Raw genomic sequence first — 134,746 nt, forward strand, 5'->3', positions numbered from 1 at the left:
GAGGAGAAAGGAGGAGGAGGAGGAGAAGGAGGAGGAGAAGGGAGAAGGAAAAAGAAGGAGGGGAGAAGGGAGAAGGAGGAGAGGGAAAGGGAAGAAAAAGGAGGAGAAGGGAGAAGGAAAAGGAGAAGGGAGAAGGAGGAGGAGAAGGAGGAGGAAAAGGAACAGGAGGGAGGAGAGGGAGAAGGGAGGAGGAGGAGAAAGGAAAAGGAGGAGGAGGAGAGGGGAGAAGGGAGAAGGAGGAGGAGAAAGGAGGAGGAGGAGGGGAGAAGGAGGGGGGGAGAAGGGAGAAGGAGGAGGAGAAAGGAGGAGGAGGAGGAGAGGGGAGAAGGGAGAAGGAGGAGGAGAAAGGAGGAGGAGGAGGGGAGAAGGAGGAGGGGAGAAGGGAGAAGGAGGAGGAGAAAGGAGGAGGAGGAGGAGAGGAGAAGGGAGAAGGAGGAGAAAGGAGGAGGAGGAGGGGGAGAAGGGAGAAGGAGGGAGGAGGAGAAAGGAGGAGGAGGGGGAGGGAGGAGGAGGAGGAGGAGGAGGAGGAGGGGAGAGGAGAGAAGAAGGGAGAAGGGAGAGGGGGAGAAGGAGGGAGGGAGGAGGGAGGGGAGAAGGAGGGAAAGGAGAAGAGGAGAACGAGGAGGAGAAGGGAGAAGGGAGAGAGGAGAAGGGAGGAGGAAAAGGAACAGGAGGAGGAGGGAGAAGGGAGAAGAGGAGAGGAGGAGAAAGGAGGAGGAGGAGGAGAGGAGGAGGGAGGAGGAGAAGGGAGAAGGAGGAGGAGGAGGAGGAGGGGGAGGGAGAGGAGGAGGAGAAGGAGGGAGAAGAGGAAGGGAGAAGGAGGAGGAGAAAGGGGGAGAAGGGAGAAGGAAAAAGGAGAAGGAGGAGGAGAAGGGAGAAGGGAAAAGGAGGAGAAGGGGAGGGGAGAAGGGAGGGGAGAAGGGAGAAGGAGGAGGAAAAAGGAGAAGGAGAGGCGAGAGGAAAAAGGAGAGGGGATAAGGGACGAAGAGGAAGAGGAGGAGAAGAGAGGAAGGGGGAGAAAGGACAAGAAGGAATAGGAGAGAAGGATCTCCTGCTTGAACAGGGAGTTAGACTAGAAGACCTCCAAGGTTCCTTCCACACCCTGCAACTCCCTTCCAAAGTCCTTCGTTCAAGGGGAGGGCTTCCTTACCTTCACTTCCTTCTCGATGTAGTCATTTAACAGGACGTCCGGCTCAAAGCGATCTGGTAAGGCCAACGGGACCGTGTGCAGCGCCCGCCGTTCGGTGACTTTCTCCTGGGCTTTCTTATCCCGCCCCTTCTCCCCTTTCAGGAAGACCCGCTTGAAGGGAGAGACAATCCCAGGCTGCCGAATAAAGAAAGTGGGGGGAGAGAAAGAGGGGTTGCCGATGTTTGAGGAAATCAAGAATGCGGGGTTCCGAACGGAACTGGGGGGCAAGACGGGTCAAGGAAGATGTTCGTGCGAGACGACAGGACAATCCCGAGTCCTTACCTCGCTTTCCATCATTATCCTCCAGATAGTGGCACTACCTGGAAAAGTCCGCCGTCGGCTGTCGCACCCAAGAGGTACCTTCGACAGCCAGATAAAAGTTGCGCATTTGCCGAAAGCAAGGGCTGACTGACAACCGTGAGAGCCGGATGCAGACAAACCACAACTTCCTTCGACGGATGAAGCTGGTGAGCGTAACAACCAGCTGTCAACAAGCAAAAATATATATATATATCCCAAAATACACCCGCAGCTGGAGAGGCGTGATCAGCTCACCTTTTTGGGGAGGGTTGGGGGGCTCAAACCTTTGCAAAACGCATGTATCGTACGGGTGTCCAAAGGAGAGGACAAATGTCTCACCAAGATCATAGGGGCTGACCACGGATTTAAATGTGACAGAACGAGAATCCCGACGTGTTCAAAATTGTTTCAGAAGGAAGGTGTTTATGCAACACTTGCAGGCATGCCACTGTTTCAACAACACTCCATCCAACACAACACACACCAACACACTGAGGGCAGACATCGAACGAATTGTGTAGACTTCAGCCAAGCCATGAGATGGTTTTAATTTCCAACGGGGAAAGAGAAATAATCAGAGGTGTGTGGTAAGGTCAACAACACAGTGAGTCTTCAACTTACGAGTCAACTGAGCCCAACATTGAAGTCACTAAGTAAGACATTCATTAAGTGAGCTTGGGCGCTTTTTACTACCTTTTTTTTTTTTTTTGCCATGGTTCTTAAGAGAATCCCTGCAGTTGTTAAATTAGCTGACATGGTTGTGAAGCGAATCTGCATTTCCCTGTTGATTTTACTTGTTGGAAGGTTAAAAATGTAACGGGACACTCCGCAACTGACTCGTATTTATGATGGTCACAGCGTCTCAAAGTCAAGTGATCCTCTTTTGCAACATTTGGAGAAGCAAAGTCAAACTCAGGGGGAAGGCCATTTGAGCTGGCTGGGGAATTCTGGGAGTTGAAGTTCTCCCCTCTTAAAGCATGCTGGCTGGCGGATTCTGGGATTTGAAGTGGGGGGCTCCATTGCAATCGTAAGATGAGGATTACCTGTTATTTTGGGAGAGGCGCAGCCAAATTTGGAAACTTCGACACATCAAGAAAAAGACAAGCAAGAATTCCTCGCTTAAAGACAAGAAGAGGTCAGCTGAACGGCTGCCTGTCCATCCCACGTTTAATTTTTTTTAAAAAAGACATTGTCTACGGTCCAGAGACCAACGGACATGCAGAACGGAGAAAGGTTTTCAAGCAAAGATTTTAAATTTCTCCAGGCCATAGCTGGAGGGAGAGAAAGAGGCTCAGCCCCACTTTACAACGCCTGAAGGCCACATAATCTCCTGGCCTGAAGAGGCACCGAGAGCAGGCGGACTTGCTCAAGGAGAATGGAAACTTCGAATGACGTTCAACACTTCCACAGACAGAGGTTGCATTCGCAGGGGGTTCAAAGAGAGGAGGAGGAAGGACGGACTGTGGGGTCCTTGGTGCTCTCTGAGCTGTGGTTTTCTTGCAAACGTCTCATGACCCAACTGGGGAACATCATCAATGCTAGAAGGGAAGGAGTTTGCAGGGAGGAGGAGAGGAGAGGGAGAGAAGGAGAAGGGGAGAGAGGGGAAAAGAAGAAAGGAAAGAAAGGAAAGAAAGAAGGAAACAGAAGAAAAGAAAAAAGGAGAGAAAGAAAGAAGAGGAGGAGGAGGAAGGACTGGGAGGGGGATCCTTGGTGCTCTCTTGGTGGTTTCCTTGCAGATGTTTCATGACCCAACTGAGGAACGGCATCAGTGCTAGAAGGAAGTGGGGTTTATGGAGAGGAGGAGGAGGAAGAGGAGGAGGAGGAGGGGAAGGAAATAGACAAAGAGGGAGAAGGAGAAGACAGAGGAGAAGAGGAGGAAGTTATCAAAACGGTGCCTCCTTTAGCCACAGAAATGTCAGGCTCCATTGCGGTCATTAATTCAAGGATTCCCTGGAACAGAAAGGGCGGTGAGCTAAAACGTTGGAAATTATATATATTCTGTTTTCTTTGTTGAAAATCCAGGTATTTGTGATCCACAGGCCAACACAAAAAAAACCTACACAACCCCCAACATCGCAAAGGACAACTTCAATGCCGCAAGGGACACCTGACCTAAAAATGAAAATGCAAAAATAAAAAAAATGAATGAGGGCTTGGCAGTCGGGAAGTGTCCCAGGGGCTCATTTGAAAATCGAGGCCAAATTGAAAGACAAATTCTATCCGGAGAAGTTTCTGGGATCAGATGACCTACAAGATATCCTGTCCGAATCTGTAAATCTGATTTATGTTGAGAAACATTTGTGTGTGTGTGTGTGTGTGTGTGTGTGTGTGTGTGGGGAGGGGTGAATGTTGAATTTTGGTGAATTTGTCTTGGTGGTGAATTTTGTATTTTGGGAAAATTTGTGGGGAGTAAATTTGAATTTGGGGGAATTTTAGGGGTGGGTGTGAACTTTTTATTTTAGTGAATATTTTGGGGGCAAAATTTGAAGTTTTGCGCAATTCCTCCCCGATGACTGTCATACATATATTTTTAAAAATGCCATTTCCTTTGCAAATTTTCATTTCGAATAAGCTGAGCGTCAAAATGTCCTAGGAAAGGCAAATGTGTTGCTTTATTTGTGGGTCCACCACAATAGACTTGACAGGAAGCTTGAAGAAGCTATCTGTCTGTCTATATCTATCCATTCATCTATCGTTTCTATCCCTAATCTATATATCCATATCTATCCATATTCATCTATCCAGCCATCTATAAAATCTACACCTACCTATGTCTCTCTAATCTAGATCTATCTATCATCTATCTAATCTATCTCTAATCTAGCCATCTAGCCATCTCTAATCTATACTTATCTCTCTATATATATCTATCTCTAATATATATCGATCTATCTCTCTAAACTACATCTATTTAATCTATCACTAATCCATGCATCTCTATCTATCCATCTCTATCTATCTAGCTCTAATCTATATCTATTGATCCATCCATCTCTCTCTCTCTCTCTCTTTCTTTTCTAGTTTTTGAAAGAAGACACTACAATATTTTAGATTTTCTGAGGTTGAGATGGGTCTAGTTCTGAGTTATTTCTCAAAATAATAGAAATAAACATATTCTAGACTTTCTAACCACAACAGATGCTTCCCAAAAATGACAGTACCAGCATCACCGTCAATCAACGTCCAATGCCCGGCAACCGACTCAAAGTTACAACGGTTGCAACATCCCGCAATCTCTTTTTTTGTGACCTTCTGAAGGGCAAAGTCGACGGGCGAAGAGCTTGATTCACTTACTGTCTGACTAACTTTAGCAGTGGCACGGATTTGCCAAACCCGTGTGGGAGGAAAGGTCGTAAAACAGGGTAAGGTTCACTTAACGATGGTCTCGATTGGCCACAGAAGTGGGAGCCAAGCCCCTGCGGCACAAAGCAGAGCCCCCTCCCGAAATAAACCCTACCCGGAGGCCAGCAAAAGAGAGGGGGGGCAGAATGAGAATGAGAGAGACAGAGAAGAGAGTGAGACAGCATAAGAAAGAAGAAGAGGAAGAGGAAGAAAGAAGGAGAAAGAGAGAGAGAGAGAGAAAGTCAAAGAAACAGAATGAGAGAAACAGGGAGAGAGAATGGAAGAATGAGGGAGAGAAACAGAGGGAAAGAGACAAAAAGAAAGAATGAGAATGAGACAACAAGGGGGAGAGAGAAATAGAGAAACAGAAGGAGAGAGTGAGGGAGTGAGAAAGAAAGAGAACTCTCTAGTGGATCACCATTTGGATGGGCTCTGTAGTCCAAAGCCAGTGAGGATTGACTCAATCACAGTTTGGGCGGATGGGCTCTGTTGTCCGAAGTCGTTGTGGATAGACTCTCTACCTAGCGGATCACCATTTGGGAGGATGGGTTCCGTAGTCCAAAGCCATTCTAGTCTCGTGGATCGCTCTTTTGGAAGATGGGCTCTGTAGTCCGAAGTCTTTGAGGATAGACTCTCTAGCGAGGGGATCACAATTTGGGAGGATGGGCTCTGTAGTCCAAAGTAATTCTAGTCTAGTGGATCGCCCTTTTGAAAGATGGGCTCTGTAGTCCGAAGACACCGCCTTCAGGGGGGTTCTTCCCCTCCACTCCCGACAAACAAGCCCCTCCCCATGAACAAGCCCCTCCCCTTCGCCCAGAAGCCACGCCCCTCTCACCTTTTTGCCCCTCTTTCCTTCCTCCTCCATGTCTCAGGTGGGGCCCGGAGGCATCTTCCCCGCCGGGCTCCCCTCGGCCTTCACTGCCCCGCCATCGCCGCCTTCGGGGGGATCCCCAGAGGCTTCAAGCCGAGAGCGAAAAAGCGCCGCCGCCGCTCCGGCTCCAACTTTTCAATCCTACCGCCATCTTGGGCGTCGGCGGCGTTTCCCGGCGTGCTCCGCGCGCGCCCCATTCCTTCCCTTCCCTCTCCTTCACGTTCGGCTCCGGGGAGGACTGACGTCAGTCCTCCCCGGAGGAGATGAGAGGAAAGCGGAACCGGCTTGGTCGGACGCCCCGAGGAGCATGAACGGAAGACTTATTCACGAACAGGCGAAGATAGATCGATGAAAATAAGAGAAATGTTCCGGTGTAGTATAGAAATATATTCCAAAGATATGGATCTATGAAATAATAGAAAGGTTCCGGAATAGTATAAACATTATTAAAGGAGAATAGTATTCAAGGATCTTCAAACTTGGCAAGTTTAAGACTTGTGGATTTCAACTCCCAGAATTTCTGAGCTAACATGATGCATCCGAACACATAGAGCTATGAAATTATAGAAAGGTTCCAAGACTATAAATATTTATCCGATACATAGATCTATGAATTTAATAGAAAGATTCCTGGTAGCATAACATTCAACCGACGATGTAGATCTATGAAATTATAGAAAACGTCCGGTGGCATAGACCTCTTTATTCAACAACAGGAATTAAATCTATAGTAGCTCCTCAGAGGACATTAATATTTAGAGTTATAGCAAATAATAGCAAATAATATAATAAGGAAAATGACCTTGCTAAAAGTATTGTTGTGTTGCTACTGTTATTGTTACTATTGTTTTGTCGTTGTTTGCGGTTATTATTTTATTATTATCTTGTCTGTTCTCTATGAAGTGCAACTTCAGACCGGAAGTAATAAGTCCGTCCTACCCCCCCTTCTTGGTCCCATCACTTGGAGGCCGAATCCCGATCGTGACAGGTTGGACGCCTGGTTCAATCCTCCAAGGCGGGGGGAACTACATGCTCATTGAGGGCGTCAAGGAAACCCGGAAATGGTAAGGTTCTCTTGAACCCGCCCTCTCCAATCGTTGATTTGGTTGGACGCCTAAGTCATGCGCCTAAAGGCGAGAGGAAAAAAAAACACACTATAGGCACCTTGGGGGCGGGGCGTGTTACGCTGCCCCCTCTTGGCCTCGCCCCTTCGAGTCGGGATTGGTCAATAGACGGGACTGGTTCTAATTCGAGCGCGGGAGGAAAAGCTGGAAGCCCATTGAGCGCGAGACGGTCACGGGCGCAGAAGGGGCGGAGCGAGGGAAGGTCTCGCCGAGGGAAGAAGACATGGCGAGAGGAGCCAGGCGGAAGGCCTGCAATCGTGGATCCGCCTCCATCCGAAGCGGAGAAGAGCGTTGGAGGCTGCCGGCCTCGGTGCGGCCAAGCGGGTGAGTTTCTGGCGGGATCGCGGGAAGGGACTCTTGACGCCGGACTACATAATCCGCAGCAGACCACGTGGCGCCGTTGCCCGGGCTTTGGACTTCTCTTCGGGCTTCTTGGAGCTTCTCTAGACCGAGGCGGGTGGCCACGTGGCCTGGAAGAGAGAGAGAGAGACAGAGAACTCACTGAGGACTTGTGACTTCACCGTCTCGGTTAAAAAGGAAGCTTATAGGCAGAAGGTTTGGAAGCCACTCGCGGAACGAGTAGATCGTTGTGCATGTCTATCTTAATCCACGGATCTTCGAACTTGACAGCTTTAAGGCTTGTGGACTTCAACTCCCAGAACTCCTGAGCTAACATGACTGGAGGAAAAGGAATTCTGGGGGTTGAAGTCCACAAGTCTTAAAGCTGTCAAGCTCGAAGGCCCCTCCTCTAGTCCATCCATCCACATCTGTCATGTAAGTATCTATCCATCCATACCTCTCATCTAATTATCCAACCATCTATATCAGTCTATCATCCGTCTATATCCATATCTAATCTATCAATTTACCTAATCCATATATTATCTATTCATCTATATCTGTCTATCCATATCTGATCTAATTTATTGCACCCAATATCTCTTATCTATTGCTTACCTAATCTATCCATCCTCTTTTTCCATCCATTAACTATCTTTAATGTATCTATCCATCCATTCATCTATATTATCTATCCATTTATATATCTATGTATAGCACCCAATACCTTATCTATTATCTAATCTTATCCATCCATCATCTATATCTAATGTATCCATTTATTCATCTACCGTTTTTCTCACAAAATAAGACAGGGCCTTATTTTTTTTTGACCCCCGAAAAACCGGCTAGGCCGTCTTTTCGGGGGTGACTTAATTTCTCCCCACCCCGCATCCTCGGGTGGGCAGGCGGCGACAGCTTGGATGTTCGGGAGACCTTCCGCCACAGTTGCTTTCCCTTCTCCCTTGCTGCCGCGGCGTTACAGCAACGCCGTGGCGTTTGGCGCAGCTACGTGCGGCCAGTCAGGGCTCCTCCCTGCAACCGGAGCCCTGAGGAGACACTTGGCTTCAGGCGCTCCTGTCGCCGCCTTCCCTTTGCCTTCGAAGGTAAAGGGAATTATTTTAAAAACCTCCACTCATCCCACCAGGGCCGCGCCGGAGCCGTGTGGGCTGGGCAGAGCCAGGAAACACCTGCGGGTCGCTTTCCCAGCTCTGCCCAGCCCGCACGGCTCCGGCGTGGCCCTGGCGGGATGAGCGGAGGCCCGGCGCGGAGGCGCTCGCTGCCTTGGTGAGAGCTCTGCTGCCGGGAAGGAGGGCCCGCCTGTCAGCTGTGCTGGGCGCCCCAGGCGAAGTTCTTCGCGCTCTGCCCAGCGCCAGGCAGGGATGGCGGCTGGGCGCTTCTCCCGAGGTGGGTCGATCCTGCGCTGCGGCCCCGGGAGATTTGCCTCCCCACGTGGGGTTGGGCTGCCCTCTCGGGCAGGGGAGGCTTTGTTGTAGTAGGGCGTCGTTTTTAAAAGAATTCCCTTTACCTTCGAAGGCAAAGGGAAGGCGGCGACAGGAGCGCCTGAAGCCGAGTGTCTCCTCAGGGCTCCGGTTGCAGGGAGGAGCCCTGACTGGCCGCACATGGCTGCGCCAAACGCCACGGCAGCAAGGGAGAAGGGAAAGGAACGGTGGCGGAAGGTCTCCTGATATGAAGTGCCCCACCAACGCAGGCAGCACTATATCCGGGCATGCAACAAAAGTACTTCCTAAAGGCAAGCCACCACCACCCCCACTCCCCCCCCATATCGGCCTTAATTTGGGGGGAGGGGCTTAATTTGGTTTTATGCCAATAAAACATGGTGGGGCTTCCTATTGGTGGAGGCCGTATTGTTGGAGAAACAAGGTATATTATCTATATTTATATCTAATCTATATTGCACTCAATATCTATCTTACCTATCTCTTCTATAATCGATTCATCCGTCTATCAATTTCTATTTTATGTAATCCATCCGTCTGTGTTTATTATCCATATCTATATCCATATCTATATCTGCTCTATATTCATCATCTCTATATATATTTTATTTAATATTTGCATCTAATCTATTGATATAGAGATACGTATGGATACAAATATATCTTTCTCCTCCTCGTATATTTTATCTTCTATATATACAAAAGTGAAATACCACCCACGCATCATCCTAAAATCTCCAGAACCGTCAAGCCTACAAATTTGAAATTTGTCCTGGATGTTCCTCTTGGCTTCTAGGGGTTCACTAAGAAAGGATTTTTCAAAAGGACCCTCGGATCATTAGTATTTCCTTAGTATTTCTTCTACAGCAATTAACACGCGCTGATGCTAAGGAGTTCTACTCCCCCTCCCCACCTGAAAAGAAATCTGTTCCAAATGCAAAACACAAGCAGAGGAGAGGAGTTTCAGTTTCAGAGCAGCAAGCAGCTTTAGTACAGAACAGTTGAGCTAAACCATGGCCAGGCTCCTTGCTGTCTCCTCGCTCACATAGCAAATACAGTTTCAGTTTCCAAGCAGCTCTCAACTCTCTCACACACTGACAGGATGCTAGCCAGATGAATAGCAGCGGAGGCTGATAGGCAGAGGCAGAATTTTCTTTTCCTTATTTTCTTCCCCAAAAACTAAGCCTGACCACATTGTTTCGTAGCAAAGCACAGGTATCCAGCTGGTATATGGATATTTTTATACACCTACTGATAGATATTACCGGTAGATATTAGGCATACTGATAGATATTACACATATGTGTATGTACATATATATGTAGTATCTATTGGTATCTATCATGCACATTTTACATATGTTTATGCACATACATAGACAGTGCATAGCGTGGTAATGTTGTGTTCTTTTTCCCATTTGTGTACAGGGACCCCTTGGCTTCACCAAACACCATTGGTACCCGAATTTCTGTCGCCGAGCCCATCGGTCGCTAAATGAGCCTCACCTAATTTTTGACCTAGATTATGTTAAGTGAATCCGTGCGAACCCGGCTCTGTCTATGGGAAGGTCGTAAATGGGGATTGCGGGATGCCATAACAGTTTTGCTGAGCCCTCGAATTTGGACTACGGGGACGCCACACGACCGTTGTAAGTGCGAGGAACTCCTCACAAGTCGCTTGGTTCCAGGGCCGTTTTAACTTCCAACGGACGCTAAATGAATGTTAAAGTCAAAGAGTAGCTGTAATTTTACCTGAACTGGTTCTTTTCCAAGGGGGGGGGGGGGCTTTTAGAACGAACTTGACAATAATGCCGAAAATTATGCTGCCGCAGGGTGTGCATTGCAAACCACAACCCTTGGCGAACAAAATTTGCATTTGTGGGTCTTTCTCTGCCTTTTTCTCGGGTTGTCTTCCTTAATGTTTGGGACAATTGGATTTTTCTAAGAGTTGCTGAACTGGGGAGTAGGATTCGCATCCGCGTTGGAAGCTGTCGCAACAATGCAAACCTTCCAGCGTGACTGGGTCTTGCCGATGACCCTGATCATTCCTGTTGTGTTTGCAAAAACAACCCCGGGACGGTTTGAGGCCTCCCCCTGTCCTCTTTCAGGGAGAGGTTATAGAAATCCCGGACAAGAGATAGTCCTCGTCTTACGACTGAATTCCTGTCGCTAAGCGAGACATGATTCCTCCCCTCCTTTTTTGCGACTGTTCCTGCTGCAGTCACTAAGCGAATCCCTGCAGTTGTAAGGAGCTAGGCTTCGCCATTGACTGAAGGTTGCAGGAGGGAATCAGGTGACACTCCGCCCTCCCAGGACGCAGGGACTGTCGTAAATATGAGTCAGTTGCCAAGGATCTGGGTTTAGATCAGATTACCCTGGGAAACTGACCGTCGTAAATACGAGCCACTTGCTGCAGTGGTTGTGCGGAAAATGGTCGCAAGCCCAGTTTTGCATTGCCGTTGCAGCCACTGTTTTGTGTTTATGATGGTCACTAAACGAGGACTAATGCCATTCACCCCAGAGTTATTTCTTCCTTATAACTGGAGTTCTCTTTCTCCCGTCTAGGAGAATCTAACCGTCTCTCCTCACCATGGTGCTTGTCCCGTTGAAGGTGAGGTAGGGGATGCCAATTACCATCATCCCTGGCCCTTCTAGTCCTTCCTCGGGTAAGGCCCAGTGGGATTGGGGGGGTTCGAAAACATTGATCCCTAATTTTGCTCGACATTTTAAATTGACCTTATTGGGTAGTCCCTGACTTACAACCTACCTGGAGCCTGGAATTATGCTCGCAAGCAAGTTGGGGGTGGGGGGTGAGCTGCTACCGGTTCACCCTGGTTTGACCGAACCGGTTGCTGGTTTTATGGCCAGTCCGGCAAACTGGTAAATCTCACCCTTGGCTGGCCCCGCCCATCCCACCCCTCCCAGGTAAGTACGTGGCCTTCAGGGAGGGCAAAAAAAACAATCCCACCCCTGGTCGTAAGTCGAGGCGTCATGTCACCAGATTTGATTTTTCTCTCTCTCTTTTTTTTTTTTGCAGGCGACCATCGTGGGGCAAAAAAATGTCAGAACAGTCTGGTTTTTCCTCGCGGGCAGCTCGTTTTTCTAAACATACTTTCTATTCACGTGTGGAGGCAGCCTTCAAAATGGGCTAAATACCTGTACGCTGTATTTACATAAATAACGCAGGCATAGGATATAGGTGGGTCTCGATTTACATCAATAAACATCCGTAGAGCATCCGCAATTTGCAGTCCAGCGACTGCTGGACCTTACAACAGGCCGGGGGAAGCAAGTCAGTGGTTGTGCGTGGAGCATACAGTCACCGGGGGCGAACACGGCGGCGATCTTGGTTGTAAGGGCCACTCGCTCAGCGTCGTTGGGAGTTGGCTTTCTCTGAAGTTGCGTTTGTCACTTGAGGATGGTTAGGTTGGACAAGCCAGCATTCACGGTTTGGCTCTGTATGTCACCCGTGATCACAGGTAAAACATTTTGCTCCTGTCGGACGGCAGGTGGGTGGACTCCAACTCCCAGAATCCCCCAGCCGGCATGCTGTAAGAGGGGAGGACTTCAACCAGACGTGCCTTTCTTGGGCTCAAGTCCACCTTATCTAATTTTATTTTTTTGCTTGGAAACAGGAACATGATAAACGCTTAAAACACGTACAAAAACGTCGCTTCCTTCCGGTTGCACAGATGTTTGACCGTGTTTCACGGCAGAAGTGAAACTTTCTGGACCCAAAATAATAATATGGAAGGGGTAGGGGGAAATCTCGCCTGGTAGATAGTTTTAAAAGAGATATTTATATATATATATATGCACGCGCACGCACACACACACAGGTACAAATATATATAATATATAATTAATCATATTTGTGTTAAATTGTCCTTGAATAATTTGGTGTGTGATGGGGGTGGGAAGTGACAAAGGGTCATTAGGATTGGAAACCAGAATCGGTGCAGGGGGTGAAATGTTGGCGTAGAAACCGGGAGACGAGTTCCAGTCCCTCCTTAGGCAGGAAAGCCAGCCTTTGGGGTGGGGGCTTTAGGCCAGAGCCCAGCCTACCTGGCAGGATTGTTGTGGGGGAAAAGGGCAAAGGCTTACTACACACCTTCATCATCTTGAGTAAAGTGCATAATAAAGGCAGAGCTCCACATAGTAAAGGCAGAGTAAAAACAGATGTGAATAAATGTGGATTTATACAGTTCCTCGCTCTCGTCCCCTAGGTCTCTCGGCCTGTTGGGCTGGGGGCCCTTAGTGCCCATCATCCACACCCCGTGCCTCTCGCCCGAAGAGGAAGCAAGTCGGTGGCCGTCCCGCCCACTGGCCTCCGTTCTGAGTCACTTGCAGGAGGCCGTCGAGAGGGAGGAAGTTTGCGGTCATCCGACAACGGAAGGTTTCTTGGGAGAAAAAAAAAGGATGATGAAGACCATGCTTCCCTTCCGGCCCCTTGGAGGGGGGGGGGGCAGGATGGGTTTTGCTGCTCCTTCAAGTGGGGGCTTCTGGAAGGAGATGTAAGTCATTGGGTGCCTCTCCCTTTCTCCCCCACCAAACAGGATGACAGAATAAAGCTGGAAGGGGGGCCTCAGAGGTCATCTAGTCCAACCCCCTGCTCGACCAGGAGAACCTTTAAAGTATAACACAGTTGGGAAGGGATCTGAGAGGTTATCCAGTCCATCCCGCACTCAAGCAGGAGACCCTTACAGAATCACACACTAGCAGAGATGGAGGTCATCTAGTCCAACTCCCCTCCAAAAAAGAAACAGGAGACCCTGATAGAATAATGCAAGGGACCTGGGAGGTCATTTAGTCCAACCCCTGCTCAAGCTGGAGGCCCTGGACCGTTTCTGGCAGGGACCATTTTCTGAAGAATAAATGATTCCCCGCCTGAGCCCGCACTGCCTTCCTTCCCTTCCCAGGATCGGCAAAAAGAAAGAACCAGCTAGTCCTCAGTTTTACGACCACACCGTAGATCCAAAATTTCCGCAGCTGCGGGTCTGATTTGAGTTTTGATCCATTTTGCGACCTTCCCATTAAGTGAACCACTGCTGTTCAGCGAGCCACCTGGTGGCTAAGTGAATCCAGCTTCCTGCCCGTTGAGCCGGTCACAAAAGGGGATCGCAGTGACCATCATAAATTGGAGTCGTTGGCCAAGTCTCTGAATTTGTGGATGCTGCAACAGTCGTAAGAGTGAAAAAACGCTCAACTCACTTTTTGAGCACCCTTGTAACTTGTTTAGAGATAATCCTCGACTTAACAATGATTCATTGATTGTGCCAAATCCGACATCCCATCATTTCAATCTGGATTGTAAATAGAAGTTGTCCTCCGCTTAACAATGGAAGCTATAACGGAACTGGAAGAAAGACGTAGAGGTCATCTAGTCCAACCCCCTGCTCAAGCAAGAGGCCCTTGCAGAATCATACTAGCAGAGGTGCACGGGACCTTGGAGGCCATCTAGTCCAACCCACCCACTCCAAAAGGAGACCCTTACAGATTCATAGAATAATGCAAGGGACCTTGGAGGTCATATAGTCCAACCCCCTGCAGGAGGCCCTTACAGAACCATGGGATAACGGGATTGGAAGGGATCTTGGAGGTCATCTCCACCCCCAAGTGTTTGGAACATCTTGGTTATCCGTCCAGTAACCACCTCCAGAAGGATTTGTTTAATTTAGAAATTAATTTCTTTGTGTGTGTTGGGGGTCGGTTATTTCCAGTTGCTCTCCAGTTGTGCATCGGGGGGGCGGTTCAGTCTGCCAAGGCTCCACCTTCAAAGCCTCCGTAACCCATGTGCTCCAGCTGCCGGTTAGCTCCCCTCCCGAGCCTGAGAAAGGAAATGACGTTGCCCCCACCGCAAAAGCCAAACCTCACAAGTTGTGGCAAAACACGGAGGAAGAAGGGCAGGGCTTGTCTTTGAGGCCCAGGCTCAGAATTGGAGGTCTGGAAATAAACGGGATGCCCACCAAAGACAAGATTTATAGCTCAGGGTAGAACTGGGGGGGCTTCTCTGAGCTGGGAGGGGGCTGTCAACTGAATTGTTTCAATGGTCTTTTTAGAGCTGCCAACAGAAAGGAAGGGGGGGGGGGAGAGTGTTTGAAAGAGCAGTGTGGCAGCTTGGAAACCGAAAGTGCATTCCATGAATAGTTTTTCAGAGATAGTAACTAGGTGACTGAAGATTCTGCCAGCAAAATTCTAATTGGAGCAATATGATTGATGACTCTGGGCTATGGACTTGTCCCATTGGAGAATATGAATTATGATATACCCATGAGGTGGGGAAAACCAGGGTCAAGGGTGACAATGAATTATGTCTCAGAGTTGGCTATACCCAGGCACTGCCAGACATGTAAACTCCCAATAAACCCTTTTGAAGTTTGGCTCAAGATTCATGATTTCATTAGGGTAACTGCCAGAAACCTGACAGGGTTTTTTTTTTTTTTGCAGACGTCTTGTGACCCAAGTAGGGAACATCAGTGCTGGAAGGGAATGTGGACTGCAGAAAGGAGAAGATTTCTGTCATGTCCTTGGTGCTCTCTGAGCTGGGTGGTTTCCTTGCAGACGTCTCATGACCCAACTAGGGAACAGCATCAATGATCCTATGGGAAGGAGTGCAGAAAGGAGGAGGAAGTGGAGATGCTGCTTTCTGTTTGACAAAGCAATGACATCCCAGGATTACACAAATGCCAAACTCGGGGGTGGGTGGGTTGTGTGTTTGTGTGGAAGTGGTTGTGAGGGAAAGATGGGCTGGATGTGGTCTCTAAGACCTGCCAACAATGGAGAAATCGAGGAAGCGATGGAGTCTGTTCCTGTTGGGTTGTGGTAGGATGCTGCACCCTCCTACTTCAGTGCGGGAAACCTGGTTGTGGGTTCCGTCTCATGGCGTTGAGCTTCCTGTCCCACCTGACTAAGTTCCTCCATCTTGAAGCCACGATGAAGAGGAAACCAAGGAGACATTTCAGATGGGTGTCTGGGTTCCGATGGACGCCCTAATTAATTCATGAGCCTCGAGCCAAGTTTAGAAAGAAATGCAATTATTTATTAGGAGCAACATGTCGAAGCACTCTCCCTGGCTGTAGTACAGGCTTGTCCAACCCGCGGCCCACGGGCCGCATGCGGCCCAGGTTGCCTCGTAATGCGGCCCAACGCCCACCCCAACCTTCATGAAAGATCCAGCGAGGAGGAGGAGGAGAGGCAGGCGTGAGGCGGGGCGAGGCGAGCAACAGAAAAGGCGGGCAGCCGCAGCCCAAAAGTCCCGCCCTGCCACCTCCTGCTGCTGCCGCCACCGCTGCTGCTTCTGCCCCGCCACCGCTGCCACTGCTGCTGCATTTGCAGGAGGAGAGGTAGGCGTGAGGCGGGCGAGCTTTCTTCCCCCCACCCCGCAAAATTTGGCCAGAAAATTATAAAACAAAAAATAAATAATTTTTAATTAATATTTATTTTATTATTATTTTAATTTAATTAATTTAATTTAATTTATTAATTTAATTTAATTTATTATTTTATTTAATTATGTGCGGCCCAAACCAAATGTTCATCTTCTAATGTGGCCCAGGGAAGGTGAAAGGTTGGACACCCCTGCCGTAGTAGAAAGCACACCTCTCCAGCTGGCTCTAGTAATCTGGGATACAATCTGGAGAAAGGTATGCGTGGAATGTGCTTCTTCCATCAGTTCACCACCACCACCTCCCCCACCCTGCCTATGGCAACTCAAGAGCAGGCTAGGAACGCTTTATGAGTTGACTGGGACTTTCCATGTTTCGGACTTGACGTCCATCGTTCAAGGAAAAATCTTTTCATCCCAACTTCCAAATTTACAATGGGTGGAAACAGGCCATAGTTGAGGTCTGGAGCAAGTCAGAAGTGACTGAGCCACGGAAGTCCCATTCCTGGACCTCTTCATAGCTTCGCTGTCTCTGGAGGACATGAGATGCCTTCTCTGAAGTTCTCCAACTTCTCCAGGGTTTAGGTTTAGGTTCTCTGTGGAGGACTTTGGGACCGTCTTGTCCAGAAAGATCCATCCATCCTATAAGATCTATTCTGTTGAGGACATTAGATCCTATAAGATCCATTCTCTGGAGGACATTCTCTGGTGGTCTCCTGTCAAGTTCTCAAAGTTCTCCAGAGTTTAGGTTGTCTGTGGAGACTTTGAGACTTCTTCTCCAGACGGGTCTATCCATCCATCCTATGAGGTGCATTCTTTGCAGGACATGAGATGCCTTCTTTGATGGTCTCCTATGAAGTTCTCCAGGGTTTAGGGTTTAAGTTTCCCATGGAGGACTTTGGGAGTCCTTCTTCTCCAGGAGAATCCATCCATCCTATAAGATGTATTCTCTGGAGGACATCAGATATCTTCTCTGGTTGTCTCCTAATGAAGTTTTCCAGTGTTAGGGTTTTGCTTTTCCATGATAGACTCCGGGACCACCTCCAGGAGAATCCATCCATCCTATAAGGTCCACCCAATGAGAAACAACGATCGAGGAAGTGGACCTGCCACAAAGCACTTAGCTGTGCTTAACCACAAGCTCCACCTTCCTCCACTCAACGGAAATCACCCAGCTTGACTCACCCTTCTTTCCACACTGACGAGCAAGGACGGTTGTCAGTCCCGGTAAGCAGACACACTTCTCCAGGAACATGGCAGAGCAAGAGAGCCTCGAATTTGGGAAAGCGGACTTTGTCCTCTTGGACGAGGTGACCATGGAGGACTTCCTGGAGAACCTGAAACTGAGGTAAGGTTTGGAAGGGGGAAAGGAAAGGATGGGTCTTATTTCCGAGAAGAAGTCAAGATCATTTGAGGGACTCAAAACATCCAAGTAGATGTTTCTGGACTTCCATAGCCTTGATGGAGATCTTGGTCATTTGATGGCTCCTGAACGGAGGTCCACCATCTTGTTCTTCACAACCTGGAGGCTGGCAGAGTCTTTAGGCTGAAGAGGTGCGGTCCACAGAAGAGGGGAAGTCCACCCTTCCGTCAAACTGAAACTCCTGGGCAACCCCGAGGTTCAAGAATGAAACTGGAAGCCAGTTTGGTCTGGTGGCTAAGAAACTGGCGGCGATGAGTTCTAGTCCTTCCTTAGGCAGGAAAGCCTAACTGGGTGACTTGGGGCCAATAACTGGCAGGTTGTGAGTTCTAGTTCCACCTTAGGGATCACAACCACCTGGGTGACTTTGAGCCAATCACCAGGCGACAGTGAGTTCTAGTCCCGCCTTAAGCAAGAAATCATACTGGGTGACTTTGGGTCTATCACCAGGTGATGAATTCTAGTCCTGCCTTAAGGATGAAAGCCGGCTGAGTGACTCTGATTCAATCACTAGCCGACAGTGAGTTCTAGTCCTGCCTTAGGCATGAAAACCAGCTGGGTGACTTTGGACCAATCACCAGGAGACAGGGAATTCTAATGCTGCTTTAGGCATGAAAGCTGGATTCCAATTCCCAGAATCCCCCAGCCAGCAGAGTTGAAAATGAGTGGATTACAACTCCCAAGAATCCTCCAGCCGGCATACTTTAAGAGGAAGGACTTCAACTCCCAGAATCCCCCATCTGGCATCCTTAAAGAGGGGGAGATGTCTTCAACTCCCATAATTCCCCAGCCACCATGCTTTAAGACAGGAGGACTACAACACCCAAAATCGCCCAACCACCATGCTTTAAGAGGAAGGACTTCAACTCCCATAATCCCCCAGCCAGCCATGCTTTAACATCTCTGGACTTCATGCAGGCAGAGGAATTCTGGGAGTTGAAGTCCTCCCTTCATAATTTAGTCGCTGTACGGCAACTAAACTAACATCGGGTCAACCCTTTTTCCAACCAACCGGGTTTATTCTGCGAGGGGGGGGACAGTCTTGTGAAGCGACACGTCCTTAAGAGGGAGGAAGCTGCTGTTCATGTCGGAGGAAGCAAAAGGCCTGAAATGACTCAAAGTTGTCGCTCATTTTGAAAGCAGGAAAGGCATCATTTGGAGGCCAGCTGTCCTTGCTTCTCGTTTCCATCACCTTTTTTTAATTTGATTTCCTCCTCCCATTTTCATCAACCCTCCTCCCTCATCTCCCCCGTACTGATACGGCGAGTCCTCAATTTAGAACGCTTCGTTTAGTGCCCCAATTTATGACGACGCTGGAAAAAAAAGATTTTTTTTCACACGACCATTTAGTGACAACAGCACCGATTTAAAAAGGAGCATTTTTCACATGACTATCGAGTTGCCAATTGTGGAATTCAAAATATTTTACTGCCGGTTCTCTGGGCACGCCGACTTCTGACCGGCACAACCTGATCGCTTGAACCGGTATGAACCAGCAGCATACCAACACTGGCGGCCACAGGATGAAAATGCAGACGCTTGGGAAACCAACTCGTATTTATGACTGTTGCAATGTCCCCAGGGATACGTGATCCCTTTTGGCGACCGTCCAACAAGCCCGATTGACTTAACAACGGGTGACTAGCTTATCACCTGCCAGGATTCACTTAACAACAGTGGCGAGGAAGGTCGTGCAATGGGGCATAGCTCAATGGACAAATGTCTCACTTAATGACTGAAATTTGGGGCTCGATTGTGGTCATAAGTCAAGGACTGCCTGTAGTCCTCGCTTCATGTCCAGAAATCCCCAAATTTCCATTGCTAAGCAAGAAGGAAGTGCGAAGTGAATGTTGCCCTGTTTTGGGCCACTGTTCTTAAGCGAACAGACAGATGGATGAGTAGATATCACCACTCTACAGCTAGTCCTCACTTAATGTCCACAATTGCGCCCCAAATTTCTGTCACTAAGCAAGAAGGAAGTCCAAAGTGAATGTTGCCCTGTTTTATTACCTTTCTTGCCACCGTTGTTAAGTGAGTGGACAGATGTATATTACCTTTATAAAGGTAATCCTCAAATTTACAACCGCAAATTTCGGAGTCTGGCATTTCCATTGCTGAGCCAGATAAGTTGCTAAATGAGTTTTGCCTCACTTTACGGCCTTTCCTGCCATCATTCTTAACCGAATCCCTGCAGTGGTAATGTTCATCCCATGGTCGTTAAGTGAACCTAATAAAATCCCTGTTGACATTGCTCTTCAGGGATTTGGTGACCGTCATAAATACGAGTCAGTTGCCAAGCTGTCTGAATTTCGAAATGTGCAGGAAATGATTGTAAGTCCTTTTTTCTAAGTGCAGCGGCGACTTTGAACTGTCACTAAATGAATGGTCATAAGTCGAGGATTTCCTGTCTTGTGTAATGGACAGAAGGACTAGGGCAGTGAGGGTGAACCTTTTAGAGACCGAGTGCCCAAACTGCAACCCAAAAGCCACTTATTTTTGTTTGTTTGTTTATTTAATTATTTATTTAACTATTTAATTAATTTATTTATTTAACTATTATTATTTATTAATACCAACATGGCAATTCAACCTGAATAATGAGGTTTTACTACCTAAAATAATGGTTAAACAAGGCTGTGTTCAGCTAATTGTTCCAAAAACAAAACATGAAAAATGCATTTTTATGCCCCTTAGGTTTTTTTTCCTGCTTTTGAAATATTACATTTAGCAACAATAACAAAAACTTTTGTAATATCATTTCTCTCTCCCCATCTCTCTCTCTCTCTCTCTGCGTCTGTCTCTCTCTTTCCCTCTCTCTGTCTCTTTCTCTTTTTCTCTCTCCCTCTCTCTTTCTCTCTCTCTTTTTATCTCTCCCTTTCCCTCCCTCTCTGTCTTTCTCTCTCTCTCTCTCTCTTTTCCTCCCTCTCTTTCTTTGTCTCTCTCCTTTCCTCCCTCCCTCTCTCTCTCTCTCTCCCTCCCTCTCTCTCTGTTTTTCTCTTTTCCTCCCTCCCTCTCTTTCTCTTTCTCTCTCTCTGTCTTTCTCTTTTCTCTCTCCCTCTCTTTCTCTCTCTCTCTTTTTCTCTCTCTCTTTCCTCCCTCTCTTTCTCTGTCTCTCTCTTTTCTTCCCTCCCTCTCTTTATCTCTCTCTTTCTCTCTCTCCCTTTTCCTCCCTCCCTCTCTCTCTCTTTCCCTCCCTCTCTCTCTCTGTCTTCCTCTTTTCCTCCCTCCCTCCCTTTCTCTCTCTCTCTTTGTCTTTCTCTTATCCTCCCTCCCTCCCCTTCTCTCTCTGTGTGTCTCTTTCTCTCTCTGTCTCTCTTTTTCTCTCTCTGCCTCTTTCTCTCTCTCTCACCTCCGGCTGGCGAGAGTGGAGCACACAGGGAATGCCCCTTCCCCGCGGCCACCGTGGTGATGTCACTGGCCAAGAGGGACACACGAGCTGAACGTTTAGAGCCGTACTCGGTAGAGTTTGCAAATGGGCTCAGCGGGGCTGCTTAATGGGGAGGGAAATCCTGGCCTGTTTGGTTCACTTGGGTGTGGGGTGAAAACACAGAAGGCAGAGCAAACCCCATGTCTCCCGGGGTTCAACCCTTAAAGACTCCTTTGCGGGTGACTGGGCAGGGCAGGCAGGGGTGGAATTCTTCTGGTTCGGACTGGTTCCATAGAACTGGTTGTTACAATTCTGTGCAATTCGGAGAATTGGAGAATCATGCCACTGGCTGGCCCTGCCCCTCCCTCCCACCCGCCCCTCCCTCCCACCCGCCCCTCCCCTCCCAGTCACCCCAAAGGAGTCTTTGAGAGGTCAACACTGGGGGCGGGGGGGAGAAGTGGCCTGCGAGCAGAGCTGAACCTTCCTTAGGACTGAAGCTTCTATTTTTCAGTGCAGACTTAGGCAGCAGATTGCAGAAAGGTAGATCTCTGAGTGAATCTGTGATCCTGCAAGCAACTCCATCTGCAGGCTTTGCCTGATTAATAAATAAAAGCTGCTTTTTTAAATAAAAAATTTAATATTTACATAAATATTTACAATATTTACATACAAGCTACACCCAGCCAGACATGTGACCACCAAGCCACGCCCAATCAGCAAGCCATGCCCACATGACCACAAGTCACATGACCACAAGCCATGAATTTGGCCATGCCCACAGAACCGGTTGTTAAGAAATTTGAACCCCGCCTGTGAGGGCAGGGCGAGGAGCAGATGGGATCACCCGACAGGCAGCCGCAGCAGAGGGACGGAAGAGGCTGTGGCTTGCCGACATCCATCCTATGGCCTACTGTGATGGGGCAATAGTGTGCGTGCCCACAGAGAGGGCTCCGCGTGCCATCTCTGGCACCTGTGCCATAGATTCCCCACCAGGGGACGAGGGCAGAAATGGGAAACCTTTTCAGCAGCGAGTGCCCAAACCAGAATGCACATGCATGCGTGCGAGCCGGAGTGCCAGAAAACTGAAGACCAGCTGGCCCGGTGCATGCATGCCTGTTTTGGGGGGCTGTTTTTGGCCATTTTCAAGTTGTTTTTGGCCTGAAAATGACCTGGGTTTTTTTGGCTCTTTTCCATGGTGCTTTTAGGCCATTTTTGGGCCATTTTCCAAGCCTTTTTCAGGCCATTTTGGGGCCCGAGGGCAGTCTGTAAACGGCTTGAAACACCCTGGAAAATGACCCAAGAAACAGCCAAAAAAACTGCCCCAAAACAGCCTAAAAATACCCTGAAAACTGCCCCCAAATGGCCCAAAAACAGCCCAGAAAACAACCAGGAAAATGCCCTGGTTTTGGCCCAAAAATGGCCCAAAGAACAGCCAACTTTTGGGCTGATTTTCAGGCTGTTTTCCAGCACTCTGGTGCCTCTGAAGACAGCTAGCCAACGTACCTGAAACCAGAAGAGTAGCTGGCAATGGTGCTCATGCCGACTGAGAGGGGTCTGCGTGCCACCTCTGGCACCTGTGCCATAGATTCGCCATCACAGGGGTCTTTCCCGTATTCCCATAGGAAGAGAGGCCCCCCTCTTCTCCAAAGCAAAGAAGGAGGGATACGATTCATATTTCTTAACAACCGGTTCTGTGGGCGTGGCCCAATTCATGGGTGTGGCTTGGAGGTCACATGACTGGCTGGGCATGGCTTGTATGTAAATATTGTAATTTTTGTTGAAAAATGAGCAATTTTTACCCAAAATCAAAGCAGGCAGGCAGATTGAGTTGCTCGCAGAATCACAGATTCACTCAGAGATCTACCTTTCTGCCATCTGCTACCTGAGTCTGCACTGAAAAATAGAAGCTTCAATCCTAAGGAAGGTTCAGCTCTGCTCTCAGGCCACTTCTCCCCCCCAGCCCCCTGAATACCACCCCTGATTGGGCCTCAGGAAAACCTCCTGAGTGGGACGGGTGGGGAGGAGGGGCCAGCCAGTGATGTGATTTGCCGGTTCTCTGAACTGCGCAGAATCGTAACAACCAGTTCTATAAAACCGTCCCGAACAGGTAGAATCCCACCTCTGATGGAAATCCATCCAGGCGAGGAGCAACTTAAAAGTAAGGAGGGATTTCCTCACAGTGAGGACCATTAACCCATGGAATGCCATGGTAGTTTCTCCCTCACTCACCATGGAAAAATTGAGCGACTGTTGGTCCTGCACAAAACACCACAACACTTGAAATATTGTCCCCTTGATGCTAGGCATGTGGCGTTCTCCTCACCTCCAAACACGGTCAACCCGTAAGCCTCCGAGATGCCTCCTTAACCGTGTCTCCCCCTTTGGCTAAACCAGGTTTGAGAAAGGACGCATCTACACCTACATCGGGGAAGTGGTGGTCTCCATCAACCCATACAAACCTCTGTCACTCTACGGGAAGGACACAATCGAGCATTACCGTGGTCGGGAACTCTATGAGAGGCCGCCTCACCTCTATTCCGTAGCTGATGCAGCCTACAAGGCCATGAAGAGACGGGCCATGGACACCTGTGTGGTCATCTCAGGTAGGGTTTCCCCCACATCTCTCTTTCTCCGTCCGAAAAAAGGGTTGTTACCCAATCGTAACAACCAGCTCAATCTGGAAAGTAGGAGGTTGGCTTGAACGGGAATTACAGAGGCGGGTTCAAGTCAAAATTGGAATGGAGCTGGAAGAGAGCTCAGAGGTCTTCTAGTCCAACTTCCTGCATTAGCAAGAGACCCTTATAGAATAACAAGAGTTGGAAGGGACCTCAGAGGTCATCTAATCCAACCCCATGCTCGAGCAGGAGACCCTTACAAAATAACAAGAGTTGGAAGGGACCACTGAGGTCATCTAGTCCAACCCCTGCACCAGCAGGAGACCATACCTTATGGAATAACAAGAGTTGGAAGGGACTTCAGAGGTCATCTAGTCCAGGGGTCCCCAACCACCGGTCCGCGGACTGGTACCGGTCCACGGAACAAGTCCTACCGGGCCGCTGGCTTGCTGGGCGCCGCCATCTTTTTGATGAAAAAGTGCTTCCGGTGAGCTTTTTCGGGTAGAAAGCTCACCGGAAGCACATTTTCATCAAAAAGATGGCGCCAGCGCTTCGGTGAGCTTTTCGGGTAGAAAGCTCACCGAAGGCGTTTTCATCAAAAAGATGGCGGCGCCAGCGCTTCAGTGAGCTTTTCCGGGTAGAAAGCCATTTCTACCGGAAAAGCTCACAGCTGGCGCCATCTTTGATGAATGCTCGGTGAGGTCACCGGAAGCACTTTTTCATCAAAAAGATGGCGGCGCCCAGCTGATGCCGGTACGGCGCGGCGCCCAGCTGATGCCAGTACCGGGCCGCGCGTAAAAAGGTTGGGGATCACTGACTAGTCCATCCCATCTTTACCAGGTTCGTCCCACTGTATTTTGGTTATGAGTCCTTGCACCTTTGGTTAGATTAGGTGAAACCTGGCCTAACTGCGAGATGGACCTTGGAGTCCGAGCGGATTACAACTTAAACTTGAGCCAGCCGTATGCGACGGCAGCCGAAAAAGCTAAGACAATCCTTGGCTGTCTAAACAGAGGCATAGAAACTCAAATGAAGTGTCGCTACCACTTAGTAAAGTCACACCTGGAGTCCTGCATCGAGGGCGGGGTTACTTATTCTCCAAAGCCCCTGAAGGCAGGACAAAAAACCCTGGATGGAAACTAAACAAGGAGAGGAGCAACCCAGAATGAAGGAGAAACTTCCAAACAGGGAGAACAGCCACCAGAGGTTGTGGCTGCTTCTTCACGGGAGTGTTTTTAGGAAAATACTATCTGGAATAAATAGTATAGAGTCTCCTGCTCGAGCAGGGGGTTGGACTAGATGACCTCCCAAAGTCCCTTCCAACTCTTGTTATTCTGTAAGGGCTTCCTGCTCGAGCAGGGGGTTGCACTAGATGACCTCCCAGGTCCCTTCCAACTCTTATGATTATGTAAGGATCTCCTGCTTGAACAGGGGGCTGGACTAGATGACCTCCAAGCTCCCATCCAGCTGTTTTCTGATTGATTGATGGTGTGTAGACATTTCATGACCCAACTAGGGAACGTCAACTGTGCTAGAAGGAAGTGGGGTTTGTGGGGAGGAGGAGGAGGAGGAGAACTGGCAGGTCCGTGGTGCTCCTGGAGCTGGGTGGTTTTCTTGCAGATGTTTCATGACCCAAATAGGGAACCCTAATCAATCCTTATCAATCCTAATCATTGATAACTTTGCATAATTAGATAAAGAAACATCTGCAAGAACAGCACCCAGCTCAGAGAACGCCAAGGACCCCACAGTCCGCCTCTTCCTTCCTTCCCTTCCTCCCTCTCCTTCCTTCTTTCCTTCCCTCCTCCCTCCCTCCTTCCTTCCTTCCCTCCCTCCTTCCTTCCTTCCTTCCCTCCCTCCTTCCTTCCCACCCTCCTTCCTTCCTTCCCTCCTTCCTTCCTTCCTTCCTTCCCTCCCTCCTTCCTTCCCTCCCTCCTTCCTTCCTTCCTTCCCTCCCTCCTTCCTTCCTTTCTTCCTTCCCTCCTTCCTTCCCTCCCTCCTTCCTTCCCTCCCTCCTCCTTCCTTCCTTCCTTCCCTCCCTCCCTCTCCTCCCTCTCCTTCCTTCTTTCCTTCCTTCCCTCCTTCCTTCCCTCCCTCCTTCCTTCCTTCCTTCCCTCCCTCCTTCCTTCCCACCTCCTTCCTTCCCTCCTTCCTTCCTTCCTTCCTTCCCTCCCTCCTTCCTTCCCTCCCTCCTTCCTTCCTTCCTTCCCTCCCTCCTTCCTTCCTTTCTTCCTTCCCTCCTTCCTTCCTTCCTTCCCTCCTTCCTTCCTTCCCTCCCTCCTTCCTTCCTTCCTTCCTCCTTCCTTCTTTCCTTCCTTCTCTCCCGCCCTCCTTCCTTCCCTCCCTCCCTCCTTCCTTCCCTCCCTCCCTCCTTCCTTCCTTCCTTCCTTCCCTCCCTCCCTCCTTCCTTCCTTCCCTCCTTCCTTCCTTCCGCTCCTTTTCCTTCCTCCCTTCTAGCCCTCTGTTTCCTATCTGGGTCAGGAGACGTCTCTGAGAAAAGAACCAAATATGGAGAGCACCCAGGACCTCACAATCTTCCCTTCTAGACATGATGACATTTCCTAGTTGGGACATAAAATGTCTTCAAGCAAACCACCCAGCTCAGCAGGTAGCCAGGACTCCAGTCAGTCCTTCCTCCTCCTCCTCCTCCTCCTCCTCCTCCTCCTCCTCCTCCTCCTCCTCCTCCTCCTCCTCCTCCTCCTCCTCCTCCTCCTCCTCCCTTCTAGCCCTGATGACATTCCCTCATTGAGTCATGAAACTTCTGCAAGAAATGCACCCCGCTCGGAGGGAACACCAAGGACCCCACCATTCATCTGTCGTCCCCCCAAAACCCAGCTCCCTCATGCGAGTCCACAGTCTTTGGGGGGGGGGGAGAAAGAAAGAGTTGAGGAGGACAACCTGCCCCGAAGTGGAACGGACTCTGAGTTGCAACGGGGGACACGGTTAGAAGAAGATCCGCAAAGGACCCGGCGGGAGACTGTTCGTCCTGGGGGAAGATGTGTCCGTGGTGGGCTGAGGAGAACTTGACATCCATTGGACGTCCCATCAAGATCGGTGGTGGTTATGCTGCCGGTTCTCAGCGGTTCAAACAATCCCGTCGCGCCGCTCAGTTGTTGGCCCCGCCCACTCACCCCCGCCCTTTTGTCCTATATTTCCTTTGTTTGTACCTCAGTTGACAGGCGTGGCAGAGTGGATCACCGCGCCTCAGCTCTTTTCCTCAGCCGCGCTGACAGCAAGATAATTTTTCATGCTTAAAATTGCCCGTTTTAGAAGGCTCCATGCACGCGCCCACATAGTAAAATATTTTGAATTCCGCCACCGCTCAAGATCCCACAGAGGGGAGCTGAAAGACACACGCACACACACACATGCACACACCGCCTTCCATCTCACCGAGATCCTGCCATTCCTAAATCGGAATGGCTGATTTTTATCCCGGTGTCTATTTAGGAGAAAGTGGAGCCGGAAAAACGGAAGCCAGCAAGTACATCATGCAATATATTGCCGCCATCACCAATCCGAGCCAGCGGGCCGAAGTGGAAAGGTAAGTTTATCCCAGGCAGTCCTTTGCTTTATGACTAGTTCATTTTGTGACTGTCCGAAGTTACCAGCTACCAAGGAAAAAGGGACTTAGCATCATTTCTCACACTTATGACTGTTGTAGCATCCCACCCAGCCCCAGTCACATGGTTTACATTTGGATGTTCATATTTATGACGGGTGCAGAGTCCCGGGGTCAGGCAATCCCTTTTTGCAAACTTCTGATGGGTGAAATCCATGGGGAAGGCCCTGATTCACTTAAAAACGGTGAGTCACTAAACAATTGCAGGGATTCACTTAACAACAATGGCAAGAAAAGGCAAAATTCATTTTAACACTAAGTCTCACTTAGCAAGGGAAACTTTGGGCTCCATTGTTGTCGTAAGTTGAGGACTAGTTGGATAGAGGTGTTTTATATTTATTTATTTATATATATATATATAAAATCAATCTATCCATTTGTTTCACAATCTGGGCAACTTGTGTTGAATTCAACTCCCAGAATTCCCCAACCAGGAAGCTTTGTGGATTTCAATTCCCAGAATCCCCCAGCCAGCATGCTTTAAGAGGAGTGGAAGAATCCCGGAACTGGTATGCTTTAAGAGGGATAAATTTCAACTCCCAGAATCCTCCAACCCTCAAGCTTTAAGATGGGTGGACTTCAACTCCCAGAATTCCCCAGCTGCCATGTTTTAAGAGGAGTGGACTTCAACTCCCAGAATCCTCCAGTCAGGAAGCTTTATTGACTTCAACTCTCAGAATCCCCCGGGCTCTCTTTAAAGCTGCTAAGGTCACAAACTACCATTCCAGAACCGGGAATATGGGAAATAAAAGTAAATATCTGATCTGCCATCATTTTTAAATCTTCTTTCTAACAACCCTGCGAGGTAGGAGAGACAAAGAGGAAGTGGAATAGGCTGGTGGAGGGCTTCATTGAGGGGTCAGGGGGAGCCCTAAAATCCCCATGAAGCCCAGATGTAACTCCTGCCTGTCCCACCAAGCAATGGTGGGATGCTGCCGGTTTGGACCGGTTTCCGCGAACCGGTTGTTCCGACAATCAGCTGCTTTATTTCCTGCTTTGTAGCACATTTTAATTGTGCAGCACAGCTGATTCCCCCCGCTCGTTGTTGTTCTACTTACCGTTGCTGACTTGGAAAGTAAGGTAATTGTAAGTAGTACAATTGAGCGAGTCCACAAGAAGAGTAGTACGCTCCTCCGCTTGCAACAGAATACCCTACATCACCAGGCCTGAAATTTTGGGGCTTGGACAACCTAGAACTACACCTCCTACAGTTGGAGTTAAGCGTAGTACACAAAAATTATCTGCAACCACAAACAACACAAGAGCACACAACGGGTACAAACTCAATGTAAACTGCTCCAAACTGGATTGCAGAAAGTTCGACTTCCGCCACAGAGTGGTCAATGCCAGCACTCCCCCATTTCTTTAACCTTAAGCCAATGGTTTCCAACCGGTGGGCCACTGCCCAATGATGGTCCGTGAGAAAATTTCGATGGGCCGCAGCACACCCGTGTCTGCAATTGGGGTGATACCGGCAGCAGATGGACCGATGCGCATGAGGAGGGATGCACCTGGCAAGGGCTCTGATGCTGCGATCTCCCACGCACATAAGTCCACTTGCTGCCTGTATCACCCTGTTGCCCCGGCTCCACGTCAGCCATCTGGTCTTCAGCACGTGGCTCGTCGGCCTCCGGATGTCAGATTCTCACCACCCAGCACCAGTCCAGAGGTTCCTTTTCCCCCACCCCCAGGACAGAGAGGGGGGAGGGAGGGAGAGAGAAAAGAGAGAGAGAAAGGGAAAAAAGGAGGGAGAAAGGGAAAAGAGAAGAGAGAGAGAGAAAGGGAGAAAGAGAGAGGGAGGGAGGGAACGAGAAAAAGAGAAAGAAAGAGAGGGAAAGAGACAAGATACAGAGAGAGATTAGAGAGAAGGAGAAAAGAGAGAAGAGAAAGAGGGAAAGAGAGAGAAAAAAGACAGAAAGAGAGAGAGAAAAAGGGAGAAAGAGAGAGAAAAAGAAAAAAAGGCAGAGAGAGAGAGGTGAGAGGTGAGAGGTCCTGGATTTTTGTTTTCTATGGGAAACGGGTCCAAATGACTTTTTCAGTATTTAAGGTTGCAGAAACAGGCGGCCAAGCTAAGTGCCTGAAGGACCCCACCCCGTCAGTGGGAGTCCAGGCGCTTCAGCGAGAGGCATGCTAGATTCATATTAGTGGTCCGCGGGATTTAAAATTATGAGTTTGGTGGTCCCTGAGGTCCAAAAAGCCTTAAACTATCCACGATTGATCTCACCCCATTCCTAAGAGATCTTTGGGGGGGGTGCATAAGTGCACCATTGTGCCTACCGATCCTGTCCTATTGTCCCCCATTTATTTGTACCTCTTTTCTGTATTCTTACTCAGGTTTATACTTGTACCTATTACCTTGTAAGCAATTGACAAGTCAAATAAATCAAATAAATAAAGCAGGTGAGCTTCTAAAGGCTCCATTTAAGACAAGTAGATTTAAACATAGCTTCTACCCAAGTGCTGTGATCAGGTTAAATGCAGAGTTATGAATCTGGTGGTCTTAACGTATATATATCCTGGTTGTATAGTTTTTAACTGTAAATTGTTTTAATTTGTTTTACATTGTTATTTGTATATGTCTTTTGGTGTTGTTCAGTTGTATGTTGTGAAAGAGCACCTTATTTCGTTGTTCTCAGGTTCTAAGTACAATGACAATAAATTTATCTTAAATTTATCTTATCTTATTTCCAGTGCTTTGTACAATCTTAGTCACATGCCTTAGTCACATGTGCATTCACCAAATCAGGTAACATCTCACCACTGCCCCCCAAGTCATTTTTTTTTTTTTTTGGTGTTCCTTGGACTTTCTACAGGGTGAAAAATGTTCTCCTCAAATCCAACGGTGTCCTGGAGGCCTTCGGCAACGCCAAGACCAACCGCAACGACAATTCCAGCCGCTTTGGAAAATACATGGACATCAATTTTGACTTCAAGGGAGATCCCACCGGGGGACACATCAGCAACTACCTGTTGGAAAAGGTACAGTCAGTGTGTGTGTGTGAGAGAGAGAGAGAGGGAGGGGGAGAGAGAGAGAGAGGGAGAGAGAGAGAGAGAGAGAGAGAGAGACCAGAATAACTCACCCCAAAATCCACATTGATGGAGGAGAAGTGGGGCATCTTGAAATAAGTGATTCCCGATGCTTTAAAAGGGGAGGACTTCAATTCCCAGAATGCTCCAGCCCCAGTGCTTGAAGAGGGATGGACTCAGGAATGGGCTGCTACCGGTTCTCCCCAGTTTGGGCGAACCGATAGGTAATTTTATCATTTTTAATTACCAGTTTGGCGAACTGGTAAATCCTACCCCTGGCTGGCCCCACCCACCCTGCTCCTCCCCTCCCAGGAGTCCCCATTCAGCCCATTTTGGATGCCAGGTAAGTGCGGAGCCCTCACGGAGGCTCGGGAAGGGTGAAAATTCCCCCTGGGAAGTTGTGGAAGGCTGGATGCTTTAAGAGGGGGTGGACTTCAATTCCCAGAATCCCCCAACCGGCATCATTTAATTGGAGTGGACTTCAACATGAGACCCTCAGAAGGTGGGATCTGGGCTCTGTAGCTGCCATAGATGATGTGTTTGGCTTTGGGTACCAAAGTGTGTCTCCGAGCAAGTCCTCCAGATCTTCTTCTCCTTCTCTTGCAGTCACGAGTCCTCAAACAGCAACCAGGCGAGAGGAATTTCCATGCCTTCTACCAGGTGAGTTGACTTCTACTCGAGGACCCGTAAAGGTCCTTCTTTCTGTCCATCAGTCGATCCAGAATCTTCTAGATCAGGTTCAGATCCTACCAGGATGACACCACTGCGGTCTTAAGTTGAGATGTCCAAGGACTTCCTCAGTTTGGAACATGGACTTACCCTCTTCGATGGAGTTGTCCTTCCCTGAAACTCTCACTCCTTGGGAACGTTGCGGTGTCCAGGCGAGATCTCATCACGTGTCCTCTAGAGCAGGGGTCCCCAACCACCGGTCCGGGACGGTACCGTCCGCTGAACAACTCCTACCGGGCGCTGGCTTGCTGGGCGCCGCCATCTTTTTCATGAAAAGTGCTTCTGGTGAGCTTTTCCGGGCAGAAAGCTCACCGGAAGCACGTTTTCATCAAAAGAAGATGGCGGCGCCCAGCTGATGCCGGTACCGGGCCGCGGCGTCAAAAAGGTTGGGGATCACTGCTCTAGAGGGAGATCATTCCAGGATCCTTCAATGTTTGCTAGATTTAAGGGGGTGATTGAGCTGGGGGGAAAAAACAAACCAAGAAAGACACATTGAACTTGTTCAGAAAAGTTTGCTTGACAGATAGTCCTCGACTTAACTATGACAATTGAGACCAAGATTCCCATCGCAGTCCGTTGTTAAGCGAGTTTTGTCACATTTTACGATCTCTCTGGGCCCTGTCATTAAGTTGAATGGCTGCAGCAGTTGAGTTTGTGACACGGTCGTTAAGTGAATCTGGCTTCTCCTTTGACTTTGCCGATCAGAAGGTCATAAAAGGGGATCACATGGCCCTGGGATGCTGCAAACTGTCATAAGTATGAGTCAATTACCAAGCAACTGAATGTTGATCCCACGACCATGGGGATGCTGCAAACATTGTAAGTTTGAAAAACTTTGAACGGTCACTAAATGAAGATTGTAAGCCGATATGTATTGAAGCTCACCTAAAGACAGAATCTTGCTGACTTGCAGCATAAAACGGCACCTGGGAACCATTGAGGAGGAACTGTCTTCGCCCTCATTCTCATACACAAAATCTCTAAAATGGATGGGGTTTTTTTTTTGCTCCTCTGGGATGCAGCCCCTCCCTCCCACCTGGGAATCTGGACCGTGTTCCATGTTTCCCATCTTCCTTAACTTACTTAACGGTTCGATCAACTAATTAATAGATATCTAAAAATAATTAATATACGATCTCCCCAGGGAAAATTATCTCCATGTTGAGCTTTTCGATCACTTAACAACTGGGTGATTCATTGAATGACTGTGAGGATTTGCTAAACAACAGTGGCCAAGGGAGAAGAAAAGGGCACGACCTCGGGCGCAAGTCCTTGAATGACGGTCTTGCTTAACAATGGTCCCAATGGTGATCGTAAGTTGAGACCAACCTGCATTATGGCATCTTCCAAAGGAAGCGGGATAGTTTAGTGTCAATTTTTTTCAACGTTGGCAACTTGAAGGCCAGTGAAATCTAGTCCTCCCTCATCCTAGAGAGTTCATTGGAGGACTAAAGACAAGACACAAATTCACCCAAGAAAGAGCCGTTGAGATAGGCTGCTTTTACAGGTACTCCTCAACTTATGACCACAACGGTTGCTAAGTGAGACATTAAGAGAGTTCTGTTCCATTTTACGACCTTCCTTGCCACATTGGTTAAGTGAAAATCCCTGCAGTTGTCAACTTAGCGACAGGGTTGTTAAGTGAATCCGGCTTCTTCATTGACCGGGCTTGTCACTGTCACATATGAACCCATTGCTGAGGGTCTGAATTTTGCTCGCATGACCACGGGGATGCTACGATGGTCATAAGTGTGAAAACAGTCCTAGGTCACTTTCCTCGGTGCTGTTGTAATGTCGAACGGTCACTAAATGAATCATAATTTGAGTTATTTTTTTTTCCAGTTGCTTCTTGGTGCCTCCGACGCTAAGCTGGACTCTCTCCACCTGGTTGGAGACCCAACGGCCTACAGGTTTACCAAGGAGGGTGGTAGTAGTAATGACAGGGTAAGTACCGCACCACGGAATCAGTGGCAAGTCCTTCTGGGGAGAAGAAGAAATAGAGAAACGTGGATTGTTCAGTAAACAAGAGAGGAAAGTAATCACAGAAAATTATGGATATTAGAAAATGTGACGAAGTAGCAGATGAATGTACAGGTAGACTTCTGACCACGATTGAGCCCCAAATACCTGTTGCTAAGCAAGACAGGTTGTTAAGTGAATTCTGCTCCATTTTATGACTTTCCCTGCCTCGGTTGTTAAGTGAATCGCCGCAGTTTGTTCAGTTAGTAGCCCGCTTGTGAAGTGAATCCAGCTTCCCCATGGGCTTTGCTTGTCAAAAGAATCATGCTGACATGGTGAATGTTGACGTTCACTTAATGACCCATGACTGTATGACCGTCATAAGTACGAGTCAGTTGCCATGCACCTGAATTTTGATCGTGTGGCCAATTCTTTTACGACCGTGTGATTTATGACTAGATGGGATTTTACCAGTTTGGACTGGTTCTACAGAAGTGGTTGTTACGATTCTGCGCAGTTCGGAGAACCGACAAATAGCGGCACTGGCTGGCCCCGCCTCTCCCCGCCCCGCCAACTCGCTTCTTACCTGCCATGTACATCGTCCAACTTGCCTGCCTTATGCCTTCGCCTAATTTTTGGTAAATTGCTAATTTTCCTCCCCCCCACAATCATCAGCTGTTCTGACTATTAGCTGTGCCAGGAGATTTAGATTAGCTAGAAAGCAGGAAATCATGGGATTTCTTGCTTTCTAGCTAATCTTTTGATCTTCGGCTCTGCTTTTAAGCACAGCCGAACCTCCCTTAGGACTGAAGGTTCTATTATTCAGTGCAGACTCAGGCAGCTGATGGCAGAAAGGTAGATCTCTGAGTGAATCTGTGATTCTGTGAGCAACTCAATCTGCCTGCCTGCCTGGCCTGATTTTGGGTATAAGTTGCTCTTTTTTTCATAAAAAAATTCAATATTTTCATAAATAGTTACAATATTTACATATAAGCCATGCCCTTTTAAGCACAGCCGAACCTCCCTTAGGACTGAAGGTTCTATTATTCAGTGCAGACTCAGGCAGCCGATGGCAGAAAGATAGATCTCTGAGTGAATCTGTGATTCTGTGAGCAACTCAATCTGCCTGCCTGCCTGGCCTGATTTTGGGTATAAGTTGCTCTTTTTTTCATAAAAAATTCAATATTTACATAAATAGTTACAATATTTACATACAAGCCACACCCAGCCAGTCACATGACCACCAAGCCACACCCAGTCAGCAAGCCACGCCCACCTAGTCACATGCCCACCAAGCCACACCCATAAATTAGGCCATACTCACAGAACTGGTTGTTAAGAAATTTGAATCCCATCCCTGGACAAGCTTCATCCCGGTCATAAATCCAGGACCCCCTGAAATATGAACCCAGGCCACAGACAGCTATCCTTAACTTATGACCACAATTGAGCTCAAAATATCTGTTGTTAAGTGAGTTTTGCCCCGTTTTATGACTTTCCTGTGAAATTAGTATCACGAGCCAGTTGTCAAGGGTCTAAAGTTTGATCCCGAAAACGGCCATAACTTGCTTTTTTTCAATGCCATTGTAACTTTGAAACGGTCCCTAAACGAATGGTTGTAAGTCGAGGATTGGCTCTAAATGCCTCTCAGTTAATCTGCAGAAATCTCTGAAGTTGTGTTTGTATGTGTTAATATTTGTACCGGGGCAGCTAGTCCTTGATTTACAATGGTTCATCTAGGGACCATTTCAAAGTTACAATGGCATTAGAAATATGAATTATGACCGTTTTTCACACTTACGACCATTGCAGCATCTCTGTGGTCACCTAATCCAAATTGAGACTCTTGGAAACCCATACTTACGACAGTCTCTGTGTCCTGGGGGGGTCACCTGATCCGCTTTTGCGACCTTCTGACAAGCAAACTCAATGGGAGAAGCCCAATTCACTTAATGACCACGTGATTCGCTTAATAACCATAGTGATTCACTTCACAACGGGGGCAAAAAAGATTCATAAAATAGGGTAAAACTCACTTAACAAACGTCTCGCTGAGCCACAGAAATTTTGGGCTCGATTGTGGTCGTTAATTGAGGACTACTCTACAGGTAGCCCTCGATTTATGACCGCAGTTGAACCCTGAAATATCGTTGCTAAGTAAGACATTCCTTAAGTGAGTTTTGCTTCACTTTACGATCTTTCCTGCCCACTTAATGCCTGCTGTGACTTACGAACCTTAACCGGCGTTCGATTATGGTCGTAAGCTGAGGACTGCCTTATAAACAAAAAAGGCATTCAGTAAAACAGAATAAGCATTCGGGATTTTTCGAGCACGAATCCATGAAGTCCTCAACTTACAATGCTTCATTTAGCGACCATTTGAGAATGGGCACTGAGAAAACCGACCCGTGACCATTTTACACTCTTACCAACCGCTTGCAGCCTTCCCATGGTCCTGCGATCCAAATGCAGCAGCTTGGCAATCGCTTCACATTTATGACGGTCATAGTGTCCCGGGAGTCACGTTGTCATGACCTTCTGATGAGCAAATTCAACAGGGGAAGCTGCATTCACACTTAACAACCGTGTTCCTAGCTTAACAATTGCAAGGATTCGCTTAATAACGGCAGGAAAAAAAAGGTTATTAATGGGGCAGGATTCAATTAACCTCTGTCTTGTTCACCCACAGAAATTTCAGGTTCAATTGTGGTCGTAAGTAAGCCGAGTGTCAGGATTCCGGTAGTTACCCTCCATTTCAATCCTGAGTCTCGAGCCAAACTTCCAAAACTTCCAAAGGATTTATTGGGAGTTAACATGCCGGCACTGCCTGGGTGTAGCAGACTCTGAGGCACATCATTCATTGTCACCCTCGACCCTGGTTTTCCCCTCACCCCTCTGGGTGTATCGTAATTCATATTCTCCAATGGGACATCTTCATTGCCCAGAGTCATCAATCATGCTCTCCAGTTAGATATTTGTGCGGCAGAAACTTCGGTCACCTAGTTACTATCTGAAAAACTATTTATGGAATGCACTTTTGATTTCCAAGCTGCCGCACTGCTCTTTCACCACCACCCCTTTCTGTTGGCAACTCTAAAAAGACCATAGAAATATTTTATGGGTTGACATTCGGCTCCCCTCATGGGAGACCACAGACTCGTATTTACGACGGTCGTGGTAGTCACACACAACTCGCCTAACAACGAGGGGGACTCGTTGAATAACAGCAGGTGTTGCCTGAATAAATGGGGCAGGAGATGTCATAAAATAGGACAGACCTCCTGGAATGAACGTCTTAGCCACAGGAATCGGGGGCACCATTGGGGTCATAGGTTCGAGGACTGCCTGCACGGGGAAGCGCCGGGAGCTGGGTTCAGAAGATGACGATTCGGCTGCTAAAGGGGAGGGAAGATCTAACCCTCCTACCGTTGTCTTCTTTGAAAAACTATGTATGGAATGCACTTGCGGTTTCCAAACAGCCACACTGCTCTTTCAAACTCCTTTCCCCCCTTGCTCTTGGCAACTCTAAAAAGACCCTAGAAATATTTTATGAGTTGACACCGAGGACTATGGTGAGTAGCCAAGGCCTCCCGATTAATTCTTGTTCCTATTTTTATCCCTTTGGTTGTTCTCTGGCCTTGAACCTTCTTGCCCTCTCCCAAGTCTTTGGAGAGTGAGAAAAGCAACTATCAATCTGTCTTGGACGCCATGAAAGTGATCGGTTTTACTTCGGAAGAGATCGATTCTGTGCAGAAGATCCTGGCAGCCATTTACACTTGGTAAACGACGTGGTTTTGACGTTTTTACTGGCCCTCCCTTCGAGGTGGGCCGGGGTCAGGAAACCAACATCAGGGGAACAGCTAGAACAGGGGTGTCAAACTTGATTTCTTTGAGGGATGCATCAGGGTTGGGTTTGACCAGGAATAGGCTGGTCAAATAATTTAACAACCGGTTCTCTGCCCGGTTGCTGGGCAGGCATGGCCCTGGTAGGTGTGGCCCAGTTGGCCTCCTGCACCACCCTGAGAGCGAACGCAGGCCATTGGGAGGGGGAGGTATTTGCTCTCCCCGTGCCCTGGAGGCTGGCCTTCCGGAACATCCTCCTTTCAGGCCCTGCACTTACCTGAGATCCAAAATGGGCTGCGCGGGGACTCCTGGGAGAGGAGAGGAGAGGTGGGCGGGGCCAACCAGGGGTGGGATTTGCCAGTTCACCAAACTGTCCATAAAATTAACAACCGGTTCACTTGAACCAGTGTGAACCGTCGAACTGTCCATAAAATTAACAACCGGTTCACTTGAACCAGTGTGAACCGGTAGCAACCCACCCTTGGGGTTGACCTTGGGGGGGGGGACTGTGGGCATGTCCAGGGTGGGCATGGCCCTCTTGACATCATTTGTGTCGGGGGTGCCTGTAATGGTGGCCTGAGTGGTCTGCCAGCGGAAACGGGGTTCCCGAGCCCTCTTTTCGGCTGGGAAGGCCTTCTGCAACCTTCTGCTAGCGAAAACGGAGCTCGCAAGGGCCACCGTGGGCCGGTCCTTCACTGTTTCCAGGATGTCCCGGTGGGCCAGAGCTAAGCCCTCAGTGGACGAGATCCGGCTTGGGGGCCTTGAATTTGACACCCCTGGACTAGACCATTACTTTCTGATATATTAGGGTTTGATAGCGTGATCTTGAAAACTGAAAGAGATACTTCCCATCTCCTTTTATACGGAAGAAAATTAAGACGAGACAATCTTGAGTTTCTTCCTCACCCTTTCCTGTCTAATTGAGCTAACCCAATGCTTACCGAACATGGGTTAACTGAACTGGCTCAATTAGTAACATGGTTGTTAAGTGAACCTGGCTTCCCCATTGATTTTGCTTGTCAGAAGGGGATCACATAACCCTGGAACGCTGCAACTGCCATTAATGCGAGTCAGTTGTCAAGCAAGTGAGCGTAAATCACCTGACCTGGGGGATGCCGCAACGGTCATAAGTGTGAAAAACAGTCCTAAGTCCCTTTTTCCAGTGCCGTTGGAACTTCGAACGGTCCCTCAGCGAACTGTTGCAAGTCGAGGACTAGCTGTATTTGATGTCTGATGGATCTTTTCGTCTGCTGAACTCCCAGGGCAATGTGAATTTCATCTACTCTGGTGACGAGGTGGCCATCGAAGACCCACAACTGGTCTCCTACCTTGCGGAGTTGACTTCCACTGAGCCGGAGAGTCTCCTGAACACCCTCCTGTATCGGACGGTGGCAACGGGTGGTGGGGAGGTGATCCAAAAAGGCCACGGTTGCGATGAAGCCAACTACGCGCGGGATGCTTGCGCCAAGGTAACGACAGAGTTTATCTGGATATGACGCCGTCCGTGGTCTTAGGGGGATTTGGGTGGTGGTTAACTGGCTGCTTTTATTCCTAACGTGGGACTAGAATTCACAGTCTCCTGGTGATGGGCCCAGGGTCACCCAACTGGTTTTCATGCCTAAGACAGGACTAGAACTCATATCTCTAAGTGGTTGGCTGAAAGACGCCCAGCCAACTTATTTGGCTAAGGTGGGACTATAAGTCTCTTTCTCCTGGTGATTGACCCAGGGTCACCCAGCCCCCTTTCATGCCTAAGACAGGACTAGAACTCCCAGTCTCCTGGTGATTGGCCCAAAGTTACCCAGCTGGCTTTCATTCCTAACGTGGGACTAGAACTCACAGTCTCCTGGTGATTGGCCCAGGGTCATCCAGCTGGCTTTTATTCCTAACGTGGGACTAGAACTCCCAGTCTCCTGGTGATTGGCCCAAAGTCACCCAGCTGGCTTTCATTCCTAACGTGGGACTAGAACTCACAGTCTCCTGGTGATTGGCCCAAAGTCACCCAGCTGGCTTTCATTCCTAACGTGGGACTAGAACTCACAGTCTCCTGGTGATTGGCCCAGGGTCACCCAGCTGGCTTTCATTCCTAACGTGGGACTAGAACTCCCAGTCTCCTGGTGATTGGCCCAGGGTCACCCAGCTGGCTTTCATTCCTAACGTGGGACTAGAACTCCCAGTCTCCTGGTGATTGGCCCAAAGTCACCCAGCTGGCTTTCATTCCTAACGTGGGACTAGAACTCACAGTCTCCTGGTGATTGGCCCAGGGTCACCCAGCTGGCTTTCATTCCTAACGTGGGACTAGAACTCCCAGTCTCCTGGTGATTGGCCCAGGGTCACCCAGCTGGCTTTCATTCCTAACGTGGGACTAGAACTCCCAGTCTCCTGGTGATTGGCCCAAAGTCACCCAGCTGGCTTTCATTCCTAACGTGGGACTAGAACTCACAGTCTCCTGGTGATTGGCCCAAAGTCACCCAGCTGGCTTTCATTCCTAACGTGGGACTAGAACTCACAGTCTCCTGGTGATTGGCCCAGGGTCATCCAGCTGGCTTTCATGCCTAAGGCGGGACTAGAACTGAGCCAATATCCTGGTGATTGGACCAACATTACCCAGCCGGCGAAGGTGGGACTAGAAGTCTCCATCTCCCTCTTTCTAGCAATGGCTCCTTCACCACCGGACGAAACTAGCTCCAAAATCCAAAATCTTGTTCTTCCTTGATCTTACCCAAGTCAGTGTGACTTCACGGCATCTTAAAGAGGACATTTGGGGGTGGGGGAGTCATTAAACTCAGTTCATCTGGCACAATGAATGTACAGTCTTATCCCCGTGTTTGTCCGCAGGCTATTTATGAGCGGCTCTTTTGTTGGATTGTGACCCGTATCAATGCCGTCATCGCAGTCAAGAACTACGACCCGCGAATCCATGGCAAAAATACAGTCATCGGTGTCTTGGACATTTACGGCTTCGAGATCTTTGACAACAACAGGTAGAAGACACCAGGAGAATTTATTTGGATTGTACAAGCAGTCCTCACTTAACGACTAAAAACCAGGCTTGGAAGTTTGGTTATAAGTTGTTGCAGTTGTTGAATGGGCCATCGCTGGCCGGCCTCAATTTAATGTTGTTCGCTTCTTACTCTCTCCTGTGCTTAAATAGCCACCTTCTGATGCAATGCATCAAGATAGGCAAGGCTGTCCCTTTACGAGTTATTGAGTTGACCATCTCTGCTCCTGCCTTTTTTCTGCCCTACGTATTCTCGTGATCAGGTACAGAAGGCAGTTCCTCTTCCTCATCATTAGTTGGCTGCATGCTTCCTCCATTGAAATCTCTATGTCATGCCCCCATTGGAGCCTGAATCTGCGGGGGAAGACGAGCTGGAGCCAACGGAGATTGAGGCAGCGGCTTCACTGGTTTCAGAGGAATGTGGAGAGGAGCAGGCCAAGTCAGCTCAGGGCCCTTCGGGATTGGGACGGCTTGTTAACAGGGAGGAACGGGGGCAGGATAACCAAGAGAGGGCAAGCAGTGGACATGAGGAGCAATGTTGCGCAGGCAATGAGCAAGGACTGCCCCTTCCTGATCCTCAAGCACGGAGAGTGGAGAGAAGGCAGGAACAGCGCAGGCCGACCCAACAACTCGGGAGGAATGCGCCCAGTCCACCTTCCCAAGGCACACCTGGGGACTGAGATTTAAGGAGACATTGCGGGAATCGGCATTTGTCAGGAACAAATGCTGAATTGGTAGAGTTTGTTGTGCCGGTAAAGACATTTGGAGTTTGCAGGACTACTTGCCTTCTTCTGGACTTTGTGGACTCAATGTTTGTTCCCTGTTTCATGGACTCATTTTCCTGTTCCTTTGTTTTGCTAGACTGGGTGCAGCCAGAGGCTGCTGTGTGTGTGTGTGTGTGTGTGTGTGTGTGTAATGGCTGTTAAGTGGTCAGTCATTAAGCAAAGAATTCCTGTAGATCGGGGTGTCAAACTCAAAGCCGGTGAGCCATATCTGGCCTGCAGGTTGCTTACATCCGGCCTACGGGAGCACCCTGGAAACTGCAGACTGGTCCGTGGTGCCTCTGCCAGCAACAATGGAGCTCGGGAATGCCGCATACAGCCCTCCCATTTTCAGCCCTCCATTTTCAACCATGACAGGAGGCTGTCGTGGCCAAAAATGGAGCCCAGGTGGGCCACATGTGGCCTCCCCAAGTTCTGTTTTCACTGGCTGAGGGCTCCAGGAGGCCGAAAATGGAGCCTCGACAAATGACGTCGACTTGACCATGTCCATCCCAGCCACGCCCCTTCCCCCCGGCCTCCCTGAGGTCAAACACAACCCTGATGCAGCCCTCAATGAAATCAAGCTTGACAACCCTGCTGTAGATGGATGGGTGCTGGGGGGGGGGATGGGTTGTTGGACAAAGATCCTGACCTTCTAAGTGTCTTCTTCTAGCTTCGAGCAGTTTTGTATCAACTATTGTAATGAGAAGCTGCAGCAGCTGTTCATCGAGTTGATCCTCCAGCAGGAACAGCAGGAATACCAGCGTGAGGGGATTGAATGGCAACACGTGAGTCCCCTAAACATTGACGCAGCCCTCCGAACATCCTCCAAATTGGTTTTCAGTCTGAAATTAATTTTTTCCCATAAAATCAGAGGAGAGCTCAACGACAACTGTTGAAACTGAAGCATTACAGGTAGTCCAGGGGTCGGCAACCCATGGCTCTGGAGCCACATGTGGCTCTTTCATCCCTCTGCTGCGGCTCTCGGTCAATAGTCGATAAAAGGAAAAAGGACACCAGGCAAGGAGGGGACTCTGGTGGAGGGGGGGAACTCGACTTTCAGTTGACTCCAGAATTGAATGGGGGGTTTCCAGTTGGGACCTTTGTGGCTCTTTGAGTGTTTAAGATTGCTGACCCCTCAATTAGTCCTCGACTTTTGATCACAAAGTGGGATCACAAAGTGGGACCGGAATTTCCATCATAAATTCAGTTATTAAGTGAATCGTGCTGGATTTTACGATTTTTTTGCCATGGCTGTTAAGTGAATCATGCAATCCTTAAGCAAATCCCATTTGGTAGGAAGATCACAAAGGACAATCACTTGAATGAAGGACTTGGCAACCATCATAAATACGTGCCAGTTGCCCAAATTTTGATCACAGAACCATGAGGACACTACAACAGTCATGAGTCTGAGGAATGATCCTAAGTTCCTTTTTATCAGCATTGTTGTAAAATGAATGGTTGTAAGCCGAGGACTAGTCATATCCCTTTTCATTAAACAAATGGTTGTAAGTCAAGGACTAGTCATAAGCCCCCTTTTTCAGCACCGTCATAACTTTGAGTGGTCATTAAATGAAAAGTTGTAAATCAAGGAGTACCTGTAACTGTAGTTCTCAACCTGTACAACTTTTAAGATTTGTGGACCTCAGCTCCCAGAATTCTCCTGCAGCATGGCTGGCAGGGGAATTCTGGGAGTTGTAGTCCACACACCTTAAAGCATCCAAGTTTGGTGGGGGGGAATCTACTTTAACCCTTCCCTTGCCAAGCATCAACTCTGCCTTCTCTCAACAGATTGAATATTTTGACAATCAAATCATCGTCGATTTAGTGGAAGAACCGCACAAGGGTGTCATCGCCATCCTGGATGAAGCTTGCTTGACTGTGGGCAAAGTAACTGATGCCCTTTTCTTGGAGAGTATGGATGCCAGGCTTGGCAAACACCCACATTATACCAGCAGGAAGGTAAGAGGATCGCAGGAGTAATACCCCGTAAGGAAGATAATTTGAGGATCCTTTACTGCCCCCATATGGGATATGGGGAAACACAATTTGGCAACCACGTAGGGACACTTTTCGATTTTTGTATGTTTTTTTCTGAATAATCTGGGTGACAGTGCAGCAGGTAGGGAATTCTAAAAGTTAAAGGAAGCAACAGTGCAATTTGAACCCAGGGCAGCTATAGGGAGGAAAGGGGAGGCGGGCAATTGGCGACAGGAGGTCCATGACTTATGACCGTAGCATGAATCAGAATCTCCGTTGCTAAGCAAGGAAGTTGTTCAGTGAGTCGTCCCTGGCTTTGGAGCTTTTGGGATGAATTGCTACAGTTGTTAAACGAATCACGTTGACATTAAGTGAAACCAGCTTCCTCCATTGACTTTGCCTGATGGAAGCCGGTTGGGAAGAATTTCAAATGGTGATCATGTGATCCCGGGATGCTGCAACCATCCTAAATGCATACCGGTGCTGAAATTTGACAATGTGTTTGTGGGGAATGCTGCAATGGTTGTAAATGTGAGGACTAGTCATAAGTCCTGTTTTTCAGTTTCATTGTAACTTTTGAAAAGTCACTAAACCAATGGTCATAAATTGATCATCTTCTATATATATAAAAGCAAAATACCACTCATGCATCATCACAAAATTTCCAGAACCATAAAGCCTACAAACTTGAAATTTGGCACACATGTTCCTCTTGGCTTCTAGGTGCTCACTAAGAAAGTATTTTTCGAAATGACCATCACAGCATTAGTATTTTGTATATTATTAACATGCTCTGATGCTAAGGAGTTCTGCTCCCCCTCCCCACCTGAAAAGAAACCTACTCCAAATGCAAAACACAAGCAGAAGAGTTTCACTTTCAGTTTTAGTTTCAAAAGCAGCAACCAACTTTAGTCTAGAACAGTTGAGCTAAGCCACACCCAGGCTCCTAGCTGTCTCCTTCTTGCTCACACAGCAATTACTGTTTCAGTTTCCAAACAGCTCTCAGCTCTCTCACACACTGACAGGACATTAGCTAGATGAATACCGATGGATGCTGGTAGGCAGAGGCAGAATTTTTCCCCTTATTTTCCTCCCCCAAAACTAAGTCCGACCACATAGTTTCGTAGCGAAGCATAGGAACCAAGCTAGTACTATTATAAAGCTTTCAGAAAGCTGTCCTTTAAAATTGGAAACAGAATCAGAATTGAGCTGAAAGGGACCTTAGAGGTCTTCTAGTCCAGTCTCCTGCTCAAGCAGGAGATTCTATACCATTTCAGACGTGACTGTTTTTTAGATTTATTTATATGTTTAAGGGGACGTGGTGGCCTTGTGGCTAATAAGCTGAGCTTGTCGATCAGAAAGGTCGGCAGTTCAGTGGTTCAAATCCCTAGGACCGTGTAACAGAGTGAGCTCCCGTTACTTGTCCCAGCTTCTCCCAACCTAGTAGTTCGAAAGCCCGTAAAAAAACAAGATAGGGACCACTTTGGTGAGAAAGTAACAGTGCTCCGTGCGCCTTCGGCATTTCATCATACTGGCTACATGACCACAGAGACATCTTCAGTCAGCACTGGCTCCTCGGCTGTGTAATGGAGAGGAGCACCACCCTTGAGAGCCGGAAATGGCTAGCACGTATGTGCGAGGGGAACCTTTACCTTTAAAAATGTTTTTTTTAAATCATTTTTTTTCCTTTATTTTACAAACAGTGCCACTGAATGCACCATTTTTAACATCTATAGGAAAAATATAGAAATTGAGTTGCTTTAGTAAAATAAATGTATATATACTCTTTGGTTTTCTATATTTTGAATCTAAATATGTGGTTTCGTGAAAGTTTTTTTTATACATTTATTTTGGTTTTGAAGTTTGGAGAAGAGACCGGAGACCCGCTTGTCTGAAACGGCCTAGGGTCTCCCCTTCGAGCAGGGGGTTGGACTAGATGACCTCCAAGGCCCCTCCCAGCTCAATTCTGGATCGATCGAGTGACTTTGTAAAAGCCAAGTTAGAAATATATAATGCCATTAACAGCCAGTCCTCAACTTACAAGCTCAATTGGGCCTGGGATTTTGGTCATGGGTTTGGGGGCCATTGATGAAACGGATCATCACGTGAGCTGACTCGGTGTTATGACCATTTTTATGATGGTTGTAAATTGAGTTGCCCCAATCACGAAGAGGTAAACATGGTTGGCAAGTGAATCATGTGGCTGATTATGGAATCCAATCTACACAATTCCCCCTTTTTTGTGCTATTTTTGGCTTTTCCCAGGGATGGAATTCAAATTTTTTAACAACCGGTTCTGTGGGTGTGGCTACGTAGGCATGGCTAGGTGGGTGTGGCCATGTGACTGGTTGGGTGTGGCTTCTTCTTTTTTTGTAGTGTCCCCTCCCCGCACTCCATTTTTTGGCCTCCTGGGCCTCAGGGAAGCCTCCTGGGCAAAGCTATAAGACAGCGAGGGGGATCCCGAAACAGCTGAATGTCGAAACAGCTGATCGTTGGGAGGATAAATAAATAAATACCTTATGAAGTGACTGGGCAGGGAGAACGCAGTCAGCGATGTCGCGCATGCGCAATAAGGACTGGCTGGGAGGAGAGGGGTGGACTGAGAGGGGTGGGCGGGGCCAGTCAGAGGCATGATATGCTGGTTCTCCGAACTGTGCAGAATCATAACAACCGGTTCTACAGAACCGGTCTGAACTGGTAGAATCCCACCCCTGGCTTTGCCACGTAAGAACAAGCAAGGTTGTACGAGCAAGAGAAAAGATACATCCACCACCCAACCTCACCTTGACTGATTTTTGGCTTGTGTGTTCTCACAGCTCAATTCCACTGACAAGTCCATGGAGTATGGGCGTGATTTCCGGATCAAGCATTATGCCGGAGATGTTACGCAAGTGACTTTTCTTAATCCTTTCCCTTACTTTCCCTTTCCGGTGGTAAAAGAAGCGTGGTGGTTGTTGGGGGAATTCTGGGAGTTGAAGCCCTGGCATGCTTGCTGGGGGATTCTGGGAATTAATCTCCACCCATTCTGGCTGGGGGAATCTGGGAGTTGAATTCATGTTGAGATTATGTCTGATGAATATAATTCCGCATTGGCAACAGGAAGAGCATCCGGCCAGTAAACATTCAGCTCCATTCAGTTGCCTAGACTCCACCCTGCAAGGGATTATGGAGTCATTAAAAGACAACGATGATGTTAGCTGGGGAATTCTGGGAGTTGGAGTCTAGGAATTCTGCCTATTGAATGCTGGGAATTAATCTCCACCCATGTTGGCTGGAGAATTCTGGGGACGTCCAGACATACTGGTTGGAGAATTCTGGAGGTTGAAGTACAGGCCGGGTGGCTGGGAAATTCGGGGAGTTGAAATCCACCCATTCAAAGCAAGTGGCCTGGGAGATTCTGGGAATTGAAGTCCATACATGCTGACTGGGGGATTCTGGGAATTCACATCTACCTATGTTGGCTGGAGAATTCTGGGAGTTGAAGTCCACCCATCTTAAAGCAACCGATTTTGACAAACATAGATTTGCACTGATTTGCTCAAGAATAGAATAGAGTAGAGTAGAATAGAATAGAATAAGGAATAGGAATAAGATGGAATAGAATATAGAATGGAATCGGAATAGAATAGAATAGAATAGAATAGAATAGAATAGAATAGAATAGAATAGAATATAGAATAGAATATAGAATAGAATATAGAATAGAATATAGAATAGAATAAATTGGAATAGAATAGAATAGAATAGAATATAGAATAGAATATAGAATAGAATATAGAATAGAATCGGAATAGAATAGAATAGAATATAGAATAGAATATAGAATAGAATATAGAATAGAATTGGAATAGAATAAAATATAGAATAGAATATAGAATAGAATATAGAATATAAAATAGAATCGGAATAGAATAGAATATAGAACAGAATATAGAACAGAATATAGAATAGAATTTAGAATAGAATCGGAATAGAATCAGAATAGAACACAACAGAACAGAACAGAATAGGAATAGAATAGGGAATAAGAATAGGAACAGAACCTGGAAGGGATCTTGGAGGACACCTAGTCCAACACCCTGAGCATCGTGCTACACAGGAAGGCAGGTCCTGTCCACCCTCGGATCCACCCCGAATCTGAATCTGGGTTTCAGGTATTCTGTGGAAGGATTTCTCGATAAGAACAAGGATACGCTGTTCCAGGATTTCAAGCGACTGCTGTACAACAGGTAGGTCGGGCTGAGGCAGTGGAACAAGCCTGGATTTCAGGAAAACTCACCTCAAGTGGACAGTTTGGCCATTGACCTCGTCGCACAGGTAGTCCTCGACTTACGACCAAAATTGATCTCTCTCCCCCCCCCCACCCCCGGTTTGGGTTGTTAAGTTTTTACGAACTTCCTTGCTACCGTTGTTCAGTGACTCCCTGCAGTTCACCTCTAGAAGACCTCTAAGGCGTCCCCCCCTCCATTATTCTATCATTCTCTAAGTATCTACTGCTTGTGCGGGGGGGGGGGTTGGACTAGATGACCTCTGAGATCCCTTCCATTTCTGTTATTCCGTGATTCTGTAAGGGTCTCCTGCTCAAGCAGGTGGTTGGACTAGATGACCTCCAAGGTCCCTTTCAACTCCGTCCTTCTCTTATTCTGGCTTCTCACAAGGAGCATTAAATGCCCCAAAAGGCTGCCATGGCAGACAATTGTGAAGAGACAATTTTGCTCCATGTTGCAATAGTTCTTGCCAGAATTCTTAAGTGAATCGCAGCAGTTGCTCAGCTAGTCAACCAGTCATTAAGTGAATCCGGTTTCACCCCCCTCCATTGACTTGGCTCATCAGAAGGTCCCAAGAAAAGGATCACGTGATTCAGTTAGTAAGACAGTTGTTAAGCGAATCTTGGCTAACAAGTCTGTCCGGCAGGGAGACGAATAGTTTTCTGCAGGGGGTGAGGTGCTACCAGTTCGGACCGGTTCTATAGAACCGGTGGTTACAATTCTGCCCAGTTTGGAGAACCGGCAAATCATGTCCCTGGCTGGCCCCAACCCTCTCCACCCGCCCCTCCCCTCCCCACCCAGTCAGTACTTATGGTATTTCTCCCCCCTCCCGACGATCAGGTGTGCCAGCTGTCTTCCTGCTTCGCCCAGGAGGCTTCCCTGAGGCCCAGGAGGGGGTATGCTGCGAAAAAACGAAAAGAAGAAGCCACGCCCAGCCAGTCATATGGCCATCCCCACCTAGCCACACCCACCTGGCCACACCCACAGACCCAGTCGTAAAAATATTTGCATCCCACCCCTGGTTGTCTGCCACATCTAGTAGGGCTTCGCTAGCATCCCAATGACCGGCCCATAGATTTCCACTGCTCTCCTCTCCTCTCCTTTGCCTTATTGGGCATCTATGCATCAGGTACTGGACCCAGCTGTTCCTCCTCTTTTTCATCAGCCCCCTCCAGACCTCTTCATCTGATGGACGGCTCAGGCTCCACCTCCATCCCCCCCCCATCCTCTCTGCCAGCTCCATTCCCTCTCTCCCTCGGAGCTCTCAGGTGGCCCTGACTCCCATGCCTCCTCCTCATCCAATTCAGCAGCCAGAGGGGCTGGTGGCCGACAGGCCGCAACCCTGGCTTCCCTCATTGATGACCACATGATTCAGTAAGTAAGATGGTTCTTAAGCGAATCCAGCTTCCCCCGTTGATTCGGCTCATCAGAAGCTCGCGGAAGGCGACCACGGAACCCTGGGACATTGCAACTGTCACAAACACGAGTCCGTAGCCGAGCATGTGAATCTTGATTATGTGACCATGGGGGTCATAAGTGTGAAAACCGGTCCTACAACGTCTTTTTCAGGGCCGTTGTAACTTCAAATGGTCGCTAAGCAAATGGTCGTAAGTGGAGGCCTACCCGTGTTGCTGTATTATTATTATTAATTATTATTATTGTTGTTGTTTGTTTTGTTATTATCATCGTTATCATTATCATTACTATCATTACTATTACTATCATCATCATTGTTTTGTTGTTACTGTTATTATTACTGTTATTATTACTGTTATTATTGTTGTTGTTGTTATTTAATGGCCTTCCCTGGTCTTGGTAGCAAGTCAGTTCAGGAAATTGCTCGGCGTGGCGGGCAGGCCTCCAAAAGCATCACACTACAACTCCCATCATGCTAAGCCAGCCTCTGGACTCTGACAGGGAGAGGACCTGAACTTCACTAGAGGGGTGATTTCAAAAGTTGGAGCGTTGGTGCTTCTTCACGCCTCACGTCAAGAGGTGGATCTCAGTCCACAAAAATTCCACCTTCTCAGCGACAGTCATCTCCTTCTGGCCGCCATCTTGACTTCTTTGACCCCCCCTTTTGGGCTTCTTTCCCCAGCACAGACCCCCTCCTCCAGGAGATGTGGCCGGAGGGCAAGCAGAGCATCACGGAGGTGACAAAGCGGCCCCTGACTGCCGCCACCCTTTTCAAGAACTCCATCGTGGCCTTGGTGGACAACCTAGCATCCAAGGTATCTCAGATCTTCCTTTCTCTGGTAGTGTTTCCAGAGGTGGTATTCAGCCAGTTTGGACTGGTTCAGGTGAACTGGTTGTTAAACTTTTGGAGTAGCTCGGAGAACTGGCAAATACCACCTCTGGTTGCCCCGCCCACCTGCCCCCACTGTTACCTCTCCTGTATGCCCTTGTTTTTTTTTTACCTCAGCTGATTCACGTGGCAGAGGAGATTGCCACGCCTCAGCTGAGCTAAAAAAAACAGCTCAGCTTACCAGCATTGACAGAGGTCGACAGAAGTGCGCCTGCATAGAACTGCACATAGAATCGGTCGGAAACAATTTGGAAACCCACCATGGCTGCTTGGAGATGGGTGGACTTCAATGCCCAGAATTCTCCAGTCTTTGGAACAGGGCTCGAGAAAGAGAGACAGGATCAAAGAGGCCACAGGAGGACCTCAGTAGATGGTAGAGTTGAAATCATTAGACAGTAGATTTGAAGTCCACCCATCTTCAGTTAGCCAAGTTTGAGGAGCGCCGTTCTACAGTGTTGGTGGACCCAACCTTGTTTCCTGTTCTCCATGAGGTCAACCAACTCTCTTGATCATGGACACCTCGGTCCATTCCTCTATTCTGCAAAGAACATGCCATCTCTGTGTCAGGATTCCAGCAATCACCCTAATTAAACCATGATTCTCGAGCCAAACTTCAAAAAACTTCAAAGGATTTATTAGAGGCGACATACTGGCACTGCCCTGGATGAAGCCAACTCTGGCATATGTAATTTACAGTCACCTGTGACCCTGTTTCCCCCCTCCCCCCTGGGGGTCTTATAAACCAGATTCTCCAATTGGGCTGGGTGTCATCAATCACATTCTCCAAATACGGGCTGTGTGTCATGATTCAAGTTCTCCAATTAAATATATTTGCGGGCAAAAGCTCTGGTAGTTTAGTTACAGTATTTTAAAGAGAAGAGTTGGAATGTACTTTCGATTTCAAACCACTGAACTGCTCTTCCAGATTTCCTTCCTCTCCCCACTCCCTTTTTTTTCTTTATGGCAACTACTAAAACAGGCATAGGAATGTTTTATGAGTTGACACCTCTGAATTTTGAAGTTTTTTCATGCTGCGAACACAGTTCTGAAAGGTAAACAGATCACTGGGACAGTTCAACAAAGTCACCTTCCCAAGTATCTAAGATCATGGGTGGGATTCAAAAATCCCAGCAACTAGTTCTCTGGTTGATGGGTGGGCATGGTCACGGTCGACATGGCCTACTGGGACTTCCATTTCAGCCATTTTTCACCTTCCCCAGGGTCTGGAGGCTTCCCTTGGACCTCTGGGAGAATGAAAATGGCCTCCCCCCCAGGCTCCAGAAGCCAGAAACAAGCCTGTTTCTGGACTTTTGGAAGTTCAGGTTTGGCCCATTTGTTGCCCTCCCAGAGCCTCCGCACAGACTTACCTGCATCCAAAATGGTCCACATAGAGACTGCTGGGAAGGGCGGGGTAGGGAGTGGGGCTAGCCGGTCGGTTCAACTACCAGTTTGGCGAACGAGATATAAATTTAAGATCCTGTTTGCCCAAATGGGGCCGAACCGGCTGAATCCCACCCTTGTCTGAGATCCTCCTTCTATGTCCTCCAAACTTAGCAGTAGACACCTTCCCAAGTATCTCAGGTATGTTCTTCAACCATGGTAGCTTTAAGATGGTGGACTTCAACTCCCAGAATTCCCCAGTCCTTTGAACGGGGCTCTGAAAAGAGAGACTGGGGCAAAGAGGCCACCTCAGTAGAAACCTCCTCAAGTATCATAGATCCTCCTTCTATGTCCCTCAAACTTAGCAACCTGAAGACAGGTGGGCTTCAACTCCCAGAATTCTCCAGTCCTGTGAATACAGATTCAGAAAAAGGAGACTGGGGCAAACAGGACACTGAGGGATGTCAGTAGGGACCTTCCCAAGTATCTGAGATCCTCCTTCTCAATAGCGGGTTCCTACCTTGTTTGCTACCCGTTTGGTGGGTGATCGTGTGTGCATGCATGCCCCTAACACGCCAATCCGCTGACAGAATGAAGAAAGGAAAAGCTAGATGTGACCTCCCACCCTCCCATGCGCTTGTCGCTTCTTTTATCCTCTCCACTGATCATTGGAGAACTGGTTCAGCCAAATCGGTAGTGATTTTCACTACCGGTTCTGCTGAACTGGCCAGAACTGGTAGCATACCACCACTGCTCCTTCTATATCCCTCAAACTTAGCAACTTGAAGACAGGTGGACTTCCATCCTATGAACGGAGCGTGAGAACAAGAACGAGACAGAGACAAGCCAGCATTCGGAGTTCCCTTCCGGTTGGGGAAGGGAGGGGCTGTGGTGGGGGAAGGAGTGGGACCATGGCTCATTGCTTACTAGGTCTATTTTCAGCTTCGTTGGCAACTAAAATGAGAAGCCTGCTTAGGTGGCAGCTTGTGCATGACTGGTGTGCTATAAATAAGCCACACTAAGATGGAGAATACGGTTAGTTTTAAAAGGTTTATTATGCAACGCCTCCATAAATAGCATGCCAGAGTTGCAGCATTTCAGGCTAGAAAATCTTGGAAAAGTCAGTATATTGGCGACAGCCAGCAGCCAAGATCCTCTCTAATAAATGTGACACAAAACACCTTCCTTTTGGCTGTTGGCAAGTTTTTACAGGTAGTCCTCAATGTATAACTGCAATCGAGCCCCAAATGTCTACGGCTCAATGAGGCAGTCATTAAATCAGTTTTGCCCCATTTTACAATCTTGCCTGCCCACTGTTGTTAAGCAAATCGCTGGGATTGTGAAGTCTGGACCGGGGTTGTGTGGTTCAGGGAAGTCCTTGACTTACAACACTTTGTTTAGTGACCGTTCAAAGTTACAACAGCACTGAAAAAGGGACTTATGACCATTTTTCACACTTACCGACCATTTCAGTGCTCCTGTGGTCATAAGATCAGAATTCAGATGCTTGGAAGCAACTCATTTTTGGGATCATGTGAAATCCCCTTTTATGACCTTCAGATAAGTAAAGTCGATGGGGAAGCCAGATTTGCTTAACAACCATGCGACCAATAATGACAACGATTCACTTAACAATGGTGGCAAGGAAGGTCATAAAATGGGGCAGAGCTCATTTAGCAACTGTCTCTCTTCATGATGGAAATTTGAGGTGGGCTTGCGGTCATCAGTCGAGGACTATCTGCAGGACTTAGCCAGAACTTAGCCACCCCAATTTCAAATTTTTCCATTGGTGCTCGTTTCACCCGAGGAAACCTGATGGTCTTTCCAACCAGAAATGCAATTTTAGACAACGGGGCAAACTTAAAGACGTGAGATGGTCCTTGCGTAAACTCCATGCATCCTCTTTTTTTTTTCAACAGGAGCCTTTCTACGTTCGTTGCATCAAGCCCAATGACCAGAAGTCCCCGTTTCTGTTCGACGAGGAACGCTGCCGTCACCAAGTCTCATATTTGGGTCTGCTGGAGAATGTCCGGGTCCGAAGGGCTGGTTTTGCCTACAGGCAACCATACCACCGATTCTTACTCCGGTAAGGTTTGCAGCCAGGAGTGCAATTCAACCGGTATAACAACTGCTTTGGGGATGCTCTGCATTTTAAAAAAAAGTGGGTAGGCGCACAGGGCTTGTTGGAGCAAATTGGTTCAGAGCCAGCTGATTGATCACTGGAACAAGGGGTTCGCCAGAACAGTGAGAATCCCACCACGGTTTGCAGCCGAGTTTTTGCCAAAGTTCCTGAAGAAGAAGAGACCCTGGTGTTGTCTTGGGCAGACTTTGGTGGAATTTGGGATCTTCGGCCATTTGCTGAGCAGGGAGGAGGAAGGTGCTGGACACAGCCAGGAAAGCATGGTAGACATCGTAAGCGGCGTGTAAACATTTTATTAGCTGTTTTGGGAAACGTTGGAGAAAAGCCAAAGAACACAGTGTAAATGCCATTCCTTTGTGACACCAGTGAGATTATCTAGTTGGTTCATGAGATGTCTGAACGAAAATAAGCAAGCTCACAGAGCACCAAGGACCCCTGTGATGACCCGTAGTCTCTCAAAATAACCCAAAACATACATTAAAGTCCGGTAAGGCCTTCAACTTAACTTCACTGTTTTATTAGGCACAGTTTAAAGTCGCAAAAGTAAATAAAATGAGGCAAAAAGAAAACCACAACAAACCGCATTGACGAGAGTTCCGAAGCCAGCCAAGATAACGAATCATAAACTCCAGGGAAATAACCGAGGAGAGTCCATGGGAAGAACGCCAGCAAAGATAAACCTCTTTCAAAGAAAACACTAAACTTTGACTCCAGCAATTCTGACTACGCAGTTACAAACTTATATACCTAGCTCCCAGCTGCAAGCCACGAGGAGGATCATGGTAATCTCCTCCCGAGTAGACCATGTTTTTCCCTGATCCTCTTCTCCCTGCGTGCCCTAGGATGGAGAAGGGATGGGCCTGGGTCCTCCTCTGACTGCTCAGCCGGCCTCTGCCCTTCCCCAGCCTCCTCCACCACCTCTGGAGCCACACTCCCACTCCCTGTCGGCTGTTCCTCCTCTCCCTCAGAGTCAGACTCCACCAGGGGCATGACAACCCCATAGCTCTCTTCCTCCCCTCCTCCTCCTTCTGCTGCTGCTGCTGCCTGCAAACCCCACTGCCTTCTAGCACTGATAATGTTACCTAGTTTGGTCACGAAACATCTGCAAGAAAACCAACCAGAGAGCACCAAATCCCATAGTCCTTCTTTTCTTCTTTCCTTCTCCTTCTTCCTCCTCTTCCCCCTCCTCCTCTCCACAAACGTCCCTAGCACTGATGATGTTACTTAGTTGGGTCATGAAACGTCTGCGAGAAAAATCACCGACCTTAGAGACCTCCAAGGACCCCACACAAAAAAGGCGATGCATTCACCCAAATGGGGTGAATCCTGGTTCCGAGCAGCACAGGAACAGAACTGAGCTATCTCCTCGATCTGCTAGCTTTCTCCTTGCGGGGTCTTGTCTGCGGGGTTTTCATTTCCCAATTGCAAGAAACATCAAACCAAGAAAGCGTTTGTCTCAGGGGTGCGATTCAACCAGTGTAACAACCAGTTTGAGGAGTGCATGCTTTGCGCCCACGCAGAGCATTTGTTACTCACCTTCTCCAGCAATCTCTCTGTGTTAAACAGCTTAATGTTTAAATGGCAACCTGCTGTGTTGCGCGAATCAGTTGAGCTTGAAAAACAGGATATAAAACACAGCCTAGAGCCCAGGTGAGCCCATCAGATGATCATTGGGACCAACCAAACCGGTTCACTCCCAGCTGATCCTCAAAGCTACCAGTTCGGTCGAACCGGGCCAAACCAGTAGAATCCTACCCCCCGGTTTGTCTCTAGGACAAACAACCTGAGTTTCATGGTTTGGGATGGGAACAGCATTGTCGATGTTGAGCTGCAGAACCTACTATGGTTTTCCGAAGACCATCTTACGGTCCGGTCAAAGCAGGTCAATTCTCCTAATTTCTTCCTCACCCAGGTATAAGATGACGTGCGAATACACCTGGCCCAACCACCTCATGGCCTCGGATGGTGCAGCCACCCAAGCCTTGATAGAGCAACATGGCTTCCAAGATGACGTAGCTTACGGCCAAACCAAGATCTTCATCCGAACGCCGCGGACTTTGTTCGCCCTGGAACAGGAACGCGCCAACCTGATCCCCATTATTGTGCTGTTGTTGCAGAAGGTAACATGAGGTTGTGGGTAAGGGTTGTGGCAGGGATGCAATTCAACCGGTATAACAACTGGTCCAGTGAGCATGTGCTTGGCGCGCGCACCAAGCACACATTCACCGGCACTCACACCCCAAATGTGCATGCGCCAAATGTGCGTTCTGCGTGCGTGCTTCACCTTTTAAAAAGCTAATACTTACCTTCTCCTGCCACTGAAGAAAACAGTGGAGGTGCGGCAAACCGCTCTGCTGCGCAAATCAGCTGTGCTCTAACGAAAAGACATAATGTCAGGATTCCGGCACTTAACCCCATTTAAACCGTGAGTCTCGAGCCAAACTTCCAAAACTTCAAAAGGGTTAACATGTCTGACACTGCCTGCGTGTAGCTAACTCTGAGACGCCATAATTCCTTGTCCCCCTTGACCCTGGTTTCCCCCCCACCCCACCCCCTGGGTGTATCATAAATCATATCCTCCAATGGGACACATCCATAGCCCAGAGTCATCAGTCATGCTCTCCAGTTAGAATTGTGCACGGCAGAAACTTCGGTCGCCTAGTTACTATCTTTGAAAACATTGATGGAATGCACTTTTGATTTCCAAGCTGCTGCACTGCTCCCCCCTCCCTTTCTGTTGGCAGCGTTAAAAGACCATAGATGTATTTTATGGGTTGACACATAAAGCACAGAAAAAGAGCAGGAGCTAACTGGTTCGGAGCCAGTTGACTGTCGGAACAATCGGCTCGCCCGAACCAGTCTGAACCGGGCGAATCCCACCCCTGGGTTGTTGTCACCGGATGAAGCCACGCGGCTGGTTTTCTCGTCCCAATGGAGAGCGGGACCCAAAACACACGGAGCCAAAGCAAGGAACACCGCACCAAACATTAGGGGTTGGAATTTCAGGAGGTCTTCGGTTTATGGCACCTCCTTTTAGTGACCGTTCAAAGTTATGTTGGCAGTGGTAAAAAAGTGACTTGCAGGCAGTCCGCAACTGATGACAGTTCATTTAGTGACTGTTCCAAGTTACAACGACACAGAAAAAATTTCCAACAACCATTTTTCACAAATAGGACCGTTGCAGTTACACGAATTAACTTTCGGATACTCGACTGCTGACTCACATTTATGACGGTGGCTGCTTCCCAGAATCACCCAATCCTCTCTCATGACCGTTTGAAAAGGGAAGTTGATGGGGTAATCCCGATTCACTGAACAACCAGGGGGGACAAATTTAAGAACCGCATTGAATCATTTAACAAATCTGGCAAGAATACTCACCACATTTCTCACTTAGCAATCTGAATTTTGGGCTCAGATTTGGTCGTAAGTTGAGGGCTACCCGTATGACAGTTTTTGCACTTACAACCCCAGGGTCACATGATCAAAATTCGGACACTTGGCAACTGACTCATAATTATGATGGGTGCAGTACCCTTTTGTGACCTTCTGACAAGTAGTCAGCCCGATTCACTTAACGACCGTGTGACTAATTTTCACCAGTGCAGGGATTCACTTAATGGCAGTGGCAAGAAAGGTGGTAAAACGGGAAAGAATTCACTTAACAACCATCCCACTTAGCAACATAAATATAGGGCTTGGTTGCGGTCGTAGGCTGAGGACTACCTGTACAAGTAGGAGGCAGCGCTCTAAAGGTAGTCCTCGACTTACCACCACAATGGAGCCCCAAATGTCTCTTCTGTGGTAGAATTTCAATTCCCAGATTTCCTAGCTGAAATACAAGTAATCCTCAGTTTACGACCAGAATGGACACTTGGCAACTGACTCGTATTTGCAACAGATGCAGCATCCCGGGGGAGTCAGACGAACCCCTATTGCGATGTTCTGACAATCAAAGTCACGGGGGAGTCCGATTCATTTAACGACCGTGTTCCTAACTTCACACAACTGAGGCGATTCGTTTAACATGATTGCCAGAAAGGGACAGAATTCACTTAGTGACCATTCTTGTGTAGGAAAAGAAATGTGGGGCTCGATTGAGGTCACAAGTCGAGGACTCCCTGTCTCTGGGAGGGGGATTATGGGAGCCGGAACCCTGCCATTTTGACACACACACCCCCGCCCCCAAATGATACCCTTCTGACTCGAGGTTCCGACGTGCCTTTCTATACCCAGGTCTGGAGGGGAGCCCTCGCCCGCAAACGTTACCGGTACCTGCGAGCCATCTACACTGTCATGGCCTACTACAGGCGTCACAAAGTGAAAGGGTACTTGTTGGACCTCATACAACGCTTCCAAGGGGTGCGCAACATGGCCGATTACGGCAAAAGCGTGGCGTGGCCGGAGCCACCGGCAGTGCTGACCCAGTTCCAGGAGAGTTCACAGCTCATTTTTGCCAGGTAATCCCATGGGTGGACTTCAACTCTGCCTGGGGGATTCTGGGAGTTGAAGTCCTCCATTCTGAAAGCATATCAGTTCCTGCCCATCTCCGCTCTGTTCCCGTTGCCCATTTCAACCGTCACTAAATGAACCCTTGTCAGTGGCTTGTCGTTGTTGTGTTGCTCAAGGTGGCGAGCCAGGCAGCTGGTGACCAACCTCTCTCCATCCGAGATGAGCCAAATCAAAGCCAAGGTGGCTGCCTTCGAGGTCTTGCAAGGCCGGCGGAAAAATTGGGGTTGTTGCCGGAACTGGAGACAGAACTATTTAGCAGCGGTACGTACAATGGCCTGATTCTCCCCACCCCTCCCGGTTCTTTCTTTTGAAGTTCTCGTCTATCAGAGAAGGCCTTTTGTGTGTTGACGCAGCCTGGGTTCGTACAGGGTGAGCGTGACTTATCACCATTCATTTAAGGACGGGTCAAAGTTACCACGGGACCTGCCCTGCCCCTGTCGGAGTCTGAATCCAAGGAGGAGGAAGACGAACAGCTGACAGGGAGATGGAGTGTGGCTCCTGTTGGCTGTGGAGGAAACTGGGGAAGGACAAAATCCGGCTGGGCAGAGCAGGGAAGAGGTAGAACAAGGGAGAGCAGGCGTGGGATTCTACCGGTTTGGACCGGTTCTATAGAACTGGTTGTTACGATTCTGGGAGGTTTGGAGAATAGGCAAATTGTGTCTCTGGCTGGCCCCGCCCCTCTCCGCCTACCCCTCCCCTCCCTTCCCAGTCCTTATCGCCAACTGCGTTCTCCCCCGCCCAGTCAGTCCTTAAGGCATTTCTTTTTCCCCCCCCCTCCCGACGATCAGCTGTGCCGGGATCCCCCTTGCTGTCTTCCTGCTTCGCCCAGGAGGCTTCCCTGAGGCCTAGGAGTCAAAAAGGGGTACAGAAGGGTGCAGGGGGGGGTGCTTACAGAATGACAGAGTTGCAAGGGGACTTGGAGGTCATCTAGTCCAGCCCCCCTGTTCGAGCAGGAGATCCTTACAGAATCATGGAATGACAGAGTTGAAAGGGAGCTCAAAGGTCATCTAGCCCAACCCCCTGCTCGAGCCGGAGACTTTTTTGAGAGTCTTGCAATTTTTTCTTAAAAAACTTCCAGAATGCAAGCCCACGTACGCACAATGCCAGCTCATGAAAGAGCTCCGCTTAGTGACGTCTTCAGCACATCTTCCCCCCTTCCCATTTTTCTTCTGCGGGCTGTTGGTGGGCGAGGATGATGGGAGGTGTGGGGTTTTTGGTTTTTTTTTTGCGTGTTCCCCAGATTTTCCATCTGTTGACGCTTTGAGGTGGTTATTTTTGTGGGTATGACTGTGTGTGTGTCACGTTGAGTTGTGACTCAAGATCTGGAGACACTCTGGAGTGGGGCAGTTGCTCCATTGGAGGAATCCATGATTTATCCCAAATTAGCTGGATGCCTGTGCTTTGCTACAAAACTATGTGGTCAGGCTTAGTTTTGGGGGAGGAAAATAAGGAAAAGAAAATTCTGCCTCTGCCTACCAGCATCCATCGGTATTCATCTGGCTAGCGTCCTGTCAGTGTGTGAGAGAGTGGAGGGCTGTTTGGAAACTGCTGGGTGAGCAAGGAGACAGCAAGGAGCCTGGGTGTGGCTTAGCTCAACTGTTCTGGACTAAAGCTGCTTGGTGCTGTGAAACTAAAACTGAAACTGAAACTCCTCTGCTTGTGTTTTGCCTTGGGAACAGATTTCTTTTCAGGTGGGGAGGGGGAATAGAACTCCTTAGCATCAGAGCGTGTTAATTGCTGTAGAAGAAATACTAATGAAATACTAATGATTCAAGGGTCCTTTTGAAAAATCCTTTCTTCGTGAGCCCCTAGAAGCCAAGAGGAACATCTGGGCCAAATTTCAAGTTTGTAGGCTTGATAGTTCTGGAGATTTTGTGATGATGTGTGAGTGGCATTTTGCTTTTATATGTATAGAAAGATTGTAGGGTTGTTGTCCTTTGTGATAAGTGTAGAACTGTGTCAGTTCTCTGTTTATCTGTTTTCTTTCCTATTGGGTTTAAAAATAAAACAAAAATTCACATCTTGCACAGGAGATCTTCCAGCTAGCGAATATGGCTAATTTGGAAAGCAAAGCAGGATGTGGTTGGCATGTGGAAAGGAGACCACCAGGAGATCTCACAGCTCCTGGCAGTAAATGGGGCTGATCTGGAAAGTGTAACAGGATGGTATTTGGAAAGGAGACCACCAGGAGATCTCACAAAATGTCTACTCTGGGAAGCACAGCAGGATGGTGTTGGTATTCTGGGAGTTGAATTCCTCAGCCTCCCTCCCACCCACTTCCTCCTCTCCACAACCACCCTTTCCCTTCTATCACTGATGCTGTTCCCTAGCTGGGTCACGAAATGTCTGGAAGGAGACCACTCAGCTCTGAGAGCACCAAGGACCCCACAGTCCTTCCTTCCTTCCTTCCTTCCTTCCTTCCTTCCTCCCTCCCTCCCTCCCTCCCTCCCTCCCTTCCTTCCTTCCCTCCCTCCCTTCCTTCCTTCCTTCCTTCCCTTCCTTCCTTCCTTCCCTTCCTTCCCTTCCCTTCCTTCCCTTCCTTCCTTCCTTCCTTCCTTCCCTCCCTCCCTCCCTCCCCCTCCCTCCCTCCCTCCCTCCCTCCCTTCCTTCCTTCCTTCCTTCCTTCCTTCCTTCCTTCCTTCCTTCCTTCCTTCCCTCCCTCCCTTCCTTCCTTCCTTCCTTCCCTTCCTTCCTTCCTTCCCTTCCTTCCTTCCCTTCCTTCCCTTCCTTCCTTCCTTCCTTCCTTCCTTCCTTCCTTCCCTCCCTCCCCCTCCCTCCCTCCCTCCCTCCCTCCCTCCCTCCCTTCCTTCCTTCCTTCCTTCCTTCCTTCCTTCCTTCCTTCCTTCCTTCCTTCCTTCCATGATGATGTTTCCTGGTTGGGTCATGAGATGTCTGGAAGGAAACTACCCAGCTCAGAGAGCACCAAGGACCCCTCAGTCCTTTTCCTTTTCTTTCTTCCTCCTCCTCCTCCTCCTCCCTTCTAACACTGATACTCTTCCCTAGTTGGGTCATGAAACATTTACAAGGAAACCCCCCACCTCAGAGAGCCCCTCTCTTCTCTCTATCCTGTCTGGAGACCCCACCCCACCAGCCCTACCTGCCTTGAGGTTTCCTGGGAAGCCAGAAGCAGGGTTGTGGTTGTTGTTGTTGTTGTTGTTGTTGTTGTTGTTTAAATATCTGCCACCCAAGTTCTGGGTGATGCAGGACTCAGCCAAGAGCATCTCATAGAATCAGGATTTGGGGGGTGGGGGGGGTTGGTTCAACGTCTGCACCGTTTCCATGGTGACGATGCCTCTTGGCTGGAGGCAGAAGATTATTGGAGCCTCCCCCCTCCACCTCCACCCACCCCCCCACCCACCCCCGTTCTATCCGTTGTGCAATTCATGTGTATGGGGGAAGAAGAAGAAGAAGAAGAAGAAGAAGAAGAAGAAGAAAAAGCTTTCGTCCTCACACAGACTTCCATGCATGCCCCGGAAGCTCCAAGCGCAACCCTTCCATGCCGATCCTCCCAACTGAACGGAGGGGGCATTTGGGCTAGTTGTGGGGGGGAAGGGAGAGAGATATGAGATAGATGGATAGACAGAGAGATGGAGAGACGGAGAGACGGAGAGAAGCCGAGAGAGATATGAGATAGATGGATAGACTGATAGAGAGAGAGAGATGAGAGATGGACAGATGGAGAGACAGAGACACGGAGAGACGGAGACACGGAGAGAGACAGAGAGATGAGATGGCTAGACAATAGATGGATAGAGACAGAGAGAGATGAGAGAGAGAGAGATGGTAGATAGATGGAGAGAGAGACAGAGAGATGAGATAGATATATGATAGATGGAGAGAGAGAGAGAGATGAGAAAGATGAATAGATGGATAGACGGATAGATGGAGAGACAAAGACAGAGAGGAGGTAAATGATAGATGGAGAGACTGATAGATGGAGAGACACAGAGAGAGAGATATGAGATAGATAGATGAGATAGATGGGTGGATAGATAGGTGTATATATATATAGAGAGAGAGAGAGACAGAGACAGAGACACAGAGAGAGACAGAGAGACAGAGAGAGAGATGAGATAGCTGAGGTAGATAGGATAGATGGATAGATAGATATAGAGAGAGAGACAGAGAGAGAGATGAGATAGATAGGATAGACGGATAGATAGATAGAGACAGAGAGATGAGATAGATAGATGGATAGACGGATAGATAGATAGAGACAGACAGAGAGATGAGATAGATAGATGGATAGATGGATAGATAGACATAGAGAGACAGACAGAGAGAGAAAGACAGAGAGAGAGAAAGAGAGATGAGATAGATATATGATAGATCGATGGATAGACGGATAGAGACAGAGACAGAGAGACAGATGAGATAGACGAATAGATGGATAGACGGATAGACAGAGGGAAAGAGAGATGATAGACAGACAGACAGACAGATAGCTAGACAGAGGGATAGAGGGAGAGATGTTATAGGTACATAGATAGAAAGGCGGACAGAGATAAATAATAGAGGGATTATATGGATATAGAGAGTGAGAGACAGAAAAATAGAGGTAGATAATAGATTATATGGATAAATACAGCTAGATAGATACAATATCATTCTAGATACAATAGATAGATACAATAATGCAATAGAGGGAAAGATACAATAGATGGATGGATTGGAGACACAGAGAGACAGCAAGAGGTGATATATGGATATACAGAGAGAGACAGATGATAGGTAGATAGGTATAGATAGATGATAGATAGATAACAAATATATGATAAATAAAGATTATATATATGCAGATAAGAAGATGGAGATGAATAGTGGGATAGATATGATGAATAGAGAGAGGGAAACAGGGAGAGAGGACAGTGAGACATTATCAGCACTCACATCATCATCAATTCCACTTGAGCAGGGAGGGGTTAACACCACACAAACAACCTACTCCAGAAACCACCAAGGAGAAAGCTTCTTAGCCCCCACCAACCTTGGCAGAGCAAGTTACTGTTTAGATAAAACAGGGAGCAAGCCGCACGCTACATAGCCTTGATGACGTTCCCTAGTTGGGTCGCGAAACATCTGCATGAAAGCCACCAAGCTCAGAGAGCACCAAGGACCCCCTAGCGCACTTCATCCCCACTTCACAAGACATAATAACTCTCCTCCTGTCCTCTTTCATTCTTCTCCAGGCAGAGGACAATCCAAGCTTGGCTCCCCAGTTCATCAAACAGGTTTCAGCCCTGAAAGACAAGATGCACTTCAGTTCCGTGTTGTTCTCATGCCACGTGAGGAAGGTGAGAGGCCCATGTGGGTCAGGCTGGCTGGGGAATTGTGGGTGTTGAAGTCCAAGTCATCATCAAGTTGCTAAGCCTGGGACAGACACACACACACAAAAACACACACACACAAACAGGCAAAAAGAGAGAGATAGAAAGAGAGAGAGAGAGAGAGAAAGACAAAGACACACAAAGAGACACACAGAGAAAGAGAGACATACAGAAAGAGAGAGAGGGAGACAGAGAGACAAACAGAGACAGAGAGAGAGTCAAAAAGAGAGAGACACAGAGAGAAAGAGAGAGTCAGAATGACACAGAGAAAGAGACACAGAGAGGCAGAGAGACAGAAAGAAAGAGAGAGACAGAAACAGCAGGTGCCCGATTCAAGAAGGCCACTCTATCTCTGGAGGTCTCTATGATGCCACCTCCCAAGCATTCAATTAGAAGCACGGCCTCCTCAGGTGTGACACGGCCAACTCCCCCCATTCCCCCAAACCAAGTTAGAAAAGGCTGCTCTATCCCTGGAAGTCTCTACGGTAACACCTCCAGGATGCCAGTAAGTAGCCCGAAGCTAGTTGAATTGCAAGCAAGAAGCACCCGTAGGACGGCGCCTGGTTTCCCATTGACCTCCAGGGCTTAAACGGGGTGGGCTGTCTCCAGGGGTGGGCTTCAAAACATTTAGCAACCAGTTGTCTGCCCGTTGCTGGGTGGGCGTGGTGATGGTGGGCGTGGCCTAGTTGGCCTCCTGCACTATGATGGGAGGCAGGTGTTTTGCTGGTTTACCAACCAGCCATAAAAATTAGCTCCCGGTTTGCAACCAATTTGCTCAAACCATGGCAGCCCCCCACCCCCGCCCGGCTGTCTCCCTCTCCTTCCTCGATCTGGCAGGTGAGGAAGGTCCTGAGTTGCTTCTTCTTAGGGGGGAACCTTCCTTTCTTGACCGTCTCCCCACTTCCACAGGTCAACCGGTGTAACAAACGGACGGACCGAGCCCTTCTGATCACCGATCAGCACCTCTACAAACTGGATCCCGGAAGCAATACCGGGTCAAGAAGACCATCGCTCTCGGCACGGTAAGAAGCGGTGGAGGGGGTTAGGGGTGGGGGTCTCCTGATTTGGGGGTCCGCAGAAGAGCAGGAGGGGCTTCTGGGAATTAGGGAGGCCCGAGCTGCACAAAGGAGGCAGGACATTGAGAGCCACGTCCCCAGCCTTACATATTGCACGGAGGACGTTCCCTCGTTGGGTCATGAGATGTCTGCAAGAAAACCACCCAGCTTAGAGAGCTCCAAGGACCCCACAATCCTTTTCCTTTTCCTCCTCCTCCTCCTCCTCCTCCTCCTCCTCCTCCTCCTCCTCCTCCTCTCTTTCTCTCTCCAAACCCCTTCCTCCTAACACTGATGCTGTTCCCTAGTTCAGTCATGAAATGTCTGCAAGGAAACCACCCAGCTCAGAGAGTACCAAAGACCCCCCAGTACTCCCCTCCTTTTCTTTCTTTGTTTCCTTCTTTCTTCCCTTCTTTCTTCTCTCTTTCCTCCTCTCTCCATACCCCCCTTCCTTCTAGCACTGATGACATTCCCTAGTTGGGTCATGAAATGTCTTCCAGAAAACCAGAGAGCACCAAGGACCCCACCTTCTCCTCCTCCTCCTCCTTCTTCCTCCTCCTCCTCCTTCCTCCTCCTCCTCCTCCTCCTCCTCCTCCTCCTTCTCCTCCTCCTCCTCCTCCTCCTCCTCCTCCTCCTCCTCCCCCTCTCCAATGTGAGTTGCCCAAACAGCCTTTTTATTTCCCCAACACGCCTTTGCCCGGCAGGTGTCTGGCCTGAGTGTCACCAGCGGAGAGGACCAGCTGGTCGTCTTCCACTTGGAGAAGCAGCGATGCCTAGTGGTGTGCCTCCATCAAATGCAGCCATCCAATGACCAGCGGGTCGGGGAGCTGGTTGGAGTCCTGGTGGACCACTTTAGGAGGTAGGCCCTTCTTCTCACATGCGCCCCTCCTGCCACTTAGGACCACAATTGACCTTTCCCGTCGCTAAGCGAGATGTGAGCACAGGGAGCCCTGCCCTGCCCTGCATTTCCCTGCCCTTCACAGCCTCTTCAGGGAATTGCTCATTGGAGGGTTCCCCCACAGGGGATCACAGTGTCAGGGCAACGGTTGTAAGTCTGAGTCGCTCACCCAGCATCCAAATTTCCGATCCATGATGGTTGTTCGATGCGAAAAACGGACTTCGCTTATTTTCTTTTTTTGTTTAGCACCATTTTCGGGTCAGTCGCTAAAAGGAATAGTCGTAAGTTGAAGACTCACCGGGTTGACCCCCTGGGGATGGGGGGGTGGGAGTGTTGCAGGATGCAGTGAAAATATGAGCCAACGGCGGCTCAGCTAGCCAGCCATTTGAATTGAACAGCGGCAGATTATTTTTTTCCCCCGGCCTCTTTCGGCCATGGTCATTAAGCAAACTGTCGCGGCTGTTAAGGGAGTTGAGGTTCAGCGCTTCCATTGAGGCTGATCCATCAGAGGCTGACTGGGGCTGTAAGTCGGAGGAATAGCAGCCCAGGAGAACGGCAACCATCCTATCAGGTCCCCATGGCGAAGTCACGATGGTCGTAAGTGTGGAAAACTAGGGAGGGGGATGGTTTCCCAGTGCTGTTGTCACTTTGACTGCAGCGAGGGAAGGGATGGTTATAAGTTGAGGCCTATCAATCCTTTGCTTGGAGTATAAACGTGTGCAATTTATTTATCAATCTATCCATTTCTCCTTTTAGCCATCTGTCCATCCATCCATCCATCATCCCTCTCTGTGTTTCTAATTATTGATCTATTTGTTTGTCTGTATCTATCCATCTATCTATCCATCTATATCCACCCATCTTTCTACCTACCTACCTACTTACCTTCCTACCTATCAATTTTTTTACTACCGGTTCTTTGGGCGTGGCTTGGTGGGCGCGGCAGGGGAAGGAGACTGTAAAATCTCCAGTCAGAGGTGGGATTTGCTGGTTCTCCAAACTGCTCAAAATTTACGCTACCGGTTCTCCAGAACTGGTCAGAACCTGCTGAATACCCAACTCTGCTTCCTACCTATTATCCCTCTCTCTCCTTATATACCTACCTATTATCTGTCTATCCATCCATCCATCCATCTCTCTCTCCATCCAACTATCTACCTACCTTCCTACCTGTTATCTCTCTCTCCCTCCCTCCCTCCCTCCCTCCATCTATCTATCATCTATCTGGGCCGTGAGAAAATTTTGGAGGGCCGCAAAGTAATCTCACCCCCAGAGCACCCCCACAAAGCAATTAATCCAGGCTGTGCAGAAACACAAGGCTGCTCCGCCTATGTGGCCCACGGGAACCCTCCCCGCCCACTCACTCCTTACCCAGTAAACTTGTCTGCTAAGTTGCTATTTTTCCTTTTTCCGACCATCATCTGTTCTGCTGTGCCGGGAGATTTAGATTAGCTAGGAAGCAGGAAATGGTTGGATTTCTTGCTTTCTAGCTAAGCACAGCCGTACCTCACTGAGGGCTGCAAGTTGGGCTTGCAAGCAAATTCAGCGCACACACATGGCAAGCAAATTTGAGAGACTTAGCTAGCCGATGGCAGATAGATAGATCACTGAATGATTCTGTGAGCAACTCAATCTGTCTGCTTTGCCTGATTTTGGGTAAAAGTTGCTATTTTTTTAATTAAAAAAATCAATATTTACATACATGGTGTGTTGTGAGTTAATTTTGTGAGTTTGCTTGCAAGCAAATTTTGTGTGACAGACTGAGCTAGCCAATGGCAGATAGATAGATCACTGAATGATTCTGTGAGCAACTCAATCTGCCTGCCTGCTTTGCCTGGTTTTGGGTAAAAGTTGCTATTTTTTATAAAAAAAAAATCAATATTTATTTAATATAAATTATATTAAATCCGAATTTTAAATATTTATATTTACAAACAAGTCATGCCCAGCCAGTCACATGATCACCAAGCCACACCCACAAATTAGGTCACGCCCACAGAACCAGTTAGTGGTCCCTGGGATCTAAAATTATGAGTTTGGTGGTCCCTGAGGTCCAAAAGGTTGGTGACCCCGATCTATCTCATAATCTATCTCCTACCTCCCTACCGTCCTACTTATTATTTCTCGCTCCCTATCTGCCTGCCTATTGTCTATCTATCAACCTCTCTCTCTACCTCCCTACCTATTATCTGTCTATCTATTCATCCATCTCTCTCTCTACCCAACTACCTAATATCTCTCCCTCCCTCCCTCCCTCCCTCTCTACCTATTATCTATCTATCTATCAATCATCTCTCTCCCCACCCCCTCTCGACTCTCTATCCAAGGATTTCTTGTATCCGCCTTTGGAGGAGCTGAAGGAATATTTTTTTGTGAGTTTGCAAGCACTCTCGTTGCCCAGAGCACCATTGCTTCCCTTATTTTTGCCAAAAGAGGAGGTTGTGTTTTTCTTAAGTGGTACACAAACAACGCAGACAGCTGGTTGTTAAACACCCATTTGACCAGTTTGGAAGAGCGATTGGTACATTTGATTCGGCTTCCAGATCTGCTTTTTTTTTTTTAAATCAAAAACAAGAACTGTACGCACACATGTAAATATCCACCCGTTGCCGCCTGTCAGCCCTCCCTATGTGCAGGGGTGGGATTCTACCAGTTCAGACCGGTTCTATAGAACCGGTTGTTATGATTCTGCCCAGTTCAGAGAACCAGCAAATCTTGCTCCTGACTGGCCCCTCCCCTCCCAGTCACATGGCCATGCCCACCTAGCCACGCCCACCTAGCCACGCCCACAGAACTGGTAGTAAAAATATTTGCATCCCACCCCTGCATGTGCGCGTAGCGGATGATGGACTGCAGTTGCTAGGCCGAAGGACGGCGTGTTGAGATACTGGTTTTTATCTGTTGATGGGAATGCGGGAAACTGGCCAGTGTCCTTTAGCATGGCATTCCACCAGGTGAGAGAGAGACAGAGACAGAGACAGAGACAGACAGACAGAGAGACAGACAGGCAGGCAAATAAGAGAGAGAGAGATGATAGATATAAATACATCAAGAAAGGTGATAGGGAAATGATAGATTGGGTGTGTGTGTGTGTATACACACACACAGAGAGAGATAGTAGATAGATAGATAGATAGATAGATAGATAGATAGATAGATAGATAGATAGATAGATAGATAGATGATAGATAGATAGATAGATAATGCATAATGATAGATCAGATAGATTAGATAGAATGATAAATCAGATAGATTGATAGGTAGTAGATAATGATAGTCCAGATAGATAGATAGATAGATAGAAAAGTAGATAGATCAACCTGCCCCCAAATATATAAGAAATTAGAGCAGTTGTTCTAAAATAAGATTACACACACACACACACACACACACACACACACACTCCTATTTTAGAACAGCTGGTCTAATTTCTGGTGTATTTTGGGTTAGGTTGATTATCTCTGTAACACCTGTGAATCTTTAACCCCTTTCGGTATCTGGGAGATGATCTTGGAGAATGTTGGTTGAGATTTGAGCATTTGGAGGTTGTTAAGTGAATCACGCAGTTGTTAAACGAGTCCAAGTTGTGATCCCGTCACCCTGTGCATGCACAGGCGGTCATAAGCGCTTCCTCCTTCTATTTTCCCCAAAACAAGGATGCTGTGAGGTGGGTTGTGCTGCCTCCAAATCCCCCATCCGGCTTTCATGACTAAGGTGGGACTAGAATTCACCGTCTCCTGGTGATTGGCCCAAAGTTACCCAGTATGATTTTTTGCTTAAGGCGGGACTCGAACTCACCAACTTGCTGCTAATGTTGCATGCTTCGGGCAGAACTAGAACTCACGTCTCCCTGCTCTCGTGCCAGCATTTTGTCACCTAGACCAAATTGGCTTCAATTCAAAAAATGAACCTTGCAACCTTGAAATAAACTTCTTAGCCAATATGACCACAGCTTTGCATTTTTAATTTCCTAACAAAAGAAAACTCAGTATAATTAACACAAACACACAAACACAGAGATATATCTTGTCTCCGTTCCACTGCTGTTGTGAAACTGTGAAATTTCAAAGCGTGAGACTTAAAGCTAACAGCTCAGCGCAATCCTAAATCCATTTATTTAGACGTTCATTTGCACTTCTGAAGTTGTGACAGTGTGGCAGAGAGCTTGCCAAAATGGAGGTGTTAGCACAAAGCGAAAAAAGGACTCCCAGCTTTGTTGTTGTTCGCTTTTTCTCTGGTGCCACAACAAGGGTCAAATTTGGTCTTGTGTTTGTGGATGTGCTCCATTCGCCTTCTACCCATCTGCCCTACATAGTGGTTGTAACAATCGCTACGTTCTAGATTTTATTGTCTTTTTTCAAAGGTGTGTAAACATCATTTATCCCTCTCTGTCCGTTGATGGCTGTTACAATCTCTACGTTATCTGTTCTAGATTTTATTGTCTCTTTTTAAAGGCATGTAAATGTTATTTATCTCTCTGTGTCCGTTGATGGCTGCTTTGCCTGAATGCCATCTTCTAAGAATTCTCTAACATTTTTCAACTTGGTTTGGTCTAGGATGCTCAGAGTTTCCCAGTTGGAACTATGGTTGAGTCTGTCCATGGGTTGTGCAATTAAGGAGTTTTTATTGTGTCTTCTAATTGCTTGTTGGTGTTTCTGTATGCGTTCTGCTAGTTTTCTACCTGTTTCTCCTACATAATGGCTTTTACACTCCCTTCATTGTCTGTTCTAGATTTTATTGTGTCTTTCCAAAGGTGTGTAAGCATTATTTTTCTCTATCCATTGATGGCTGCTTTGTCTGAACGCCAGGCATCCAAGAATTCTGTAATATTTTCCAACTCTATGATGCTCAGTTTCCCAGTTGAAATTATGGTTGAATCTGTCCATGGGCTGTGCAAATAAGGAATTGTGTCTTCTGACCGCTTGTGGGTGTTCCTGGATGCTAGTTTGTTTTGTGGGTGCGTTCTGCTAGTATTCTACTTGTTTGTCCTACATTGTGGCTGTTTCAATCCCTACGTTATCTGTTCTAGATTTTATTGTCTCTTTTCAAAGGTGTGTAAATGTTATTTATCTGTCTCTGTCCGTTGATGGCTGCTTTGCCTGAATGCCATCTTCTAGGAATTCTCTAACATTTTTCAACTTGGTTTGGTCTAGGATGCGCAGAGTTTCCCAGTTGGAATTATGGTTGCGTCTGTCCATGGGTTGTGCAATTAAGGAATTTTCATTGTGTCTTCTGATCACTTGTTGGTGTTCCTGGATGCGTTCCATAAGTCTTCTCCCTGTTTGTCCTACATAGTGGCTGTTATAGGGCCTATATTGTCTGTTCTAGAGTTTATTGTCTGTTTTCAAAGGTGTGTAAACCTTATTTACCTCTCTGTGTCTGTTGATGGCTGCTTTTGTCTGAGTTCTACATTTTTAGCAATTCCCTAGCATTTTTGGGACTTGGCTTGGTCTAGGATACTCAGAGTTCCCCAGTTCAACCCCCAAAATATAGAATTACAGATACAGATACAGATAATCAGAGTTGGAAGGGACCTTGTAGGTCATCTAGTCCAACCCCCCACCCAAACGTGAGACCCTACACCATTTCTGACAAATGGCAGCCCAATCTCTTCTTGAAAGTCTCAAGTGATGGCACTCCCACAACTTCCGAGGGCAACGTCTGTTCCCTTGGTTGATTGTTCTCACTGTCAGAAAGTTTCTCCTTATTTCCAGGTTGAATCTCTCCTTGTTCAGTTTCCATCCATTATTCCTTGTCTGGCTATAGGCGCTTTAGAAAATAGATTGACCCCTTCCCCCTCTCTGGGGCAGCCCCTCCCTCAAATATTGGAAGGCTGCTCTCCTGTCTCCTCTTGTCCTTCTCTTCACTAGACTAGCCAAGCCCAGTTCCTGCAACCCTTCTTCGTATGTTTTATCCTCCAGTCCCCTCAACATCCTGGTTGCTCTTCTCTGTACTTTTTCTAGAATCTCAACCTCTTTTTTATAGTGTGGTGAACAAAACCGGATGCAGGACTCTAGGTGTGGTCTTACTAAGGCTTTATAGAGTGGTGTCAGTACCTCCCTTGATCTCGATTGTATCCCTCTGTTAATGCAATTTAGGATTGCATTGGCTTTTTTGGCGGCTGCTGCACACGGCTGGCTCCTATTTAGCTGGTTGTCCACTAAGACTCCAAGATCCCTCTCACAGTTCCTGCTATTGAGCCTGGTTTCACCCAATCTATATGTGTCCTTTTGGTTTTTCTTGCCTAGATGGAAGACTTTACTTTTCTCTACATTGAATTTCATTTGGTTAGATATGGCCCAGGGTTCAAGTCTGTCGAGATCCATCTGGATCTTGAGCCTATCTTCTTGGGTGTTAAGTTATTCCTGCCAGCTTAGTATCATCTGCAAACTTGGTAAGTTCCCCTTCTGTTCCCTCATCTAAGTCGCTAATGAAGATATGGAAGAGTCCTGGGCCTAAGAGGGAACCTTGTGGCACCCCACTGCTTACTTCCCTCCATGTAGACTTAGACCCATTAAGGACCACTCGTTGAGTAGTACGGTTTGCCAGGTTGGGAAGGGACTTGATGGGGACCTGTACCCCATCTGTGTCCAATTTGGGGGGGGGGCCACCAGCATCCTGAGTTGCATCTTTCTCCGTATATCTTCTCGCACAGCCGGAGGAGTCAGAGGTCTGCTGCCCCACTTTGAATAAATGTGAGAAAACCTCTTTTTGGAGGGTTGCTAGGTAACTGCCGGAAAGCTCACGAGTGCATCAGAGTTTAAGAAAAGGAGAGAGCAGAGAGGGAGGGGAGAAAAAAGGGAAGGGTGAGGAAGACGAGAAAGAGAAAGAAGATCGGTCAGTGACGGGGAGGCAGGAAATGCCGATTTTCCTCTGGGAAAATCTTTGTCCAATCAGAGCACAAAAACAGAGGTCAGATCTTAGCTTCCTCAGCAGAGGTCCACCCCGTAATCCAGGAAGGAGGGAGGGACTACAGCATCCATCATCCACAGCCTTCCTGGACCATGTTGCTATGTCACCTAACATACCCCCAAAGGCTCTTGAGCTAAGCTCAAACCCTCATTTTCAACGACAGGCAGTCCTCGACGTACTACAGTTCATTTAGGGACCATGTCCAAGGAATGAAGGGACTTACGACCATTTTTCACACTTATGACCGTTGCCAGATCCCATGCTCAAAATTCAGATGCTTGGCTGCCGACTCATCTTTACGACAGTCGCAGCATTCCTGGGGTCACTGGATTCCCCTCTTAATGACCTTCTGACAAGCCGACGGGGAAGCCACTTATAACGACCGGGTGGCTCGCATCACAACAGCCAGGATTCCCTTAGTGATGGTGGCCAGGAAGGTTGTAAAATGGGACAAAATTTCACTTAACAACATCTCCCTTAGCAAGAGAAATCTGCTGTGCCGCACGAATCAGCTAAGCTTGAAAAAAGCAAGATATAAATCACAGAATAGAGACGGCTGATCCTCACAGCTGAACCTCGGAGCAAACGGTTCGCCTGAACCGGTCCGAACCAGTAGAATCCCACTCCAGAGTGTATGAATGTCTGCATTGCACCTGTGGCTATCTTGACTTTTTTTGACCTCCTTTCTGTGAAAGCTTCTCTGTGGTCCTGTTTCGGTTTTTGCCGTGCCACGTTGAAGTGGGGAACAGCCTCAAATGAGTCAAGGTATTGCCATCAATGCCTTCATTGGACAGAAATCGGGACGACTTCACACCCCTTGAATTTAGCTTGGTTTTTGTTTGAGTCATCTGGAGATGGAGAGGGAGAGCGAGCAGGTAAAATTGTGTAGGAAGGAAAAGAAAAGGGGGAGGGAGGAGGAGGAGGAGGAGGAGGAGGAGGAGGAGGAGGAGGAGGAGGAGGAGGAGGAGGAGGAGGAGGAGGAAAAGAAAATAGAAAGTTAAAGGAAAAGAAAAGGAAAAGGAAAAAGAAGAGAAGAGAAGAAAGAAGAGAAAAAAAGGAAAGATGGAGTTAGGAAAGGGAAAGGAAGGGAAGGAAAGAAGGGAAGGAGAAAGGAAAGAAAGGAAAAGAGAAAGGGAAAGGGAAGGAAAAAGAAAAAAGGGAACGAAAAGGGAGGAGAGAAGAGGAAAAGAAAAGAAAGAAAAAGAAAGGAAAGGAAAGAGGAAAAGGGAAGGAAAGGAAAAAGCTTAAAGGCAAATATTTGGTCTACAAAAGACCCCCTTTAATGAGGGATAATTTGTATAGGCAGTCCTCGACTTATGCCCACAATAGAGCCCAAAAGGTCTGTTGCTAAGCGAGACAATATGTTGTGAGTTTTGCCCTATTTTCTTCCGTCACTGATTAAGGGAATCCCTGCTGTTGTTAAGCTGGTCACACGGTTGTTAAGTGAAACTGTGTGACCAGGGAACAAGGCGACTGTCATCAAGATGAGTCCGTTGTTACAAGCATCTGAATTGTGACCACGGGGGGAGGAATGAGACAATGGTCATAAGTGCGGAGAAAAGGTCCTCCGTCTCTTTTTTTTTCCAGGGCCGTTTTTATTTTAGATGGTCACTAAATGGCTCATTGTAAGTCGAGGATCTCAGAAATGCTGGATTGGGAGGTCTGATCATTGCTTTCTCATTTGGCAAACCAGGATTCTGTCGTTCATCCTGGTTTGTTTGGGGTTTTTTGCTCCTGGTCCAGTGGGAAAGTTTGGGGACTAAGGATGCTCTGGTTGCCATGGCAGTCAGCTAGCACCTAGTTGCCATGGTGATGGTTGCCTGGGGGAAGAGAGAGAGAGAGAGAGAGTTATCAGGCTAAGTTTAGATCTGGGTTAAATCGTGGTCTGCCGAATGATTTCCTCGGTCTCCCAATATGAGGATGGATTTATGGCCCCGGGGCCCTCGTCCAGGCAGTCCTTGACTTACAATGATCCATTTAGTGACCAAAGTGAAAACAGCACTGAAAAAACCACTTGGGACCATTTTTCACACTTTGTGGCTGGTGGATTCTGGGAGTTGAAGTCCTCCCCTCTTAAAGCATCCTGGCTGGGGGATTCTGGGAGTGGAAGTCCTGATATAAATGTCCTAAATTGCCCTAAGGCCACATTTCCCACCATTCCAGATTTCTGCTTGCGAACCCTGACCGAAAACCACATATTTCAACCAACCAGGATTAAACAAACCATGGTTTGTGCCTTTTTCTCTGCTGGACCTTTTTTTGTTTTTGTTTCCAACCCCCTTTTTTCCCCCTCTCTGTGCAGGCTCAAGCGAGACTTTCAAGTTACGGTGTCCGACCGCATCCCGCTTAGCCAAAAGAGCCGGAAACACTTCGTGACAGTTGCCCGCTGTGACGACGTGACCCAGCCGGATTTCGCTAAGACCCGGGACGGCTTTGTTCTCCACTGGCCAATGAGCCGGTAAACCAGCATTTGCCTTGAACCCTCAAACCTCTCTGGCTCCTGGAAGAGCGGAAAAAGCGATTCCACCAATCATGAGGTCTAGCACCTTTACTCTCTTTTGAAATTGTGGTGGTGTGTGGAGCTGAGTGACGGAAGGAACGGTCCTGCCTTCCTTTTTTTATTAGCTAAAATCCCTCCTTCCATCGCCGTGAAAGCACAATACTTCTTACAGCCAGCCCTCGACTTACGACTTCCCATCTAGTGACCGTCTCAAGTTGCAAAACCGCGCTTGGGGGAAAAAAGCGACTGATGGCCATTTTTCCCACCCTTATGACCGTCGCTGCGTTCCCCGCCACCCAAACGCAGACGCACGGCCACCGACTTGGGTTTACGAAGGGGTTGCAACGTCCCTGGGTAGATCACGTTATTTCCCTCCATGCCCCCTTTGGCGACCTTCCGACAAGCGGCCGATGGGGAAGCCCGGTTCCCCAAATGACTGCTGCACTTTGCTTAACGACGGCGGGCAGGAAGGTCATCAAATGGGGTGGAGCGCAACAACGTGGCTGCTGGGGCACCCCCATCGTCATCAGTCGAGGACTCCCTGTACGAGACAATATGGCTTCAATTCCTTCTCCGGGAATCCGAAGGTCTTGGAACGGATCCAAGATCCCTAACCATGAATCGTGGTTTGAATTTGAACCCCTGGTGGAGAAGATCCATGGAAGACCAGGTCCATTAGTTACATCCACCCAACCCGTCAGAGCTGGGAGAAAGGAGATGTGATGGGTGGGATTCAACCGGTGTAACAACCAGTTTGGCTTTGCTTGCGCATGCACCAAAATGTGTGGTTTGTGCACGCGCAGCGTTTGAAAAATCAGTGTTTCGGATCTAATACTTACCTTCTACTGCAGTCCAGTGAGTAAAACACCGGAGGCACGGCAATCCGCTGTGTCGTGCGAATCAGTGGAGTTGCAAAATGCGGAAATAAAGGACAGACTAGGGCAGGGTCAAATGATCACCTGCGCAACTGGTTCGCCCAATGGTGTGAACTGGTAGAATCTCACCCATGGTCTCCTTCTGTCAACTCCTAAAACATTTCTATGGTCTTTTTAGAGCTGCCAACAGAAAGGGAGGTGGGGGAAGGGGTTTGAAAGAGCAGTGCGGCAGCTTAGAAATTGAAAGCATATTCCATGCATAGTTTTTCAGAAATAGAAACTAGGTGACTGAAGTTCCTGCCGTGCAAAATTCTAACTGGAGAGCCTGACTTGATGACTCTGGGCTGTGGACGTGTCCCATTGGAGAATATGAATTGTGATACACCCAGGGGGTGGTGGGGAAATCAGGGTCAAGGGGGATAAGGAATGATGTGCCTCAGAGTCGGCTACACCCAGGCAGCACCGGCATGTTAACTCCCAATAAATCCTTTGGAAGTTTGGCTCGAGACTCATGATTTAAATGGGGGTAACTGCTGGAATCCTGACATCCCCTCTGAAGATGGTCCATCTGGTGGGACTCAGAAGAAAGGCCTGCTCCGTGGTGGCTCCTTCAAAAGGTTCTTCGAAGGGCCATCTTTCCCCAGGGATATCTCCTTAACCCACCAGATCAGAGAGGCAGATATTATTGGTCTCCTCTCTTAGGATGGGTCCATCTGGTGGGACCATGTAGAAGAACCTTCTCTGTGGTGGCTCCCTCTGTCATTTGAAGGACGATCTTCAAATGACACCCACCCGACTCACCGGAGCTGGAAGGCAGGAGATTTTATGGGGTCCCCTCTTTAAAGAGGTCCATCTAGGGCAGGGGTCAGCAACCTTAAACACTCAAAGAACCACAAAAGGTCCCAACCGGAAGCTCACCCTCCCCTGGCTGACCGGAAGTCCGGTTCCCCACCACCATACAGTCTCCCCCTAGCCCAGCGTACTTTTTTCCTTTTACCGACTGGTGACAGGTGATGAAAGAGCCACATGCAACTCTAGAGCCGTGGTTTGCCAACTCCTGTTCTAGGAGGACCTTCTCTATGGTGGCTCCTTCCCTATGGAGATAAGGACTGGCCTCCATCTTGGTAGTTCTTCAGAAGGTCCTGAAGGACTTCCGGTTTGTAGCACTTTGGGGCTGGCAGGAATCCGCGATCGTGCGCGGTTTCTGCCTGTGCTCGCCGCTAAAGTGCCCTAAGCCACCCGGCTTTAGGGCTAGCCACCTCCGTAGAAGGTGGTGAAGATAGGGGGGATCTGGCAGAGTCGAGAGAAATCGCACCTCTCTTCCCTAGCCGGCTAAACCCCTTTTTCCGAAGGCGGTAGAGCGGCAGTCAGAAATGGCCGCCACAAAGAAGCGCTCAGCCAGAAAAGAAAGTGCAGGAGGAGTTAAGAAGAAGTGAAGGTTTTTTTGCTGACCAGGACAAAGCAACAACGAAGGTATCCTGGAACTTAAAATTTGCGAGAGATACATCGTTCCCAGAGATTTACAAGCGGCGAATGGAAGTTAAAAGGGAAAGTTCTTTTTTTTCACTCTCCTTCCTAACGTTGACAGCAAACAGAAATACATGAGAAATCGGAAAAACCCACTTTGGCATTAATAGGTAAACTGGATAACTAAATGCTAAAGGGATAATAAGGATTTCTGAATATATTTTTTTTAATTTGTTTGCTGTAAGTGGGAAGGGAGAGGAAAAGAATTGGAGCAGGATTTGGAAGTAAGGAGGAGATTGCCTACAATTTTAAAGAATCATTAAATACTAACAAGACTTCTAAAAGATACATTTTAACTGGAACTTTGCAACTAAACAGTAACCCCAGAAAGAGAAAGTGAAGAAAGAAGAAAGTGCTAAAAGAAACAGCTTATTTGGACTGTTTGGTGACTTTGGGACTTTTGGAAATTATCTTTGAAGGACTAAAAACACTTGGGTGGTTGTTTTGAAAAAAAAATTCTCTCTACAATGGCATCACTTGTGGATGAATTGAAAATTAAATTCAAAAAATACAAAGAAGAGGAACAAGAAGGGAAAGACTCTCTTGGCACTCTTTTTCAATTCTTAGAAAAGGCGATTTGCACCTATGAGAAACTGACTGCGCAACAAGATGATTGGGACAAAGAAGAAGCCATCTTTGATGAACAAGTAACTTTATTTGGGGAAGAAAGGGAGAAGGAGGAAAAGAAAAAGGGGACTTTAAGATGTAAAAAAACAACCAAAAAAGAGAAAAATAAGGTGAAAAGTGGACATAATGTTAGAAAACAACAGAAAGGGGGAATACAGAAGAGGAAAAGGGAGGTGGAGAGACAAGGGGGTAAAAAGGGTAGGGAGAAGAAGAAGCAAGGGAGGAAGGAAGGGATGAGAAGCTTCAATGATGTGGAGCAAGATGTAAAGAAACAAAATTCATTTAGAGATAATGGGTAAAAATTTAATTGAAAAAGGAATTCTGCAAAGGTACATAAGATTGTATTGTTATATTTGTACTTAGAAATAATGTTAGAAAATTAGAAACAACATGTGATCCAAAAATGGGATAAAATATCCAGTGTAACTTAGTGAAATTTTTGTGAATAAAAGGAAGGCAATTAAATAAATGAGAGAATTGAAGTAGGAAGAAATGGGAACATTTTAATGATGCAATGATTTAAAATATAAGTGATGTGAAGTGGGGGGGGGGGGAATAACTATGGAAAGTTAAGTGTTCCCATAAAAGTATGATATTCAATTGAAAAATAATGTGTAAAATGTTTAAGATTTAAATGAATATTAATATTAATGATAGATTTGAATTGACATGGATAGTTGCTTTAATTATATTACATACTTATAAACTTTTCTTTTTCTAAAATATAATGTGTAACTTTAGAATGTACTAAACAGAATCCCAATGGAAGTTATGTACTATACTAAGTGTTATAAATTTAGGGGAAAGAGTTAAAGGCGTCACACTCCAATTAGATGTACAGGAGAAATTTTGTTTAAAGAGAAAAGATAAATGGATAGCTGGAAACAGAACAGACAAAGAATAATAAGCATAATGATCTGAATTGAGATGAGATAAATAAAATAAAATTAAGAAAGTTAAAAGAGGGGAGAAGCTATATAGAAAATGGAAAATGGTAATAAGATATGGAATGGTATATAAAATGAACATGAATTTGAATTTGTGTCTGTATGAAGAGATGTAACCCGGGATCAAGCAGCTTTCAGAAAAGATATTTTATGTTTTGTTTGTTTGTGTATTGTCTTTGAAAATTAATAAAATTTTGTTTTTTTTTTAAAAAAGAAGGTCCTGAAGACCTGGTTCTATGAAAGGATCGAGGGATTCCCCAGGGTAATACGGAGCTCCACCATTGGTCACTTGGTGTGATGTCACCAGGAGGGCGTGGCTTACTGGGGTTGTAGTTTTGGAAGCCCTCCAGAGTTCATTGAGTTCATTGGCCGTCCGCATCGATGCTTTTAATAAAGAAATCTTTTTTAAAAAATTTAAATTGAGAAGACCATCTCTCTCTCTCTCTCTCATTGTATCTGCTCAATTCAACCCCACAGGGTTGGCACACTGGGGCTCCTTTGAGGCCATCTATCAAGACCCCAGGATTGCCTTACCCCCTGCCCAAATGCGGAGGACCCCAGTTCTGCTGCTGTTTCGAATGGGGCTTGGAGAAAACCTGGCTTTTAAAAGATGATTTCATTTTTGGTCCTGTCTGCCTGGTCTGGCCATCTTTTACAACCGGTCCTCGACTTTCTGACAGTTCGTTTAGTGACCGTCGGAAGTGACAACGACCCTTGGGGGGGGAGCTCGATTTCCCCCCCCACACACTTATGACCGTGGTAGCATCCCCGGGGTCCAAATTCAGATACTTGCCCCCGACTCGGTTTTACGACGGTTGCGGCGACCCTTTGATGGACTTCCCACCAGTGAAGTTGATGCTTTGCTTAACGACCAAACGACGGGGGACAACAAGAAGAAAGCCAGTTGAATGGGGCAGAACTCACTTAACAACAGTCCTGCTTAGTGACAGAAAGGTCTAGTCCAGTCGTGGTCATAAGGCTGAGGATGATCTGGATTCCTCTGTCCCCTCGATCATGTCGTTCTTTTTCATGTGGTGCATTGTCCCAAGTCCGGCTTGGTAAAGGCAGTCCTCTACTTATGATGGCAGCCCTTCACAGTCATAAACCAAGAGGATTGTAATAAAACGGGGGGTGTCCTGTGATTTTAAAAACCCATGTTTGCGGTGGTTGGTAAGTGAATCACAATGGTCATTAAGTGAATCCATGGTTGTTAAGCGAACTTTGCTCTGGGTGAGGATCGGAAGTCAGTCGTGCGGAAAGCGTCCTCAACGAAGGGCAATTTGTTTAGCGACCGTTCAAAGTTACAACGGCGCAGAAAAGAGCAACTTAACAACCAATTTTCACACTTACAATGGGCAAAATGTCCGGGGGTGCCAGATCGGCATTAGAAACCTTTCCAGCTGGGTATTTCTAACAAGGAACCTCAAAGTGGGGTGGGGGGACACTGGATTCGCTTAATGACACCCCGATTCACTTAATGAATCTCTTCTGGCAAGAGAAGCTGTAAAACGGGGCAAAACTCCCTGAACAACTGCCTTGCTTAGCGACGGGGCTCAATTGTGGTCGTAAGTTGATGACTATCCTCAAACAATGCTGGAAAAGGGTCCAGCAATGAGACCTTATGGGTTTTTTTCCTCGAAAAGGTTTCCCTTCTCATCTGAGAAGCTTCTTCAGTTCTGGTGGAGGATGGAAGGATTGCTATTCTTTGCGGACAACTGGTCATTTGCATCCTTTTTAGAGAGGCATTGAGGCCGCTTGGACGTTTGTCCATGTCCTCTGGATCCAACTGAGTCGTGCAGATGGGGGTGGAGCCTTAGTCCAAATGAGGGTGAAGCAAATGGCTGTGGAGGCTCCGCCCCCTTTTGCACCACTCAGGTCCTGAGGACACAGACAAACCTCCAAGCTGCCTCTATGGCTCCGTGAAAAGGACTCAAATGACCAGCTTTTCACAGGTAATATAAATCCATCCAATCCAAGAGTTTGGGGTTTTTTTTCCTTGAAGAGGTTTCCCTTCTCATCTGAGAAGCTTCTTCAGTTCTGGTGGAGGATGGAAGGATTGATACTCTTTGCAGACAGCTGGTCATTTGCATCCTTTTTAGAGAGCCGTTGAGGCCGCTTGGAGGTTTGTCTGTGCGCTCGAGATCTAGCTGAATAGTAGAGATGGGGTGGTACCTTAGTCCAAATTGGGGGGCGAGCAAATGGCTGTGAAGGCTCCGACTCCATTTGCACCATTAAGAAGACCCTGAGGACACAGACGAACCTCCAAGCGACCTCAACGGCTCTCTAAAAAGGGTGCAAATACCCGCAAATATCCTTTCTAGAGAGGCGTTGAGACTGCTTGGAGGTTCGTCCATGATGTCCTTGGGATCCAGCTGAGTAGTGCAGATGGGGGTGGATCCTTATGGGAGGGCGGAGTAAATGGCTGTGGAGGCTCCACCCCCATCATGCTTTACTCAGGGGACCTTGATGATGCAGATGAACCTCCAAGCAGCCTCAACGGCTCGGATGCAAACGACCAGCCGTTCGCAAGGAGTATCAATCCTTCCATCCTCCGCCATTCTGTCCGAACGGAAGAAACTTCTCGAATCAGAAGGGAAACCTCTCCGAGGGGAAAAAGAAACAACCCCAACCTTTGATTGGATGGGTTTATCTTCCCTGCAGGTCAAATGAAGGAGAGGCCAGTCCCCACGGCATGGGGAACGGCAGGGTGGAAGAGGTGGGTTGGGGCAGAGGGGGATCATGGGTAGCAAACCAAGAGGTGGTGGGATCCCCCAGCCCCACCAGGGACACCTTCTGCCTCCGTTTCCCATTTGGTGCCCAGGTTAGCTTGTCCTCTGGAGTTGGAAGGAAGGATGGGAGGAGGGAGGCAGGGAGGGAAGAAGGAGGGGAGGAAGGGAGATAGATGGAGGGAGGGAGCTCCCCGCCAAGCCTGCCCCACTGACCCTCGGATCTCATAAAGGGGATCAGATTACGGATCATCAGAGTTGGAAGGGAACTTGTAAGGTCATCTAATCCAACCCCCCACCCCCGCCTAAGCAGGAGGACCCTGCACCATTTCTCTTATCCCCCACATTTCCCCCTCCCCCCCCCAGTTTTCAAAGCAGCTGGATTAATCGAGGCGTTCCATTAATTCAGCCTTCATTTTATTTCGCACCCGGTGCAATGTCCTGCAGCAGCCGTCGCATCTTTCCGATCATTCAACATCATTCAAAGTCAAGAAGCCTACATTTTTGTCCGGTTCTCCCCCTTCGTAAATATTATACAAACCCAGTTTCCAAAAATAAAAGTCCAGTCTCGGGGTGTTCCATAGTCTACAGAAGGAGAAGAAGGAGGGGCGGAATCCAACTTTAAAAAAAATAATAATACAAGTCTCAGGGAGTTCCACAGTCTCTAGGAGGAGGAGGAGGAGAGGAAGAGGAAGAAGAAAAAGGAGAAGAAGAAGAAGAAGAAGGAGGAGGAGGAGGAGGAGGAGGAGGAGGAGGAGGAGGAGGAGGAGGAGGAGGAGAAGAAGAAGAAGAAGAAGTATTCCTATTTTTTCAAACCATTTCAAGTCTCATTGAGTTCCAGAATCTCCAGAACAAGAGAAAAAAAAATCATATTTCCCCCCAAAATTACAAGTCTCCGTGAGTCCCACAGTCTCCGAATGAGAAGAAGAAAAAGAAATTCCAAATTGTTCAAACAATTTCAAGTCTTGGTAAGTTCCATAGTCTCCAGAATGAGGAAAAGAAAAAAAATCTATTTTTTTCAAAAAATGTCAAGTCTCAGTGAGTTCCACAGTGTCCAGAATGAGGAAAAATCATTCCCCCAAATTACAAGTCTCGGGAGTTCCACAGTCTCCCGAACAAAAAGAAGAAAAAGAATAAAAATCCAACTTTTTAAACCATTACAAGTCTTGATGAGTTCCACTGTTTCCAGAACAAGAAGAAGAAGAAGAAGAAAGAAATTCCAATTTTCCCCCCATCGAAAAAAATGTCAAGTCTCAGGGAGTTTCACAGGCCGGCCACAGGAAAAGCAGCATTTGACTTCGCGTGGTGCGTTTTGTCGTCTGAACGTTGTTGCGGTTGAGTCATGTTGTGAGTCCGATGTTTCGTTGCCGTTCCTCTTTAAAGTTGCTTGTAAATTCCAAATCCAACACAAATCCGCAAAAATCGAAGGAAATTTTCTGGAAATATATATATGTATATATATATATATATTGTTTTCTGAGGTTTTCGCAGGTATTTCTATGTGGATCTTTGGTTATTCGGATTTTCTCCCGCGTAAAATTGGAAGTATTTTGGCGACGTTTCGACGAAATCTCATTCATCATCTTCAGGCTTGCGTCTTCGGCTTTGTGCTTCTTGGAGTAAAGTGAGCTTGCAGCTGCTTCTTCCTTTTAACTGCCAGTGGGAGTGTGACTTGACTGGGTGGGGGCTTGGCTGTGTTCTGATTGGGTGGGGGTGTGTTCTCATTGGTTGGGGGCCTGGCTGTGATCTGATTGGTTGGGGGGTTGGCTGTGTTCTGATTGGCTGGGGGTGTGTTCTGTTCAGGTGGGGGCTTGGTTGTGCTCAGGTTAGTCTTAGTTGCCGGGGGATTTGAGCTGGTGTTTCGCCAAAACCGAACACTTCAACAACAGAATAATCAGAGAAGCCATAGAGATAGAAAAACGCCCACACAGCATGAATAAACAAGATGATACCTCCCGCCTACCAGCCATTTGGAAACCCGCCCTCATTAACGAGTACCTAACATGAAGAATGACACCAGACCCACATGCACGAAGGCCACACAAGATGCTACCACCACACTTCCATGTAGAAAGCAGATTCACACCCACACAGATGATGAGACACAACCACGGACCAGAAGCCATACCGCAGCTGCATCACTACCTGCTTCAAACCCCTCCGACCCATACATGAAGCGAACTCACGCCCACCATGAAGATGTGGCATGACCACGAACGCGAAGCCAAACAACAGGATCACAGCTCACCAGCTCAAATCCCCCAGCAACTAAGACTAACCTGAGCACAACCAAGACCCCACCTGAACAGAACACACCCCCAGCCAATCAGAACACAGCCAAGCCCCCAACCAATCAGAACACAGCCAAACCCCCAACCAATGAGAACACATCCCCACCCAATCAGAACACAGCCAAGCCCCCAACCAATCAAGTCACACCCCCACTAGCAGTTAAAAGGAAGAAGCAGCTGCAAGCTCACATTACTCCGAGAAGCACAAAGCCAAGACACAAGCCTGAAGATGATGAATGAGATTTCAAAACGTCGCCAAAATACTTCAAATTTTACGCGGGAGAAAACCCGAATAACCAAAGATCCCCATATATATATATATATATATATATATATATATATATATATATATATATATATATATACACACACACACACATACATATACATATACATACACACACACACACACACACACACACACACACACTATATATATATATATATATATATATATATAGAAGCCTGATGATGGCAGATGAGATTCTGCCGAAATGTTGCTACAACTTGAAAAGCACAACTATAATGACGTGGGAAAATACCCGAACAAAGCTGAATACCATACATGTAAGTACCCGCGAAAACTTAAGAATGAATATATATATATATATATATAATCAGCCTGGAAAAATGAATCAATTAGGATTATTTTCATCTTCGTTGCATAAAATTGGCAAGAAAATCTGATTTTTTTTTTACAGTTATATTTCCAATTGGAATCCCTTAACTAGGAGACAAAAAAAATCAAGAATAAATAGAATATTTATCATTTCCACATGCAGAATATTCAGTTTATATATTATGTACAGTGAACAAAAGGAAAAACACTGATTAATAGCAGAAAAAGTGAGATAAACACCGAAATACAGAGTCCTCAACTTACGATGTTTCGCTTACTGACCGAAGCGATGGCGCTGAAAAAAAGGAAAAGGTTTCATACTTACGACCATTGCACGGAAAACAGAACCATTGTTTGCCCTTACAACCATCACAGCTATCAACTCAAAATTCAGATGCTTGGCACCTGACTCGCCTTTATGATGGTCGCACCATCCCGGGGTCACCCTTTAGTGAACGTCGGAACGGGTGTAGTCGTCGGGAAAGCCAGATTCACTTCCCTGAGCATGTGACTCACTGAACAACCACAAGGGATTTGCTTAACGACCGCTTAACAACCGCATAACGACCGCATAACGACCGCATCAAGGGAGGTCATCAAATGGGGTGAGGCCCACTTAATGGCCATCTCTCTTAGCGATGGAAACATTGGGCACCGCGGTCATCGTAAGTTCAAGGACTCCCTGGGGTTCGCGTTCATGAATTTGGGGGGCAATTAAGGAGGTTGCTAAGCGGATCACATGTTGTTAAATGAATCCCCGCTGACTTCAGAAGGAATCCTCGGAATTACAATGGTTTATTTAGTGACCAAAGTGACCATGGCCCTGAAAAAGGGAACTCCCGGTCAAGTTTCACTCTTACAACCGTCGGTCACCGGATCAAAACTCGGATGCTTGACTACCAGTTCATATTTACGAAGGTCGCAGTCACACGACTTGGGGAAGCCAGATTCGCTTAACGACCACGGGACTCCCTGAACAACCACCATGAGTCCCTTCACAATTGTGGCAAGAAAGGACATCAAACAGGGCAAGACACATTTAATGACTTTCGCTTAGTGATTGATGGGTTTGTCCCATCGTGGTCAGAAGTCGAGGACTGACTGCCTTTGGGATTCATTGCTAGGAAATATTGAGTTGCCTTTTCAAGGATTGTGATAACATACCAGGGAGTCCTCAACTTACAACAGTCCGTTTAGTGATGCTTCAGTTACAATGACATCAAAAAAAGGGACTTACGGCCATTTTTTCCGCCACACTTACGACCACTGAAGCCTTCCCCACGGTCACGTCATCAAAATCCGGACACTTGGCCACTGATTCACACTTATGATGGTCGTAACTTCCGAGCCAAATCTCCCCTTTCCCCTCCTAACCACAAAGAGAATCCATTTAAAATGGGATTTCTTCCATTTTGTAAAAAAAAAAAAAGAGAGAAAGAAAGAGAAGAGGTCCTCGGCTTACGATCGCTTTCTGTTGCTAAACGAGGCCATGTGGAATCGCGCCTCCCTTTTGCAAACCTTTCCCACCGTCGTCAAGAGCTCCAAGTTGGGTCGCTAAGCGCGGCGGTGGTCATTAAGAGAGGCACATCCACCATGGCCACCTTCCCCCCTCCCGGCCTGGTTGTTAAGCAAATCAATCGGCCATTAAGAGAATCGGAAGGTTAGAAATGGCGATCACGCAACAGACATAGGTGCACACCAGTTGCTGAGCGTTTTCGATCATCCGACCGCGGGAAACCCTGCAACAGTCGTTAAGTGGGACAACTGGAGGCGAGCCCCTTTTTTTCAGCAAACAGTCACTAAATGAATCCAGCCCATGGATCTGATTTTGCCAGGGTACCTGGTGCGAATCCAGGAATCCATGGTTGAATTTCAGCAAATCCGGGCTGCAGTTCTGTAAACCACTAGGGGGCAGCAGGGAAAGAGCATGGGAAAAAATTGACATTTTGGCGCCCTCTGATGGCCAGTTTGTTTTTCTGCTGCTCGGATCCAGCAGAGATAATCGCCGCTTAATAACTGGGCGCCTAGCAACCGTTCCAACTTAACGATGGACGCCCCCCAAAGACAGGACGTATGGCCCGATGTCATAATCCTGTTCCATCACACTGTCACCATTGTGTAGCATGACAGTTTTGAGGGGATCCGCTTAAAGACCGCTGCAGTCATAAAATCAGACCCAATCACTGTTGATCCACTTAATGATGGCCTCATTTGCCATGAAAGCAGAGTCCTCAAATTGGGGATGATCCCAGGGTGACTTGCTTAATGACGCACCCCAATTCCTGGGCGTCGTTCTGGGTTCAAGGATGGTCGTAAGTCAAGGACTGTCTCTGTCTAAGCTAAACAAACCAAGGGAAGTCATAATACGGAGAGTCCTCAACTGATGACCACAGCCAAGATTTATGTTGCTAAGTGAAACAAGGATGAGCTCGTCCCATTTTACGACTTTTCTGGCCGCATTGGTGCAGCCCATCCCTGCCGTTGTTCCGCTGGTCACACGGTCATTAAGCGAATCCGGCTTCCCCACTGAATTTGCTGGTCACAACCGTCATAAATATGAGTCGGTTGCTGAGTGCCTGAATTTTCATCCCAGGACGGCGGTGATGGTGGTTAAGGGTAAAAACAGTCCTAAGTCGTGGCTGTTTTGAAACAGTTGCTAAACAAACCATTGTAAGTTGAGGACTCCCTCGATCTGGGTTTGGGGTTTCCCCGAAGACCCCCGGACGACGGGTAGTCTGAGAAAGGAATTAGGGGAGGCTTCTCTTGATGTAATGCAACTGGTAAAGCATGGGGACCATCTGGATGACCTCTAGGTGCTTCAGACAAGCACTTCTGGTCCCTGGGCTTGGGGTGACACAAAAGCCATGGATACCCGTTGTCTGGGCATCCAAGGGTTGCTATAGGGAGTCCTTGACTTACAAAGATTCATTTAGTGATGAAAGAACCCATGGTCGTTGTCATCCTCTGTACAAATCCTCCTCCTTTTAGTTCTGATGCTATTCTGTAGTTAGGTCCTGAGATGTCTGCAAGGAAACCACCCAGTTCAGAGAGAGCCCCAAAGATCCCACAGTCCTTCTTTGCCTTCTTTCTTTCTTTCTTTCTTTCTTTCTTTCTTTCTTTCTTTCTTTCTTTCTTTCTTTCTTTCTTTCTTTCTTTCTTTCTTTCTTTCTTTCTTTCCTTTCTTTCCTTCTTTCTCTCCTTCTCTCTTTCCCTTTCTCTCCTTCTCTCCCTCTCCCTCTCCTCTTCTCCCCAAACCCTCCTAGCACTGATGATGTTCCCTAGCTGGGTCACAAAATGTCTACAAGAAAACCGCCCAGTTTGGACCCCACCACCCCATCGGTTTTTTTCCCTCCTCCTCGTCCCTGCGGAATTCTGTCTAGTTTAATAGAGGTAGTCCTCAGCTTTACGACCCTTCTGGACATAGACATGGCCTGGAAAGAACTGCTCTTCCAAAGGGAATCGCTTCTCCACTGTTACATCCTCAAAATTTTGGTGAGTGGCATGTCCTGGACTTCCGACGGTTGGAGCTGTCCCGGTGTTAGATGATCCCTTTTAACGACCTTCTGATGAGGGGGGGAGGAAGCTGGATTCACTTAGCAACCAGCTGAGTTGACCGCAGCTATTCACTTAATATTGGCAGTGAAAAAAGATCATAAAATTCACCCCGAATTGTTCAACGACTGCAATTCTGGTCTGCATTGTGGCCGCAGGCCCGGCAATTTTATCTAGAGTCCTTGACTTACAACCATCCAGCAGCCTGCCCATTATGGTCATAAGCTGAGACGCTCAGTAAAACAGCTCCCTCCTATGACCAGACAAATCTTACGACCTTGGGGTTAAAAACGACCTGATGATTGTTAAGCTAACCCCCATGGCCGTTAAGCAAAGCCTTGGATCGCTAGGGGGGAAATTTCCCTCCCCCCCACAAAATAAACCTTGGTGAATTGCCACAGTCCTCAGTCTTACGACCGTTCGCTTAGCGATCGTTTGAAGTGACGATGTGGTGCCAAACGTTTCCAATGAAGACCTTACTAAAATTTCATTGAAGAATAGAAGGCGAGATTGGCTTCACACACGGGGCCAGAACTCACTGAATGGATGTCTCACTTAGCGACATGCTTTTGGCACGATCCTAAGTCGAGGACTCTCTCCACTGGAGGCAGGGGGTGGTCATCAGTACCAGGTCCTTTTTAAAGTGGGAGGGGGAGTTGTCCCGTCCTGACTTTCAATAGTCGCTAAATAAGACTTCTTAAATCCAGATCATGTGCTGTTCTCTAAAACTACAATTCCCAGCATCCCTTGGGTAGTGGCAGTTGCCATTCCTTTTTCTGAGGTAAACTCCTCCAAGGAACCGAGGTCACATGACTCTTGAAATGAAATATAGATAGATAGATAAGATATAGATATGTTCCATTTAAAATCCCACCATTTGAAAACAGAAACAAAAAAAATGTCGAAAAACTAAGTTTAGGATGGGGGGGAATCAAAGAGACTCCTCCCCAGGTTAAAAAAGGAACATCGCCTCTCCCACCCTGGCGTTCCCACCTATAGTTTAGTCCACCGAAGTGCAGAAACCTTCTGCGGGGAAAATGTCTCATTTTGTGTCGGGGGAGTCACAAAGCAGGGAGGAAAAACGGGGCTCCTAATTCTAGAAGGGACCCGACCTTGACGGACCGTTCGAGAACGTGAGCTGTAAAAATTACCCCGTATTGGGGGTGCAAGACCTTCCCCCCGCTAAATGGGTACCGAACTCCTTGACCGAATGGCAGAGCAGTAGGTTCAGAGCTCAGCACCCATAACCGAACGGCATTAACGAAAGAAGCAACTCATGCACAGCTCCCTTCCTCGCAATCCCACTTTAGAGTGTATAGGAGGGAAGGGACGACACCCGCAGGAATTACAGGCAGTCCTCAACTTACAACACTTCATTTAGTGACTGACATTACGACGGCACTGAAACAAGTGACACGGGATCATTTTTTTCCCACCCTTACACCCTTCGCCCTCGGAAAAAGGACCGGTTTTCAGAAATGATGACCATCACAGATCCAGGTCACGTGATTGCCATTTGGACTCATGGCCCACTGACTCGTATTTACAACGGTTGGGGTCAGGCAATCCCTCTTTGCCAACCTTCCAACGAGCCCAGTTGAAAGGGAAGAGAGATTGGCTTGGCAAAAGCGTTGTGGATGGAACGATGGCGCCAATCCATTTAACGATGGGGGGGGGAGGCAGGTGGTAAAATGGGATGAAATTCCCCACAAACCCTGTCTCACTTAGCTGCAGGCATGCTGGGCCGGATGGTGGTCATTTCGAGGAACGACCTATAGGGAAAGGTTTCAGAGGAACTGCAGGGCAGACTGACTCACTGAAGGCGTGCATTGATTCGCTTAACGACAGTGGCAAGGCAGGTCATCAAATGGGGTGAAATTCACTGAACCCGTTCTCGCTCAGCCACGGAAATTTTGGCCTCGATGCCGGTTGTAAGTCGAGCTCAAAAAAAGTCAGAAAAGGTGGCCACGAAAATACCAAGAATTTGGATGGCAGGCCCGTGGCACCCATCTTGACTTTTTTTACTTACTCCACCTGGACTAGACATCTCTGGATTGGTTTCTTAGCCAGTCCTTAAGTTACGAATCGTGACACCCTCCCCGTTTTCAAATCACTTTTGAATTCACCTCTGCACGTCTGTCTGAACTGGCCTCATTCTCCATTTTGCACAGTCACTTCTTGCACGCTCGGAAATTCAAAACAAAGACGGAAGATGGACCCTTGGTGAAGGTGGGGGCTACATAGATAGGTAGGTAGATAGGTAGATAGGTAGGTAGGTAGGTAGATAGATAGATAGATAGATAGATAGATAGATAGATAGATAGATAGATAGATAGATAGATAGATATAGAAGATATAGATGAGTCAGGGGTCTTCAAACTTGGCAAGTTTAAGACTTGTGGACTTCAACTCCCAGAATTCCTCCTCCAGTCACGTTAGCTCAGGAACTCTGGGAGTTGAAGTCCACAAATCTTAAACTTGCCAGTTAGAAGACCCTTTAGAGATAGATAGATAGATAGATAGATAGATAGATAGATAGATAGAGACATACATAGATAGATGGTAGATAGATAGATAGATAGATAGATAGATAGATAGATAGATAGATAGACGATAGATAGATAGATAGATAGATAGATAGATAGATAGATAGATAGATAGATTAGATAGAGATATAGATGTATGATAGAGACATACATATATGGTAGATAGATGAGATAGATAGATATGCATAGATACATTAGATATAGATGAGAGAGGATAGACAGATAGAGATGAATAGTAGATAGAAAGAAACATAAATAGACATAGATTAGAGCTAGATATATAGAGAGGGATAGATAGATTAAATAGAGATGGATAAAACAGACAGACAGATATAGATTAGAGCTAGACATATATAGAGGGATAGATATAGATTAGCAGTAGATAAGAGGGAGAGATGGATTGATAGACAGATAGAGATGGAGAGATATAGATTAGAAATATAGATAGATAAAGAGATGGAGAGATATGGATAAATAGGTTAGAGCTAGATAGATACATTAGAGATGGATGGATATAGATTAGATAGATAGATAGATAGATAGATAGATAGATAGATAGATAGATAGATGAGATAGATAGATAGATAGATAGACAGACAGATAGATAGATAATGGATAAGAGATAGAATACATATGTATATATGTATGTATATACACACACACACACACATTGCGATTTGGATAGAGACCGAGAGAGAGAACAAGAGATTTTGAAAATGGATCTTCTCCGTTATGAAGCAGAATTCAAAGGAATTTGATGGCCTTGGTGCTGGATTCAAAGGGCTACATTAATATATATATTTTTCTTCCCAATATCGTTTCTTGGTTTGCTTGCTTGCTTTTGGCAGAATGAAGGTGGGGGTGGGAATGGCTATTTAAGAAGTACACAGTCCTCGACTTACAACAGTTCCTTTAGTGACCGAATTTCCAACAGCGCTGGAAAAAAAGGGACTTAGGATGGTATTTCATCCTTACGATAGTGGCGGCCTCCCGGCATCTCCCCATTCCCCTTTTTTGGAGACCTCCTGACCAGCAAGTCCGATTCACTTAACGCCCGTGTCATCGACAGGACAACGATCGGCTTAAACTGCCGTGAGAAGAAACGACATGAAAAAGGGTGCCAATTGGGTGGAACAAATGGCTCACTTTGCAATGTGGGCTCTGTTGCGGTCATAAGTCAAAGATGACACCCCTCCACCCCACCCTTCCATGGGGGGGGTGTCTTCTCCATTAGCTAAAGGTTGGAGGGGTGGTGAACACGACATTCGTTGTATCGTTTATTCCTCGTCCGCCACAGAGCGCCGTATCAGCTCTTGTCGTCCTGCACAGCGTCTCGGGAGGCAGGAACAGGCCGGTCCTTCTGGCTCGGGATTTGAAACCAGTTCCCCAGGACCCACCCACCCACCTACCCACCCCCAAAAAATCTGAAGATGTAAAGAGTCCACAAAGTCACCGGTCCAAGACGCGGGCAAAGTCCTCAGCCGCCACGTTGCCTTCGTTCTTGAGGTCGGCGAAGACCTGCGTGAAGTAGTGTGGGTCGGCGTTGATCCTCAACATTTGGGCACTCATGGCGTGGATGATGTGGAGGCAGCGGTTCCAAAAGACATCCTTGGAGGCTTCCACCAAGAAGGGCTTGAGAGGGTAGGAGATCTCGTTGCCCATGTACGAGTAGGACAAGTAGAGGCAGGTGAGCAAGGCCGCCTGGAGGTCGTGCTCGTTGCCCACCAGGTCTCCGTCGATCATCTCCCGGCACAGCAGGTAGACAAAGACCACGTTGGCCGGCGTGACAAAGGCCTGGTCCTGCCAACCTTGGAGCAGCAGGGAGCGGTCCACGCTCCGGAGCCACAGGATGGGCTCTGTCGGGGACAGGTGCTTCAGGCGGTAACACCGCCCGGCAGAGAAACTCACCCAGGCATTTCAGCAGCTCACTGGTCGACGCCTGGACGATGACCCGCCGGGGGACGAGGACCCACCGGGCTTCAGCAAAGAGCCGGTGGTGGCAGGAGGCTCCTTGGTGTTGAAGGGCGGCCCGCCCCCTCATAGCCGGCAAGATTGGCGCAAGAGAGCGACTTCTGGAGGTTCTCGTGGTTGAGGTGGGCCACCTCCTTGCCTGGTGGGACGTTCTTGCCCGGGAGGGCGCCGCCAGCTTTGCCTCGGGAGCCCCGCTTTTTAGTGGAGGCCACCAACCTCTTCCATGTCAGGGCCGGGATGAACATGGAGGGTCTCTTGAGGGTTTTGTCCGCCTTCTGCACGCTTCCCTTGCCGCCGGGGGAGTGGGCCAGCGAGCTAGTGGAGCCCTCCTCGGGAAGGCTGGCTTTGCCGCCACCGCTAGGCGAGAGGGATAGCACGGTGCCCATGGCAGAGGCACGGACCGGGGCAGCAGAGGCGGAAACGTGGGGTGGCGGGGAGTCGCAAAGGCTCTGCTAAGCTCTGTCTGCCGGGCCCCACATGGTCAAAAGAGTGGAGTGCCCGGCTCAGCCTCGCGGCCCCCAAATCAGGGGTCCCCGGCCGCCCCCCGAAGGCGGAGGGGCGGCATGACAAGGGGATCTAATCCCGGTGCGGGGAAACGTGGAAAGGGAGCTCAGCCAGCCGGACAACTCCGGATGCCTATTAAGGTCCAGAGCCGAAGCGCTTCTCCGCAGCTACGCCCGACCTGCTCCGCCACTGCTCTCCTCTACGCTAGGTAGCATCTCCCCTCTGTCCGCTGCCCCCGGTGCATTTTCTTCCCCGGGCATCCCGTCTCTCTCTCTCTCTCTCTTCTTTTTCGGCTCCCCCGCGCGTGCCGTTGCGCTCCGGTCCCCGGGTTGCCGCAGAATCTCCTCCGCCCGTTTCGTCCCCTCGGCTCCAGACGCCGCCCGTGAGAAAATAAAATAAAATAAAATAAAATAAACCTGGCTGGCGATCGGCAACCCTCCTTTTTTTTCCTCAGCTCCGGGTGCAGATGCGCAAAAGGAACCGCAGCCGCACGGAGGGCGAGGCGTCGGAAGGGAGGGGGAGGGAAAGAAAGGAAGGATGGGCGCGGGTGGGCGCGGGACGCGTGGAATTGCAAATGGGGAAGGGTGGCGGCGGCGGCGGGGGCTACAGCGGAGACCCTCCCCTCTCCCTGGCTTCAGCGACAGAGGGTTTAAGGGTCTGCAGTTGGGAAGAGGATGGGGAGGGATGCTCAGCGTGGGATCTGCGTGGGGGGACGGATCCCCCTTGTCTCGCCCCCTCCCACGTGGATTGAAAGAGGGGAGGGAGGGGAGAATCCTCGGTGGATTCTGAGTGTTTGGGGGGTCTGTGTGGCAAGTAAGGGGTTTCACTGTTCCCTCCCTCCCTCCCCTCCCCTTGGTTGGGGGTCCTAAGTGGGGGGAAGAAGAGGGGAGTCTATCCCCTGGCTACCCTGCGAGAGGATTTGGGGGCTCCCTCTCATCCAAAACTGAAAAGAACATTTCCCCTCTGCTTTGAAAGCCGGGCGTGGGGAAAAAAAATACCCTCCAAATCTTGTGGCCATGAGCTGCACCAGGATAAGATCACATAGCATTAAATTAAATATCTTATCTTTCTATCTATCTATATAAAAGCGAAAGAACACCCCCCCCCCATCATCACAAAATCCCCCGAACCGTAAAGCCTACAAACTTAACATTTGGCCCAGATGTTCCTCTTGGCTTCTAGGGGCTCACGAAGAAAGGATTTTTCGAAAGGACCCTGGGACCATTAGTATTTCCTTAGTATTTCTTCTACAGCAATTAACACGCTCTGATGCTAAGGAGTTCTACTCCCCCTCCCCACCTGAAAAGAAATCTGCTCCAAATGCAAAACACAAGCAGAGGAATTTCAGTTTCAGTTTTAGTTTCACAGCACCAAGCAGCTTTAGTACAGAGCAGTTGAGCTAAGCCACACCCAGGCTCCTTGCTGTCTCCTTGCTCACCCAGCAGATACGGTTTCAGTTTCCAAACAGCCCTCCACTCTCTCACACACTGACAGGACGCTAGCTAGATGAATACCGATGGATGCTGGTAGGCAGAAGCAGAATTTTCCCTCCTTATTTTCCTCCCCCAAAACTAAGCCCTACCACATAGTTTAGTAGCGAAGTACAGGGATCGAGCTAGTTTGCAATATATTTAACGTCCTCGCCTTTACGACTGACACAGTGATGAGATTAAAATTCGGTGGGCGTGTATATAGAGGACACTTGGAGCATCCCGGGGGTTACAGGATTGACATTTGTGCCAAAAGGAAAGTAAATGGATTCACTTAATGATAACCTGATTCATTTAATGACCATGAGGATTCACTGAATGACCACACGGATGTGTGGAGTGACGGGAGGCAAAACAGGTGATGAAATCAGGTGCCGCTCTCTGAAAAAAGTGGATATGGGTCTGTTTGGGGTGGTCGTAGAAGCCGTCGTAAGTTGAGGACTGACAATTGGGGCTGTCCACGCAAGGGGAGCAAATGAGATGGCTGCTGGGACTGCCCGATGGAAGGGCTGGCAGCAGGCCTGCAAGACAATTGGGCCCAAAATGCCTGTCATTAAGTGAGACAATGGTTAGTGAGTTTGGCCCCGTGCTTTCTTGCCTCCGTTGTTAAGTGAATCCCTGCAGTTGTTCAGCGAGTCACCCGCTCGGGAAGTGGATCTGGCATCCCACTGGGCTTGGTGGGTAAGACATTGTAAAATGAGGACCCACGGGACCAAGGCGGCCATCACTCAGTGAACAGTCATATGTCGAGGACCTTAGGACCCAGCCGCCATCGCAGATCAGGGAAACTGCAACAGCCGTCCCTTTTTTTCAGGGCTGTGGTCGCATTGAAACAGTCACTCAACGAATGAACGGTCGTAACTGGAGGATCAAGTATTGAACTTGAAAAGAAGGTGAGACTCCCAAGCGAAATATGACGCGGTTGTGACACGCGATGAGATCCTGTCGTGTTGGGGTTGGCATGAAAAATTGTGATTAGACACAAGCAAGATGATTGATTGATTGACTGACTAACATTTATTTATTTATAAATTTTTTATTTCTTATTTATTTGTATTCTGTCTTTTTGGGGGGGCAAAAAACTCAAGGTGGTAAATATATCCATGCCTAGAACTCACAGTCTTCTGCTGATTGGCTCAAAGTCACACAGCTGGCTTTGATACCTAAGGCGGGACTAGAACTCCCAGTCTCCCAGTTGATTGGTTCAAAATCATCCAGCTGGCTTTGATACCTAAGGCGGGACTAGAACTCCCAGTCTCCCAGTTGATTGGTTCAAAATCATCTGGCTGGCTTTGATACCTAAGGTGGGACTAGAACTCCCAGTCTCCCAGTTGATTGGTTCAAAATCATCTGGCTGGCTTTGATACCTAAGGCGGGACTAGAACTCCCAGTCTCCCAGTTGATTGGTTCAAAATCATCTGGCTGGCTTTGATACCTAAGGCGGGACTAGAACTCCCAGTCTCCCAGTTGATTGGTTCAAAATCATCTGGCTGGCTTTGATACCTAAGGCGGGACTAGAACTCCCAGTCTCCCAGTTGATTGGTTCAAAATCATCCGGCTGGCTTTGATACCTAAGGCGGGACTAGAACTCCCAGTCTCCCAGTTGACTGGTTCAAAATCATCCGGCTGGCTTTGATACCTAAGGCGGGACTAGAACTCCCAGTCTCCCAGTTGATTGGTTCAAAATCATCCGGCTGGCTTTGATACCTAAGGCGAGACTAGAACTCCCAGTCTCCCAGTTGATTGGTTCAAAATCAGCTGGCTTTGATACCTAAGGTGAGACTAGAACTCCCAGTCTCCCAGTTGATTGGTTCAAAATAATCCGGCTGGCTTTAATACCTAAGGTGGGACTAGAACTCCCAGTCTCCCAGTTGATTGGTTCAAAATCATCCGGCTGGCTTTGATACCTAAAGCGGGACTAGAACTCCCAGTCTCCCAGTTGATTGGTTCAAAATCATCCGGCTGGCTTTGATACCTAAGGCGGGACTAGAACTCCCAGTCTCCCAGTTGATTGGTTCAAAATCATCCGGCTGGCTTTGATACCTAAGGCGAGACTAGAACTCCCAGTCTCCCAGTTGATTGGTTCAAAATCAGCTGGCTTTGATACCTAAAGTGAGACTAGAACTCCCAGTCTCCCAGTTGATTGGTTCAAAATAATCCGGCTGGCTTTGATACCTAAGGTGGGACTAGAACTCCCAGTCTCCCAGTTGATTGGTTCAAAATTATCCGGCTGGCTTTGATACCTAAGGCGGGACTAGAACTCCCAGTCTCCCAGTTGATTGGTTCAAAATCATCCGGCTGGCTTTGATACCTAAGGCGGGACTAGAACTCCCAGTCTCCCAGTTGATTGGTTCAAAGTCACCCAGCTGCTTTTTGTGCCAGAAGCAGGACTAGAACTCCTATTCTCCCAGTTAATTGGCTCAAAGTCACCCAGCTGGCTTTGATACCTAAGGCGGAACTAGAATTCCTGGGCACCTCTTTTCTAGGTGGTGACTTAACCACTTTCCTTTCTAATCCTTAACATCAAGGACGTTGTCCTCAGCTTACCAGCCATGACTGGGTGCACAATTTCTCTGGCCAAGCAAAGCTGTTGTTCAATGAGTCCTGCCCGCTCCTCCTCCAAATATGTTCCTTTTGCTCCCTGTCATTAAGTGAATCAACCCAGGTGTTCAGGGAATCATGCCTTGGGGAAATCACGTCACCCTGGGATGTGGCAACTGGATTAAGTACATGCCAGTTTCCCGGCTTCTGAATATTCTATCACATGACCCCACCCTCCTCTCTGGCAGCCCTGCAACAGTTGTAAATCCAAATCAGGGGATTTTTTCCCCCCCATTTTTTTTCTTCCACAGCTGTTTGTTCCCTAAATGAGAGAAGGGGGGGGGGGCAGAGCCGGATCCCTGGCACTCAGCAGGATGGGACTTTTAGCCCCCCAGACTTCCCCAAAAAGCCATGTGGGGGTTGAGGGAAGCAGCTATTGGAAGATAATGAAGGGGATGTTGGTTTATTTTTGTCGCCTCCTTTTTGCGTGTGTTAAAAATAGGTTGTTGATGTTGCCTTCTGGCGGAGCGTCTATTTTTTGGAGCGGGGGCAGATTCGTCACCCAGGGGTGGGGAAGGAAGAGTGGGGCGGTGTGGGGTGCTGGGAAGGCACCGACATTCCCAAGAGGAAAACAAACCAGGATCAAGGCCTCTTTTTTTTTCCAGCTCGAAGAGGAGATAGAGGAGGAAGACTATTGAATCCTTGAGGGTCTCTAAGGTGGGTGGTTTTCTCGCAGACGTCTCTGGACCCAACTAGGGAATGTCATCATAGCTAGAAGGGAGAGGGGGTTGGGAGAGAGGAGGAGGAGGAGGAAGACTAAAGAGTCATTGAGGCACATCTGGGGAACATCCTTGGGAGCTTGCCGAGTGTTGGCGTTGCTGAAGTCGCTATTTGGTCCACATAGAAAAGCATTTGTGTCAAAGAGGAAGCAAAAACGAACACACGCAAAGAACACCTGGAACACAGAACGACCAAGTTGGAAGGGGCCTTGGAGGTCATCTAGTCCATCCCCCCTGCTCCAGCAGGAGACCATTAAACAATCCTAGAGTTGGAAGGGATCTTGAAGGTCATCCAGTCCAACCTCCTCCTTGAGCAGGAGAGCCTTAAAGAATCATAACGTTGGAGGGTATCTTGGAGGTCATCAAACCCGAGCTCGAGCAGGAGACACATACAGAATCATAGAGTTGGAAGGGACCTTGGAGGTCATCTATTCCAACCCCCTGCCCGAGCAGGAGACCTTCTACCATTCCAGATAGAGGTTGCCCGATCTCTTCTCTGAAAACCTCCAGTCATGATGGAGCAACCCAATAATCTCTAGATGCGAGCCGTTCCCCCGATTACACAACCACACAACCCTACGCATATTTTGACCTGAAAGCAGAACCTTAAGAGATTTGTCTATCCTAGTTTGAGACCAGGGTCAACCCGGTTTGACTGAACCGCTTGCTAATTTTATCATTTTTAAATCCCACCCCTGGCTGGCCCCGCCCTCCCCTCCCAGGAGGCCCCCTGTGGCCCATTTTGGATGCCAGGTAAGTGCAGGGAAAACACCCCCCTGCCACAGGGCAGGACGACTAGGCCATGCCCACCTTGGCCACACCTACGCAGCAGAGAACTGGTTGCTAAATTTTTGACACCCCCTTAAGACCCTTTGGATGTGGTCGATAATCCCCCCAAGAAGCTGGTTTGCTCTTCTTCTGTGAAGATCAAAAGGGGCGCTGTTTATAGATAAAGTGAAAACAGAAGGCTTGCACCGCCACCTGCTGGTCGCAACCTGTCACAGTCAAAAAATAAATGAATAAATGAATCAAGTTTTTAAACCCTCGAATGGCAACCGGCAAATGGGGGATCAGGGTGTTTTCTGCTGCTAAGCAAAGCGGGGGCCCGATGGGATGAGCTGTGTGGCCAAGGTCATTAAGTGAATCCTAGCCGTTGTTAAGTAAATAGTGTGAAGCCTGCCGCTTTGTCAAGGTGTCCAAATTTGGTTCATGGGACCAAGGAGATACGGCTGTTTGGTCGTAAGGGTGAGGACTGTTCTAAGCCGCTGTTTTTCAGGGATGTTGCTAAATGAATGGTTGGCTAGGGAATTCTGGGAGATGAAGTCCTCCCCTTTTAAAACATGCTTGTCTCCTTCCCTTCTTCTCTCCTCCTTTTCCTCCTTCCCTCCTCTCCCATTCCTTCCCTTTTGTCCCCCTCTCTCCTTCCTCCCTCCTTCCTCCTTTTCCCTTTTTTCCCTTCTTCTCTACTCCTTTTTCTCCCTCCTCTCCCATTCCTTCCTGTCTTCTGTTCCCCTTTTCCTTGCTCCTCCCCATTTTTCCCTCTACCCGTTCCTTCCTTCCCTTTTTTCTCTTTTTTCTTCCTTTTGTCATTTCTTTTTCATTCATTCTTTTCTTCCTCCCTCCTTCCCTCTCCCATTCCTTCCCTTCTTTTCCTATTTTCCTTCCTTCCTTCCTTCCTTCCTTCTCTTCTCCTTCCTCTCCTCCTATCTCCTTCCTTCCCTTCTTCTCTCCTCTTTACCTTCCTTCCTCCTCTCCCATTCCTTCTCTTCTTCTGTCTCCCTTTTCCTTCCTCCTTTCCCCCCTCTCCCTTCCTTCCTTCCTTCCATTTTCTTTTTGTCGTTTCTTTTTCATTCATTATTTTCTTCCTCCCTCCATCTCTCCCCTTCCCCTTCCTCCGCTTCTTCTCTTTTCCTTCCTTCCTCGTTCTCCTCCAGCCACTTTCCTTCCCTTCTTCTCTCCTCCCCTTTTCCTCCCTCCCTCATCTCCCATTCCTTCCCATTTTCTGTTCCCCTTTTCCTCCCTCCCTCTTTTTCCCTCTCCCCATTCCTTCCTCTTTTTTTTCTTTCTTTTCTTTCTTTCTTTTTCATTCTTTTCTTCCTCCCTCCCCTCTTCTCCCAAGCCTTCCCTTCTTTCTTTCCTTTTTTTCCTTCCCCTCTCTCTTCTTCCCTCCCTCCCGCCTCTTCCTTCCTTCTTCTCTTCTCCCTCTATCTCGTCCTGTCCCCTTCCTTCTTTTCTTCTCTCCTCCTCTCCCATTCCTGCCCTTCTTCTGTTTCCCTTTTCCTTCCTTCCTCTCTTCCTTTTTATTTCCTTTTTCTCTTTCTTTTTAATTCAATCTTTTCTTCCTCCCTCCTCTCCCTTCCCTTCCCTTCTTCTTTCCCTCTTTTCTTTTCTTCCCCTCTCTCTTCTTTATTTATTTATTTGATTTGTCAATTGTTTACAAGATAATAAGTACAAGTGTATACATAGTTGTGAATATATGAAATGGGTACATACAAGAAAAATAAAAGAATAAGAGAAACAATAGGACAGGGACGGTAGGCACGTTGGTGCGCTTATGCACGCCCCCTACAGACCTCTTAGGAAAGGGGTGAGGTCAATAGTAGACAGTCTAAGGTTAAAGTTTTTGGGGTTTGGGGAAGAGACTACAGAGTCGGGTAGAGTATTCCAGACATTGACCACTCTATTGCTGAAGTCGTATTTCCTGCAATCAAGTTTGGTGCGGTTTACTTTGAGTTTGTATCTGTTGTGTGCTCTTGTGTTGTTATGGTTAAAGCTGAAGTATTCATTGACAGGTAGGACATTGCAATGTATGATTTTATATACCATGCTTAAGTCGGACCGAAGACAGCGTAATTCGAGGTTTTCTAGTTTTAGAATTTCGAGTCTGGTGGCATAAGGTATTCTACAACGGGTAGAAGAGTGGAGAACTCTTCTTGTGAAATACTTCTGGACTTTCTCAATTGTGTTAATATCACATACGTGATAAGGATTCCAGACTGATGAACTGTATTCGAGTATTGGTCTAGCAAATGTTTTGTATGCTCTGGTTAGTAGTGAGATATTACCAGAGAAAAAGCAACGTAGGATTAGGTTAACAACTCTTAATGCCTTCTTCCCTCCCCTTCCTTCTCCTCTCCCTCCCTCCCTCCCTCTCCTCCTGTCCCCTTCCTCCCCTTCTTCTCAACTCCTCTTTTCTTTCTTTTCTTCCTTCCTTCTCCCTCCCTCCCTCCCTCTCCCTTCCTTCTGCCTCAAAGCTCAACCTGCGCTACTGCGCCAGCGCCCTCCCACTCTCGGTGGAACTACCCCACCCGGCGGGCATTGCGGGCGATCGCCTGCGCCTGCGCGTGTGTCCTCCTCCTCCTCTCCTCCTCCTCCTTCGGCCCGACTCGGTCGCCGCTCGGCTCTTCCCGGAGAGGCCTAGCGCCGCCGCCACTACTACCACCACCAACAACCACCACCGGAGCCTCCTTTCTCCGGCCTGCCGGTTTTTGCCACCTCGGCGGGACGCCGGCCGGCCGGCGAGATGGAAGCCGTGCCCTGCATGCCCATGATCTGGCTGGACCTCAAGGAGGCCGCCGAGTTTCTGGCTTCCAGCCGGCCGTCAAGAAGGTGAGGCCTGCTCGGCTTTGGGCGGGGCGGCCAGAATTACCTCAGCCTTACCTCAGAACTCTCCCCGTCCCCCCCTCTCTTTTCGCCCCCAAACCCTTCCGTCCTCCGACCCTCTCCTACCTCGGTGGACGCCCCCACCCGAGGAGGGGAAAAAAACCCAAACCCTGATTTCGGGGTCTCCGCGCCTTCTCCAACCGGCGCCCGCGGGCGACACGAGCTGAGGGAGGAGTCGGGGGTCCGTCCATCTCCCTGCCTGGTTTTGGGGGATATTAGTGGGGGACTGGAAGGCCCCTGGATTGTCAGGCTCCCCTTTTTTTTGCTGAGGGAAGAGGACCCATCAGCCACAGCCGGGGGGATCTTGTAGTCCTGTCTGGTTTTAGGGGGAGATTGAGGGGGGCTGGAATCCCCCTGGAATGAGACCCCCCCTCCGTCCCAGTCTTTTCCTGGGGTGCCCAAAGAGAAGGGGACGCATATATATTCATATATTAAAATATAAATATATGAATATATTAATTACTATGTTATATTTAATAGGGGTTGACTCCCATATATTCAGATAGATAGATAGATAGATAGATAGATAGATAGATAGATAGATAGATAGATAGATAGATAGATAGATAGATGATAGATAGATGATAGATTAGATAGATTAGATAGATAGATAGATAGATAGATAGAGTGTGTGTGTCTGTGTGCACACACACACATATAATAAAAATAAACATACAATAGGGAAGTCGATATGGACCCTACCCATTTCCAAGTTAATGTTTTAATTTATTGTATATATTATATCATTGGTGACCCAAACTGGCTGCAAAATTCCAAGTGGGGGTCTTACCAGGTGGTGGTTTTTATTTATATTTTTATTTCTTCCCTGTCAGTTTGTGCTGAAGAACTACGGAGAGAATCCGGAGGACTACAATGAAGAGTTGAAGAAACTTGAACAGCTCCGGCAGGTGAGGTTTCCTCCATTTTGCCTTTTACGGTGTACCCCGTCTCGCCAAATCTCTTTCTCCGGCTTAGATGAAGGGTCTTCTCGGTTACAATGATGTAAACCTGGTTGCTGTTTTTATTTCTCTGCAGAGCGCCGTGAACGTGCCGAGGGATTTCGAAGGATGCAGCATTTTGCGGAAATATCTGGGCCAGCTTCACTACCTCCAGAGCCGAATTCCGATGGGAGCCGAACAAGAGGCATCTGTCCCCATCACCTGGTAAGGAGGAGGGGGAGAAGAGGGAGCAGGGAGACCCCTTCCCACATCCTTCCCCTCCACATCCTTTCCCCCCTCCCGTAAAGCCCTCGGAGGGGTCTCAAGGCAAGGTAATATGGTATTTTCCTGCATGAGAAGTCATTTAGAGTTGCACCCCGGCGAGATAAATGGCATATAAATTTAATAAAGAAATAAAGAAATGGGGCTTGGACCAAGACAAATGGAGGCTTTAAGGTGAGGAAGATAATGCTGTTTCTATGTTTGAATTTTCTTCCCCAGATCCTCTGGTTCAAGGGTCTTCAACCTTGGCAAGTTTAAGACTTGACTTCAAGTCCCAGAATTCCTGAGCTAACATGACTGGAGGAGGAATTCTGGGAGTTGACGGCCACGAGTCTTAAAGCTATCAAGTTTGAAGACCCCCTGCATCTGGCTGGACGCCCAGTTTACTAATTGATTGATGGAAGAGAATATTTGTAGCTTGGGGTTGAACTGTGGGGGATCCTTGATGCTCTCTGAGCTGTGTGGTTTTTCTTGGAGACATTTCATGACTCAACTAGGTAACGTCATCAGTCCGAGGAGAAGAAGGATTCTGGGGGCCCTTGGTGCTCTCTGAACTTGGTGGTTTTCTCACGTTTCATGAGCCACGTAGGAAAGATCATCAGTGCTAGGAGGGAGTGGGGTTTGCAGGGGGAGGAGGAAGAAGAGGAAGAAGAAAGAGAGAGAGAGAAAGGGAAAAAAAGAAAGAAAGATTTTGGGGTCCTTGGTGCTCTCTAAGCTGGGTGGTTTTCTTGCAGACATTGTGTGACCTAGGTAAGGTCATCAGTCCTAAAAGGAAAAAAAAGGGGAGGTGGTGTTTTGCTGTCGATAAACATTTACGTGCTCTGGCAGTTTTGGTGGAAGTGCAGTTTTTTTTTTTTCTCCTTGATAGTTCCTTGATCAGAATATTGTTTTACCTCCTGATCGTTTGTCTGGTGTTAATCCCTGCTTATCTGTGTTTTCTCACGCTGTGGTGCTCTTTGAGCTGGGTGGTTTCTTTGCAGACGTTTTGTGATCCAGCTAGGTAACTTCTTAAGTGCTAGCAGGAGGTGAGGTTTGTAGAGCGGGGGAGGAGGAGGATGAAGACGATGACTGTGGGGTCCTTGGTGCTCTCTGACCTGGGTGGTTTGCTTGCAGACACTGGTTTTTTTAAAAATAAATTTTATTAAGTTTCAAAATTTTAAAAACATAAAATAAAACTTTATACATTGTTATCAACATCAAGACATCTTTTGCATCTCCTCACATTTTTCAGTATATGTATTTACTTATTCCTTTACCGTTACATCTTACTCTTACTATAAATCAATATCTTTTATCCTTACATATCAGTCATTTCCATGGTATATTTACATATTCCCTCATTCTTTTCCTAATTGCCATTTTATTTTATTTTTATTTCTAAACCACTCATACCAGGCATCCCAGGACCTATAATAAATTGAATTTTCTCTGTCTTTTATTTTCATCGTTAGCCTGTTCATCTCTATACAATCTATTATTTTTTTATAACCATGCCTTCCAGCTGAACCCTTTTTTCCTTCCAGAGTGGTATGTACGAAATCCTTTGCAGCTGTTAATATATGTAACATAATATATCTATCTGTTTTATTACATTTTTGTGTTATACATAATAAAAAAGTTTCTGGATTAAATTCAATTTTCTGATTCGTGATTTCTTCTATCCATTGTCTAATTGTATTCCAATATTTTTTCACTTCTGGCATGTCCACCAGGTATGATAATTAGTGCCTTTTTCTTTTCCATATTTCCAACAATTTGGGTCTGAGTTAAACATTTTTGCCAATCTAGCAGGGAAGCTGCAATCTGTAGAACATTTTATATTGATTTTCCTTGTATCCTGTGGATGTAATTAGTTTGTAATTTGATCCCCACATTCTCTCCCAATTTTCCAGGTTTATATTGTTGCCAACATTTTCCGCCCATACCACCATCGTCTCTTTGATCACCTCTTCCATTTTAAAATCTAGTAGAAAGTTATATATTCTTGAAATCATTTTCTTTTCCATTTCTTGTAGAATTTTATCTAATTGATGCTTTTCCATGCAGAAACCAAATTGTTCTTTGTCCTTCTGACACCTCGCCTGAATTTGCTGCTTGCAGACATTGTTACCTGATTAGGTAACATCATCAGTGCTAGAAGGAAGGGGGGATTGCTGTCTAGTTAGTTGCTTGCCCTAGCAATGTTGGTGGGAGTGTGGTTGGGTGCTTTTTTTCTCCCCCCCCCGCCCCACCCCCGTTGGTAGCTACTTGATCACAATATTGTTTTCCTCCTGATTATTTGTCTAGTGTCTGTCCTGGCTTATTTGGGTTTCTCATTCTTTGGAGCCCTTGGTACTCTGAGCATGGTGGTTTTCTTGCAGAGTTTTCATGACCCAACTAGGGAACATCTTCTATACTAGTAGGAATTGGAGATGTGGGAGGAGGAGGACTGTGGGGCCCTTGGTGCTCCCTGAGCTGGGTGGTTTTCTTGTGGATGTTTTATGACCCAGTGAGGGAACATCGTTAGTGATAGAAAGGAGGGGGCTTTGCTCTCTTGTTTATGTGCAAGTGGCTTGCCCTGCCAGTGTTGCTGTGAGCGTGGTTTTTTTCCCCTTGGTAGTTCCTTGATCACAATATTGTTTTCCTCCTGATTACCATGTTTCCCTGAAAATAAGACCTTGAGATAGATAGATAGATAGATAGATAGATAGATAGATAGATAGATATCCCACCGAAAAAGGAACCAGATTTTATTTTCAGGGGACGTCAACCACTGACTAACCTCACTTGTATGTGTTCGCCCCCAGCCTCCTTTCGGCTGTCAGAGGCCTTGAGGAAGTTCTTCTGCGGCCGACAAGGCTTTCCTGAAGGCCTCTGCAGCCGATAACCGAGCTCTAGATCGATCCAGAGCTTTGTTCTCAGCTCCAGAGGCCTTCAGGAAAGCCTTGCCAGCTGCAGAAGAAATGGGCCAGCCAGGCAGGTGTTGGGGTGTGTGAGGCCTGGCAACTCAAAAACAGGCATAGGAATGTTTTATGAGTTGACACCGCAGTCTTGACGCGATTCCGGCTCCACCCAGCTCATTGACGACAGTACGACCTCTGGCTGCAAAACATTAGCATCTTTTGTGGTGCGATTGACAGCTTCGCCTTTATCTTGGTTTCAGGACGGAGATCTTTTCTGGCAAAGCGGTCACTCACGAAGACATCAAATATGAGCAGGCCTGCGTCCTCTACAATCTGGGTAAGGAAGCCCCCTCCAGATTGAGGGGCCCAAGGAGGAGAGATTTCTCAAGCTGGTTTAGTGTCTCCAAACTACAATTATTGGAAACTTTTTTTTTCCTGGTCCTGCGTGTGATGACAACTCCCATCTCCAAAATCACTGGCGGTTCTGGGTGATTTGTCTGGTGTTCATCCCTGCTTATCTGCATTTTCTCACTTTGGTGTGATAATCGGTGTTTTCTGAGCTGGGTGGTTTTCTTGTAGACATCTCATGACCCAACTAGGTAATGTCATCAGTGCTAGAAGGGGAGGGGAGGGTTTGTTGAAAATGAACAGGAGGAAGGGGGGAATGAAAAACGGTCATCGATCACTTTTGTTTCAGTGCTGTTGTAACGTTGAACGGTCCCTAAACAGACAGTTGTAAGTTGAGGACCGCCTTGTAAACCACAAAATTGGCAATGCCAGCCGATTCCAATCAAGTGTCACCCCAATTTTGATAGTTTCTCTTCTCTTCCTGCCCAGGGGCCTTGCACTCCATGCTGGGAGCCATGGACAAACGAGTCTCTGAAGAGGTAAGGATAATATAGTGGCTTGCCTTGTCAAGTTTTGGGTGTGTTTATGTGTGTGTGTACTTTAAGGTATTGTCTGCTTAATCGTTTTGTCTGGGGTTAATCCCTGCTTGTCTGGGTTTCTCTCTCTGTGGGGTTCTTGGTGATCTTGGAACTGTGTTCTTTGCTTGTAGAAATCTCATGAACCAACTACCGTGTTTCCCTGAAAATAACACCTGGTCTTTTCTTAATTTTTGCTCCCCTCCCCCCAAAAAACCCTGCATTAGGGCTTATTTTCCAGCTAGGTCTTATTTTGGGGTGAAATATGGTACTAAAATGTGTGGCTGATGATCTTCAGTGGGGCTTATTTTGGAGGTAGGGCTTATATTATGAGCCACCTGAAAAAAATGCGCTAGGGCTTATTTTCCAATTGGGTCTTATTTTTGGTAAAACAGGGTAGTGTTGAGGGAGATGTGGTTCCTCCCCCCAGTAGTTCTTTGGTTGGGGTATTGTTGTCTGCTTGATTGTTTGTCTGGGGTTAATCCCTGCTTATCTGGGTTTTTCTCTTTCTGTGGGGACCTTGGTGCTTGCGGAGCCTTGGCGGTTTTCTGGCAGATGTTTCTTGACCCAACTAGGGAACAGCATCCATGCTAGAAGGTAGAACCTCACTGCTTCTAATACTGATTATGTTCCATAGCTCAGAGACTACCAAGGACTGTGCAGTCTCTTTCCTCCTCCTCCCCCCTCCTCCTCCCCCCACCTCTTCCTCCCTCCTCCTCCTCTTCCTCTCCAGAAAGTGCTCTTCCTTCTTCCACTGATGACATTTCCTAGTTGGGTCATGAAACGTCTGCAAGAAAACCACCCAGCTCAGAGAGCACCAAGGACCCCACAGCCTCCTCCTTCTCGTTTTTCTAAGCCTCAATTTGTCTTGGTCCAACACTCGCTTTCTTTATTGGTATCGGTAAAGTGAAAGTCTAACTTATCCCAAATCTTGTCGTCTTCTTTTTTTTTCTTTTTTGTTTGGTGTCTTAGGGCATGAAAGTTTCCTGCACCCATTTCCAGTGTGCAGCTGGTGCCTTCACGTACCTTCGGGACAACTTCCCCCATTCCTACAGCGTGGACATGAGCCACCAGATCCTAAACCTCAACATTAACCTCATGCTGGTAAGACAAAAGAGTCAGGATTGCAACTCTGATGCCCAATCCTTCATCAGTTTTGCAGATGGAATTTCCTACTGTTACAGTACTTTGACAACCCTAGTCATTACGGCCATTCCTTCCTACTTTTCCTCCTCTGTACATTAAGTGACCGAGGGCTCTTGCCTCCCTTATCTAATTCTTCCTTTCTTCCTCTGGCTTTTAAGTGACCAAGGGCTCCTGCCTCCCTTATCTAATGGATCCATTAGGACCGGCCCTTCTTCCTTTCTTCCTCTGGCCGTTAAGTGACCAAGGGCTCCAGCCTCCCTTATTTGTCTCCTTGACAGCCTCTCTTCCCCCAGGGTCCTTCGTACAATCCAGTTAAAAACTCCCGATTTTGTACTATGAATGCAAGGTCGTCCGCAAATGCTTGGACTTTGCATTCTTTTTTTCTAATTTTAATCCCTTTTATTCCTGAGTTTTTTCTGGTTGTGGCTAGTAACACTTCTAAAGATAAAATAAATAGCAGAGGTGATAATGGACACCCTTGTCTCACTCCTTTATCTATTTTGAAGTCATCCGTTGGGTCTCCATTTAATAATATGCCTGCTCTTTGACTAGTATATATAGTTTGTAGTGTTTTTCTATATTAGTACCAAAATTCATTCTTTTTATGTGTTGTAACATAAACTACCAATTAAGATTATAAAAAGCCTTTTGTGCGTCCACGAATATTAATGCTGCTTGCTTTTTGGGGTGTGCTTCACAATAATCGTATTTAACACTGTTCTAATATTGTTTCTAATTTGCCTATTTGGTAGGAAGCCGTTGTGATCAGGATATATAATTTCATTAAGGGTTGGTTTCATTCTCTCCGCCAATATTGTCATAAATATTTTATAATCCGTATTCAACAGTGAGATTGTATTCATAGTAGAAAAACCAATCAAGACTGGACAAACATTGCTACAAGAAATAGAAAAAATTGGTGAAGTGGAAGGATTCAAAATAAAAATAAAACCAAAATTATAATTAAAAATTGCATGGAAACGCAGAAAATGGAACTAGAAAGTATAATGAGATTACAGAGTGCAAAAAAATTGAAATATTTGGGAATATGGCTATCCTCTAGATGTTCATCAATTAAAAAGGATAATTATACTGAATTATACTGAATTAGTTAAACAAGTTGGGAAATATTTGAAATTATGGGGGAAACTACAACTATCACTATTAGGGATAATTGCAGTATTGAAAATGAATATCCTACCAAAATTATTTCAGATGATCCCAATAAAGTTAGGGAAATCCTTTTTTATCAAATTAAATAAAATTAAATTTGTCTGGTTGGGCAAGAAAGCACGTATTAAATTAAAACCGTTACAGGATAGTAGGAGCAGAAGTGGTTTTAGACTACCAGAGTGGGAACTTTATTATCAGGCAGTGGTACTAAATTGGATTAAAGATTGGGTCAAATTAAAAGATAAAAGAATATTAACATTAGAAGGTCATGATCTCCAGATAGGTTGGCATGCATTTCTGTGGGAGAAAAAAGGTCAAGCACATACCTATTTCAGTCGACACCAAATAAGAGATTCACTTATCCAAATATGGAGAAAGATAAAAAAAACATTATGTTGGCTGTCAACTATGGAGGCCATGATACACCCAAATAGATTAGACTTAGGTAAAATGATAAACTATAATGAATTATTAGACACCCAGGGGAAACTAAAACAAATCAAGAGCTTAACAGGGAATTACAATTGATTAGTGGCCATACCTACAAATTCAAAATAGATATAAAAAAGACTTAGAAGAATTCAGATTTGATAAGGGACAAAATCAACTAGATAAAATTCTAATTGGATGAGAACAAAAATTCATATCCAAACATATAGATACTTATTAGACTTTAAAATGGAAGAAGAAATTGTGAAGAGCATTATGATAGCATCGGCACAGAATTTTGGCTATAATATAGATTTAGAAGAATGGGAAAAATTAAGGAACAGAAACGATAAGTTAACAACAGACTCGGCATATAAAGAAAATCTATACAAAATGTTTAGCGGGTGGCACTTAGCCCCGGCAAGACTGGCCAAAATATACCCACGTCCTAGTCCCAAATGTTGGAAATGCCAGCAAGTTGACGGTACCTTCTACCACATGTGGTGGTTATGCCCCGAGATCAGGACTTATTGAACCCAAATTAAGGATTGGATACAGGACATTATACGATATAAAATTGAACTCAAACCAGAACTCTTCTTATTGGGAATAATTGGAGATCATTACCCCAAAAAGATAAAGTATATTATTTTACATATATTGACAGCAGCCAGGATAGCGTATGCACACAAATGTGGAAAAGACCTATTATTCCAACAGAAGACCTAGTCCTACAAAAAAAATCATAGAATGTGTGGAAATGGATATGCTTTCCCTAAAAATGAAAGAAAAGGAGGATTCCGATTATTGCTTGGTTTGGCATAAGTGGTACGAATGGTTAGAAGATAAGAGATAAGAAACAAGAAGTGAAGATTAACTAGAAGAGACCTTTAAAAAAAAAGGTGTGTAGATATGTAAATATATTAAATATACAAATAGATAAATTAGTATAAATAGAGATAAGTTATTGGTTGATATACGTAAAGTACTGTAGAAATTATAAAATAAGAATGTGTGTAGATGTCAAACTATTGTGGAAACTGTGAATATGGTTTGTATTGGTGGAAAATGCAATAAAAATTAAATTTAAAAAAAATGAATGAAAATTCAAAAAACAATCAAACTCCTGATTTCGAAGGCTGTAGGCCTCCCCAGAGCCGAAGACGTTGCTTGGGAGTGGGTGGGCTTTGGGAGGGGGCAGGAGTGGCCTGCAAAACCTCGGACCTCAAGTCCAAGTCAGTTGCCTCCCCCGCCCAACATAAGCGTCCACCTTTTCCGTCCAGGGTCAAGCTCAGGAATGTCTTCTGGAGAAGTCCATGCTGGACAACCGGAAAAGTTTCCTTGTGGCCAGGATCAGTGCCCAGGTGAGTCGCTGGGGGAGCCTTGGCTGGAAACCGGGGTGTGTGCGTGCGTGTGTGTGAAACACTCCCCTGGGCAAATCTATTTTATTTTATGCGATTTTGTTTGACTTTATTTTTTATTTTTATTTTTTATTCTTTATTTTTAATAAAAAAAAATTGTTTCATTTTATTTATTATTGTTGCCAACTCATAAAATATTTCTATGGTCTTTTTAGAGTTGCCAACAGAAAGGGAGGGGGAAGCAGAGTGGCAGCTTGGAAATCGAAAGTGCATTCCATAAATAGTTTTTCAAAGATAGTAACTAGGTTACTGAAGTTTCTGCCACGCAAATATCTAACTGGAGAACATGATTGATGAATGAATGAATTCCTTATGAATGAATTCTTTATTGGCCAAGTGTGATTAGACACGAAGGAATTTGTCTTGGTACATGTGCACTCAGTGTACATGAAAAGAAAAGATACATTCATTAAGAATCATAAGGCACAACGCTTGATATAGTCATAGGGTATAAATAGGCAATCAATAGAATAGAATAGAATTCTTTATTGGACATACAAGGAAATTATGACTCTTGGCTATGGATGTGTCCCGTTGGAGAATATGAATTACGATACACCCAGGGGGTGGGGTGGGGGAAACCAGGGTCAAGGGTGACAAGGAATGATGTGCCTCAGAGTCGGCTCCACCCAGGCAGTGGCAGACATGTTAACTCCCATAAATTCTTTTGAAGTATTGGAAGTTTGGCTCGAGACTCATGATTTATTTGGGGTAACTGCCGGAATCCTGACAATTGTATTGTATTTTATTATTTTATATATTAATATTATTAACTTTATTTTTAATTTTATTTTTAATTTCATTTAATTTTGTTTCATTTCATTTTATTATTTTATTTTATTATTTTATATTAGTATTATTTTATTAACTTTATTTTAATTTAATTTTACTTTGTTCTATTTTTTGTTTTCTGTTTTATTTTAATCTATTAATTTTATTATTTATTTATTTATTTTATTTGGCTTTGATTTCTTTGATTAGTTTTTTTCTTATTTTATTTTATGATTTAATTTTATTTTTTGTTTTGTTTTTTATTTTATTTATTTTTACATTATATATATATATATATATATATATCCCACGTTTAGTACTGTAATTTTATAAACAACTCCAACTAGAACATACCTAACTCTTTCCACCTCCTGTCTCCCTTTCAACGACAAGCCTGCGAGGAGGGTTGGACTGGCACAATTGGCTTTCATGCCTAAGGCGGGACTAGAACTCCCCGTCTCCTGGTGATTGGCCCAAAGTCACCCAGCTGCCTTTCATGCCTAAGGCGGGACTAGAACTCCCCGTCTCCTGGTGATTGGCCCAAAGTCACCCAGCCGGATTTCATGCCTAAGGCGGGACTAGAACTCTCCGTCTCCTAGGGATTGGCCCAAAGTCACCCAGCTGCCTTTCATGCCTAAGGCGGGACTAGAACTCCCCGTCTCCTGGTGATTGGCTGAAAGTCCCACAACCGTCTTTCAGGCTTGAAGCGGGATTCAAACTCTCTCCCAAGGTGGTGGATTACTACAAAGAGGCCTGCCGGGCTTTGGAGAACTCTGACACGGCCTCCCTGCTGGGAAAAATCCAGAAGGACTGGAAGAAACTGGTGCAGATGAAGATATATTATTTTGCCGCCGTGGCCCATGTGAGTATTTAGTATTTATAGCTTATCTTGTGTGTAATATAATATAATATAATATAATATATTATAAATATGAGTATATTATAAATATGAGTATCGAGACTCCCCATTGGCTGCATCTCCTCAGATAACTTCGTACTTTTGCAACATCTAAAGCAGGGTTTTCCAGTCTGAGGTGTGGGTGGACTTCAACTCTCAGACTCCCCAGGCAGCATGCTTGAAGAGGGGAGGACTTCAGCTCCCAGAATTCAGGATTTTGGGGGATACACTTAAGATGTCTTCCTTTTCTGCTTTTTTCCTTCCTTTCTCCTTCCCCCTTCCCTCTTTCTTCTGCTTTTTTCCTTTCTTCCTCCCCTTTTGGTTTCTTCCTTTCTCCCTCCCTCCTTTTTTCTGCTTCCTTTTTTTCTTCCTCCTCCCTCCCTCCTTCCCTCTTCACTTTCCTTCCTTCCCCTCCTTCCCTCTCCCTTGTCCTCTTTCCCCTTCTTTCCCTCTTTTTTCTTCCTTTTTTCCTTTCTTCCTCCTTTCCTTTCCTTCCTTTTTTCCCGCTCTCCCTCCCTCTCTCTTGCTTCCCTTTCCCCCCTTCCTTCTTCCCTCCCTCCCTCCTTTCTCTTTCCCACTCCTTCCCCTTTTTCCTTCTCCCTCCCTTCCCACAGCTACACATGGGAAAACAGGCAGAGGAGCAGCAGAAGTACGGCGAGAGGGTAAGTTGGTTGGTACCTTCCCCAAAATCTGATCTCTTGGGCTGGTGGATTGGGTCTCCGGACTTGGATTGACAGCCCCAGTGGGCAGGTCCTTCAACCCTATTTGCCATAGAACTGGTGGGGAACCGTCAATCACGGCTTATTCCAGGCCCAAACCATCACAGTGTGAACGAGAACCAGGTTAGATCTAGGGGAGGTCCTCAGTGTACAACGGTTTGCTTAGAGATGGCTTGAAGTCACAACGCCACTGCCATAGGTCTTGGATCTTCTTTCCGGCAGGCCCCCTGAGCAAAGAGACACCCCCCAAAAAAAACCTGGCTTGAGAAAACAAGTGCAATTTTGGGGTAAAGCAGCCGATTGAATCTCTGGTCCCTTTGCAGGTCACCTACTTCCAGAGCGCCCTGGATAAGCTCAACGAAGCCATCCGGTTGGCCAAGGTAAGACTTCATTCATCCTGTCCTCCTCTCACCCCTCCATTGACTTTTTTTGTGGGGGTTTCAATAGCCAAAGGTGTGAGGTACAAATCAAGCCTTTTAGGGTCACAATGTGGAAAAGGCTTGCTCCGTAGGGAGGCTGGATGTACCGTATTTCCGCAAAAATAAGATCCTGTCTTTTATTTTTTTAATGTGTGTGTGTGTGTTTGCCACCAAAAAGGGCACCAGGTCATACTTTCGGGAGTTTATCATCCACTGACTAACCTCAATTGTGCACGTCGCCCCCGGCCCCCTTCCGGAACTCTTTCTGACAGCCGGCAAGGCCTTCAGTCATTGGCTTCAAAAACTGAGCTCTGGGTTGATCCGGAGCCGCAGGGGCCTTCAGGAGAGCCTTGCTGGCTGCAGAAGAAATGGGCCGGCCAGGCAGGTGTGCAAGGCCTGGCTACACCTGTCCAAAGGTAAAGTAGTAGGGCAGCTCCACCCACCCTCTAACCCCCCCCCCCCCAGCTTAATTTTTACATGCCCGCTGTGGAGAAGGCGGGATTGTAATTAAGGCTTATGGGGGGGGTAGGTCTTATATTGGGCACCCTTGTAAAAAAAAAATCAAGCTAGGACTTACTTTCAGGGTAGACCGTATTTTGCGGGGAAATGGGATATACCTATTTTTTCTTGCCTAGAATTGTAGACGTCACTAAAGTCGTCCTTAAGATTTTCCAGGAGAAAGTATGATATCCAGGGGTGGCCATGATGGGCGTGGCCTACCGGAACTTCGTTTTTCACCTTCCCAAAGGCCCGGAGGCTTCCCTTGCGCGTCTGGGAGGACAGAAACAGCCCCCCTCCCCGGGCTCTGGAGGCCCTCCGGGAACGAGGCTTTTGCCCCTCCCAGAGCCTCCGTGCGGACCCTACACTTACCGGCATCGAAAAATGGGCCATGGAGACTCCTGGAAGGGGCGGTTTGGGGTAGGCAGGGCCAGCCTGTCAGTTCAAATAAGGGTTTGGCGAACCAGATGCAAGTTTAACATCCGGTTTGCCCGAACCGGTCTGAATCGGTCGAATCTCACTTTATATTTCTCTATCTGATCTAACATTATAATCTATCCATTATCTATCTGTCTGTCTGTCTGTCTATCTCTCTATCTATCTATCTATCTATCTATCTATCTATCTATCTATCTATCTATCTATCTATCTAGTATCTATAGTATCTATTTATAGCATCTATCTATCCTATCTATCTACCTATCTACCTATCGTATCTATATAGTATCTATAGTATCTATCTATCATCTATCCATCCATTCATCCATCATCCATCCATCTATCGTATCTATCTATATAGCATCTATAGTATCTATTTATGTCTGTCTGTCTATCTATCTATCTATCTATCTATCTATCTATCTATCTATCTATCTATCTATCTATCTATCTATCTATCTTAGTATCTATAGTATCTATTTATAGCATCTATCTATCTACCTACCTATTATATCTATATAGTATCTATAGTATCTATCTATCATCCATCCATCCATCCATCAATCATATCTATCTATATAGCATCTATAGTATCTATTTATCTATCTATCTACCTACCTACCTACCTATCGTATCTATATAGTATCTATAGTATCTCTCTATCATCTATCCATCCATCCATCCATCCATCCATCCATCCATCCATCCATCGTATCTATTTATATCTATCTGTCTGTCTGTCTATCTATCTATTTTACAGTATCTATCTGTCTACAGTATCTGTCTCATCTCGTAACATTCTTTCCCTCCCACCACCTTTCTCTCTGACGTCCTTTTTGCTTTTCCGTAAAAAAATGCAACAATTAAAAATATCTCTGCAACTGTCCCTGTTTCTCGCAGGGCCAGCCCGAAACTGTGCAGGAGGCGCTGAGATTCACCATGGACGTCATTGGAGGGAAGTGAGTGGTTGCTTGGTGTGTGTGTGTGGGGGGGGGTTACCCCATGTTTGTACTTCCCCTCTGCCTCCCAGCAACCCCCCACTTCTAAGTACAGTTAGTCCTCAGTTACGACGGTTTGTTTAGCAACCGTTATAAGTTACAATGGCCCTGGTCCTTGGTCAAGCGTGATAGGAATTCGGAGCTCTTGGCCACTGACTTGTATTTGTGACGGATGATCCCCCTTTCGCGACGGGGATGTTGGATTCACAGCTGACTGATTCCTTTATCAACGACAGGGATTCACGGAACGGCGGCTGGAACAGTCGTATGATTGGGGGTGGCCAAAACTCTCTTGGCCGGCATCTCGCTTAATGACAGAAATTGGGGGTGGTGCCGGATGTAAGACAAGAACTATCCGCTGGCCAAGCCAACCCTTTCCCTTCCCTTCCCATCAGCGGGAGGAGATCTGGCTGTGGGTGTGAATCCTGCGGTGCAGGGGTCAAACTTGCTTATATACTGTGGTTTTCCTGAGAGATTCCTCCCCCCACACTTTAGGTATAATTCCTCCAAAAAAGATAACGACTTTATCTACCACGAGGCTGTCCCTGCGCTGGACACTTTGCAATCTATTAAAGGTAATTGAGGGAGGGGGAGAAAGTAGGCTGCTTTAAGAGGGGAGGAATTCAGGGCTGGCTTGTCAGCTGACCCCTCCCGCTTCTCTGTGGGGGGGGTCTCTAGAAGGACACCAGCTTATGGGTTATTCCCTGTCATTGCCACCCCTTTCCACCAGGGGCGCCGTTGGTCAAAGCCCTCCCCGTCAACCCCACCGATTCAGCCGTAACCGGCCCGGATATTTTCGCCAAACTGGTGCCCATGGCTGCCCACGAAGCCTCGTCGCTCTACAGGTAGGAAGGTGGAGCGGACAGAACAGGACCCCCTTTCTAGGGGGAAGTGGGCGGGGGGGAGGACAGGCAAGTCCCATCGGGGCCGGAAGTCTCCTTAGACCCCCACCATGCCGTGAAGGGCGTCGAGGTGAGCACCAAAGGTCTGGGAGCAAATCAGTAGCTGATTGTCATTCACGCATGAGGGGTGTTATACGTAACCAATGGAAGGGGTATTTGTACCTCGGGGTTGAACTGGCGGGGGGTCCTGGCTGCTCTCCAGGCTGGGTGGGTTTCTGGCAGACATCTCGTGACTAGACTAGGGAACGTCGTTAGTGCCAGGGAAGAGACAAGGAGGAAGGACTGTGGGGTGCTTGGTACTCTCTGAACTGGATGGGTTTCTTGCGGACATCTCACGACCCAGTTAGGAAACATTGTCAATGCAGTAAGGGAATGGAGTTTGGGAGGAAGAAAAAGAGGAGAAGGAGGAGGAAGAAGAAGAGGAGGAGGAGGAGGAGGAAGGACTCAGAGCTGGGTGGTTTTCTTGCAGTTTTCTCTCATGAGCCAACTAGGTTAACAACATCAGTTGTGCTAGAAAGGAGGAGTGGGCTTTGTAGAGAGGAAGAGAAGTGGAAGAGCAGGAGGAGAGAGAGACAGTGACAGAGAGAGAGGGAGAGAGGCAGAGTGACAGACAGAGAGAAAGAGGAAGGGTGACAAAGAGATCTTATGTGTTTTTCTCTCTGTTTCTGGTCCTCAGCGAGGAGAAAGCCAAGCTGTTGAGGGACGTCATGGCCAAGATCGACACCAAGAACGAGATTCTCGAGTATGCATGTTTTCAACTCGGGTTCGGCTGGGATGAGGGATCGCAAAGCACATGGTGCGGATGGGGGAAGGAAGATGCTTGGTGGCCGACTCATAGTTACGATGGTCGTGCGATGAGCCAAGTCAGCCAGAGCGGGGGGAGGAAGCCCAATTCGTTTAACGACCGTTGTGGCTGACTTTTCATAAGTGAGGGGATTCGCTTAAGCATGGAGGGAGGGACATAGAGAGATGGTCGTCCGGGGCATAACTTGCTTTTCAGCACTGTCTCGCTTAGCGACGGAAAGGTGGTTGTAAGCCGAGGACGGCCCGCCCAAACCTCCCTAAACTGGGGTTGTCATCCCCCTTGGCAGGCAGTTCATGGACTCTCTGCAGCTGGACGCCGAGACGGTGGACAATCTGGATGTGTACGACCACATCCCACCCGTCTTGATGGAAAAATGCGCGGCGCTCAGCGTTCGCCCGGAGACCGTGAAAAACCTCGTCCAATCCATGCAAGGTAAGGGGGGCACAGCCAGGACGATTCCCGCTGCGGTGGAAGAAGGATGGTTTCGGTTGGCCACTCCCACCCACCCACCCACCTCTTCCCAAAGGGGGGCGCTCAGTTGTTGGGTTCGGGGTCTTTCTCTGGGGGCTTTCACAGGGCAATGGGGGGGTCAGGAAAACAAACACTGAGGACTAGAAGCTCTAGCTTTGAGCTGCGGGACTTGTCTCCTGTGGAGGAACTGACTGGACTTTTGGCAGCTTTCAGTCATCTTCCTTCCTTCCTTAATCCTTCCTTCCTTCCTCTTTCCTTCCTTCCTTCCCTCCCCCTCCCTCCCTCCTTCCTTCCTTTAACTTCCTCTCTTCTTTCTTCCCCTCCCTCTTTCCTCCCTTCTTCCCTCCCACCCTCCCTCTTTCTTTCCTTCACTTCCTCCCTCCCACTTTCCTTCTTTCTTCCTTCCTTTCACTTCCTTCTTTTCTTCCCTCCCTCTTTCCTTCCTTCCATCCTTCCTTAATCCTTTCTTCCTCCATCTCCTTCCTTAACTTCTTTCCTCCCTCCTTCCTTCCCTCCCCTCCCCTCTCCCTCCTTCCTTCCTTCCTTCTTTGTGCTTCCTCCCTCTCTCCTTCCTTCCTTCTACCCTCCCTCCCCTCTTTCTCCCTTTTGCACCTTCATCTCTCCTCTCCTGTCCCTCCCTCCTTCCTTCCTTTTTCTATCCCTCTTTCCTTCCTTCTTCTAACTTCCTCTTTTCTTTCCTTCTCCCGTCCCTCTTCCTTCCTTCCCTCCTTCCTTCTTTACTCCTTTTTTCCTCTCTCCATCTCTTTTCTTCTTCCTTTCCTCCCTCCCACCTTTTTCCTTCCTTTCTTCCTTAACTTCTTCCTTCCTTCTGCCCTCCCTCTCTCCCCTTCCTTTCTTCTTCCCTCCTTTCTTCTTTGTGCTTCCTCTCACCCTTCTTTCTACCTTCTTTCTTTGTGCTTCCTCCTATCTCCTTCCTTCTTCTCTCCCTCCCCTCTTTCTTCTCTTCCCTTTTCCACCTTCATCTCTCCTCTCCTGTTCCTCCCTCCCTCCTTCCATCTTCCCTCTTTCCAAACCCCTCCCCTCCTCCTTCCTTCCTTCCTTCCTTTTTCCCACCCCCTCTCTCCTCTTCCCTCTCCCTCCCCCTAGTCCTCTCCGGTGTCTTCACTGACGTGGAAGCCTCCCTGAAAGAGATCAAGGACTTGCTGGAGGAAGACGAGGCCGAGGAGCAAAAGCTTCAGGAGACCCTGGGCAAGAGCCCACCGCCGCCCCAGGACCCTCCGGTCCCCTCCACCGGCGGGGTGGCCGAAGTGGCCAAGGAGTGGGCAAAGTACTTGGAGGTCCACCAGAAGGCCAGCTTCACCAACACCGAGCTCCATAAAGCCATGAACCTTCACATTACCAACCTCCGGCTCCTCAGCGGGCCCTTGGAGGGGGTCAAGGCTGCCCTGCCTGCCCCCAGCCTCTCGGAGGGTAAGGCTCCGCCCACCTGGCTTCTGCGGGGGCGGGGGAGGCTAGAGCCTCCATCCCATCAGACCTGGGAGGAAGAGGTGGCGATTCTGCCTGGTTTCTCCCCCCTCCCCCCGCCTCTTGAACGGTTCTGCATCCGAGCTGGACCTCAAATTGTGGATTGTGGGTAAAATATGGTATGGGTAACTCTAGAAGGTGGTGAGGGTTAAGGATTGAGGGTTAGGATTAGTGGTGAGGATGAGGGTTAAGGAGTAAGGATTGTTAGGATGAGTCAGGTTAATGGTGAGGAGCAGCGGTGGTATGCTACGGGTTTGGACCAATTCGCCTAAACCAGTCGCAAAATTTGCTGCCGGTTTGGCTAAACCGGTAGTAAGAAAAAAAAAAACCCTCCCACGATCAGCTGATAGGAGGGGAAAAAGCATCAGCTGGGAGGAGAAAGAAGAGAAAAAGGGCAGGATCGGCACTCCCGCCTGCCCCTGCGCTTTTCTCTTTATCCTCTCAGCCGATTGACGACGCAGGCCTCTCAGCTAGTGTGGGGAAAGCGGTCCACATGCGGTTAGGTGCGCGTGTGTTAGATGTGTGTGCAATCATCAAACCGATGGTGGAACAGGTAGGATTCCACTGCTGGTGAGGGGTAGGGAATTAGGTTGAGGGATTTGGTTGAAGGATTACGGGTGAGGATTAGAATGGAGGATTACGGTTAAGGGGGAGGGGGAGGGATTCACATTAAAGGTGAGGGTTAAGGATTAGGATGAAGGGTGAGGGCCAGCCAGATAGATGAGACTGGATGGATGGATGGATAGAAATATGGATGATAAACAGATATAGATAGACAGACAGAGAGGCAGAGATAGAGATGGATGGATGGATAGATAGATAGATAGGCAATCAGACACAGACAGAGATAGGTCAGATGGATGGATGGATGGATAGATCGTTTGATCGATCGATATCTAGATAGACTTAGAGATAGGTCAGATGGATGGATGGATGGATAGATCGTTTGATCGATCGATATCTAGATAGACTTAGAGATAGGTCAGATGGATGGATAGACAGACATTCAGAGGCAGAGATAAACAGACAGAAAGAGATAGATAGGTCAGATGGATGGATAGACAGACATTCAGAGGCAGAGATAAACAGACAGAAAGAGATAGATAGGTAAGATGGATGGATGAATAGATAGATCGATAGATATCTAGATAGACAGACATAGAGATAGGTTGGATGGGTGGATAGATAGATAGACAGACACACAGGCAGAGGCAGAGATAGACAGATAGACACGGATGGATGGTTGACATCCCCTATACCCCCCCACACACACACACACACCTGACTTGTCTCCTGCCTGCAGATGACCAGCAAGCCATCCAGAACGTCAAGCGTTTGCTGGCCAAGGTCCAAGAGATGAGAGACCAGCGGGTGTCCCTGGAGCACCAGCTCCGCGAGATGATCCAGAAGGACGATCTCACCACCTCTCTGGTGACAACCGATCAGTCTGAGATGAAGGTAAGAAGCTGGGATGTCATCGGGGTTTTAGGACGAGGCCAGGATGGAAGGTCCTCCTGTGGAGGAGGGACGAAGAAGTCTTGGACGGATTCTACAGCAGGGTTCCTCAAATTGGTCACTTTTAAGAGGGGTGGACTTCAGCTCCCGAAATTCTCTAACCAGTATTTGCAATTCCCAGAATTCCCCAGCCAGCATGCTTTAAAAGGGTGGACTTCAACTCCCACAATTCCTCATGCTGTAAGAGGGTGGACTTCAACTCCCAGAGTTTCTCATGCTGTAAGATGGGTGGACTTCAACTCCCCCAACCAGCATGCTTCCCCCTTTTCTTCCAGAAACTCTTTGTGGAGCAGCTGAAGAAGTACGACCAGATCAAAGTCTACTTGGAGCAGAACCTGGCGGCCCAGGAAAACATCCTCAAAGCTCTGACGGAGGCCAACGTGAAATATGCTGCCGTCCGGAAGATCCTGGCCGAGGTGGAAAACAAGTGAGTTTGAGGGCCAATGGGTGGGATGAGATATTGCTTTGGCTAAGGGCAGTGAGCATGAGTGGTTAGGAGGAAGAACCCCTCACCTGTTTTCTGGGAGGTAGGAGGATGTTGACATGTCCACTTAGAATCTGTCCTGCATAGACGTCTCATTGTGGCATCCTTGATGCTTTCCAAGATTGGTTATTTTCTTGCAGATGTCTCATGACCCAATTACCATGTTTCCCCAAAAATAACCTGTGTTATATTTTTTTGGCCACCAAAAAAGGCATCAGATCTTATTTGGGGGACATCATCCACTGCCTAACCTCACTGGCACATGTTGCACACTTCTGGCCTCCTTCTGAAAATTCTTCTGTGGCCGGCAAGGCTTTCCTGAAAGCCTCTGCAGCCGATAATAGAGCTTTGGATCAATCCAGAGGCCTTCAGGAAAGCCTTGCCAGCCTTGCCGGCTGCCATAGAAATGGGCCGTCAAGGCAGGTGTCGGGGTGTGCGAGGCCTGGCTACAACTATCCAAAGGTAAGTAGTAGGGCAGTTCCACCCATCCCCACCCTAGCTTAATTTTTACCTGTGCACTCTGGAGTGGGTGGGATCTTAATTAGGGCTTATTTTGGGTGTAGGGCTTATATTGGGCACGTGTAAAAATCACGCTAGGACTTACTTTCAGGGTAAGTCGTATTTTTGGGGAAACAGGTAACATCAGGGCTACAAGGATTGGGATTTGCAGAGAAGAGGAGGAGGAGGAGGAAGAAAGGGAGTGTAGACTCCTTGGTGCTCTCTGAGCTTGGTGGATTTTTTTTGAAGACGTTTCATGATCCAACTAGGCAACATCACCAGTACTTGAAGGGTGCAGGTGTGCAGAGTGGAGGAGGAAGAGGAAGGATTGTGGCATCCTTGGCGCACTCTTGAGTTTTGTACCATGTTTCCCCGAAAATAAGACTAGGTGTTACATTAATTTTTGCTCCAAAAGACACATTAAGGCTTATTTTCCAGTTAGGGTTTATTTTTGGGGAAATACAGTTCTAAATGCGTCTGCCTGGCTGATGATCTTAACTGGGACCTATTTTTGGGATAGGGCTTCTATTATGAGCATCCTGGAAAATCATGCTCGGGCTGATTTACCAGTTGGGTCTTATTTTCAGGGAAACAGGGTAGTTTTCTTGCAGACATCTCACGGCCCAACTAGGGAACAAAACTAGTGTGAGAAGGAAGGGAAGTTGGTGGAGTGGAGGAAGAAGAAGAGGAGGAAGAGGAAGGAGAAGAAAGGGAATACAGACTATTCGATGTTCTCTGAGCTTGATTGCTTTCTTATGATGTTTCATGACCCAACTAGGTTACTAGAAGGGAGAGGGTATACAGAGCGGAGGAGGAGTGTGGAGTTTTATTGCAGATACAGATAATCTTCGAGTTGCAACAGTTCATTTAGTGGAGGTTTAAAATTACAATGGCACTGAAAAAAGCAACTTCGAGCTGTTTTTCACACTTAATGACCAATTCAGCATCCCCGTGGTCACCAAAATCCAGATGCTTGGCAAGTGACTCATCTTTATGATGATTGTGGTGTCCCCTTGTCCCGTGATACCCTTTGGGCAACCTTCCGACAAGCGAAGTCCGGGGGAGAGCTCAATTTTGCTTAGCAACCTGGTGGCTCGCCAAATGACTGCAGCAATTCACTTCATAACAGCAGTAAAAGATGAGGCTTAGCGATGAGAAGTAAACGGTTAAAGTCCAACAAGCAGTCCAAGTCATACACGGTTAAAGCAGTCAGTTTTCAGTCCAGGGATAATTTAAAATCAAAGTCCAGTATCATACACAGTTCAGTAACAGACTTACAACAATCCAAGAATAACGATGAGCAACAGTCAATAGGAAAAATGCAGGAACCAAAAACAGCGAACATCAGAACATCAACCAACTAGCAACACTCTCGGAAACCAGGTTTCTGGCTCCATCTTATGGCCGCTTGAGGAACCACACCCGATTACAATTTTAGCATTCCCTTAAAGAGACAGTATTAAAATGTCTGTCCTGGTTTATATATTTCCAACCCAACTGTTAGGTGACCCTTCCTCGCCCCTCTTTTCTCCTCCACCCCTCTTTGCTTTCTCACCCCTCTTTTGCTCTCCTCGCCCCTCATTTTGTCTTCTCACCTGTCTTTTGCTCTGCTTACTCCTTTTTTGCTCTTCTCGCCTCTCTTTTGCTCTCCTCACCCTCTCATTACCCCTTTTGGTCTCCTCGCTCCTTGCTTGTCGTCTTGCCCCCTTTTTTTTAATTCCTCCGTTCCTTTCTTCTGTCCAGGTGGAACACGACCCTCCAGACCTTGGTGGCTTCGTACGAAGCCTACGAAGATTTGATGAAGAAGTCTCAAGAAGGGAAAGAATTTTACGCCGACTTGGAGAGTAAAGTTGCAAAACTCTTGGAAAAGGCACAGATCACCTGCCAAATGGCTGAAACCGCCCGCCGGCAGATAATGGAGAAGTAAGCAACTCCTTATGGAAGTGTGATAGGCATGACTTCCTTTCAAACAGTGCTTCTGGATGGGGGATTCTGGGAGTGGAAGTCCTCCCCTCTTAAAACATGCTGGCTCTGGAATTTGTTGTGGGTTCCATGATTTATTCAAATTCCCTCCTGCGTGAACTAATGTTGCTATCTCCAGTGACTAAATGGACCCTGGACAGTTCATCGCCTGACAAGTCGCCCTGGGACACCTCAACAAATACAAAAATTACATTAAATTCAACGGAGCTGTTGCCAATAATAAAGTCAATCCCGAAATACAAGTGTTACAATAGTTTCGACAAAAAACTTGGTCACTAGTGATAAGAGTAACCAAAGGATGAAATGTTGAATCGTCCCATGGCGACTTATCCTACAATGAGTTGTCCGTGGTGAGTTCTCCTAGTCCTATCAAATAACATCCCTGTACGGTCGGTCAGGTTGAGCGAGTAAACCCAGCTCCGAGTCCCCTAGAGACTTTCTCCATTGAACCTCTGAGCTCAGCCTCACTGATCCCATCTATGTTTCTTCCAATAGGGAGATGAAGAAGAAGACTCCTGCCCGGCCCACCACCTCAAAACCCGTCCTTCAAAAGAAGTTGTCAGAGGCAGAGTTGGCTTGCGAGCCTCTGGGCCTTGCGTCCATCTCACTGGCTGACCTGCCCGAGGAGCTGCGCAGCCTCCCACCAGAAATCCTGGCCTCTCACCTGGCACAGCTCCCCGCTGATGCCCTGGCAGCGCTACGTAATGAACCACCTTTGCCTGCTGCGGGGATCAGGGGTCCCGCCGGCGAAGCCTTTGGGGGAGCCCTCCCTCTCAGGCCTCCCTTTGATCCGAGCCAGTTCCCAGGCACCAGACTACCTCCGCGGCCGTACCAGCCGGCCATGATGTCCACTGTCTCTGGACAAGCTTCTTTCCCCATACTGACTCCCTGCAGTTCCGCAGTGTCCCCTTTGCCGAATTCACAGATTTACTCACCGGGGGGTGTCGTTGCTCCAGGTCCGGGCCTTGCCCCACAGCAGCCGGTGTACCCCGGTCTGCCTCTGCCGCCCCCGAGGACGTCTCCACAGCACATTCCGATCTCTCATCCTGCCCCGGGCTCAGTTTACAGCGTCGGACAACTGGCGCCATGTAGTGGGGTTCTTCCCGGAGGTCCATCTGCCCCTCTAGACAGGAGGCCGCCAGCTCCGGTGCCTGGCCACTTTGTGGCCCCTCATTTCCCACCACACAAGCAGGGCATCCGGCCCGCCACCACTACGGTGGACAGTCTGCAGGCTCCCATCTCCAGTTGCACAGCTCCGCAGGGGATGTCTAGCTCCCTTCCCCAGTGGGCAGGGCCTCCTTCTCAAGGGGGCTTTGTGGGGGGACCCCAAGGGTCTTCCCCCTATCCTTTTGCTTATGTCCCGGTGAGTACGGCGTCCTTTCTGCCTCCTTTCTCAGGCGCTCAGCCTCAGCCCAGCTTCCATCCCCCCTCTGATCGCCCAGCTTGCTTGCAAACAATGCCTACCATGCTGCCCCCACAGCAGCAGCAACTGCCCCATTTCCTGCCCCAGACCCAGCAGCCACAGCCGGCCTTCCCCCAGCCATACCCGTCTCAGCCCACAGGCCCACCGGTGCTCCCGAATCAGGTCCCCACGCATCCCGCTAGCCAAGGGCAGCTCCCCCTCCAGCTGGGACCTCAACATTATCAGCTGCCCCCACGGGACCCACTGCCGTCCCATTCTGGCAGCTTGGCCTACTCTGCCCCGGTCCCAAGAGGCATGATGGGCCACATCCAGCAGGTCCCCCTTCACCCTCCCGTGTCGGCAGCCCCCCTCGCATTCGCTCCAACGTCAGCCCAGATCCCGGGAGTCCCTATAAGACTGCTCAGACCTCAGCCGCTGCCTCCAGTTAGCCAGCCTCCCCTTCGACATGTTCCTTCTACCCCAAGTCCGGTTGGAGGGGCTGTTCCCTCACCAGCCCCTTCTCCTCGCCCCGCCATGACCCTCCCACCCCCCTGCCTTTTGCCCTCTCAGATGCCTCCTTCCTCACTGACTCCTGGCCCTCCGTCCCTGCCCCAGGCTGCCTCCGAGGTCCCCTTCCAACGCCAGAGCTCCTCCACTGATGACCTGCTCTCCTCCAGTCCCGAGAGCCAACACGGGGGTCCCAAGGCGCCCGTTGGGCCGCCCCTCCTCCAACCCACCAAGGCTGACCCCAAGGATGGCTTGAAGCCCAAAGCTGTCCAGCTGATCGAGAATGACCCGTACGAGAAACCGGAGCGTCTTTGGCGCCTCCTGTCCGAGCTCGAACGTTTCCAAGAAGGGGTGTCCCGGTTGGAGAAGAGCGCCGCGCCGGGCACAGTCAGCGAGCTAGACAACATCTGGAAGGAGCTTCAGGATGCCCAAGAGAAGGACGCACGACAGCTGTCGATCGCCATTGCCCGTTGTTACACCATGAAAAACCGGCATCAGGACATCATGCCATATGACCGGAACCGAGTGATCCTCCAATCGGGCAAGGACGACTACATTAATGCCAGCCGGATTGAGGATCTCTCCTGCTATTGCCCCACCATTATTGCCACGCAGGCCCCGCTGGTAGGCACCGCCTCAGACTTCTGGCTGATGATCTATGAGCAGAAAGTCTCGTTGGTGGTCATGTTGGTCTCGGAGCAGGAGATGGAGAAGGTGAGTTGGTGGTGGCATGGTGTGGGTGTGGCGTTGTTTGGATGCCTCTGGGCTTCTCGGCAGTCTGTCGATCCAGGCATAGTTCTGGTAGCACTATGACATAGCAGAACATAGTTCTGGCAGCAGCTGGCGGAAGACTGGGACAGTGAGGAGGTGGTGGAGGAACATGGGCCAGTCCTGGAGTCTGGGGAGGGCTCTGCGTCAGAGGCAGAGATGGGGCCAGGGCAGTCCAAATTAGTTGCCTTCAGAGTCAGAGATCAGTGGGGCAGAAGAGCAGCTGGAGCCTGTTCCCAGTGTGCACATGCACAGAGCTGCCAGGAGAAGGGAACAGTTAAGGAACAAGGGTCAACTCGGGAGTAAAGCCACAGGTGGACGATGAATGGCCCCTCCCAGAGGGAATAAAGAGAAGCAAAAGGCGAGTGGGGTTTGCAGGGGACAGTTAGTTCACTTCATTCGGGTGAAGATCTGTTCCTGACTCCTTGCCAAGTAATTGCTGCTACAGCGTGGCGTTCGGAAGCTATCAGCCTGGCAACTCTCCAAGCCCGATAAAGGTCCGTAGGTGTGAAATCTCTCGAAAGACAGTTGGCTGGGACTTTACTGGAGAGGAATTCACTTTATAACCTAAATAATAGATGTTTTATCATCTGCAGGACGAGGAGTTGGCTTTATGATCTTGGGAAGCCTAGGTCAGAATAGAGTCGATGACCCGACATACCCTTGGTCCTCTCTGAGCTTCAGATGTATCAACACTGGTTAGCTGTGCTGTTTTTTTAGCTCAGCTTAGGCACGGCAATCCTCTGCTGCGTGCATCAGCTGAGCTAAAAAATACAAGGGAATATAGGAGAGGTAATGGGGGGCAGGTGGGCGGGTCCAGCCAGAGGTGATATTTGCTGGTTCTCTGAACTACTCAAAATTTTCTGCAACCACTTCGCGTGAACCGGTCCGAACTGGCTGAATACCACCTCTGGTGACACTCTCTTCTCTTCTTCTCCTTTTCTACCTCCTTGTTCCCTTCTTGTCCTCCTCTCCTCTCCACAAACTTCCTTCCCTTCCAGCCCCAATGACGTTACCCCGTTGGGTCATGAAACGTGTGCAAGAAAGCAACCAAGCTTGGCTATCACCAAGTCCTGCTCCTCTTCTTCCCAAACCTCCCTCTCAAGTAGCACTGACGACGTTCAGTAGTTAGGTCATGAAACATCTGCAAGAAAACCACCAAGCTCAGAGATTACCAAGGACCCAACAGTCCTCCTCCTCCTCCTCCTCTTCCTCTCCATAAACTCCACTCTCTTCTAGTTCTGCTGATGTTACCCAGATAGCTCATGAAATGTCTGCAAGAAAACTCCCAAACTTAGCACCAAGGACCCAACAATTTTCCTTTTCCTCCTCTTTTTTCTGTCACTGATAATGTTACCTAGTTGGGTTATGAAACGTCTGCAAGAAAACTACTAAACTTAGAGAGCCCAAAGGACCCCACAGTTCTTTCCCTCCACTTCCCCATCCCCCCTCCTCCTGCTTCTACCACTTCCACACCTCTGCGGTCTGGTTTTTGAAGCTGGCCTCAGCATGCAAACCCTCTCTATCATTCCCTCTCTTTCTCATACCCCTCTCTCTCTCATTCTCTCTCGTTTTTCTTTCTCATTCTTTTGTTCTCTCATTCCCTCTTCTCATTCCCCCTCTCATTCTCTCATTCTTTCTCTTTGTCTCATTCTCTCATTCCCCCTCCTTTAATCTATCTATTTACTAAGCTCCTTAGCCCCAGCCAGAGGAGCAAAGGCTGAGGAGGATGGGAGCTTGGAGTCCTGGTCTGAATAAGCCGAAATCTTCCCCTGGGACCCAGCTTTCGAGGGGAAGTCTTGGTATCGCCTCCCCCCCTTAAAGTTTTTTTCTCTCTTCTCTTGGCTCGGCAGCAAAAGGTAGTCCGATACTTCCCGACAGAGCGAGGCCAGCCCATGGTCCTCGGCTCCATCACCCTCGTCCTCACTAGCCTGAAGGCCACCCCCACTCACCTGGAAAGAATGATCACATTGCAATTCCACGATCAAAGCCTGAAACGGACTGTCATCCACCTTCAGTTTTCTTCCTGGCCGGAGCTGTACGTAACCGGGACCGGTGCTGGGAAAGGGGGGGGCAGCCAGAGCTACCAGTGGGGTAGTGGGTGGGCCAGCCTGGTTTGGGGGCAGCAGATGGGAGGGGGGTTGAGAAGGTCTCGATGAGCTTCAGGAACCGGTTTCATCGAAACTGCTGGACCGACCATCTGAAGTTACTGTGGATAGGAAGATGGACAGCACGTAGAATGAATGGAAACAGAAAATGGAAAAAAAATGAAGAAAACACATACGGTGTTTCCCCGAAAATAAGACCCTGTCCTTTTTTGGCCACCAAAAAAAGGTACCAGGTCTTATTTTGGGGGGATGTCCTGCACTGCCTAACCTCATTTGCTTACATGTCATCCCCGGCCTCCTTCCAGAAGTCTTTATGGCTGGCAAGGCTTTCCCGACGGCCTCTGCAGTCAATAACAGAGCTCTGGATCAATCCAGAACTTTTTTATCAGGTACAGAAGCCTTCAGGAAAGCCTTGCCAGCCTTGCCGGTGCAGAAGAAATGGGCCAGCAAGGCAGGTGTCGAGGTGTGCGAGGCCTGGTTACACCTGTCCAAAGGTAAGTAGTAGGGCAGCTCTGCCCCATACCCACCCTAGCTTAACGTTTACCCGTCCACTCTGGAGCGGGCAGGATAGTAATTAGGGCTTATTTTTTTTGGAGGGGGGAATAGGGCTTATATTGGGCGCACATCTAAAAATCAACCTTGGACTTACTTTCAGGGTAGGTTATATTTTGGGGGAAACGGTACAAATTGAATGAATAATTGAATATCTCGCCTATTAAGTTCAAATTCACTTAATTTTTTATGCTTTTCATTCACCTCTTGTACTCTTCCTGCAGTGGCCTGCCGGACAGCAAAGGGAACCTGCTTCGGTTTATCCAGGATGTGCACAGCCATTACCTACATCAGCGACCCCTCCACACCCCCATTGTGGTCCACTGCAGGTAATACGGGGAATGGGTGACGTGAGGAATGCTCCAGAACTTGAGGGTGGGGGGGAGATCTAGGGAGGAGCCCACTGTCAATCTCATCCCTGTCACTCTAGGTCTTTTGGGAGGGTATATGACAATTTGCCGCAGCCAACTTACAACGGACAATTCACCCTGGATAACTCGGCACGGCGGGACAAGAGTTAGACCAGGAGTTGGCAACCTTAAACACTGAAAGACCCACAAAAATCCTAACCGGAAGGCCCCCATTCAATTCTAAAGTTGACCGGAAGTCTGGTTCCCCCACCATAGAGGCTCCTCCTAGCGTGGCATCCTTTTTCCTCTATCTCTCCTAACTGAAAATCCTATAAATTGTGTGGAGCTGACCGGTGACAGAGAGCCGCAGCCGAGGGATGAAAGAGCTACATGTGGCTCCAGAGCTGCAGGTTGCTGACTAATATCAAAGAAATGGTGGAATAGAATCGTTAAAAAAATCCCTTCTGCCCAGCTGAGGTGCCCAGCAAAGGTGTTATTCAGCCGGTTCGGATCGGTTCTGGCATACCAGTAGCGAAAATTTTGACCGGTTTGGAGAACCAGCAAATACCACCTCTGATTGGCCCCATACACCTGCCCTTTCCCATCCTATATTCCTGTTGTGGTTCATCGACAGCCTGTGTGACAGCAGCGGAATCCGATAGTGGGGAAGAACAGGGACCAGTCCGAGAGTCTGGAGAGAATTCGGATGAGGGTCCTACATCCGATACATAGATGGGGCCAGGGCCATTTGGGAGTAGGGTGCTGAGTCCGAAGCCTTTGGAGCCTGGCAGCAGCGAGGCAGAGGACCCAGGGGAGCCTGTTCCCAGTGTGCGTTGTGTGCGCAGAGCTGCCAGAAGGCAAGAGCAGCTGAGACGAAAGGGGCGACTCGGGTGTAAGGCTGGGAGGTGATTGCCCCTCCCCTCAGGGATAAAGGACAGGCAAAGGGACAGGAGTCTTTGCAGGAGGCAACGTTGTTTGCTCTGTTCGAATTAAACCTTGAAGCTCTGTGGGGACTTTGTATTCAGGTTGGGGTTTTTACAGTTTGGCACTTTAGTTGTTGGCAGCAATTCAAAGGAGAGAAAGGTGGGTGCTTATCTCGAGGGACTGTTTGGGGCTCATTACGGGCTGGGAATGAACATAATTCCCAGCATTGAAATAAAACAAGACTTGTTTGGATTAAGCGTGTACTTAATTACAGTCTCAGGAGGCCTTGGTCAGAACAATTCCATTGATTTTTAGCTCAGCTGATTCACGTGGCAGAGTGGATTACCGCACCTCAGCGGAGCTAAAACAACCCCAGCTCACCTCCCTGAGGGCGATCTTTTTGAGTTCTGCGTGCGCACATGATGTGATCTTTGATTGCTGCATGCATGTGCAAAGCAATCTTTTGAGTGCCTAGAACTGGTAGCGTGCAATTTGGAATCCCACCACTGATGCCAAAGGAGGAACAGCGTGAAATAGGAACGACCAAAATGAAACCAATTACTTTTTAAAATTTAAAATAATTAAATCGGATTGCTAAATTGTCCTGGGGCAACCAGTTGGCTGTGATGAGTTATCCCACAATTAGTTGGCTGTTGGCGAGTTGTCACGCAGCTAGTTGACGGTGGTGAGTTATCCTGTGGCAAGTTGTTCTATGGTGAATTGTCCTGCAGTGAATTGTCCCGCGGCGAGTTGACATGGCATCTCGCAGCAAGTTGGCCGTGGCGAGTTGTCCTGCAGCAAGTTGTCCTGCGGCGAGTTGACCATAGCATCCCACAAGTTGGCTTGAGTTGGCTATGGCGAGTTGTCCTGCAGTGAGTTGTTCCGCAGCAAGTTGACCATGGCGTCCTGCAACAATTTGGCTGTGGCAAGTTATCACGTAGCAAGTTTGCCCATGGCGAATTGGCCGCAGCGAGTTATCTCAATGAGTTGTCCTGCAGAGAGTTGGCCGTGGTGAGTTGTCCCGAAGCTTGTTGACTATGGTGAGTTGTTCTGTGGCGAGTTTTTCTGGGGCAAGTTGTCCGTGGCGAGTTGTCACATGGTGAATCGGCCATGTTGAGTCCCATTCTGCTTTCTGGGTTCCCGCCAAATACAGCCTTTGTGTAAATTCCCCCCACCTACTTAGCAAATTGTCTAGGACAGTTGGAGAAGGGTTGCGCAAGATCTTGCAGACCTGATCTTTCGGTCTTCTTTCCTTGCAGCTCCGGCGTGGGCCGCACAGGAGCCTTCTGCCTCCTCTACGCCGCCATGCAGGAGGTAGAAGCTGGCAACAGCATCCCGGATTTGGTTCAACTCGTGAAGCGCATCCGTCGACAGAGGAAACACATGCTGCAGGAGAAGGTAAGGGAAGCAGGCAAACCCAGCTCCGGGATAGCGGAGGTGGCCAGCGGTGGGTATCTGAACAGGCAGCTTCTCTTGCAGGTCCATCTCCGATTTTGCTACGAGGCGGTCCTGAAACATGCTGTGCAGGTATTGCAGAGACATGGTGTGATGTCCGCGGCCTTGGCCTGCAAGCCGGCCAGCAGCAGTGCCCAAAAGGTAAGGCAGCGTTGCCTAATGGGTTGCAGAAAAGAGATGATTTGTGGTGGGGGGGAGGCAGCCTCTTGAACCCATGCAGATGCTTCAGTTGAAGAGCCCAGGAGAAACAAGCTCTTATTTAAGCCACGGGTTGTCCTGAATAAAACGTGAATTCTGGGAATTGTGATGACCTACATCCTACAGGTAATCCTCACTATACGGCCATAATTGTGACCCCCAAATTTATGTTACTGAGCGAGACTGTTAAGGAAGTTATGTCCTGCGGTGAGATTCAACTGGTGTAACAGTTGGTTCAGTGAGCACATGCTTCACAACCTGTTCACCCGAACCGGTCCGTACCGGCTGAATTCCAACCTTGGTTGTGTCCCGCTTAATGCCTTTTTTTCTCACCGCGTAGGTTAAGCGAATCGCGGCAGATGTTAAATTGGTAACTCGTTTGTTAAGTGAACCTGGCTTCTCCGTTGACTTTCCTGGTCAGAAAGTTGCCAAAAGGGCGGAATTGTTAAGTATCAGAATGTCAGGATGCTACAATGGTCATCAGTGTGAAAACTGGATCATAAATCCCTGTTTTCACTGCTGTCGTAACTGTGAACGGTCACTGAGTGAACTCATGTAAAGTTGAGGACTGTGTACTCTGTTCAGCCTCCCCCTCTCTCCTTCCAGGTGCCTCTCCAGCAGGACCTCCAAGATCTGGTCTTGGGGGGCGACGTCCCCATCAGCTCCATCCAAGCCACCATTGCCAAACTCAGCATCCGACCTCTCCCAGGCAGCGCCGAGCATCCCCCCAATGCCCGGGGCTGGAGGCGGCAGCCCCCTCAATGCCCCCCTTGATGCTGCACTCCCGCCGGCGGCGTCTTCCGCTGGTCCGCGAATCTTTCCCGAGCCAGGCTGCACAGAGAACATGCCGGGGTTTTCTCCACCTGTCACACCGGCTCCGGCATTGTCCGAGCCAGTGGCCCCATTGATCGTCGAGATGAGCAGCTCCATGGAAGAGGAGAGAAGCGAGGAGAAGGCGGAAAGCCTTCCGAGGGCAGAGCCGTTGGCATCTACACCGGCCCTCCCTCCCTCCTCCTCCTCCTCTTCCTCCTTGGAGCTTCTGGCTTCACTCACCCCGGAGGCCTTCACCCTGGACAGCTCACTTAAGGGCCGGCACAAAGTGAGCAAGCAGAGCTTTCTCCAGCCGCAGAACGGGGAGGGTCTGCGAGAGCCCTTCCCAGCGATGACCCTCTCAGCAAGTTAGACCCTCTCTGGACTCTCAACAAGACCTGAGCAGATGCAACAAGCCCCCCCCACCCCCCCATTCTCCTGTACTTACCTTCCTGGTTTGTGGTGGAGTTCCAGGTGAGACGGCGGTATATTTGTCTGCCATTGACCGCTTCGGGAATGCCGTACTGCCTCTGGAACCCTCTCGCCATGCTTATGGTTGTTCAAGACCCCGCATTGCGGCCAAGCTGGAATGCTCAGAACGGTTACCGGTTGCCTTCCCGCTTCCTTTTCAGCCCCAGCCAGGACCACGCGTCTGTTACGGTTCACCTCAATGCCGGGGCAATTGAGCCAGGAGCAAAGCTGTGACGCCAGCCAGAGTCCTCATGCCCACTCAAAGTTTTGGGTGTGATTTGGGGGAGACAGACGGTTCAGCTTTTCAACACACACACCCCGCGACCGTACTCTCACTGTCCCGTTCTATGGCAAGTAAACCTGGGACAAGCCACTAAAAGCTGGGATCTCCTGCACCGCCCATTTCTCATTCCTTTCCCCATGAAAGTTGGTAGGACTTGAGACGGTCCAGTTGATCCTGCCAAATTGGAGAGGGTGGGAGGCAGGGGTCCCCAGATAAATAGGGGAACCCTTGGTTGACTCTTGGTGGAATCTGGCACTTGGTACGGCATTTCCTCCCCAGGTTCCCTTAGATGGCCCGATTCGGTTTCCAAAGGTTCTTTTTTTTTCCTGTTTGTGTCTCTCCCCCTCTCAATTCAGGACCACAGGGGTTCCCCTGCTATTCTCCCCCCACCCCCAAGTCCAGTGATGCTGAATTTTGAGCCACATGGTCTACAGAACTTGTTTTCACTTGACAACGGCTACTGAAAAAACGGGTGTGGACACCGTCGACACTAGTGTGGGCCCCCCTGAAGCAGGCATTCCATGCCCCAAGGAATGGGGGTCAGTGGGACAGCTAAAATGTGGGTGCACCCCCTCCTCCGAGGGAGAAAAGGCTTGGCAAGACTCGTCTTTCCTGGATAGACTAGCTGGTTTTCTGTCCCAAAGAATGTTGATAAGTTTGTGGATTCCGCCAACCCCTGCATTGACCAGTCTTGGGGAAACGTATTGATTTTTCTTTTTTTCTTTTTCCTTCTGTACAAATGTTAATACTGGCTTCCGGTTTCCAAACTTCCAGTGTAATTTAACAGCCAACACTTTTTCAGTTCTTTGCTACGAAAGCAAATTAAACGGGGCGTTGGAGATGGGTGTCGTTGTTAAGACTGTTTTTATTTCTTCCTCCTCTTAACATAATTTATTTATTAAATTTATTGGCCACCTATCTTACCCACAGGGTAACTCAGGGTGGCTTATGTAGTTAAAAAATATGACAATCTGTGTCTATCTGTCAATCATCTATCCATCTATTATCTGTCAAAACTGCTGACCAAGACTTCCTTAGACCGTAACTAAGCACATGCTTAGTCCAAACAAGTCTTTTTTTATTTCAACAACTGGGAATTATGTTCATTCCCAGCCTGTAATAAGTCCCAGTCTCTCAAGATACGCACTTAACTTTCTCTCCTTTGAATTGCTGCCAGCAACTAAAATGCCAAATGAACTGTAAAACACCGAGTACAAAGTCCCCACAGAACTTCAAGGTTTAATCTGAACACAGCAAACAACATTGCTTCCTGCAAAGGCTCCTGTCCCTTTGCTCTTCCTTTATGTACTGTGGGAGGGGCCAATTATCTCCAAGCTTAATCCCAAATTGCCCCTTTTGTCTCAGCTGCTCTTGCCTTCTGGCAGCTCTGCACAAGTGTGCACTGGGACCAGGCTCCCCTTGTTCCTCTGCCTCGGTGATGTCAGATTCTGGAGGCTCCGGAGTCAGCACATAACTTCTAAATGGCCCTGGACCCATCTCTGTGTCGGACGCAGGATCCTTGTCCAAGTCCTTCCCAGGCTCCCAGACTGGTCCCCGTTCTTCGCCACTGTCCAATTCTGCTCCTGTCTCTGCAGGCTGCCGGTGGACCACAACAACCTCCCTCACTTTTCTGCTTATATCCATCCAGTGGTGGGCTCCAGTTTAACAACTGGTTCTGTGAGCATACGCTTCTCCAACTCATGTCCAGGGTTCACCTTAACTGATGTGAACTGGTAGCAGCCCTCCACTGCATCCATCCATCCATATCTATAAATTTCCCATTCTCCCTATATCCATTCATCCATAACTTGTCTACCCATCTATCTATTTACATATGTACCAACCTCAGCTATATATCACCTGTATTACAGGGATGTCAAACAAGGCCCAGGGGCCAGATTTGGCCCCTTGGGCTGCTGAGATGTGGCTTTTGGGCCCACTCTGGAAGGACTGGCCCACGTTGTCTCTGCCAGTGAAAAAGGAGCTCAGGGCCCTCCCAAACTCTGTTTTGGGTGTCAAGAGGGCAGCAGGAGGCCGTCATGGATAAAAACGGAGCCCAGGAGGTCAGTCGTGGCCCAAAACCGAGCCCAGACAGGCCGACATGGCCAAAAATGACGCCTCAATGAGTGACTCCCACCCTGGCCATGCTTTCCCCCCAAAGGTCAAACAACCCTTATGCGGCTCTCAAATCGAGTTTGACACCCCCAACCTATCACCTATCATCTCTATATCATCTAATATATCCACCCATTTGAATGGTGCTCTGGGTGTTTTGCAGTTGCCCCCGAGGATCACAATGCTGATACTATTATCCAGTGTATTTGCCGTTGATCATGCACAGCTGACTCGAATTTGGGATAGGCAAGGGACCCTGGCTAGGCAGGGGATGCTGTTTTGGTGACTAAATCTGTCACACCAAACGTACGGGGGCATCGACTGCTTCAAAACTTGTCGCATTTGGTACTCGACACATTTTGACGTGCAAATGCCCCGGTGGTCACCCTTGTCAACACGGTGGGAAAAGAAAGTGGACGACTACCACCGAAGAGTGAA

At 47.9% G+C, this 134,746-nt stretch overlaps 3 protein-coding genes, 1 long non-coding RNA gene, 1 other non-coding gene and 1 pseudogene across 6 annotated transcripts; 4 read left to right on the forward strand and 2 right to left on the reverse strand.

The window, feature by feature from the left end:
• Positions 1-1,114: 1,114 nt before the first annotated feature.
• On the reverse strand, positions 1,115-5,983 carry LOC113423569 (cerebral cavernous malformations protein 2 homolog). Its single transcript, XM_087945762.1, has 2 exons — positions 5,667-5,983; positions 1,115-1,324 (listed from the first exon to the last, which is right to left on the reverse strand). The coding sequence occupies exons 1-2, from the start codon at positions 5,694-5,696 to the stop codon at positions 1,130-1,132; spliced, it is 225 nt and encodes a 74-aa protein (XP_087801888.1). The 5' UTR covers positions 5,697-5,983; the 3' UTR covers positions 1,115-1,129.
• Positions 5,984-7,000: 1,017 nt separating this feature from the next.
• LOC113423577 (uncharacterized) lies at positions 7,001-13,342 on the forward strand. 2 transcript variants are annotated; one of them, XR_015745735.1, is made up of 5 exons: positions 7,001-7,150; positions 10,053-10,273; positions 11,190-11,290; positions 11,662-11,823; positions 12,851-13,342. It is a non-coding gene; the product is annotated as an uncharacterized LOC113423577 (long non-coding RNA). The 2 variants fall into 2 exon arrangements; XR_015745734.1 differs by lacking the exon at positions 12,851-13,342 and having other exon boundaries at positions 7,013-7,150; positions 11,662-11,859.
• LOC113423582 (small nucleolar RNA SNORA9) lies at positions 10,624-10,760 on the forward strand. The gene has a single exon (XR_003372403.1). It is a non-coding gene; the product is annotated as a small nucleolar RNA SNORA9 (small nucleolar RNA).
• Positions 13,343-17,184: 3,842 nt separating the features above from the next.
• Positions 17,185-73,743, forward strand: LOC113423574 (unconventional myosin-Ig-like). Its single transcript, XM_087946000.1, is given in 24 exon segments — positions 17,185-17,356; positions 23,190-23,398; positions 26,861-26,954; positions 29,846-30,011; positions 30,666-30,719; positions 32,631-32,732; positions 36,411-36,513; positions 36,516-36,526; positions 37,853-38,059; positions 39,429-39,574; positions 41,026-41,140; positions 42,147-42,317; positions 45,152-45,222; positions 46,490-46,564; positions 48,702-48,834; positions 52,208-52,374; positions 54,341-54,548; positions 56,665-56,888; positions 57,057-57,201; positions 62,130-62,234; positions 63,177-63,246; positions 63,249-63,289; positions 64,024-64,178; positions 73,432-73,743. Coding segments are annotated over 24 exon segments (3,027 nt in total). The 5' UTR covers positions 17,185-17,261; the 3' UTR covers positions 73,592-73,743.
• A 17,026-nt stretch (positions 73,744-90,769) lies between these two features.
• Positions 90,770-92,086, reverse strand: LOC113423573 (cyclin-dependent kinase 5 activator 1-like; annotated as a pseudogene).
• A 7,920-nt stretch (positions 92,087-100,006) lies between these two features.
• Positions 100,007-131,990, forward strand: PTPN23 (protein tyrosine phosphatase non-receptor type 23). Its single transcript, XM_026685001.2, is given in 28 exon segments — positions 100,007-100,207; positions 100,210-100,233; positions 101,121-101,195; positions 101,323-101,450; positions 104,650-104,726; positions 105,227-105,276; positions 106,285-106,416; positions 109,344-109,424; positions 110,983-111,114; positions 111,765-111,812; positions 112,193-112,249; positions 114,125-114,183; positions 114,718-114,797; positions 114,953-115,067; positions 115,801-115,866; positions 116,216-116,361; positions 117,508-117,831; positions 119,189-119,343; positions 119,676-119,827; positions 122,126-122,305; positions 122,861-124,988; positions 126,896-127,080; positions 127,927-128,031; positions 130,236-130,374; positions 130,456-130,572; positions 131,236-131,390; positions 131,392-131,774; positions 131,777-131,990. Coding segments are annotated over 28 exon segments (5,418 nt in total). The 5' UTR covers positions 100,007-100,147; the 3' UTR covers positions 131,842-131,990.
• Positions 131,991-134,746: the final 2,756 nt, after the last annotated feature.

The sequence above is a fragment of the Notechis scutatus genome, chromosome Z (assembly GCF_049901735.1).
Source record: "Notechis scutatus isolate UNSWTSFEM ecotype Mainland chromosome Z, rNotScu1.2, whole genome shotgun sequence".
Classification (NCBI taxonomy): domain Eukaryota; kingdom Metazoa; phylum Chordata; class Lepidosauria; order Squamata; family Elapidae; genus Notechis; species Notechis scutatus.

Bases quoted from the DNA above. Each gene is read 5' to 3' on its own strand.
- LOC113423569 (XM_087945762.1), bottom strand. From the start codon at position 5,696: ATGGAGGAGGAAGGAAAGAGGGGCAAAAAG. The intron at 1,325-5,666 runs GTGAGAGGGGCG...TTTATTCGGCAG, and splicing joins AAGGAAAGAGGGGCAAAAAG to CCTGGGATTGTCTCTCCCTT.